At 36.0% G+C, this 144,179-nt stretch overlaps 1 protein-coding gene across 4 annotated transcripts; it reads left to right on the forward strand.

The window, feature by feature from the left end:
* Positions 1-3,753: 3,753 nt before the first annotated feature.
* Positions 3,754-100,261, forward strand: GLRB (glycine receptor beta). Of its 4 annotated transcripts, XM_064585205.1 has the most exons (11): positions 35,448-35,542; positions 36,257-36,356; positions 36,839-37,076; positions 40,087-40,193; positions 41,902-41,969; positions 69,369-69,598; positions 69,707-69,789; positions 71,571-71,711; positions 77,674-77,826; positions 87,597-87,889; positions 98,950-100,261. In XM_064585205.1, the coding sequence occupies exons 5-11, from the start codon at positions 41,967-41,969 to the stop codon at positions 99,244-99,246; spliced, it is 1,200 nt and encodes a 399-aa protein (XP_064441275.1). In that variant the 5' UTR covers positions 35,448-35,542; positions 36,257-36,356; positions 36,839-37,076; positions 40,087-40,193; positions 41,902-41,966; the 3' UTR covers positions 99,247-100,261. The 4 variants fall into 4 exon arrangements, with proteins under 4 accessions (XP_045736193.1, XP_064441274.1, XP_064441275.1 ...); XM_045880237.3 differs by lacking the exons at positions 35,448-35,542; positions 36,257-36,356; positions 36,839-37,076 and adding exons at positions 3,754-3,913; positions 5,625-5,774; XM_064585204.1 differs by lacking the exons at positions 35,448-35,542; positions 36,257-36,356; positions 36,839-37,076; positions 77,674-77,826 and adding exons at positions 3,754-3,913; positions 5,625-5,774.
* Positions 100,262-144,179: the final 43,918 nt, after the last annotated feature.

Consider the following 144,179-nt stretch of genomic DNA (forward strand, 5'->3'; position numbering starts at 1 on the left):
TACATTAATAAACTAATATCTAAGTAGTCAATAAAGTTGTGAGAGTCTTCACTGTGCTCCTCTTTTCTATCTGTTTATAGTGCTTGTCATGGGCTAAATTATGCCCCCCCCCCCCCCCCCCCGCAAGTGTCTACATTGAAGTCCCAACCCCTGGTACTTTAGAATGTAACCAATTTGGAGATCAGATCTTTAAAGATGTGATTAAATTAAAAGGCGATTTTTTTAGGAAGGCACCCTAATCCAGTAAGACTAGTGTTCTTATAAGAAGAGGAAGGGGAAAAAAAGGCGGGGGTAGGGGGATTGCCTGGCAGACTCAGTTGGTAGAGCATGTGACTCCTTTTTTTATTTTTAAGATTTTATTTATTTATTTGAGAGAGAGAATGAGATAGAGAGAGCATGAGAGGGGGGAGGGTCAGAGGGAGAAGCAGACTCCCCGCCGAGCAGGGAGCCCAATGCGGGACTCGATCCCGGGACTCCAGGATCATGACCTGAGCTGAGGGCAGTCGCTTAACCAACTGAGCCACCCAGGCTCCCCTTTTTTTTTTAAAATTAAGATTAAATATATAATTTGCAGTCACACACACATGCAAATATTTTAAGGGCCCAGTTACCAGAATCAGACATACTTAAGTGTCTAGTTCTATCAATCATTTATTAGCAAAGTTATTAGCAGAATTTATAAGAGCTATATGATAACTCTGAATCTTCATCTATAAATTGTAATAAGAATAGTACTGACCCCATAAAGTTGTTGAGGAGAGAATGAATTTAACATGCTTTGTGTATATCTGGAAAATAGTACACCTCAATCAATAATGATAATTATTGCTATTGTCACTATGCTGAACAAAAAAAATTAAGTGAAAAATGATTCTCATGTTAGTTCATATTTAGGTCTAACCTGGACTTGGAAGTAAGAGCCTGAATCTATACTAGAACAGCCTCTTTGACTTCAATTTCTTAGTCTGTAGTCAGAATTCTGCATAAGCCATGTCTATGTCTAAAAACTAAGCTGCTTTAACTAACCTATATGCAACCAGAATCAGAGTCTTGATGTTCTACAGGACATTAAAGATGGAACAACCCCATCTCCTCACCTTCCAACTCTATTATCCTAGATGAGTTAATTTCTCTTTTGAGGCCTTTGATGTCTCATAAAAAATACAGGTATGAAAATAACTTGCAAAGATATCTTGAAGTTTTTAAAGTATAATTCAATGACATTTCTTGCAATTAATCAATAAAAGTGGCTATTTAAAAGTTAGTTTAAAAATAATTAGAAGATTGGAGAACATTTTAAGGATGATATGTTGTTTGAAAACACGTGGAAGTGACCTTGGGCTATCAAATATTGTTTTCATTATTCCGATACGTTAAAATTGGCTGCTCATTGAAATTTCCTAATACAAATTTTGCTCTCTTCTGAAATTGTGAATAGTACTTAAAGAGATGCTGAATAATTGACACATTATTTAATTATTCTCTGTTGAATCTTCCCTTTATATTTATAGTCTCATTATCTATTTTTGAGTAATTTTTAAAGATGATGAATTGGGGGAAAAACACATCTTAAGTAGCTGGACATGGGGGTGCCTGGTTAGCTCAGTGGGTAGAGCTTGTGACTTTTGATCTCAGGGTTGTGAGTTCAAGCCCTACTTTGGGTGTGGAGCCTACTTAAAATAAATTAATAAAAAAATAAATAAAATAGCTGGACATGGTGAAAGAACTGGGTAAAGGTGGTCAAAGGGTACAAACTTCCAGTTATAAGATAAGTAAGTTCTGGGGATGTAAAGCACAACATGATGTCTATAGTTAACATACTATATTGTATATCTGAAAGTTGCTAAGAGAGTAGATCTTAAAAGTTCTTGTCACAAGGAAAAAATTTTGTGAACTATGTGTGGTGATGGATATAGTAATAATCATTTTGGAATATATACATATATCAAATCATTATGTTGTACACCTGAAACTTATACAATATTGTATGTCAATTGTGTCTCAATCAAATTGGGAAAAATAAAACAGCTGGACATGCTTTTCTTAAAAATCTATGGTGGTTATAATAGCATTTGGACTGAAGTTATGATGAAAAATCTCATTATGACTTACAATTTGGACTAATGTTAACAAATCAACATGATCCACATAAAGAAAAAATAAAAAGGGAATAAATTTGGAGGCTCCAAATGGATAGCTCTTTAAATAAAATAGTGATCGGGCGCCTGGGTGGCTCAGTTGGTTAAGCGACTGCCTTCAGCTCAGGTCATGATCCTGGAGTCCCGGGATCGAGTCCCGCATCGGGCTCCCTGCTCAGTAGGGAGTCTGCTTCTCCCTCTGACCCTCCCCCCTCTCATGCTCTCTCTCTATCTCATTCTTTCTCTCAAATAAATAAATAAATAAAATCTTTAAAAATAAATAAATAAAATAATGATCAAATGCTAACCTTAGGCAGCAGAACATCTTGTGAAGCTTATAGAACATGGTTGTATATAGGAAATATTCCCTTCCTGTCATAGATATGGGTTGAAGTAGGTCCAAATATACAGTGCTAAGTGGTGCTCACCTGAGACAATGCTTTCTTTTTTTTTTTTTTTCTTTTTTACGATTTATTTATTAGAGAGAGAGACAGAGAGAGAGTGCCCACAGAAGTGGGGTGAAGGGCAGAGGGAGAGTAGCAGAGGGGGAGGGGGAGGAGAGAGAATCTCAAGCAGACTCTCTGCTGAGACTGAAGCCCAACACAGGACTCCACCCCACCACCATGAGATCATGACCTGAGCCAAAATCAAGAGTCCCACAGTTAACTGAGCCACCCAAGTGCCCCCGAGACAATGCTTTCTTAAAAAAAAAAAAAAAAAAAAAAAAAAAAAAAAGTCAATTAGCTATACCGTCAAGAGATAATGGGAAAGGTTTGTCACCCAAAGGTGCATTGTCAAATGAAAGGCTTTTTCCTAGAAAACCACAACTAACACTTGGCTACCAGAAGGCCAAGGTCAGATCTGACTCAAAAGTGTAAACATCAGCCTGAGTCTCTGCTAAATTCCACTCAAGGTATGTAACACTAAATAAATCCCTTGAAATAGTTGAGCTTCACTTTCTTCATCCGCGAAACAGGAATGATGACATAAAATTTGCCTAGGAAGGAACGTTGTGCGGCCAAAGGAGAAAATGCAGAGCCAGGGTTTTGAAACGGTCAAGTTTCGGACACAAGTTAATTATGTAACAAATGTCAGAATAGCATTACCTGCAGGATTATATGTTTTCAGTGATTTTGACCAATTTAAGCTTACTTAGAAAGGTCAGGCTTTTAGAAATTGTTGGTGAGACTCAGAGATTTAGGTGTCGGGAGTCTGATGATGAAATTATAGAAACTGTGTGCTGTCCCCTGGTCCAAGAAGGTCATCTGCTGTTCTCCCGTTTTGTTACTAGCAATCAAAAGTTGACCCTAAACGAATTCCAGCTCCTTGAAAGGTATTTTTTTCCTTCTGTACCCAAACGGTCCTTACGCCCCTTTCCTCGCGCCAGTCATTTCTGGGCCCCTGCAGGGGGACTCCATTTCACGGAACCCCCCCAGTGCCCGCAGGGGAAGGTGCTGCGACGTCCTTCCACGCTCGGTCGGAGCACCTTTGCCCTCCCCCCGCCCGCCGGCGCGCCAGCCCGCGGTCCCCGGCTCCCGGCGGCGCGGCCCGCGGTGCCGCAGGGGCCCCGAGCGCGGCTGCGGACGCCCGGGCGGCCGCGCGCCACGGCGCAGGCTCCGCGGCCCGAGCAGGCGCGTCAGCCGAGCTCGGCGGTGGCGCGGGCGGCGGGGACACGGCTGCCCCCGCTCTGCGCCCGCCGACCCCCAGAAGCCACCGCCGTCTGGGCCCCGAGCCGCCGCGTCCTCGCCTGGCGGCTGCGGGCGGCGGCGCCTCGGGTGAGTGTCGGGGGCTCTTGGCTGGGGTGGCGGTGGAGGGCGGGCGAGGACCCGCTGTGGGAGGCGGCGGAATGAACGCTCTGCGCAAAGACCGGGTCCAGCCCGGGCTGGTGGAGGCGCGAGGAGCACTGCGGCGTGCAGGGGGAGGAGGCGAGCGCTGCCCTGCGCGGGTAAAGGGGCGCGGGGCGCCCGGCAGCCGGGTCCCGGATGCACCGGTGCGGTGGAGTCCGCAGATACGCTCCGGATGGAGGGCTGCAGAGAGCTGGGAGGAATTGGGAGAACGCAGGATTTGCGGGGAGGGCTCCTTGCGTGGTTTTGTTTGTGAAGCTCCTTCAGTCCTTGCAGCTGTCCCCTTTGAAGGGCTGGAGGTGAAGACAGGGAGCATAGGGTTGAATTTCTCTTCGACCCTTCAAACCGTCAGGATGGCCCCCCTGTTTTCCTGGGGAAGAATGTGAAGGCGGGAGAAGTACCTGCTGCTGTGGACAGAGGTGTCTGGAAGCAGATGCCACCGTAGGATGGGGGAAGGGAGCGTCCAGTGCTGGAAGTTGACAGAGGAGAGCCTTCTGTTGTTGCTCTTGGCATGATAAGTCCCCTCTGTTGTCCTCGGTAGAGGGGGCCAGGGAAGAAGCCCTTCTGGCTTGCCATAGGGGCTGTAAAGGATAAATGGGAGAAAATAAGAATTCTTGGGAGAAAGGAAGGGACAGAATACGACATAAGAGAAGCAAAATTATAAGGGCAAGATAGTAATTAAGTGGATGTTGAAGGATCTGATAGATCTCTTAGTCTGCAGAAAACAGTGATGAAGAAACAATTTATGGTTTGGAAATGAAGGACTGCAAAAGAGGCTTAAATATTCCAGAATATTAAAGTTCTTTTTATTTTTTTCTTTTTTGGATGCATCAGGCTGGCAAGAATATAATTCTCATTTGAGCATAGAAAATGTTATTAAAATAGGACTAAGAAGATTATTTGGAAGAGTCTGACCATACTTGCTGGTTTTTTTTTTTTTTTCATATTATGTTACCTAGAATTTGTGGAATCAAAAATCCTCTACGATAACTGTTAATAACATGAAAGTGGGAAAGCCAACAAGCTACCTTAAATCAATATGCACCCTTTTTGGGTAAAATGTAACTTGCAAATTTAATGGGTATAAATAAAAACAATGAATTTAAAGTGTGAAACTTTTGATTCTAATTTTTTCCTTTATCTCTGTCAATTCTTTAAGTTAGAATTGGCTTTTCCATTAGAAAAGCTTTATCATTTTTGAAAAAATATACATGCAAAATTCAAAAATATAGAAATTGAAAAAAGAAATAAAAAATCCAAATGTACAAGGAGAAGGTAACCATTTTAAAACTGTGTTAAACATCCTTGCAGGTGGCTTTCTATACATACATTGATAGATTGTGCAATTCAATTCAATGTCAATATACAATTGTCTGTAGCTATAAAATCAGAAATTTTGCATACCTTTTTTATACCTTTTGCATACTTTTTACCTCCTTGGGATTGTATTTTGTATGAGCCATTATTCTATTTAACACTTACTGCTAAACATCACAAATATATAATGAAGGCTAACCACATAGGTTCGAGCAATGAAAATTTCATGTACAAATGCTCTTGTCAATTGGGTAGTAATGGTCATACTCCTTAGAGTTGTATTGTTAATCATTTTATGTAAACATTTTCTTGTTCTTTCTTGTAGATTGATCTCCTGAAATTTAACTTTCAAGATGAAGTTTTTATTGGCGATTGCCTTTTTTATTTTAATTTCCTTGTGGGTTGAAGAAGCTTATTCTAAAGAGAAGTCTTCAAAGAAAGGGAAGGGGAAAAAGAAGCAGTATCTATGCCCATCGTACGTCCTTATGTCTTATATTATTTTATGGAGAAATGTTACTGCATTTTTAATCAAAGTAAGGTGGTTTGAAGCATATCAGCAGAACTTTTCATATGTACCCATTGGTTTCACAAGAGAGATTTAGAATGTGATAGCTAATTCCTAGTGTTTAAGGTAAAGTTTTATAAAGTTTTGTTCATGCTTTGGGATTACATAATTTCTATACATCTTCTACAAAATTAGAAAAAACATTACTATTTCTCTCGTACCCCAAATATGCAACGATAATTGGATACTGAAATTCCATGTTTTGAGCAAATTAGCAGTTCAAAAAGATGGTTTTTAAAAAATATTCCTAAAAATGAATATCACTTTAAAAATTAGCTAAAATATGATTTTTAAGGTGTATTTATATTGATGCATGGAAGAAGAAAATGCACAGAGTAGATCAGTTTTCTATTTTAATATTTGTCTGCAAAGGGCTTAGATTGGAAAATTAGGATATTTTTCAAAAAATATGTCACTAAATTTGAAGTTACTTGTAAAAACAAAATCTAAATCCGAATCACCTACTCCTCCTTTTGTAGTTTGGACTTTTTTTTTTTTTTTTAATAGGAAGAGCTAATATTACTGGTGAATAACAGCATATTCTTAATAATACCTAATGGTTAGAGCAATTGAAGAATATGTAAGTAAATAACTTTCACAAATGTAAGGTGTTTTCAGGTAATAAGATCACATATGCATTGATCTGGAATAAAAATTAATTTCCTGTTATAGGTCATTTTTTAATTAATATGTTTTAAATGCCATATTGATCACAGGTAACATCTCAGCATCAATATTATTTAAAGGTAGACTATTACAGTTTTGTAGATATTCGGTATAGGATAGTAAGGAACATTTTGGGAAGTTTATTTTGTTAAGAAAGGATATTAGGATTGGCATTTTGGGATGGATATCTGTATGACTATGTGATGCCAGAAGTCTGGAGAGTGTCATGATGCACATATAGTCTAGCATTAAATAAAGCTCCCGATTTAGAAGTATCTCTTGGTTTTCAAGTTTATTAGTCCTACTTTTTTCAGTGCTGCAGAGTCTGCTGTCAGCGCCAGATTTCTGGGTGTATTACAGGATGGCCCTGAGTTATATTCATGTGTCCCTCCTTGGCCATCTGCCCAGTTGGGTATGAAGTATCTGATGGGGCAGGTTTAGGAATAATCACCATCTGCAACCATCACTACTCTTCAGTGTTCAGAGTTTTTGTGTCACAACCAGGAGATAAGCCTGTTAGGGAACTGGACATTGTCAGGCTTTACTCCTCCCAAGCAAAAAGACACATTTTCATGTTTTAGATATTTTTATATTAACCTTTTACTTGATGAATGTTGGCATATTGGTACAAACTGTTGCATATGTGTTACAGTCATGGTGATTCTATGTGTGGAGTCAGGTCAACTTCAATCGATCAGGTTTCTCTATATGTGAAGCTGATAGGACTCTTTTTCCACTACCTCCTGCCCATTCCCCTCCCCCCCAATCAAATGTCATGAATCAAAGAGTTCAGAAGATGGCAACATCAAGCCTTAGAACTACCACGTATCTTTTTTTTTTTTTTTTTAAATTTATTTATTTTAGAGTGGGGGGAGGCAGAGGGAGAGAATCTTCAAGCAGGCTACCCACTGAGTGCGGGGCCCAACATGGGGCTCGATCTCACGACCCATGAGATCACAACCTGAGCCGAAACCAAGAGTCAGATGCTTAACCTATGGAGCCACCCTGATGCTCCTAACTACCATATATCTTATGAGAGTCCTTTAGAGGACATTCTATCCCTTTTCAGAATTATGCTATTAAATTGTCTTATATATAAACTGGCTATATATTTCCAGTGTGTATAGCTATTTAGGACAGATTTTTAGTTAAATCTAGTAGATTAAGAATGAAACAATAAGGTTCTCTTTGGCAAATGGAAGACCCAACATACACTTGGTAAGCCCATATCACAGTATTATAGATATGTTGTGTAATTAACTGAAATTTTATTGTTGAAATTTTCTGCCATGAAATTTAAATTTTAATTATTTTATTTATTTTATTTTATTATAATTATGAGACTAGATAAAACTTTATTAACAGTTGCCATGGTGATGCCTCTAAAAATCTGACTTATTAAAAAGCAGGTGTGCCTTGGAGAATAAGATTTACATATTTTTTTTTGTTTGAGCATTTTATTAAGAATTTTGACTTATTAACACTGCATTATGAACTTCAGAAGACTAGAGTTTTCTCTGGCTGTGTTTGGATCCATTATACTAAATTTCTTTGAACATCCAGATTAAGAATCTCAGCTATAATAATGTGCTGTGAAAGAATATGCAAATCATTTGTTTCTTAGAGGATGATCCATCTTGTATAAGTTGATAAAGTATAAAATATTTTGACTAAGAGGAATATTTGAGATTATGAAATTTAGGTACAGACTACCATATGCTCTTCAATATGGTGAAATCTTGTTCAGTGATATTTTTATTTATTTAAATTGTTTTTTTTTCTTTTTGAATAGGGTTGATGAAGCAATGAGGTTGTATATACACATGCAGTTAATGTGTGAGTGTAGCAAAAGTGAGCAAGAATTTCCTGTTTTACTGTTGTAATAATATTCTCTCCCCCAACCAAGACTTGTAACTAAGAAGAAAAAGATTTTAAAATGTAGAAGAAATAAAACACTTGGGGTCCTTAACATTCTAGAGTTTAATTTTGATGTTGAGCTTGAATTGTATCATAAACTTTCCTGGCTCTTTTACTATAGATTTTTTAACTCATGTTGTCTTGAGATGCTATAACATAAATTTATGCTATTGTTTTTTGATGTATAAGTGAAACAGTAGTACCACATTGACAAGCTATCTGATAAATTTCCTTTCAAAAACTTTAGAAATTTCATACATATTAAAATATAAGAAATAAACTGTAAATGAGAAAAAAAATTGATAAAGTCCTTGGATACAGTAAGCTTTTTATTTTACAGCTTGAATTTAACATTAACCTTCATCTATTGGGTCTCTCTTCTGATTATGTATAGTCTGCCTGAGTGATTCTGTCCAAATCTATGGCTGTAACTACCATCTATTCACTGTTAACTCCTAAGGTTCTATGTCCATCCCAGAGTTCTTTGAAGAATACCATATCCATACATCCAATATTTTCTACCTGGCTATCCTATTTTGACCTCAAACTCAACTTAAGATGACAAAACTGGAGTTCAGAAATCCTACCCACCACTCCTGATGCAGTGTTTCCTTATCCAGCAAATGATACCACTACCTCTTTTGCCAACTGAAATGCTGGGGATCTCCTTAGACCTTCTCTTTCTACTGAAACATCTCAAATTCATTAGTGTCCAAGACTTCTCAGTTCAGAGTCTTTCTCATCTCCAGAATATGTCCTTCATTTTCACTCCCCTGTGGGCACTGCTTTAATTACTCCTCTCTACCCATTTTGGTGAACTCTTTATTAGTCTCCCTGCTTCTTGTCTTCCTCCATCAGTTCATATTGGACACTGACCCCAGAGGATGTTTTCTAAATCTTCAGTCTAGGCAAGCAATTCCAATGCTTAGAGCCCTTCAACGGCCTCTGTAGTTTTCTGTGGCTCCAGAGACAAAGCTCTTGCTGAATTGGCCTCTGGATCATTTCTTGGCTCCACACAAAAAGCTCTTACTGAACTGGCCTCTGACATCTCCAGCAGTATCTTTCTATCACAGCCCCTCTCCCAACCCAACACATATGAGTCAGGTCTCATACACACTTGACTTTTCACCCCTTGGAAGTATTCTTCCCTTTACCTGAAATTCCAGTGCTTTCTTTTTTCTTTAGTTAACTCCTACCTCAGTGGTCTTGTCCAAATCCATGGCTATAAATATCATCTTTCACTGTTGACTCTTCCTAGAAAACAAAATTCAACTGAGTAAATTTGAAGATCTAACTGGCTTTATTAAGCAGTTCATAAATCGGGCAGCATTCCATCTAGCAAGTAGAGAGATGCTCTGAGGAGTTGTGCAAAGTGGAAGGTTTTTATAGGAAGGAGAATGTGGCAAGAGGTTATTAGCAAAAGAAAGGATTGCTTCAGGCAAGGCTACCTTTCCTTAAGGGGAAGAGCAAGGGATTTTATTAGGTGGATTACCTCATTTTTGGGGGGATTGAGAGGGCACGTGTGACAGATTCCTCATTAATGATGATCAGAAAATTCCTGACTGTCCAGTTTAAGACTGCATTTTTAGGGTAGGTTGAAATGCAGTTGGGTAAGGTATTAGGTCCGTATTTGGTGACTTGCCTTAAGTGACACCATTTTGGGCCAATGGTTTTCTTTTTAACACATTTAAGTCTGTATGCCTGGCCCAGACTTCTCTCCCAAATAACCAGATTTTAATCTGACAGTCCCATAATGACCTCAAACTCAAACCTTGTTATCTCCTTTGGGAAGCCTTTCCTAATCTGGTAATTTGATTTACATAATTGTACTCTGTGCCTCCGTAGTTCCCTAATTGCCTCTGATGTTTATAATACTGTATGGTAATCATCAATTGTAATTTTCTGCTTTCCCCACTAGATTGTAAGCTCCTTGGGAGCAGCGTCTTATTGACTCAATCACCAGAGATGAGATCAATTTAGTGCCCGACACAAAGTATACATGCAATAAAAATTTGTTTAAAGAGTGAATAAAAATCTAAAGATCTTTGGCTCTTATAAGTCATTATATTTGGATTTTGTTAAGGAACTTGAAAATAACTTATATAGTCCCTATGGACCATATTTAGAAATATGGTCTTAATATAGGGACAACTAGATGAGTTAACAACTGGGTAATTAGTGAAACATTTCCAATCTGGATGATGTTTCCTGGTGAAATTTTGGCCTTATCATGTTTAACATTTTATCAATGACTAAAATAAGACCGTACAGAGGAAACACATATCCAAACTGAGGATCATGTCATTTGGGGACATATAATGAATATCTGAGACAGAATTAGGATCCACCATGATCTTGAAGGGTTAAAGTGATGGGCTGAAACTAAAAAAGATAGATGGAAGTATAAATTACAATTTTGTCTGGAAATCATCTGTGCAAGTGTAGGATGGGGGAAACAGTATGGTAGAGAACATTTGGAAAAATTAGGTAATACAGTAATCATTTAAATATATATAAAATATGTATTACATGTATATAATATATATGATATAAATGAGTATATATAGTTAAACTAGTATTTTTATTTTACCAATCTTATGTTAAGTATATTACTTCACTTAATAGGATGATACTATTTCAAGCAAGATTAGAGAGGTTTCTGCATTGTGCTAGTCAGTATTTTCAGGGGAGAGAAATAAGAACAATTGAGATCATTAAAATCATGTCATATTAGAGAGACTGAAAAAACAGAGATTTGAAAGTTGTTTTCAAATCGTTGAAAAACTATGAGGTAGATAAGAAAGTTAGACTTTGCTGCTGGCACTAATAGTGAAAACCAGGACTAATGAGTAGAAGCTGTGGGTAGGATATTTTTAGCTCTCAGGAAGAACTTTCTAATAAGAGTTCTGCCTAAATATAATTGACTGGGAAGGGACGTAGTGGAGTTCCGTATAGCTGGAGGCACTTGGTATTGAGGGGTAATTATTTGGCAGGCCTATTTTATAGAAAATTTGAACATTGTGTAGGTGGTTAGACCAGATGGTCTTTTCAATCTGTCAGATTTTTAAGATTCTTTGATTCTAATATATTGTATTTGATTATGGCCTTACTATTATCCAATAGAATGAGATAGAATCATTTGAAAATTTTATCTCAGTGGTAGAATTTATTTGACAGAGAGAGAGAGAGAGCAGCAGCAGAGGGAGAAGCAGGCTCCCCACTGAGCAGGGAGCCCGATGCGGGACTCGATCCCAGCACCCTGGGATAGTGACCTGAGCTGAAGGCAGATGCTTTACCGACTGAGCCAGCCAGGCACCCATGGAAGTATATTTTAATATGTTCTGGTTTCGTATATGATACACACATAAATATAAATCTATAAACCTATACCTTCTTATAATTTATAGCAAGCATTGATTGGATCACTTATGTCTACCATCCCCCAATCACTATTTGAGACATATTTCCTCCTATTGGTTTAGATCAGAAAAGAGAAATATTTTCTGGGTTTGAAAGAGATACTTTTAAAATATGAATATTCATGAAAGTTCAAGATGAAATTCTATACTGAAGGTTTTTAAACCCTTATTATTAACTCAGGACAAAGATATATTTATTTTATATGGTAGATTTTCTTACCTACTATTGATTAATAGAGTGGGTTGATTTTAGTTTAGTTTTGTTGCTTCCTAGTGGAAATGTTCAAGATGAGTGCGTTGGCCAAAAGACGAAAGGCTGATTGCAAAAGGGGATGGGTAATCTCTGTAATGAATACAATGGAAAATTGCCCACATTATTCTTACTATAATATATCTAGGTTGAATATTTTACTGATGTTTGATTGTATGTTTTCTTATTACCTATTGAACAGTCCCAGCTGAATGGCACGCTTTTCTTTTGCCATGAGCTGAATTAATGATTTTCCCTTTCCAAATAGTTTTCCCAGGGTTTGAAACTGGCATCCTCATTACTCTAGCTGCTCAGGCATGAAACTTAAATGGGACCTGTCTTTCTTTCTCTTAGAATGATTTCCTGTATCTGTCATGTTCATTGCATCTCCACTTACCATCATTTTGAACAGTTTTCATCAATATTTTATTTTTTATTTTTTATTTTTTATTTATTTGAGAGAGAGACTGAGAGAGAGAGACCATGAGAGGAGGGAGGGTCAGAGGGAGTAGCAGACTCCCCGCCGAGCAGGGAGCCCGATGCAGGACTCGATCCCGGGACTCCGGGATCATGACCTGAGCCGAAGGCAGACGCTTAACCGACTGAGCCACCCAGGCGCCCAATTTTTTTTTTTTTTTTTTTTTTTTATTTGAGAGAGAGACTGAGAGAGAGTCATCAATATTTTTCTAATTATTTGCCCTGTTTTGTCTGTCCATTATCATTCGTCTCGCATATTGTTTCCATTTTCATCTTGTTAATACTACGTTCAAGACCCACAATGTCTTCTTACTGCCTGTTGGGTCCCAGTGCAAACTCTTTACTTTGATTTTCTAGGGCCTCTCTAATTTGCATCCCAAACTTTATGTGAAACTACGCTCTTATTTTAGAAAGGCTGATCTGTCCTTGCTCCTAAACTTCTCTGCCATTGCTTATGCTTAGACATGTTTATGTGTAGAATGACAACTTCCTGCATAATCTGTGCAGGTCTTACTAGTCCTTAAGGACTCATCTCAAGTATTACCTTGTCTTACGAAAGTTTTAAAATAATTAGAAGTTTCAGTTGAGAATAAGGTTAATATAAATTGATAGCATGTGATGGCTGTTTAATATAAAAAATATTAATATGGTTGGTATAAATTCTGTATTAGTACTAATACTCTTTATATCATATCTTTATTTTCTAGTTGAACTGTATTATGTATGTATTAACTCAATACATGTATATATACACATCTCATCTAATACATATATATATACACATACATCCATCTCATCTCAAATATTTATAATTTATTTGGATGGTTAACATAATATATTGTTAACTCTAACCATATATAACAAATGTATATACATACACTTATTTAGCATGCCTAAGTGAGGCTCTTATGCAAAGAATCTTGAAGTGTATATACATATATATATTCACACATGTATATTTAATATATATATGTGAAAGTGTGTGTGTGTATATATATATACACACACAAACACGTATTATACACACACATATACAATTTTATATTCTGCCTACTTCAAAATTCTTTCCTTAAGAGCCTCACTTATGCTTGCTAAATCAAATGGAATAAAATGGGTGACTGACTATATAGAAAAAACAAATAAATCTTTTGATTGGTCAGTGGCTCACTGGGACTGTGATTAAAGGTAATACATCTAAACCCGTATTGTTTAAAGTTCCCTTTGTATGTATGCTAAATCATGATGGCATGGTAATATAGGAGAAAGGACACTGCTATATCTCAATTAGAACTGTTGCTAATTGGCTTTATGACTTTCAATAATTCACTAATTTTAGGGGGTGTCTCAATTTTCTCATTTGTATAGGGAGAAGTTTGATCTCAGTAGTCTAATTTCACTCATTCATTCATTCATTTATGACAGCTGTATCTTTTAAGACTTAATCAAGTTTTATTTATGATTCTTTTGGTACCTTTATATTCAGGGTTAACTATTTTTGTTTTTGTCACTATTTTGCTTTCAGATTTAAAGCCAGTCAAGCCAAACCAATGGAAAAAGAATACACAAAATTCTGTTTCTTGACCAAGTTAATTACAAAGAGATCTAAATTTCAAACTTGGTTTATCAAAATGTACGCATTTAATTGAATCCCCAAGTAGAATAATATATGCAGAAGGTGAATTGTTTGCATTCTTAGTTTACCAATTTTTCACAAATTAAGGAATTTGACTTACAAAAATATACCTTTTTTTTTTCCTTTTGGAGATGAATAATACAATAATACAGTAAAGAATAGAGTATATTTGCAGAAGTCTTCTCTATTCTCTTTGTGCTATTACCTAAAAGAGGCACATCACTGCTGTGCTCCAGAAAGCAGAGAACCTTTTATAAATGAGTTCCTTTACCACAGACATTTTATGGAAATATACACTTAGAATTCTTGAAGCAAATTATTCAAATTTATGTACATACAAATAGCTCCTCTGAGAGGTGATGTAAATATGAAATAATATTTCTAGAGCTCTGATTGGAATAACAGCAAAACACTGATTAAATCACTAATAGAATATGTTGGGTAACTTGAAACATCTGACCTTTATTAGTCCTCTTGTAAGAGAACAATAGTATGAATTCATGACTATTCAGGGAAGGTTACTACTCTGATTCCTGAGAATAACCTAATAAAAAGGCCAACCGATTAATGAGTGGATGTGTAATGAGTGTTCTTTTGCATCGATAAAAGCTCTCTGTAATACCGTGGGCATGGCTGACAAAATGATCCAGAGGTCTAACTGCAACACTCTTTAATATTATCCAGAAGTTTTGTATTCATTTGATTATAATATTTTTGGCTTAATTCTACAGATGTAGATGTTTTCAGTTTTTAAGAATCTGTATTGATTTATTTTGTGTGGTGATCTAGTCTTGGCTGGGTCTTCACTCAGTTTCCAATAATCCTTTTACTTGGCCCTCAGTGGCTCTACTTTTCTCTCTAATAATTGTTTCATCCTTTATCCTGAGTCTTAGCATGCAGTCTTAGCTTTCACTTCAAAGAAAAAAAAAATAGAAGTCATTGGGCAGAAACTTCCCCAGTGCCTCTCTGTCTTCCTGCTAAAGCTACCTATAACATTATCCTTTCTTTTCTCCTTTGCTTCTGACTTAACAGGAAAGGAGATTCCTTTTGTCTTCCATCCTCTTCTGACACCTATCTCTATTACATTACCTTTGCTCTCCCAAGTTTTCAATATGCTTTTTTTCTTTGGATCTTTTTTTTTTCTGAGGACTTACAAAAATACTGAAGGGTCTCTCAATTGAAAAATAATAGTTTTTATATTCCTATTTCATTAACTTTGTTTTTTTCCCTGTGTTCACTGCCATATGTCTTAAACTAATAGCCTACAATGGTCTGTACTTTCTCAGGGATATTGATTATTTTTTTCTTTCCTTTCCTTTCCTTGAATTTCTTTAAATTATGAAAGCCATACATTATTGTGGTAACACATAAAACAATATGTACCACTTAATATTCTGAATACTCACTCTCCTGTTGATATTAACTCCTGTCACCATTGTGCTTTTTGATAAAGATATTTTTTTCCTTTTAAGGAAATTTACTGACTTTCTTTTGAGTCCTTCTACTACTTAATAAGAACTAATGATTGTCTGCTGCATCCTGACACACAGTCTCCTGCCCCACCCACCCAGCTTTTGGCTACTAGCACTTGACCCCCTCCTGGAACTATTTTTCTACCTCTCTGACTACAACTGATTAGCCATCTTCACTTGATATTCCTTTTCTCTCTGTCCTGAAATACTGAGTTTTACCAGATATTCATTCTTGGTCCTTTTAGCTTCTTACTCATCAATTTTCCCTGAGTAATTTCTACTTTATCTATGGCTATTCCCACATCTTTATCTCTAGGTGTAACTACTCCTATGGGTTCCCTATAATTATTTTCAAAATCCTGCTGGACTTCAGACTTAATGTATGAACCAGCTCTTCCATCTGTATTTCCCAGGTTTGTATTTAGCCTTTCCTGAGAAATGGCAGAAGTATCTTTCTTCCATGAGCTATCTCCCTGATTATCTCATCAGTTACTTATCTTGTTGATTCTTGTTTAGAAATGACTCTTGCATCTGGCTGTTTCTCCCCATCTCCACTAGTATGGTCTTTGCCAGGCTCTCATCATTTCACCTTGAATCTGTTAATGCAATTACATACCTAGATGCCTGAATTCCATCCTATCTTCTCCACTTTTATTCATATTGCATGGCAGTGACTCTCATATGGTTGGTCTCGGCACTCCTTTATAATCTGAAACATTGTTAAGGACACAAAGAGCTTTTGTTTATGTGAGTTATATCTACTAATATTACCTTATTATAAATTGAGACAAATTTTTTTATTTTATTGTGTTATGTTAATCACCATACATTACATCATTAGTTTTTGATGTAGTGTTTCATGATTCATTGTTTGCGTATAACACCCAGTGCTCCATGCAGAACGTGCCCTCTTTAATACCCATCACCAGGCTAACCCATCCCTCCACCCACCCTCCCCTCTAGAACCCTCAGTTTGTTTCTCAGAGTCTGTAGTCTCTCATGGTTCATCTCCCCCTCCAATATCCCCCCTTCATTTTTCCCTTCCTGCTGTCATCTTCTTCTTCTTTTTTTTAAATTATAATGTATTATTTGTTTCAGAGGTACAGGTCTGTGATTCAACAGTCTTACACAATTCACAGCGCTGTGAATTGTGTAAAATTGAGACAAATTTTTTTTTTAAGATTTTATTTATTTATTTGACAGAGAGAGACACAGCGAGAGAGGGAACACAAGCAGGGAAGTGGGAGAGGGAGAAGCAGGCTTCCCACAGAGCAGGGAGCCCGATGTGGGACTCGATCCCAGGACCCTGGGATCATGACCTGAGCTGAAGGCAGTCGCTTAACCAACTGAGCCACCCAGGCGCCCAAATTGAGACAAATTTTTAAAATATTTATTAAATCACTTAAAATAACTCTACTCATTCCATGTTAACATAAACAACTTAATTCCTATGAAAATAACTATATTTTCAAAAATAAAAAATAGTGGGGAGAGTATTGTTTTATATTGCTGCATATCTGTTTCAGGCTGGCTTAACTGAAGACAGCTAAATTCTCATATTGGCCTTGTGATATATTGTTTTGATTGAAGTAGGTAAAGAAAATATGACCTCACACAGACATGGAATTAGAAAAGGGAAAAGTATTTTAATAGCCTTTGCATAACTGTGAATATTCTTCTTTAATGCCATGCCAAAATTTAACAAGTGATAATTTTTTAAAAGCTAGTTGCAGATTTAAAAGCTAATCTGATTCTGAAATCAGATTAGTGAACATTCTGTTTTCTGTTGCACTAAAGTCCACTGATTTTACACTTTTTTAAGACTTTCTTAGTTTTATTACTATTCACATTTTTTCAGTGTCTTAATCATTTTTTGAACAATTTAATATCTGCTCTTTTTTCTAGTTTTATTGAGGTATAATTGACCTATAACAATGTATTAATCCAAGGTGTACAACAAAATGATTTGATATATGTAAATATGGTGAATGGATTATAATAAGTTTAGTTAACATCCATCAAACATCACAAAATTACACACTTTTTTTCTTGTGATGAGAACTTTTAAGATTCACTCTCTCAGCAACTTTCATGTATACAGTATAGTCTTGTTAACTGTAGTTACAGTGAATGGCTCTTTTGCCCAAACATGATTTTATACCATCCGGCATTGGTCATTAGGAAAATATTGGTTTGCTGGGTTTTGCAGATGTTAACACATTTCATTATAGAATATCAAAAAATCACATCCATTTAATGTCACTTCTGATCTCATTGGAAAGTCTATTAAATATTGGAAAGCTGTCAAGGTCATGGTGATGATATTAAGTTTTCTAAAATTCCAATTTTTTATGAAAATTTACATTATTTTATTGGCAACAGATGTTATGCCCTTTGTAGTTATTGTTGAAGTTACAAGCTCTCTTGATTCGCTGTTAAAAAGTTATTCGCTAAATAAGACTAAATTACCACAGTTTTTCTGTGGTGTTCCATGAAAATGGTGTTCCATAAAAATATCTAGTTTAGCTAGAACATTAGTCGCCTGAGTGCTTTTCATAGGAACAGTTAACATAGTTTGGTGTGTAGCAGAAGTGCTGTATGGATACTTATCATTTTTTTCACACAGAATATTAAGACAATGTGGATTTAAATTTCAAAATTCAATAAACTTAGCATTTTTTTTACTGCTCCTTTAAAAACATTACTTATGAACACTATTTTTTAAATTATTTATTTCTTTAATTACTGCCAGCATGTAGTAGTAAAGAACACAATGACGATTAGTACACATTAATATTATTTTCTTGATTTGTGCCCCGGCAGTTTTTTTTTTTTTTTAAGGATTTTATTTATTTATTCATGAGAGATAGAGAGAGAGAGAGGCAGAGGCAGAGGGAGAAGCAGGCTCCCCGCGGAGCAGGGAGCCCGATGCAGGACTCGATCCCAGGACCCTGGGATCATGACCTGAGCCGAAGGCAGACGCTTAACCGACTGAGCCACCCAGGCGTCCCTGTGCCCCGGCAGTTTTATCCACCATTGCTTCTATACCATCAGTGCAAATGTCAGTATTCTGAAACAAAGTAAATAACGTTTTTAAATTATTATTATTTTTATGAAAATAATTTTGACTCTGTGGACCACCAGAAGAGGTCTTGTGTACCTTCAGGTCTTTGTGGACTACACTTTGAGAACTAGTGTTTTATGGTGTCAACAGATTTGTGATGCTCAATGTATATCCAATCATTTATTTCTCTCTCTTTTTAAAAATATTTATTTATTTGAGAGTGTGTGAGGGGGAGGGGCAGAGAAAGAGGGAGAGAGAAAATCTCCCTCAGACTCCCTGCCGAGTGAGGAGCCCCACGCGGGGCTTAACCCCAGGACCCTGACATTATGACCTGAGCCAAAATCAAGAGTCAGAGGCTTAACTGACTGAGCCACCCAGGCACCCCTTTCTCTTTCCACTTCTGCTTCCCACTGCCAGCATGCTCTTGGTTGCTGAACATCTTGGTGGTCCAGATCCCCCTGTGAGTCTATACTGTTGTTCCTACTGTAACCACCTTCTCAAATTTGCCCTCGTCCTCTCCCTTTTACCTGTTACATGCCTCCTTATCCCTCCAGCCCCAGCTCAAAAGCCACCTAAGCTAAGAAAGCCTTACTCTATGCACAATTAAATGATTAAGAAATGTGATTAATAATGACAAATTTGAAGTGAAATTAGTTGAATTAAAGTTCCAGAGAAGAATTGGGTTCACTTTGTTACTAACTCATGGTATGTCCTCAGATATGTCACCTTGGATCTTAATAATCCTGATCTGTAAAATGAAGGAATTAGCAATATGATTTATGAATTTCTCACAGTAATTGGCAGAAAAGACTATTTGGAATTTTAACATGTGGAAGCAATGTTGTCCTGAGTCAGAAGACCTTAGTTCTGTTCTAGAACACAGTATATTTGTGACCTTGAATGAGCAATTGTTTTGCCTCTCCAGTCCTCAATTTTCTCATCTGTAAATTGGAAATAATAATTTCTACCTATTTCACAGAGCTTCTCTGAGAGTATAATTTGAAATTATATATGAAAGTATTTTCTGAACTGTAAGTTTTACAAAGTGGATTACCTATGTTTGTGTTGTATGGAACCCTTTTAAGGGGTTCAAAGGAATTTTGCATATTTTATACTGTTCTTGGTCTCATTCTATCATTACTTAGGCTAATTTTTATAGGCAGAAAAACTAGTCATGGAGAAAATATCTGGGTAACTTGATTAGACATAGCTTTTTCATAGATTCAGGATGCTGGGACTTGGGTGAATATAACATTTGTGGCACACTCAATGCAAGGGTGGACACCATCGGCTTGACATATGGCCCCACTTAATACAATGAATCTATATAGCAGGCAATGTCACTCATCCTTTATATATGAAAAGTTTGTGTTGTGGAGCATGTTTATGTAGCTTTCTTAAGGTCATTAGGTTAACAGTATTCTAGTGATCTAATCCAGGTGGGTATTTTAGGCCAAGTTTTTGCTCATACAGCACATCATAGTCCATCCTGTTTATTTGGAAGGTAAGAAAACCAAGGTCAAATGGCTTTCTTAAGGGCATACCACTGGCTAGGAGCTGGGAGTAAACTTAGGTCTTCTGATTCTTCAAGTTTTTTTATTTTTTTGTTTTTTTTTAACTAGCTTTCTTTCCGGTTTGTATTTATTTAGTTGTTACATTCACCAATAAGAACTCATTTTTCTTTATCTTGATTTCACTTGTCCTTTGTATATTTTTTTTTCATTTTTCAAGTAACACATTAGGTTTACTTGTTGGCTTTTACTGAGATTTGAAACTCATTGAAGTTCTATCTAAATAACAGAATGTCAGTTTCTGAGCACACAGTCTTACAATCTTCCTGTTCATTGATGTGTGTTCCACCACATAAAAACTACTCATTAGTTTGATTAATGGTTTCAGTTTGGATGTTAGTTACCAATAGAGTTTTGTAAATAAGAAGTCATTCTGAGCTACTATTGTCAGGAAAGAGTATATGATCCATTCTTTCTTCAAACTCCATATACTCATACAATAAGATCTACAAACTACAAAGGACATCAAGTGTAAAACACACAGTTCTCTTTGGCTCTGCTTTCTTTCTTTTTTTTTTAAGATTTTATTTATTCATTTGAGAGAGAATGAGATAGAGAGAGCATGAGAGGGGGGAGGGTCAGAGGGAGAAGCAGACTCCCCGCCGAGCAGGGAGCCCGATGCGGGACTCGATCCCGGGACTCCAGGATCATGACCCGAGCCGAAGGCAGTCGCTTAACCAACTGAGCCACCCAGGCACCCTTGGCTCTGCTTTCAAGAGATAAAAAGCCATAGTCCCAATTCTTTGGAGATAAAAAAGGGAATTATCATTTAGTGACTGTAACAAATTTGGACACATGCATTTACCCCCTTTCATATAGAATATTAGAGATTTTTAGTTTTAACCAGTAATTCTAGTATCATCTTTTAGTTGCTCTTACAGTCTGTCTCTCTCTCTTTTCATGTATGTATATATGCAGGTGTTTGTGTCTGTCCATGTGGGTGTATACACACACACATACAATTAAACATAAAAGTTGTTTTTGTGTGTATTATTTTAAACATTCTGAAGTCTAATATGCATACAGAGAAATGCACTAATCATAAGTATACAGCTTAATAAGTTCACATTTAACCATGTAACCTGCACTCAGATCTAGAGATAGAACATTACTCGAACCTTAGAAGCCACTTCATGTCCTCTTCCAATTACTCACTGCCTTCTTGAAGATTACCATACAGTATATTAAACTTACCTAATTTTCAACTGCATATAAGTGGAATAATCCAGTAAATATCTTTAATGAGTGCCTTATTTTGTTCATTTTATCTGTGAGATTCATCCGCAATGTTCAGTCCCTGTCATTGCTGCATGGTATTCTGTTATATGAATCACTACACTTTATTTTTCTAGTCTACTGTGGAGACTTTGGGTTGTTTCCAAATACACAGACACACACAACAATAAAGACATTTATTGAGGACATACTGGAAATTAGTAAGAAAAGGGCAGGCAACCTAACTGAAAATGACTAAAAGTCTATAGCCAAAAGGCCAGTAAGCATTTTCACTAGTCATTAAGGAAATGCAAATTAAAATCACAACGGGATACCATTACACATCCACGAGAATGGCTAAAATTAAAAAAAAAAAAAGGAAAATACCAAGTGTTATGAGAATATGAACTACAACTCTCATATACTTCTGGTGAAAGTTCAGACTGGCATAAGCAGTAGGTAAATAATTTGACAGCATCTAAAAAAAAGCCCTGAAAATTCATATTCCCTGTCACCCAGCCATTCTGTTCCTAGGTATATACTCAGTGGAAATGTGTACATGTTGACCAAAAGATATGTACAAGAATATTCATAGAAACATTATATGTAATTACCAAAAATATAATTCATTTTTTTAAGTTTGGATATTTTTTTTGTTTCAAAAAATTCAAATTTTTAGACTAAAATGATATTTAGCATTGCATCAGGAATTAGAACTTTGGTAGTACTAATATAGATTGAGTTGTCTAGAATAAGAATTATATAAAAAAGGTAAAATAGACATTTGGATCTGTAGTTAAAATGTCCAAGATAAGGATTGACTAAGTTATTTCTGGAAATGCGCATCTTCTTGCTTATCAAAATTAGGTAGGTATAGTCAATTCTGGCTTATCATTGGAATGGAAGGGAGTAGTCCCATAGGTAGCTTTAAATAAAAGGCTCAGGGGCACCTGGGTGGCACAGTCAGTTAAGTGACTGACTCTTGGTTTTGGCTCAGGTCCTGGTCTCAGGGTCATGAGATCGAGCCCCGAGTCAGGCTCCACACTTGGCAAGGAGTCTGCTTGGGATTCTCTCTCCCACTTGTGCTTTCTCTCTCTCTCTCTCAAATAAATCTTTAAAAATAAATAAATTAAATAAATAAATAAATAAATAAATAAATAAATAAATGGCAAAATCACTATTTTGAGTGCATTTATATTATTTTGCAATTTTTTTTAAAGATTTTATTTATTTATTTGAGACAGAATGAGATACAGAGAGCATGAGAGGGAGGAGGGTCAGAGGGAGAAGCAGACTCCCTGCCGAGCAGGGAGCCCGATGCGGGACTCGATCCCGGGACTCCAGGATCATGACCTGAGCTGAAGGCAGTCGCTTAACCAACTGAGCCACCCAGGCGCCCTATTTCGCAATTCTTAATGCAAATTTTCAACTTACAGCAAACAATCTCTTTCTGATCCTCAATGGACCTACTGTCTACTTCTCATTTTGTGTGTTAAAAATTAATCATTTAGTTTATTCAGTTGTTCTTTATCAAGCATTTAGTTTGTGCCAAGCCCTGACCTAGGTGCCTGGGATAAGCTGTGACCAAAACAAAGTTCTTGCCCTCAGGAAGTTTGATTCTAGTGGTAGACAGAACATGAACATGTAAACATGAATTTTTAACATGGTAAGTAGTGATTAGTGCTATGGGGAAAAATAGAGCAGGATAAGGAGAATCGAGGGTGTAGGGGGTTGCTATTTTATGCATGTTGGTCAAAAATATCTTTCTGATAAGGTAAGATTTGAATAGGAGCTGAAAGAAGTAAAGTTGAAAGCCATGGAGATCTCTAGAAGAACAATGATTCAGGGAAAGGGACACCAAATACCAAAGTCCTGAAGCAGGCTTTGTGTGTTTAAACAACAGTCTGGAGACCAAGAACAGAGTGGATGATGGAAGAGTCAGAAAGCTTGTAGGTCATTGGAAAGGTGATTCCCATGTTTTGGGTCTGAGCAACAGAAAGCATGAAGTTTTTTCATTTACTGAGAGGTCTATCAAAGACTACATTAAGAGTAGATAAGAAGTGAAGGAAAATCAGGAGTTTGGTCTTGATCATATTAATTTGGGGGTCTCTATTAGACTTTAAAGAGGAAATGTCCAGTAAGCCTTTGAATATAGAGTCAGAAATTCTGGGGAATGGTGCAGTCTGGAGGTATAAATTTGCGAGTTGTAAATTAATGAAGTGGATGAGGTCACTTAGAAAGTGACTTAGGAAAGTAACATCTGAGAAATGACTGGGGATGAAGTTGAAGAAATAAAGAACAACAGGCAAAGGAGAATGGGAAGGAACAGCTAGTGAAAGTAAGACTGGAATTAAAGACCGTGTCTTTTACTTAGAACTGAAGTCAAATTAAGAAAATCTTTTTAAGAAGGTGGGTAGGGAGCAACAATGTCAAGTACTGCTGTTAGCTCAAGAGAGGTGAGCATTGAGAACTGGTCATTGCATTTGACAACATCATTGACCTTGATAAGACTTGTTTCTATAGATGGTTACAAAATCTCGCTACACTGGACTTAAAAGGCATTAGCGAAGAAATGGGGGTTGAAAGTATTAAGATTCTTCTGAGGAATTTTGATGTAAAAGGAAGCAGAGTAGTAATGAGCTATAGTTAGAGGGAATGTAGGATCAAGAGGAAGGTTTTTACAGATGGGGGATAATAAAGCATATTTGTAAGGTGGTGAAAAGGTTCTGGTAGAGAGAGAAAGCTCGTGATGCAGGAGAGTGGGGACAGTTGCTGGAGTGATTCCACAATGGCAGAAACTCACAGAGAAGTGGAAAATGTTACCTCAGATAGCATTTTTATCTTTTTTTTTTTTTGCCAGCTTGTCTATGAGGTTCACAGTGATAGAAGCAAACTAGACAAACAATTGTTTTGCTTAAAAGTCCTATTACCCTGGAAAACATAAAAAGGGACTTCATCTGGTATCAGCATATTGCACCTACTATCCTTGCCATTTATTCTGGGCTAGGACACAGATGCCAAAACAAAATCTTCTGATAGATAGCAGGGCATCACCTATATTTCTCTTAAGTCTCCATTACATAACCATGCAGGATCTGTACGCCCCGTATAGGTTGTAATTGACTGCTACTCCTGTACCATGCAGTAGATAACTGGTTATGGTTCATTGATCTTCTCTGTGGGTTCCAGAAGATGAGTTTACATCTTGTTTTCTTTCCATATACTTGTTTGTCTTTGGAGTCCCATTTCTAAGCCGTATTGCACAAATTACCTTTCAATAGTGTGTGAAATTTTAGGAAAAAAAAAACCCTTGAACAGGAATATTAATTAAGGCTTTCTTATGGATGGAAGTGACCTTGTAGGGGAAGAAAGAGAATTTATAAGACATGAACTGCTGCTATCTTTTACATACTAATCTAAACTCTTCATATTAAATGAAAATAAAGGTGGTATTTTTGAAATAGAGGTTTTTTTAAACTCTTCTGTGGAAATGACCAACTGTTGATTCAACTATTAATTAGGACAAAGCACTTTTATTTAATTAGAAAGCCAAATTATTAAAATTCTAATTGATAATTTCATAATTCTCAAATCTTAGCTCGTGTAAAAATTCTTAAATCTCTACTTCAAAAAGTCTGCCTATCTATATCAATTCATAATCACCTTCTGTATTTGAAAGTCATTTATACTTATGTCCTGCCAGAATCCAAAATATAGAAATCATAATTGATTATTTGATATTAAGGAGCATCTTAATTATTTACATTTATTTTTAAGTAAATATTAACATTTACCTTATTAATTAAATAGTCTATAATTACTTACATTTTCTGTTAGAACCACTAAGAACAGTTAAAAGTTAACTTAGTATATCAGGAAGTTGAAGTAGGATTCTTTCTGACTCAGTTTTAGCTGAAGCTCCAAAGGCCAAGAACAAAATGATAGGTGCCTTGATGGCCTTAATGGGTTAAGATTGAAGAGACCAAATAGGAGAAATTCTTTGGAGAAAGTTGCAGGAGCCCAGTAGCATTTTCCATACCCGCTGCCATTGGAGATGGGAGGAAAATGTTTTTCCTCATTCTCAAATCTAGTGAGAGACAGAACCATGTCTCTCCCCTGTATTTTGGGGGGCTCATAGTAGATTGGTATCTGATTCACATCAGATAAGTCAAAGGCATGGCTGTGACTTTGGCTAGAGGAGATATAGTAGAGAGAAGAGGGCTACCAGGACATGGAGATTCGCTTTCTGATTGTCGGGAAAAAAGAATACTTCGAGTATTCACTGTGACTCAGATGTTGGTCATATGAGAGAGAACAAGAGAAGTAGACAGTGACAGAGTGAGAGCAAACCAAGCAAGAATGTGCTGGCTTGATGTTTAAAACCAAGGAAATTTGCCCCAAAAGGCCTGGGAGGGTGATGGAACCCCAGCAGTGTGCCTGTGAGGTGTGGGCTGCAGAATACCTGGGGGTGAAGGTTGGAATCAGGAGTTGGCAGCTGAAGAAAAGCCATGGCCATTTCATGGTCATTGAAGTGAGAGGTTGTCAAAGAGAGGATTTTGAGAAACCCACAAAGATGCTCTAAACTAACAAGGCAGGAGAACAAGCAAAAGCTAGTCCGGCCCACAACTCCTTTCTGAGGAAGACTTGACTAGGGGAGGGAGGGAGTGTCATTTTTGAATCATTTATTATTACCAGGGAATGGGCATCTGAATTATAAAAGTGACAATTCCAGAGGCACCGAAAGTGCCAGTGGAAACTTTTTATTATCTGAGAGTGACGGTAAATGTTAAGAGATGTGCTGGAGATTTCATCCAAGTACTAGCTCACAGAGTGAGTCTGGATGAGTGTAGGGGGGAAAACAGATTTTTTTTTTTTTTAATAATTGAGTCTTCTAGAGTCTAGTTCATTCAATAAAAAGTTACATTGGCTTCCAAACAATGGTTGATAAGATCAACAAAAAAAGGCTTATCTTTCATTATCCAGATGCCACCACATATTGCAAGGAAGCAGTTCATCTCACTGAATGACATTCATACTTACTGCCTTTGTATCTTGTAGTGGGATTTTTGTTTAGGACACTTATTATTGTTCAGACATGTGTGCCTGCAGATGTTTTAATGAAGATCTAATTCAAAAGAGATACTTTTCTGATTTCTATCTCACAAATAATCATATACCTTAGAAACGCTGCAAAGAGAGTTACAGCAGAAACAGGATCAATAGTGGTGGCTTTTCAGCAGTTCACTCAGCTCACTTTTGAGTAGCAGAAGCCCCTTTATCCAAAAGCTCTGCAGTATCTCTTGGAGCTCTTTACTCAAAAGGGCTATGAAGCTTAAATTTTTGTTTCAGTTCCCAATTTCTGCTCTGGCCTCTCTTAATATCCTGTTTTTAAGTTTTGGTTTGTAGTAGCAAGAAAACTACTTCCTATTGCTAGCTCAGTACCATAATTTTCTAGAGAGCTGTAGAACTACAGTATTGATCAGAAAAATAAGATACATGAATTTACAGTATGTATACATGTAAGAAATCAGAATATTCCACATATTTGCTTAACCAAACCCACATATTGATAAATTTCAACTGGTTTGGACTCCACTTTTTTTTTTTTTTCCCCTGACTGGGTTGTCTTATTTTGTAACAGATTTCTCTTCCTTTGCCTATGACACAAAATAGGTTACTGTGAATTGATATATAACACAAAGAATAAGGTACTATTCTAAGGTCTTTACTTAAATTGTCTAATCCTGACAACAGGTCTTTTATGAAGGAATGATTTTCCAGGATTATTAGCCTCTGTGCCTCCGTTAGCTCATCTGTAAACAGGGCTAATAATCCTGGAAAATCACTTCACTCAACATCATCATATCTGCGAAATTTCATCCATGTTGTGGGTATAGCAATAGTCCTTTCCTCCTCATTGCTGTGTTGCATTTAATCATCTTGAATATACTATCTTTGTATATTTGCCTAATTTATTGTCAAATGGAAAACAAATCTGAACTTAGGTAAAGGTTCGATTTGAAAGGATTGTTGCAATAGAGAGAATGCTCTGACTTTAAGATCTGTAAGCATCTCAGAGGTCAGGCAGAAGGGGTTTATTTTTTATAGGAGTAAATGAGGCTAGAAGGAACCAGGTGTTGGGGAGTGCAGTGAGCAGGTGACAAAATTGGACAATTTTTCTTTGCCACAAGCCAGTTCTTGGAGAAGTTCATTAAGGAGGGTTTGTTCTGCTTTCCAAGTGACTGCTTCATCTCAGGGGCATGAGAAAATTGAGGGGCCTTTGGGGAGAAGAGAAACCTAACCCAAGTTTGTTCAAGTGAAGTTGCCAGGCATCTAGTTCAGGTTGGTCAGTGGGGACAAACAGTTCAGGTACTCATTTATGAGAAAAAAAGGGGAGTTTAGAGGGTTTCTGTCTTGTCATAGGCAAACAAGGGGTTAACCATGAGTCTTAACAGGTCATCTGGAGACAGGATCTTTGCAGTAAGGTGCTTCCCACAATGCTAAATGGTGAAGATATTTCTTAATGTCCCAGTGTTCCAGGAATTCAGGTAAAGTTTGAATATTGCTATTATTACTGTTGATGAACATTCATAATGCTTCCAGTTTGGGGTCATTATTATTTGGGTTTATTAAAGGTGTTATGAACATTTTTACACATGCATTTTGGTGGATATAAGCATATACCTAAGAGTGACATTTTGGTATCAGGGGCTATGTGTATATTGAACTTTGGAAGATATGGACAGTTTTCCAATTAAACTTCATCATTAATGTAGGAGAGTTCCAACTGCTCCACATTCATGTCCAAAGTTGATATTAGTAGTGTTAATTAGTAGCGTTGAATTTTAGCCATCTGGTGTGGGTATCATGGTACTGCAATGTGATTTTAATTTTCATTTCCCCAATTATTAATATTGTTGAGCATCTTTTCATACATATATTGGATTTTTAGCTATCCTTTTTTGCAAAGTGCCATTTCAAGTGTTCATCCACTTAATTGTTGTTTTTTTTTTTTTCCTGACTGGTATGTGGTTCTTCATACATTCTAGACAAGATGCTTCGTCACATGCATGCACTGCAAATCTCTTCTCCAATCTTTGTCATGCATTTTCAATTTCTTGATGGTAATTTTTGATGAATTGAAGTACTTGTTTTGAATGATCTCTGATTTATTAGTTATTGTTAATGCTTTTGTGTTTTTAAAAAATCTTTGTTCCAGGGTCATGAAGATAGTCTATTTTGGTTTTTTTGGTTTTTTTTTTTTTTTTTTTTTCCTGAGAGCCTTACTGTTTTATGTTTCACATTTAGTTGTGTAATCCACTTCAGTTTGTTTCTTGTATATGATGTGGTGTAGGGTCAAGACTTACTTTTAAAATAGGCATATCGGTTAATGCAGCACATTTATGGAAGAGGTCATCCTTTCTCTGATTTCCAAATAATAGCTGTACAGATAGTTCAGTAATCAGCCATTTGATTCAGTTAAAAAAAACTAATTTTTGACTTTTTTCTTACATTCAATTGAGCAATAACTCATTCAAAATTTATTATATGTATACATACAGTATACATTTTCTTTTTGGGGGTGTCACTAGAAATTGTGTTTTTAAATTTTTTTTCATCTCAATGTGATAAGAACACTTAATATAACACGTAGCCCTCTTAACAGATTTTTGGGTGTAATACAGTATTATTAGGTATAGACGGTGTTAAACAGCAGATCTCTAGAACTTACTCATTTTGCATAACTGAATTTTACTTTTTGATTAGCAGCTGCTCATTTCTTCTCACTGAAGCCAACCATCATTTTCTTCTTTGCTTTTCTGAGTGTGATTACTCTAGATACCTCATATGAGTGGAATCATGCAGTACTTATGCTTCTGTGACTAGCTTATTTCACTAAGCATAATGACCTCAAGATTCATCCCTGTTGCATGCTGCAGAATTTCCTTCTCTTTAAAGGCTGGATAGAGGGCGCCTGGGTGGCTCAGTTGGTTAAGCGTCTGCCTTCGGCTCAGGTCATGATCCCAGGGTCCTGGGATTGAGTCCCACACGGGCTCCCTGCTCAGTGGGAAGCCTGCTTATCCCTCTGCCTCTGCCTGCTGCTCCCCCTGCTTGTACTGTCTCTCTCTCTGACAAATAAATAAATGAAATCTTAAAAAAAAAAAAAAGGCTGGATAGTACTTGATTGTATGTATATACCACAATTTTTTATCCATTCATCTGTCAGGGGGCATTTAGCTTGTTTCTGTATTGTGGCTACTGTGAATGCAGTGACTCTGGGAGTGCAGATACAGGGAGGACCTGGGTTTCTAGCCCAGTCACTGCAGCAAGGTGGTGGGTGTGGAGCTGTGGTCAGTGCTGCTTGTTGGCACAGCTGCTTTGTTCTCTGTCGTCCCCAGGGACTAGCGTGTGTGCTGTGTCCCACATCCCCCCAGCTGGGCGAGATAGGAGCTGGTCCCTAGGGTAGCACCTGGCAAAGCTGGGATATTAGATGTGAGGTCTGACTCTTTCCCTCCTCAGGGAGAAGCAGGGAGCTGAGGACACCTCTGGATGATATTACACTGTGCTATGCTGTACTAGGTTGGGAATTATGGTGAAAGGGTGTCTCTACTTTTCCTACTAGTTTCATTGCACCTGCTTGGGTATAGAAGCCTCTCAACTAGCTTTTGGATTTCTGACAAGAGAATTGATCTGTGCATTGCTGCTAAGTTGGTATGTCCATGAGGAGAAGGAGGCTCCATTTCCTACCCTACCACTCAATACTCTGCCCACTCCCACCTGGCTCCTGTCTCTCTCAGCTGAGAAACAGCTCTCCTTTTGCTAAATCCCATGGGGGAGATTTCATTCTTCACCTTAACCTCTCAGGGGCATTTGGTCCCATTAACCAGCCATTCCATAAAATATTCTTTCTCCTGGGGCACCTGGGTGGCTCAGTCGCTAAGCATCTGCCTTCGGCTCAGGCCATGATCCCAGAGTCCTGGGATCGAGCCCCACATCAGGGTCCCTGTTCAGCGGGACGCCTGCTTCTCCCTCTCCCACTTCCCCTGCTTGTGTTCCCTCTCTCTCTGTGTCTCTCTCTGTCAAATAAATACATAAAATCTTAATAAATAAATAAATATTCTTTCTCCTTAAGTTTTTTTGCCACCACATGCTTCTGGATTTCCTCCTTCCTCTTGGGCGGTTTATTCTTTGTCTTAATTGTTGGTTTATCTTCCTCCATCTGCTCACTAAATGTTGGACTTCCTCAGTTTTTAATTCCGTATCGTTTCACTGTAAACTCTCTTTTCTAACAAGTGATTCTTCTGACCATTAGAATCATCTGAGGAGCTTCTAAAATCCTGATGCTTGGACTTCATCCCATACTAATTAAATCTGGGGTGGGACTAGGCATCAGTCGTTTGCAGAGTTTCTCAGGTGAAGTCAGTGCACAGCAAAGCTGAGAACCGCTAGATAAATCTGTCTGAACCCACAATTTTAAATACTACATTTTCATCAGAATAACCAACATTTGTGTTTGATTCTTAAACACATAACCAGCACATGGTATCGTGCATGGCGTATAGAAAATGCTCAAAAACTTTGTTAAATGAATTCAAGGAATGACTAAAGTCAGGGAAATATTTAGCATATAGATAATTGAGTGATAGTTATGTTTTTGTTGTTCTTTAAGGAATTGCATTATTTAGTTGATGTTGTGGGTTGAGTTCTCTCTAAGACGGACCGTGAGATGAAGATTTCCATGCAGAAAGAGATTGCTTTTGGAACAACATTTCTTGGGAACGGGAAGCAGGTTCACACACAGGAACAGTGCAGTTGCACCTGAGGCATGGGTTTGATGCTACAGGGAGCTCTGAAGCTGGAATGGTCTTTCAAAGTTGTCTCAATCATAGGAAGAGACTTGAATACTTTTGTGTCCCTATATCAAAGTCTTCCGGTATGAGTTGACTCCAGGGCAAGACACCTTCCTTCAGCTGAAGGCTATTCTAGAAGTGACCCAGTTCAGAGCCTTAAGAAACCCGCATTCCTGGCAGAAGCCTCAGTTCCAAAGGGGTGATGGGGAGGATAAGGTACCACAGCATCCACTACTAGTAGAACTGGATGAGCAACCAAATGGGATCTTACAGATCACCTTATTTAGACCTTTGATTTAAAGGTGAGTATACTGAGGCTCAGAAAGGGATGTGCCCAATATAATGGAGTAAGTAACCTTATAGTAGTCTGTTGGGGTCTATAATGCTAGTCTCTTTGCTCTTAGACAAGTGTTTCTTCAGTTATACCCACACTTAACTTTATTATGTGTGTGTGAGTGTGGGATTTATCTTATCACCGTTTCTGTTAGGCGGGAAGGGAAACACTTTATATTTATCTCTGTATGGAAATAGAAAATTGAGAAAAGATAAGTACAGTTGTAGTTACAGTTGGTAGCAGTTAGAGATATTACTATGGATTCGTATTTGTTAAGCCAGGATATAGTACTCTTTCTGCAGAGCATGGAAAGTAATTGCTCAGTGAGTGTTTTGAGGTTTAAGTTTGCTTCCTTATGTTATGAGGTTTCTATCAAATTAGTAAACCAATACAAAGTAGTGAGAATGTACAGTGTTTTACACTGTTTGAGAAACATACGAGTCAGTAGACGATCCTTGTAGTATTCATAGGATGAGTAATCTCACATGTGATAGAAAGTTAAAAAAGACCACAGCCTCTGATGAGACTGGGAAGTCACTGGTATCCAGAATCCAGCATCTCTGCAAATAGATGTTTCTACTTTGTGAAAAATGTTTTTCTTTGAGCCATGGATGATGTAATTGCATAATTGAAGGTAGACAAGATATGAAAATATTTCCACAGGATCCAACAGTTCCTTAAGCCCAATTGAGGGATAAATAAAATGATTGCTGTGAAACACTGTTCTTAGTTATGATTCTTGGCCTGTAATAACACAGTAGACTGTGCCACCTATAGGCACACGTACCATAAACACATCCTTTTTGAATAAATATAAACTAATTAAACTCAACTAGTCATGTAAAAGGTATCACTCACTGTATTCATAAACCTTCTGTTCACAGTTGAATCTCTGAAAACAGAATGGAAAATAAATATAGAAGCTGTCAAGAGAGGTAATAATAAGTTATACTGTAATTAGGAAAATACAAAACAAATAAAACCCCTCTATAATAACCTTGCAGTTATCTGGATTCATACATAACTACCGACTTAATTCATTACCTGAATATATAAAGTGTTTCTCTGTCTTTGTATATCTATCTGTCTGATTATCTAGAAGTGTATTTTCACTGCTCTAAAAATCCTCTGTGCTCTGCCTGTTAATCCCCGACTCACCCCAGTCCCTGACAACCTCCTTTACAGTTTCCATGGTTTTACCTTTTCCACGATGTCATGTAGTTGAAATCATCACATAGTAGCCTTTTCATATTGTCTTCTTTCATTTAGTAATATGTATTTCTGGTTCCTCTATGTCTTTTCATGGCTTGATAGATCATTTATTTTTAGTGCTAAATAATATTCCATTGTCTGGATGTACCACAATTTATTTATCCATTCATCTACTAAAAAACATCTTGGTTGCTTCCAAGTTTGGCAATTATGAATAAAGCTGTTATAAAAATTTCTGTGCAGGTTTGTTTGTGTAGACATTAAGTTTTTATATCCTTTGGGTAAATACCAAGGAGTGAGATTGCTGGATCGTACGGTAACAATATGTTTAGTTTTTTAAGAAATTGCCACCCTGTTTTTCAAAGTGGCTGCACCATTTTGCATTCCCACTAGAAATGTGTCAGAGTTCCTATTGTTCCATATCTTCATTTGCATTTGGTGGTGTCAGTGTTGTGGATTTTGGCATTGTAATAGATGTATAATGCAAATTAAAATTGCAATGAAAAATCATTGTTTTAATTTGCATTTCCCTGTGCCATATGATGTGGAGCTTCTTTCCATAGGTTTATTTGCCATCTGTTTGTATTCTTTGGTGAAGTTAAAGTCTTTGGCACTCTGCTTTTTTTTCCCCCTCAAATAAACTTTATTTTATTTTATTTATTTTTTTTAATTTTTTTTTAAGATTTTATTTATTTTATTTCAGAGAAAGAGAGATAGAGAGAGCACAAGAGGGGGGAGTGGGAGAGGGAGAAGCAGGCTTCCCGCCAAGCAGAGAGCCCGATGTGGGGCTCGATCCCAGGACCCTGGGATCATGACCTGAGCCGAAGGCAGACGCTTAATGACTGAGCCACCCAGGCATCCCAAATAAACTTTATTTTAGAACAGCTTTTGATTTACAAAAAAATTGCCAAAATATAGAGTTCACAAATACTCTGCTCCTAGTTTCTCCTATTATTAGCATCTTGCATTAGTATGATACTTTTTTTTTTTTTTTTTTTTACAATTGAAGAACCACTGTTGATACACTGTTACTAACTAAAGTCCATTCTTTATTCAGGTTTCCTTAGTTTTTACCCCATGTCCTTTTTCTGTTCCAGGATCGCATTCAATATATTATATTACATATAGTCTTCATGTTTCCTTAGGCTCCTTTGGCTGTGACAATTTCTCAGACCTTCCTTTTTTTACATGACCATGATGGTTTTGAGGAGTACTAGTCAGGTATTTTGTAAAATGTCACTCTACTGGGATTTATCTCATGTTTTCCTCAGGATTAGACTGGAGTTATGTGTTTTTGGGAGGAAGGTCACAGGATTCAATGCCATTCTCATCACATTTTATTAAGGGTACATAAAATCAACATGACTTAACACTGTTGAGGTTAACCTTGATCACCTGGCTAAGGTAGTATTTGTCAGGTTTCTTTGTTGTAAAGTCACTCTTTTCCCCCTTCCCACACTATATTCTTTGGAAGGAAGTCACTATGCACAGCACATGCTAAGGAGTGCGGAGTTATACTCCACCAGATGAGAATAGAGGATCTATTTGAAATTCCAATTATTTGGAATTATGCATGGGAGAATTGTCTATTCTCCTTCATTTATTTATTTAATCATTTATTGGTATCCATATGGACTCATGGATTTTTATTTTATACTTTGGAATATAAACCAATATGATTTTATTTAGTTGCTCAAATGATTTAGATTTGAGCATTTGGGAAACCTTTCCATTGGCTTCTGTGTCCCTTTGACACGCTCTCATTTTTTTTTTTTTTTTTGAGCTTTCAGTTGCTATGAGATATCTGATTTTTTTTTTTTTTTTTTTAATTCTTCTCCTTTCCTTTCATTTTAGATGAGGATACAGCATTTGTTTCCACAAAGGAAAATTTCTACAACCTGAGGTGTTCAGGCCCAGGATCCTCAGTGTTGTAAGCTTTGTGTGCATTTTTCAGGGAAGAACATAGATTTTACCAGATTCTTAGTGTTGTCCATAACCTAAAAAGAGGTAAAGAATCACTGCCCTTATGTAAAGAGGAGAAATAACACAACCTACACATTTTACAAAACTTGCTCTTTCTTTACTGCTTTGTTCTTGCCTCAGTTCATGTCCAGCTGGAGGCTTTGCAGCTCCCACACGCAGATTCCTCATGCTGGCATATGCCAGACTGCTTGCAAGTCCAAAAAGAACTTTGACCATTGTTGTTGCGTTTATAGCTCCGTAAAAACAAAAGCATCCCTTTGGACTCAGATTCCTGATTGGAGAGAAGACGGTCAGTTAATAGGCTCGTACACACCAGTTTTGATATTGAACTGTGCAGTATGGTCACTAAAGGGTCATGTAAAAATAAGAGTGTTCTACAGTTAATGGAAAACTGAGTTTCCCCTTTGGAAAGAAATTTCTGGATTTTTCCTTTAGTGCTGGAAAACATTACATCACCCAGCTATACAGCCTGATACATTCCTCGCATAACTTCACATATTAGTAATGACATCGGTTCAAGTTTAGGCGAGTGAACAAAAGAAGACTGGTTGTAAAAAGGCATTTGATATAAAACATTATTTTCTCTAGTCATTTGATCACTTTGCCTGAGTAAAGTAAGTTATTTTCTTAAATTAATATCACATTTCTATGGAATAAATCCTGTTTTGTCATAATAGAATTGTTGATAGATTTCTTGAAATAAAGCAAAATGGCATAGTCAAATGGATAAAATATTGGACTGAGATGCAGAAGATAAAGACTAACAATGAAACATAGCAGTGTGTGACCTAATTAAATGCACTTAACTCTTCTTTTTCTTTTTGTGTTGTGTAAATAGTACTAGTCACTTTCCCAAATTATAAGGTTTATAAAGTAAAGTGCAGACAGAGGAAAAAATGCAAATTATTTCAGCTCTTTGGCAGAAAGTGCTGTAGCTTCTAGACTCAAACTGTATCTTAACATGTAGAGATGACTTTAATATTATCTTAGTATTGACTGAGCTAAACAAATGATTTTTATTGTTTTCGGGTAGGAAAAACCCCTGATTTCATGCATGTGAATATGAACTACATGGGATTTCACTTAAATTTTAAAATATCTTTGACTTTCTAGTATAAAGAAAGGTGAACTGTTAACTGAATATTCATATCAGGTTAACTACAACAGACATTGATACAAATAAGAATAAAAGAAAGGGGCTATAATGTATTTGATATATTCCTTTTTTATTAATTTGAAGAGATTTTTGTTAGCCAACATTGATTTTTTTATTGTTGTTAATAAACAAGAATTTTTGTTGTTTTTTGTTTTTTGTTTTTGTTTTTTAGCTGTGGAAAGAAAGAAAAACATTTGGGGATGTCTGGATGGAAGAGTGACTCTGATAAGTTATAGAAAGAGCAGACTCAGATTTTTCAGGACCAATGATAAGTAAGACTAATAGAAACTAAGAATATATCTATTACACACACACATACATCTATACACACACATTTATATAATGTATATATCCTAAAGCAATATATGGATGGATGGTGATAAGATAGACACTATTTCACTTCCATTATGGCAGTTTATTGTGAAATGATAACTAGGAATCAGGATTACCAGATTTCATAACTCTACTACCTTAGGATACTCTCTTAGCCTTGCTGTCTTAGTTTCTGTGTGTATGTCCTCAGTAGCTCCATTAACTCACCTACTGCGTACTCTTCCACCAATCAGGATTTTTCTCTTTCTCTCCACTGAAGAACAGCTCTCTGGGTGGTTAATAATCTCTCCTGTTTCATCAAGGGAGCGTTTGTGATTATCAATAAAGAATGTAATGGACATGATAGTTGATTTCTCAATTATCTATTTCATTCTGGACTATTGATCTGAGCCAATCATGATCATTTTTTTCTCCTTGCCAGTGATTGGTTCAGCCGTAGCCAATGCTGGGAAGCTTCTGAAGAAAACAAAAGAACAAAAATAACCCTTATTCTAAGAAGACGCCTCAGGAGGAAATGCTCTTTACCTGGATGTGATGTGTGGAACGGCTTCTAGCGCACACAGCCATCCTGAGGCTGAAGTCTACTTAGAAGAGCTGGCCGATAGAGGGCGCCTGGGTGGCTCAGTCGGCTGAGCCTGTGACTCTTGATTTTGGCTCAGGTCGTGATCTCAGGGTGGTGAGACAGCCCTGTGTTGGGCTCAGTGCTGGGCGTGGAGTCTGCTTGGGATGTTCTCTCCCTCTCCTTCTGCAACCCCCAACCCCTGCTCTCTCTCTCTCAAATAAATATATCTTAAAAAAAAAAAAAAGAGCTGGCAGATGAAAAGTGCTTGAGATAGTGTGTATTTCATACTATCAGACAGTATAGGGAATTGCAAAAATATAGAAGCCATGATTCCCTCAAGAATCATACTGTCTGCATTCAGTCTAGTTGGTAATATATACACAGATATTAAAAAAAGCTATAATATAATTGCCAAACAGTATATTTATGTTTGTGTTCATTAGCATAAGATGAGACGATTGAGGCAAGATTTTAGGAGGGCAATCTTAAAGGACAGGCTGGGTTTAGATTAGTACAATGAGAAGTGGAAGGGGGAAGGGGGATTTATTCTGAACCAGTGAATGGAGGAAGGGCAAAATTTGGTTGAGTTACAAGGACTAGAAAGTGAGTTTGATTGACACAACTTACAGCGGTAGGGGAGGAAAGATTTTTTTCCCTTCTATCCTCAATAGCTAGGTCTATGAAGTAAACGACAACAAGAATATTAACAGGAGAAAAAGTATACAAATTATTAATTTTTAATACCACATTCATGGGGGCATCAGAGCTAAAAAAAAAAAAAGTGACTACCTGAAGAGTGGTGAGATTTGAGAGCTTATATTATGTTCTTCATAGAGAAAGGGGAGGAGGATGTGTGCCTCTTAAGGGAGAATATGGGATTTTTAGGAAAGAGGAATGGGCCTTTAGAAGAATAGATGGGAGGTATGATAGTTTGTGACAAAGTTTTTTGGGTGCCCTCTCCTGTGATAAGAGTCAATCTTCTTTAGTTGATGAAACTCCCAGGGAGGGGACTTATGACAGTAAATTCCTTTTGGAGAATCTGTCTATAGGCAGATAGGAGTTCAGAGAAAGCCTCCCCTGCATTTGCTGTTTTCCAGGGCTTTAGCTCAGAATAATCCATATTCCAAAGAGACATCTTCCACAGCTGGAAGAAAAAAATCAGTCTGGAAAGTTCTCTACTACTAAAATTAGTGTTAATTGTTTTTATGTTGTCTGGTCATTTCATTGCTTAGAAGGAATGTACTTGTAAAGGATTTTACATCAAGAGACACAACAATGCAGTCCTTAATTGATCCAATACAAATGTATTTTGTAATCAATCAATTCTATTTTCCTCCCCTGAATGAGAAACCTTTTGGATGGGTTTGAACACTAATTTGCATCCTAATATCCAATTTTCCCACATACCCTCATTCTCTTTAGAGTTTTCAATCTTTTGATAAGGGATGACAGTTGGCTCTAGGGAGGTTACAATTTCACCTGCAGTGAAATGGAAAATCTCATTACCAGTCCCCAAGTCCCTGCAGCTATGATATTGGCACTGATAAGGCCATGAAAAGCAATTTTAAAATAATATATATAATCTCCTGCACCTTTAGGAGGTTTAACTAACTGATTATCATGTTTTTCTTTAATATTTTGGACTCTGATATCTACTTGAAAAGATTGTATCAGTTTGTAGTATTTTTTGATTTTTTATAAACTTAATATCAGTCCCACCCCACCTCTAGGGGTTATATCTTATCAGCAGATTGTATGATAATTAACTCAGAACAGAATTGCCTGATAGGTAAGAGCTTGGATTTCAAAACAAAGCCATGCCCCTTACTTTTGTTTTTTGTGTTTTTTTTGCCTGTAAAAGCTTTAGTTTATTATAAGTCTGCTTACACTTTATTTTTTTAATTTAATTTTATTTTGTTAATCACCATACATCATTAGTTTTTAATGTAGTGTTCCATGATTCACTGTTTGCGTATAACACCCCGTGCTCCATTCAATACAAGCCCTCCTTAATACCCGTCACCAGGTTAACCCATCCCCTCACCCCCCTTACTTCTAAGTTTGCTTCGTATAAATTAATATCGTTTTTGAAACTGACACTTTCACCATATCAATACAGAATAGAATAGACAGGGCTAGATGCTCCAAGCATAATTTTAAACTTCCTTGTGATTGTCATGGATTTTTTTTTTTTTTTTTTTGTACTGGGACAATGATTATATAAGACTTTATGGGTGGTAAAACAAACTGAAACAAACAGTAAACAACAAAGCATTTTTCATTGGATTCCAAGGAAGTGCATTTTTTGTTTGTGTTTTTAAGTGCTTTCAAATGATACCAATTTGGTCAAAATTAATTGTTCTAAGTTATTTAAAATAGAAAAATGTGGCAGTTTTTTCTCTTTTTGATAGTTGACAAGCAAACATATGTAGAAAAGAAAGCTGAAACTTGTAGCTCTGTATTTTCCTTATTTAATTGATCTGGTAATAGAGAAACTTCTTTTACCACTACCTCCTCCCTCTCCCCCCCACCATTCTCCCCAACATAGTAAACTCAGTGAGGACATTCATTGGTTATTTCTTAGGCAATACCATTTTATAAATGTCAGCATGATAGTTTTATGAATTGTTAGGCTATCTCTCTGGCCATATCCTCATAATTATAGTATTCACATACTCCTTTGCTTAGGCAGAAGGTTAATATACATTATTTAAAAACTATTTTTTGCTGTTTTTTTTTCCCTTTTATCTCATTGTCTGCACTCCCTTTGTGCTTCTCTAGATTTTGATTGCAGATTACTTCTGAACAAGTAAGATGTTTGCTTAATTTAATTTAAAAGAAAGCAACAGGGAGTATTTAGGGCAGTGTTTCATGAATTTAGAAAATTAAGTGCTAAAATACTTTTTTTGTTTTTTATTTTTTATGACAACTAGCTTTTGGGCATCTGACAATGCCTGCTATTTTTATTTACTTCTATTTGGAAAAGCCTTGTGGTAGTTGTGAATTTGTCTCAAAAAGCATCTTTTCTCCATGGAAAATTACCCATTTCTATTGCTGGCTATTTCTAAATGCTTACCAGAGTTTTGTTTTGTTTTCTTCTCTTATAGCCAGCAGTCAGCAGAGGACCTTGCCCGAGTACCTGCCAACTCCACTAGCAATATCTTGAATAGGCTATTGGTCAGTTATGATCCCAGGATAAGACCAAATTTTAAAGGTTTGTTTCTTACCCCCCACCCCAAATCTTCAATCTTTGCAGTTTAAAACTTAATTTTATGTGTTTAATCATTCAGTTATGATATTCAAAACAATAAGGTTTCAAATTGGCATGCTACTGTCCTGTGATGTTGCTTAGACTTAGAGCAATTTAGTGACAAAGATACTCAAAGACAAGCAGAATATTAGTTCTTACAGTTTTATACGGTTCCCAGTTAAAAGAACAAAAATAAGTATATTTTGATTAGATTAACCTCCGTCATGGGTTTACTAAGTACTTAGTATTGCTAACCTTAGTGATTTAAATTTCAAGCTCTGGACACGGATCTGGCTTTCATTCACAGAAACCGAAGTTATAATTTGTAGAATAGCCTATACTTGTTAGGGATAGACAATAGTTCTGATATGTATTTAGATTCTTTTAAAATTTTTGCTAGCATTTCACATTGATAAAAATTTCCCTCTACTCTTTTGCTGAAAAAAGATGGCCACATGGTTTTTAAAAACATGTTAACTTTGTGAATAAAAGCAACCGTGTTTTCTACAGCATAGATCGTTTCTACTCCAACAGAATATTACTATTTATCACACCTTTCAAGAACCAAAACCATACTTGCAATAAAAATCACGAGAAGATTATATAGCTGTGTGAACTTTCTTTCTTTCTTTTCTTATTTTCTTTTCTTGTCCTCTTGATGAGTTAGGAAAAGCTATCTGAAAAAAGTCTCCTCTCGAAAACTGTAATCCTTATTGCTGGCTAAGGACAGGTATTAATGTAGATCAGATTAACATTGTAAGGCTTGATATTTTTTTCTTCTTCCTTTACAGAAAAAAAAAAAAATGTCTGCAGCTGTTTCTAGTCAACTGAAGTTATACAACTATGTTGTAAAAACAGGGTTTTTGTTCATTACCAGAACCTATTCAGTTACTTTCAACAACAGCCATGGTCTGGGTTGTCACATGTCTACCATATATTGATTCACCACCTGTTTTTCATCAGTCAGTGGTTCTGTGGCTAAAAGGCTAAATTCACATTTTCCCTTTGTTAGCCCAACCAGCAGCCGACAACGAATAAAAAGAAAAAAGAAAAAAAAAAAAAAGCAAGCAAGCAAGAAATTTGCAACATTATACCTTAATTCTCACTCCATGAGCTTCCAAATTATTTTCCAACAGGTCAGGCAAAAATCTTTATAATGATTCTGTTATATGTCTGATTGACTTCGCATATTCATGAATTAAAAATCAAAATATAGTCATTGTAAGTAAGACGTATTGAATACTGCTTTACTAATGAAAGTAAGATTTGAAATGATTATAAAAATGCAAAAACTTAAAACATTTAAAAAATGGTGTTTTTTTAAAGAATATTTTATGTTAATTTCTTAAAATAAATGCATTAGCTCAATTTAAAATTTCTTTAAAGGTAGACATATTTACTCAGAGTCTTAACAATTTAAGAAATAAATATTTCTGAATAAATAACATGAGTTAATACAGCTTAACTCCTTTTTTATTTTTATTATAATCCTTGCTTAGAAAAATAAGTCAATAGCAATTGTGAACATGGAATACTGAGACCATAGTTTTAAAGTTTTACATCCCATGTGGTTTGGAAAAAATATAAAATCAAGTCCATAAACCATAAAAATATGAAAATTCTGACCAAGTTTTTTATAGCTACTAAATATATTCTTAATTTTTATTTGTAGGCATTCCTGTTGATGTAGTAGTCAACATTTTTATCAACAGTTTTGGATCTATTCAAGAGACAACAATGGTAAGATTACAGGCAGTTAAGTATTTTTAATTATCAAAATTTTAACTAGAGGATAGTGAAAGTAATAGTAAAACTGAAAAATAAGGAGTAACTCTAAGGAAAAATGCATGCTTTCTTCTAGTATGAAATATCCAAATTCCAAGGTGTGTTACATCAGTGATTTCAGTGCTTATATAATTTTGCAATTCAAATGTAGCCTTAATGCTAATTAAAACTTACAGACTTGGAAGAATTAATATACTCACTCCGAACAACTAATTGGATACCACCTGGGAAAAGCATTTATGTAATGAATATTCTGGAGCAACGTTTATTTCCTAGTATGCTTATATGTATGAACATTAAAAAATATTTAAGTGTTCACGGTTTATTTTTCTTCTAGTTTCCTGAGGAGAATCTTTGTTTACTCTGTTGTGCTAATATTGTGATGTTTGGATCAGAGAATTGTAAAAGCCAAAGAGGAAAATTAATTTTTATAAGGCAACAGAGCTCCCTGAAAAAATTATGTAACAAGAGGAAAGGTCAAGGAAGGGCAAAAGAAGAGCGAGAAAGAGATGATGGGCGGGCTCCTGTCTTGAAAGGAACAGAAAAGAAGGGTTTGAAGGAGTGGCTGCTACCCATGCAGGAGTTGGACTGCAGGGACAAAGGCTGCTATAAAGTAGTAGTTGTGTTAGTAGGTTACTAATTAGTAGATTACATTAGCAGATTTTCTGAATGATGTGTGATGTAATTACCCCTCCGCTTCTTAAAAGGCATTCAATAAAGTCTACCTGCTGTTTGATGTTTTAGAATATTAGATTTTGTGCCCTTTTTGAAAAACCACATGCTAAAATGATACTTCAAGTGGGAGAAAGAAGGCCCAAGTTTTTTCTATTTTTTTTGAGATACTTATATTTTATTAATAATATACATTTTGGATTGAAAGACCAGGAATGGATAGAGCACAGTATAATTTTTCAGGGATGATCTCAGGCTAGAGAAAGAATGATTTAAAATATTTATTCCTTTATTCCTCATAGCAGCATAATGTGTTATAAAAGCAACTCTATATTGCATTTAATTTGTGACACCCATTTTTGTATCTAATTGCAATGAGAATGTTATTTATTTTTTGTAGAAGCATATATTTAGCCCCTGAATAACTGATTGTTTTCTTAGTGTGTAAATATTTTTAGAGAATTATTCAAAAGAAGATTTTGGAATCAAATTCGTTTATTTCCAGTGATTTTTTAGTTCACCTAAATGATAGAAACAGAGTACAGATCACTAGAAGACAGCTACAGAATAAGATACGGACTACCGTATAGCACTTAGGAGACAAGTGTAACACTTGTTAACAGAAAATGTGGTTAGTCTAGCTAAGCACTTCACTTTGTAAGAATAAGAGATGTCCTTTTCTCAAGGTGAAATTTTAAGGGAATCCATTTTGTCTCTATACTCTTCTCTGTGCCCTCTTTTGTCTTTCATGGCATCATTACCCTAATCCTAAATCATCCCTGAAATATGTTCTGGCCTGTTGGAAACATTCCAATTCTATCTTGCATTTTGGGACAGCTAATGCAAGGATATTTTTTCTCATTTGCATAAAGACTACACATGTGTCCAGCTCAGTAGGTATCATTAATGTATCTCTTCTTTAATAATCATTCATTGAATGCCTTCCAAATGTCAGACACTTAAACTTCTGCAGGCCCTATCAGTAGTTACTTGATGACACTGGGTTGAAAACACCTGCGGGAAAGGTATGCTAGAAAAGGGAGATGAATTTTCTTACAGATTATTTGGGGATTATAATAAAATATTGCATATTTATAACATATTCTCATATTGTCCTCCTTCAGGGATTCATCATAGTAGCTAGCTGGACTACTTATTGCTGGGACCAGATTCAACCGATTCTCATCAGGGAGTCTTTGTCCCTGCTATTTATCCCTGCTTTTCATCTCTTATCTTCTAATCAGAGCCTTTTCTGGCTGCTCTGACTCACTTTGTGCCTTCTTTTCAATCCAGGTCTTTCATCTCTATCACTTGTTGCTTAAATCTGATAGCTTCTTTACTGTAATTAAACTATTTTTGTGTGTTTTTCTCTTATTCTCTAATGGAGTGTAAACATTTTAAAATCAGGAATAATGTATCCCACTTCTTCATTTTCCATTTGTTCTTTATTACCTGATATAAACACTGGTCAGGAATACTGGTGATGGACTCAATAGAGTAATTTCAAAGGTATACATGTATGGAGAAGATGAGAGGATATTTCTTTTTTTCTTCCAATCACCCAGGGTGGGCGTCCTTTATTATTATTATTTTTTAGCTTTATTGAGGTATAATTGACAAAATTGTAAGAAATTTAAAATGTACATGATGATTTGATACATGTCTACATTGTGAAAGGCGTCCCCTCATCAAGTTAATGAACACATCCATCACCTCACATATTAATCTTATTTAAAAAAAATTTTGGTGAGAACATTTAAGTTCTACTCTCTTAGCAAATTTCAGTTATACCAACAGTGTTATCAGCTATAGTCACCATGTTATACATTAGATCCTGACTTTATTCAGACCTTATTCACCTTATTCATCTTATAACTGAAAGTTTGTATTTTTCTACCAACCTCTCCCTATTTCCCACACCCCCAAGCCTCTGACAACCAGTTTTCTACTGTTTCTATGCTCTCCAGGCTCATCCATGCTGTTGTAAATGACAGAATTTCCTTTTTTTCAGCGAGTAATATTCCATTATATATATGTATGTATATATATATGTATATCCATTATACACACACACACACCACATTTTATTGATCCATTCATTCACTGATGGACACTTAAGTTGTTTCCGTACTTTGGCTATTGGAATAATGTTGCAGTGAATATGGGAATGCAGATATCTCTGCAAGATTGTAGTTTTGATTGTGTTGGATATATATACCCAGAAGTGCGATTACTGAATCATATGGTTGTTCTATTTTTAATTTCTTGAGGAACCTCCATACTGTTTTCCACAGTGGCTATACCAGTTTATTTTCCCATTGGCAGTGTACAATGGTTCCCTTTACTCCACATCCTTGTTGGTATTTGTTATCTCTCTCATTGATTGATTGATTGATTCGTTCATTTGTTCTGCTAATAACCCGAGAGCATATTTCTTAAAAACAAAGAAAACAAAAAAGTCCCTGGAAACAAGAGGTTGGGAAAACAGAGAGTATTAGATTTGTCTAAGTACAGGATATATGTTCAGGGAAACAATATGGTGGCCAGTGTGTAAGTTGCAATGTTAGACCGGCTTGTGCTTGAATCTGTTGTGTACCTCATGTGCTATACCCTGACAAAGAGTGAATAAATTACAAAAATAAAGCAAAAATATTTTGCCTGGCATAGTAGCTCTCAGTGATGTGATTCTTGGGTTGTTATGCATTTTCAAATTCATTTAGTATTTCACAATAGAATCTCATCCCAAAGAAAATGCTAAAGAAAATGAACCATTTATGAGTTTGTTAGTAACACCATTGTACAGTTGTGGTTTTGTTTATTAATAGCCCCCTAGAAATCTCCCCTACAAAGATCTGCTGAAATAAAGGAAGTCGTAAAGTCTGGGAAGCTTTAATATTACCCCAAACTTTTCTCTCCCATTCAGACCTTTCTACTTCAACTAGTAGTTGCTTATTCCAGAAGGCATAATGCAGGACGCAGAGCTCGGAGGGGTGACTGTGACTTCAGTAGCTGCTAGTCAGGTGGTGGACAGATATAGGGCAGCTTCTGAAAAGGGGAGGGCGCCCATTCCTTTTTTCCAACAGATAATGTTGATTATCAAAGAAGCAATCAAGGTTATAGGCATTCACATTGTTGTTAGGAAATTTGAGCCAATTCCATTTGGGAACCATTGCTTCATGCTTATTTGTTTTTTAATTCAGTTGCTAACTGTTGGTGACTAAATTAAAAGTAATCTCACATTTATTCAGAAGCCATAATTGTGTAGTGAAGGAAAAATTATAGCCATATTAATATTCCTTAAAATCTTCCACGCTTCCATGGTTATATGCCCCTTCAGCTTGTTTCATGATCTCATTTTATAACTTTATAATTCCTTTTTCTCATATCTGTGTGTTTATTTGTATTCCACTACCTTACATTTTTGTAAGGTATCATTATAAATACTATACGTGGTATTTACTGACTTTAATAGTAACATCACCAAAATTGTCAAATAAATGTAATCATCCTAATTTGAAATTCTAGTTTTATCAGTTTATATGTTACTGCCTGTGGCAACTGAAATAAGAGTATTCAGAACAATGAAAAGAATGTTTTTTTAGAGGCCAGGTGGTGTCTGCTCTGTGGTTATGTCTATAATATTTGTTGATTTTTCCATTCAGTTCTTACCTTTGGCTTAAATCACTGGGATTTTCATAATTGAAAATGTGAACTATTGCACTTGTGGGGGAAAAAATTGGGTAGTATGGTTTATTATAATAATCTCTACACAGAAACTTCATCTCATCAGAAATACATAAGAGCTATTTAATGGAAATGGGAGCCTGTTTATATAATCCATATTCTTTCTTTGGTTTAGGCATGCTTCATAATTATATTGAATTATTATTATACTATAATTCATGATCCCATCAGACTTTCTATGCCTTTCTGCTGCATGGCTTATTATTTGTTCTTCAGTTCTTTTTGAGCAACCCAGTGTGCCTATAAGGAAAAAAAAGTCACATTCGGCATCTGCTAAAAGAGCTGAATTCTAGTTCTTGGCAATTATTTATCTTTGTTGTTTTAAAAACAATTTCATCTATTTCCCTTTATACAGACTTACATTTCTTTCCTTAAAACTTGTCTAAGTTTACTATTCCTTTTTTCTTGTTGCTTTTATTATTAACTTTCCAGCATTATTTCATTGTAGAATAATATTAGACATGTTTGTCCCCATTTTTTTTCTATTTTATGTCTTAGATACACAAACCTTCAAAAGGTTTTTATATTTATTTTTTCTCATATGATCTGTCTTCAGGTTTGTACCCTGTGGTAGGCTAAATAATGTTCCCCCAAACTGTCCATGTCCTAATCTCAGAACCTGTGGATAAGCTATTTTACACAATAAAAGAGACTGTGTGTCTGTGATTAAAGTAAGGATCTTGAGTTGGGGAGATTATTCTGGTTATCCAAGTGTCCACTATAATCACAAATATCCTTATAAGCAGGAGGCAGGAGGATCAGAGTCAGTAGTGGTAGATGTGATCAAGACAGTATGAACATGGACTGATGCAAGGATGTGATGTATCAATCAAGGAATGTAGGCAGCCTGTAGACGCTGAAAAAGCAAGGAAATACAGTCTCTCCTCAGATCCTCCAGGAGGAGTCAGCCCTGCAGATACCATGACTTTAGTCCCATGAAACTAATTTTGATGCTCCAGAACTATAAGACAATAATTTATGGTATTTTAAATCACTAAATTTTTGGTAATTTTGTTACAGCAGCAATGGGAAACTCATACACATGCTGATGAACACTTTGTTAATGCATTTTTTTTCCTCCCAAATTCTGTTGCAGGATTATCTGATTACATATAACTTCATCCCAAATGCTACTGGAGAGTTATCTGATTATGTATATAACTTTTTCCATATATGGAAATGGCAAGACAATCAATGGTTTTTTTTTTTTTTTTTTTTTTTAATTTTTTTATTCTTATGTTAATCCCCTTACATTACAACATTAGTTTTAGATGAAGTGTTCCATGATTCATTGTTTGTGCACAACACCCAGTGCTCCATGCAGAATGTGCCCTCCTCAATACCCACCACCAGGCTAACCCATCCTCCCACCCCCCTCCCCTCTAGAACCCTGTTTGTTTTTCAGAGTCCATCGTCTCTCATGGTTCGTCTACCCCTCCGATTTCCCCCGCTTCATTCTTCCCCTCCTGCTACCTTCTTCTTCTTCTTCTTCTTTTTTTTTTTCTTAACATATATTGCATTATTTGTTTCAGAGGTACAGATCTGAGATTCAACAGTCTTGCACAATTCACAGCGCTTACCAGAGCACATACACTCCCCAGTGTCTATCACCCAGTCACCCCATCCCTCCCACCCCACCCCCCACTCCAACAACACTCAGTTTGTTTCCTGCGATTAAGAATTCCTCATATCAGTGAGATCATATGATACATGTCTTTCTCTGTTTGACTTATTTCACTCAACATAATACCCTCCAGTTCCATCCACGTTGTTGCAAATGGCAATATCTCATTCCTTTTGATGGCTGCATAATATTCCATTGTATATATATACCACATCTTCTTTATCCATTCATCTGTCGATGGACATCTTGGCTCTTTCCACAGTTTGGCTATTGTGGACATTGCTGCTATAAACATCGGGGTGCACGTACCCCTTCGGATCCCTACTTTTGTATCTTTGGGGTAAATACCCAGTAGTGCAATTGCTGGATCATATGGTAGCTCTATTTTCAACTTTTTGAGGAACCTCCATACAGTTTTCCAGAGTGGCTGCACCATTTTGCATTCCCACCAACAGTGTAGGAGGGTTCCCCTTCCTCCGCATCCCCGCCAACATCTGTCGTTTCCTGACTTGTTAATTTTAGCCATTCTGACTGGTGTGAGGTGATACCTCATTGAGGTTTTGATTTGGATTTCCCTGATGCCGAGCGATATTGAGCACTTTTTCATGTGTCTGTTGGCCATTTGGATGTCTTCTTTGGAAAAATGTCTGTTCATGTCTTCTGCCCATTTCTTAATTGGATTCTTTGTTCTTTGGGTGTTGAGTTTGATGAGTTCTTTATAGATTTTGGATACTAGCCCTTTATCTGATATGTCATTTGCAAATATCTTCTCCCATTCTGTCGGTTGTCTTTTGGTTTTCTTAACTGTTTCCTTTGCTTTGCAAAAGCTTTTTATCTTGATGAAGTCCCAATAGTTCATTTTTGCCCTTGCTTCCCTTGCCTTTGGCGATGTTTCTAGGAAGAAGTTGCTTCGGCTGAGGTCAAAGAGGTTGTTGCCTGTGTTCTCCTTTAGGATTTTGATGGACTCCTGTCTCACATTGAGGTCTTTCAGCCATTTGGAGTCTATTTTTGTGTGTGGTGTAAGGAAGTGGTCCAGTTTCATTCTTCTGCATGTGGCTATCCAATTTTCCCAACACCATTTGTTGAAGAGACTGTCTTTGTTCCATTGGACATTCTTTCCTGCTTTGTCGAAGATTAGTTGACCATAGAGTTGAGGGTCCATTTCTGGGCTCTCTATTCTGTTCCATTGATCTATGTGTCTGTTTTTGTGCCAGTACCATGCTGTCTTGATGATGACAGCTTTGTAATAGAGCTTGAAGTCCGGAATTGTGATGCCACCGGCTTTGCTTTTCTTTTTCAATATTCCTCTGGCTATGCGGGGTCTTTTCTGGTTCCATACAAATTTTAGGATTATTTGTTCCATTTCTTTGAAAAAAGTGGATGGTATTTTGATGGGGATTGCATTGAATGTGTAGATTGCTCTAGGTAGCATTGACATCTTCACAATATTTGTTCTTCCAATCCATGAGCATGGAACGTTTTTCCATTTCTTTGTGTCTTCCTCAATTTCTTTCATGAGTATTTTATAGTTTTCTGAGTAAAGATCCTTTGTCTCTTTGGTTAGATTTATTCCTAGGTATCTTATGGTTTTGGGTGCAATTGTAAATGGGATCGACTCCTTAATTTCTCTTTCTTCTGTCTTGTTGTTGGTGTATAGGAATGCCACTGACTTCTGTGCATTGATTTTATATCCTGCCACTTTACTGAATTCCTGTATGAGTTCTAGCAGTTTTGGGGTGGAGTCTTTTGGGTTTTCCACATAAAGTATCATATCATCTGCAAAGAGTGAGAGTTTGACTTCTTCTTTGCCAATTTGGATGCCTTTGATTTCTTTTTGTTGTCTGATTGCTGTGGCTAGGACTTCCAATACTATGTTGAATAGCAGTGGTGATAGTGGACATCCCTGCCGCGTTCCTGACCTTAGGGGGAAAGCTCTCAGTTTTTCCCCATTGAGAATAATATTTGCTGTAGGTTTTTCATAGATGGCTTTTATGATATTGAGGTATGTACCCTCTATCCCTATACTCTGAAGAGTTTTGATCAAGAAAGGATGCTGTACTTTGTCAAAAGCTTTTTCTGCATCTATTGAGAGGATCATATGATTCTTGTTCTTTCCTTTGTTAATGTACTGTATCACATTGATTGATTTGCGGATGTTGAACCAACCTTGCAGCCCAGGGATAAATCCCACTTGGTCATGGTGAATAATCCTTTTAATGTACTGTTGGATCCTATTGGCTAGTATTTTGGTGAGAATTTTTGCATCCATGTTCATCAGGGATATTGGTCTGTAATTCTCCTTTTTGATGGGGTCTTTGTCTGGTTTGGGGATCAAGGTAATGCTGGCCTCATAAAATGAGTTTGGAAGTTTTCCTTCCGTTTCGATTTTTTGGAACAGTTTCAGAAGAATAGGTATTAATTCTTCTTGAAATGTTTGGTAGAATTCCCCTGGGAAGCCATCTGGCCCTGGGCTTTTGTTTTTTGGGAGATTTTTGATGACTGCTTCAATTTCCTTAGTGGTTATAGGTCTGTTCAGGTTTTCTATTTCATCCTGGTTCAGTTTTGGTAGTTGATACATCTCTAGGAATGCATCCATCTCTTCCAGGTTATCTAATTTGCTGGCATAGAGTTGCTCATAATATGTTCTTATAATTGTTTGTATTTCTTTGGTGTTGGTTGTGATCTCTCCTCTTTCATTCATGATTTTGTTTATTTGGGTCTTTTCTCTTTTCTTTTTGATAAGTCTGGCCAGGGGTTTATCAATCTTGTTAATTCTTTCAAAGAACCAGCTCCTAGTTTCGTTGATCTGTTCTACTGTTCTTTTAGTTTCTATTTCATTGATTTCTGCTCTGATCTTTATGATTTCTCTTCTCCTGCTGGGTTTAGGCTTTATTTGCTGTTCTTTCTCCAGCTCCTTTAGGTGTAGGGTTAGGTTGTGTACTTGAGACCTTTCTTGTTTCTTGAGAAAGGCTTGTATTGCTATATACTTTCCTCTTAGGACTGCCTTTGCTGCATCCCAAAGATTTTGAACAGTTGTGTTTTCATTTTCATTGGTTTCCATGTATTTTTTTAATTCTTCTTTAATTTCCTGGTTGACCCATTCATTCTTCAGTAGGATGCTCTTTAGCCTCCATGTATTTGAGTTCTTTCCGACTTTCCTCTTGGGATTGAGTTCTAGTTTCAAAGCATTGTGGTCTGAAAATAGGCAGGGAATGATCCCAATCTTTTGGTACCGGTTGAGACCTGATTTATGACCTAGGATGTGATCGATTCTGGAGAATGTTCCATGGGCACTAGAGAAGAATGTGTATTCCGTTGCTTTGGGGTGGAATGTTCTGAATATGTCTGTGAAGTCCATTTGGTCCAGTGTGTCATTTAAAGTCTTTATTTCCTTGTTGATCTTTTGCTTAGATGATCTGTCCATTTCAGTGAGGGGGATGTTAAAGTCCCCCACTATTATTGTATTGTTGTTGATGTGTTTCTTTGCTTTTGTTATTAATTGCCTTATATAATTGGCTGCTCCCATGTTAGGGGCATAGATATTTACAATTGTTAGATCTTCTTGTTGGATAGATCCTTTAAGTATGATATAGTGTCCTTCCTCATCTCTTATTACAGTCTTTGGTTTAAAATCTAATTTGTCTGATATAAGGATTGCCACCCCAGCTTTCTTTTGGTGTCCATTAGCATGGTAAATGGTTTTCCACCCCCTCACTTTCAATCTGGGGGTGTCTTTGGGTCTAAAATGAGTCTCTTGCAGACAGCATATCGATGGATCTTGTTTTTTAATCCAGTCTGTTAGCCTGTGTCTTTTGATTGGGGCATTTAGCCCATTTACATTCAAGGTAACTATTGAAAGATAGGAATTTAGTGCCATTGTATTGCCTGTAAGGTGACTGTTACCGTATATTGTCTGTGTTCCTTTCTGGTCTATGTTGCTTTTAGGGTCTCTCTTTGCTTAGAGGACCCCTTTCAAGATTTCCTGTAGGGCTGGTTTTGTGTTTGCAAATTCCTTTAGTTTTTGTTTGTCCTGGAAGCTTTTTATCTCTCCTTCAATTTTCAATGACAGCCTAGCTGGATAGAGTATTCTTGGCTGCATATTTTTCTCATTTAGTGCTCTGAATATATCCTGCCAGTCCTTTCTGGCCTGCCAGGTCTCTGTGGATAGGTCTGTTGCCAATCTAATGTTTCTACCATTGTAGGTTACATATCTCTTCTCCCGAGCTGCTTTCAGGATTTTCTCTTTGTCTCTGAGACTCGTAAGTTTTACTATTAGATGTCGGGGAGTTGACCTATTTTTATTGATTTTGAGAGGGGTTCTCTGTGCTTCCTGGATTTTCATGCCTGTTTCTTTCCCCAAATTAGGGAAGTTCTCTGCTATAATTTGCTCCATTATACCTTCTGCCCCTCTCTCTCTTTCTTCTTCTTCTGGGATCCCAATTATTCTAATGTTGTTTCGTCTTATGGTATCGCTTATCTCTCGAATTCTGCCCTCATGATCCTGTAGTTGTTTATCTCTCTTTTTCTCAGCTTCTTTATTTTCCAGCATTTCATCTTCTATATTACTGATTCTCTCTTCTGCCTCATTTATTCTAGCAGTTAGCGCCCCCAATTTTGATTGCACCTCATTAATAGCCTTTTTGATTTCTACTTGGTTGGATTTTAGCTCTTTTACTTCTCCAGAAAGAGTTTCTCTAATAACTTCCATATTTTTTTCAAGCCCAGCTAGTATCTTTAAAGTGATGATTCTGAACTCTAGATCTGACATCGTACTAATGTCCGTATTGAGTAGGTCCCTGGCAGTCGGTACTGCCTCTTGTTCTTTTTGTTGAGGTGATTTTTTCCGTCTCGTCATTTTGTGCAGAGGAGAATAGATTAATGAGAGAACAAAATGCTAGCAGAGTAACCACGTCCCCAGAAAATATACTCTAAACAAATCAGAAAAGACCTGAAGCAGTGGGATAAGAAGGGGAAAGAGAGAAAAAAGAAAAAGAAAAAAAAAGAAAAAGATAAAGATAAAAACAAAAACAAACAAAACAAAACAACAACAACAAAAGAAAAACCAGAATGTGATCAAATATGATCTATATGGTATATAGATCAGTGCCACACACTAGATTTGGGGTGTGTTTTGGTCTTTTACAAGAAAGTGTCTCCCAAAATTTTAAAGAAAGAAAAAGATATATGTACAAAAATAAGGGTTGATATGATGAAGGGATAGAAAATGACTGTAAAAATGGAAATTATAAAAAATTTTATAAAAGGAATTGATAAGAAGTTGTTTGAAAAAGAAAGAAGAAGATTTAAAAAAAGAAAAAAGAAAAAGAAAAAAAAAAGGAGAGAATGTGATCAGGCAGGGGAATAGAAAACACCATATACTAGAGATTTAGGGTATATTTTAATCTGTTAGAAGAAACTATCTCAAAATTTTAAAGAGAGAACAACTTATATATATAAGCCAAAAATATGGGTAACTACTATGAAGGGATAGAATATGACTCTAAAAATGAAAAATAAAAATGTTTTTTTTTTAAAAAAAGGGATTGATAAGATGTTGTTTGAAAAAGGGAAAAAGAAAAATTCAAAAAGAAATAAAAAGACAAAAAGACAGTTAAAAAAAAATTAACTTTAAAAGACTAAGGAATCATGGTAAAAAAAGCCGTGAATTCTATGTGCAGTAGTCCCCTGGCGCTGGAGTTCTGCCGTTCTCATTGATTGGTAAACTTGGTCTTGGCCGGCTGTTCTCGCTGATCTTCTGGGGAGGGGCCTGTTGCCGTGGTTTCCAAATGTCTCTGCCGGAGGCGGAATTGCCCCGCCCTTGCCCCCTCCCGGCTGAGTAATCTGCTCGGGTTTGCTCTCCGGGGCTTTTGTTCCCTGCGAGCTTTCCGTACAGCTTTGGAGGGGAGAGTGAAAATGGCAGCCTCCCAATCTCCGCCCCGGAGGAGCCGAGAACTCGGGCCTGCTCCTCAGTGAGCCCCCAGAGAAAAGCCGTCAGTCACTCCCGTCTCCCCGGTCTCCGGCTGCACTCCATGCTCAACCGGCCTGTGACCGCGCGTTTCTATCTCTGGCACCCGACCCGGTCTGGAGTCTCCAAACCCAGCAGATCCCTGCGGTGCCCTCCCGCGCGGCTCCTCCCGGGGGAGGAAGGGGAGTCTCCCCGGATCTGCCGCTTGTGGGGTCCCTGCTGGAGGAGCAGGGGCCCGGCTGTGCCGCGGATCACGGTTTATGGCCACCCCGAGCTGAGAGCCCGCACCTGGGCTCCGCCTCTGCAGCCGGCTTCCCTGCTCCGATACCTGGGAGCTCTGCCGCACTCAGGCACCCCCGGTCCTTCTGTGACCCCGAGGGTCCTGAGACCACACTGTCCCGGAGGGTTCCACCCCCCGCTTAGCCACCAGAGTGACGTCCCTCGGCGGAGCAGACTTCTAAAAGTTCCGATTTTGTGCTCCGCGGCTCTATCACTTGCCAGAAGCGGCCGACGGAGGCCCCTCCCCCGCCGTCTATCCTCCCGAATATCGCCGCGGATTCACTTCTCCGCACGTCCTACCTTCCAGAAAGTGGTCGCTTTTCTGTTCAGAAAGTTGTTGCTCTTCTTTTCTTTGATCTCCTGTTGGGTTTGTAGGTGTTCAGAATGGTTTGATCCCTATCCAGCTGAATTCCTGAGAGGAGACGAAATCCAGGTCTCCTACTCCTCCGCCATCTTGCTCCGCCCCCCATCAATCAATGGTTTTGAATTCAGTGATTATTAAAAGCTCTCACTTGTTAAAAAGGATATAATTTGAAAGAGAATATATATTTTAGTTGTTAAAAATGTGTTTCATTCTCTTTTTTTGTCAAAGTTACTTTTTTAGTGTCTGCCTTAAAATGAATCTAATATGATTTGTCATGGATACTTTCCTCTTCCCTTTTTTTCTCATAGCTGTATTATTTAGAAGTATTGGTGATTAAACATCATATTAGGCAATAAGGAAGGAAGAGAAATGCTCAAGTTTTTTTTTTCTTCTTCCAATAATTTGTCATTGTTATCAGTTGATATAGGAGAAATTAAATTAATGATATTAATAATACTAGACAAATATCCTAACCTGTCAAAATGTGACAGTAATATGTATTAAATAGAAGTATGTTGGATACTTTCTATTCAGCCCAACAGACTGCTACTCTGATGGAGTTTATAGTTTAGTGACGCACTACTGCACCACCTAGCAGGGCCTCCTAATATACATGGAATATTGGAATAGGTCTAGAAAATTTTAAATATTCGTAAGGTGTTATTAAATAATATTTAACTAACTTTTTTTTTTTTTTTTACAAAATGACATATTGGGAAAAATTGCTAAAATACAACCTAAAAAAATTTAGTGGTGTATTGTTAACTCGTAATTCTTACATGAAATATCTAACCTCACTAAAGACTAAATTTAAATCCTTTTCAAACTAGGCTTATAACAGCTCTGTTGACGGAACTTTAATTATAATGCTACCCATACTATGAGAGGTGATCTCCTTTATTTCCTTGTGAATGCTAATATTTTTATTATGATGTAAAGACTACAGATGAGCTAAAGATGGCCTGTGTGAAAGCCAGGTAAAAATTATAACTAACCAGAATAGCTATCCTAACAACAACTCGAAGTATAAACATTTTTTAAATATTAAAATTTCAATAATGCAGCATAACCAGTTTTAATGTCTTGTTGTGAAATGCTTTATTGCCTTGAAGACATAGTTGAATTTGGGTGTTAATTGGGACTGAAAATTTTGGAGAACATCCATTTTCCAGATAATGACTAATAGTGTGCTCTTTGGAATGAACAATGAGTAGTATTTGTCACCAAGTTCTTTAAAAAACAATTAAGTAATTTCCCACTGATAAAAGAAGTCTGTTTGATGGGAATTTGTTCATTGCAAAATAAACGATAAAGCTGTAATTATTGTGATTGAATAATTGAAAATAAATAGGTTTCAAAGATAGTTATCTTAATATAGAACATTTGAAATACCAATAGCTAGCAATTATTTAGAGATGCTCATAAAACATTAACCAAAGCAACTAATGAGCTTTTATCTTTTTATGAATGTTAAACTCAAACTATTAATTTAAACTGTAAAATTTTAAAACATTCTTAAAAGATATATAAACCTGATACAACTTGAATTGAATCATAATAATATGTGGCTACACAGCTAATAGAAAAGCATCTTTCAAGTACTTTTATAATGAAATAATAAGATATAATGACCAAGACTGATAAAATGAAATAAGCAATTTCCAGTTTTTCAGTGATGCTCATTATAATACAACTTTGGAAGTTCTACTAAAAAATTAAGAAAAGGATTACTGTAGAGGCTTGAAGCTTATGTGGTGCATTAAGCTTACAATGGAGCACTTGAAAGCAAGAAGAATAATTCAGGAGGTGCTCAGAAGCAGATTTTAGCACCATGTCAAGATCTGTGACCTTGAAGTAGATTATTGTTAAGAATAGTTGTTGGTTGGGGGCACCTGGGTGCCTCAGTCAGTTAAGCATCTACCTTCAGCTCAGGTCATGATCTTGGGGTCCTGGGATCGAATCCCGCATCGGGCTCTCTGTTCATTGGGGAGTCTGCTTCTCTCTCTCCCTCTACCCCCCCACTCAAGCTTTCTCTCTCTCTCTCTCTCAAATAATAAAATCTTTAAGATAAACAAACAAAAAAAATAATTGTTGGTTGATCAACACAGTACAGAGCAAACTGAATGTGTTACACTACATGCAGAATTTTTTTTGAGGCAAAAAATAATCTTACTAATCTGTGTTACCAACATTATAAAAGAATAACAGCAGCATAAAGGATATATCCTAATAAGGCAGTGTATTTGTTTGGCCAGTTGCAGTTCATATACTTTACATACTACATCATTTAATCTTTATAAAAACCCTATCTTTGTGGGTAAGTTATTATTATCCCCATATTATAGATAGGGAATTTTGTCCTCTGTTTACTTCTTAATCCTCCATAATCTTGCTTTAAATATGCCATTCTACCAAAAATGCTTTTGCTAAAATTTTCAGTGACTCCCTCATTTGCTGAAAGTATTCAGTGTGACTATACTTGACGCCGTATGACATCTGCTACCGCTGACCTTCTCAGAGCTTTGGCCTGTTTGGTTTGGTGAAATCACATTTTCAGGGTTTTCTTTTTTCCTCAGTCTTCTAGTCTGCCCTTTGCATGCCCGCCCTTCCCAGGGTTATTTTTTGCCTTGCATTCTTACTCTAATTAATAACTTTTGGACAAACTCTTCATTAGCCTTCTTCTTTTTTTTTTTTGGTTATGTTTTCAAGATTCATTTATGTCATAACATGTATCAGAATTTCATTCCTTTTTATGGCCAAATAATATTCCTTAGTGTGTATGTGTATACAGGCATACCTTGTTTTATTGTGCTTTGTAGATACTGTGTTTTTCACAAATTGAAAATTTGTGGCATCCTGCAATGAGCAAGTCTATTGGAGCCATTTTTCCAACAGCATTTGCCTACTTGCTGTCTCCTTGTCACATTTGGTAATTCACACACTATTTCAAACTCTATTATTAATATTCTATTTGTTATGATGATTTGTGATCTGGGATCTTTGATGTCAGTCTTATGATTATTTTAGGGCATCAGGAACCAAGCTCATCTAAGATGTCAAATTTAATTGATAAATGTTGTATGTGTTCTGACTATTCTACCAACCAGCCATTTTCTGTCTCTTTCCCTGTCCTTGGGCCTCCCTTCCCTGAGATAGACAATACTGAAATTAGGCCAATTAATAACCATACAGTGGCCTCCAATTGTTCAAGTGAGAGGAAGAATCACATACCTCTCACTTTAAATCAAAGGTAAAAATGATTAAGCTTTGTGAGGAAGGCATGTCAAAAGCCAAGATAGGCCAAAGGCTAGATCTCTTGCATCAAAGGCTTAGCCACGTTGTGGATGCAAAGGAAAAGTTCTGGAAGAAAATTAAAAATGCTACTCCAATGAACACATGAATGATAAGAAAGTAAAGCAGCCTTATTGCTGGTATGAAGAAGGTTTGAGTGGTCTGGATAGACGGTCAAAACAGCCACAACGTTCCCTTAAGCCAGAGCCTAATCCAGAGCAAGGCTCTAACTCTTTAGTTCTATGAAGACTGAGAGGGGTGAAGAAGCAGCAGAAGAAAAGTTTAAAGCTAACAAAGGTTGGTTCATGAGGTTTAAGGAAAGAAGCCATCTCCATAACATCAGTGTGCAGGATGAAGCAGCAAGTGCTGATGGAGAAGCTGCAGCAAGTTCTCTAGAAGATCCAGCTAAGACAATTCATGAAGATGGCTACACTGAGCAACAGATTTTCAATGTACATGACACAGTCTTCTATTGGAAGAAGATGCCATCTAGGACTTTCATACCAGAAAGAAGTCAGTGCCTGGCTTCAAAGCTTCAGAAGACAGGCTGACTCTCTTGTTGGGGGCCAGTGCAGCTGACAACTTTAAATCGAAGCCAGTGTTCCTTTACCATTCTGAAAACCCCCGGCCCTTAAGAATTATGCTAAATCTATGCTGCCTGTGCTCTGTCGATGGCACAACAAAGCCTGTATAACAGCATATCTGTTTACAACATGGCTTACTGAATATTTTAAGCCCACTGTTGAGACCTACTGCTTGACAAAAAGATTCCTTTCAAAGTATGACTGCTTCTTGATAATGCACCTGGTCATCCAGCCATTCTGATGGAGATGGGCAGTGAGATTAATGTTGTCTTCATACCTGCTAACACAACATCCATTCTGCAGCCCAGAGATTAAGAAGTAATTTTGACCTTCAAGTCTCATTATTTAAGAAAAACATTTTGCAAAGCTATTATTACTGTAATAGATAGTGATTCCTCTGATGGATCTGGGCAAAGTAAATTGAAAACCTTCTGGAAGGGAAGGGATGCAGCATTTAGATACTTCTAAGAACATTTGTGATTTGTGGGAAGAGGGGTCAAAATATCAACATTAGCAGGAGTTTGGAAGAAGCTGATTCCAACCCTCATGGATGACTTTGAGGGGTTCAAGACTGCAGGAGAGGAACTAGCTGAAGATGTGGTGGGAATAGTGAGAGAACTAGAACTAGACGTGGAGCCTGAGGATGGGACTTAATTGCTGCCATCTCATGATCAAACTTGAATGGATGAGGAGTTGCTTCTTTTGGATGAGCAAAGGAAGTGTTTTCTTGAGATGCAGTCTACTCAGTGAAGATGCTGAAATGACAACAAAGGATTCAGAACAGTACATAAACTTGTTGATAAAGCAGCAGCATGATTTGAGACGGCCTCCAGTTTTTTTTTTTTTTTTTTTTTCTGGTCAACTCAGTTTAGTTAATCCAAGTCTTGGGATCATCACCTCATTACAGTCATGCATTGAAACTGAAGGCCAATGGCTAAGTTTGTTCTGTGACCCTTTTCTGGTTGTTATTGGGAGAACTGCAGGCCGCAGAGCAAGTGTCCTCCATGAGACTGTCCTACCATAAAAGGTAAAATATCCCTGTTGCTAGGAGACATATTCCACCACTTTCTGCTAAGAGGAAAGACACCTAACTCTTAATCAGGTCAGCTAACGTTCAGAAAAGATTTTTTAATTCAACCCAAGGCAGATTTTGCCCAATTTTAGATTGTCCTTGGAGAGAAAGTGGTTCCCTGGCTCCCTCCCTAGCCCCCGAAGGCAGCAACATCCACCTTTTGTTGCTGACAGCCATCCCAGGTGGGTCTCAGCTGTGCTGCCTGGGCACCGCTAGACGGGTCACACATGCAGCTGTGGAAGCAGCTGGTCCCTTTGTTTGATGCTCCCAGCCTCGTATGTGACCGCATCAGCACTCCCAAGCAACAAAGTCCAGCTTTAGAGAAATGACTAGAAATGATAGCAAAAATCATCTGCAGGAAAAAATCCAAGCCCTTCCTTCATATTGTTGAGCCAAGAAAAAAGGAGAAAAAGTCCCTTACAGTAAAATGAATGGGGCAGAAAAGAATTTTCCGCTTGTGCTTCATTTTGTCTATGGATCACATTTTGACCATTTCATAATTATTCTTTGGTATGTTTTGTGGAAGAGAGACATTAGGCATTTGGAAAACTCGCTTAAAACCCTGACATTTGTTTGATACGAAATTTACCCTTTTGTTTCCCCTGGAATAAATCTAACAACTCTGGACTATTGACAAACATTCCCTTTTGGTGTCCCCACTCCCCTCGAAGCCAACATGAGGTAACGGAAATTTTCTATGCAAATATGTGATCACCCCAATTTGCATACTGTTTGCATAACTAGGGATACAGGGATTTTTTCTCCTCCTTCTGTGGGAGAAACCCAACCACACGACCTTCTTGGATTTCATCTTATATCTGATTTCCTGCCTTAGACACACAGTGTTAAGAGAATTTTCCCGGACCTATGATAATCTGACCCCTTATCTTCCAACCTTCCTATAATAATCAAACAAAATTACTTAAGTCTTCATCCTGCATAATAACAGGAAATCCATTCTCTTCCAGAATATCTACTCTCTGGGACTCCAGAGAGCAATTTCTTACTACCTAGTAACAGCTTCTGAAGTCTTCTGCTTCTCTCTCCTGGCTTTGCTCCAAGTGTTCAGTTCCTCCTTTATTAACACAATCTAAATTGCAGTGGTCAGTTGGTTTCCAAAAGATGAAGATGGCAGAGTGGATTATGAAACACAAAGGAAAACAGAAAGCTCTCAGACATCATGGTCCTCTTCAGTGATTCTATTTCACAGGGAGCCCTTACTCCTCCTTTCCTCCCTGGGTTCTGGCTGGTTGCTGGAATCCATTGTTTCTCTCACATTCAAATCCCCAGCTCCTGGACTCTTCCTCCCCCGGGAGGAGCCGCGCGGGAGGGCACCGCAGGGATCTGCTGGGTTTGGAGACTCCACCCGGGGTCGGGTGCCAGAGATAGAAACGCGCGGTCACAGGCCGGGTGAGCACGGAGTGCGGCCGGAGACCGGGGAGACGGGAGTGACTGACGGCTTTTCTCTGGGGGCGCACTGAGGAGGGGGCCCCGAGTTCTCGGCTCCTCCGAGGCAGAGATTGGGAGGCCGCCATTTTCACTCTCTGCCTCCAAAGCTGTACGGAAAGCTCGCAGGGAACATAAGCTCCCCGGACTCCAGTTTTGAAAGAAGTTCTGCTATGGGTAAAATGCTATCAAACAGCATCACATGCTACAGAGAAATTGTTCATGAAAGGAAGAGTCAATGGATATGGCAAACTTAATTGTTCTCTTGCCACAGCCACTTTGACCTTCAGCAGCCACCAGCCTGGTCAGTCAGCAGCCATCAACACTGAGGCAAGACACCCTCCACCAGCAAAAAAAAATATTATGACTCACTGAAAGATTAGGTGATAGTTAGTATTTTTTAGTAAGACTATAGTACAGTGTAAATACAACTTTTACATGCTCTAGAAAATCAGACAATTCATTTGACTTGTTCTTTTGCAATTGTCACTTTATCGCAGTGCTCTGGAACTGAACCCACAATATCTCCAAGGTACGCCTGTATACCCCATTTCATTTATCCTTTTATCTCTTGATGGACATTGGGTTGTTTCCATCTTTTGGCTCTTGTGAATAATGCTGCAGTGAACATGGGTGTGCAAGTATCTGTTGGAGTCTCTGCTTTCAGTTCTTTTGGGTTTATACCTAGAAGTGGAATTGCTGGATCACATGGTATTTCTATGTTTAAGTTTTTGAGGACATAGTATAATTATTTAAAAGTTAAAAATGTACATTTAGTGAGAAAGTACGGACATGTTAGTGATTTATTTAACTCATTAGTGAGGGACGCAGCGGGATAGTAAAGCTGCTTCAGTGGAAAATTCAGGAGCTTGAAGTGAAAGAATGAATGCTGAAAGTAGATTGCTAAATTAGGTACAGGCTTGTTAATGTCTCACAGGGCAATAAAGGCTTAATCTTTGGGGATATCTTTTCTACCTGACATAGAACATTTGCATCTATACCAGGCAAATATCATTTGCAATTTATGAATCTTCTGTATCTTATCTGCTTTTGCAGAGTCTGGGCCCTAACTAATTGAAAATGGCAAGTCAGACAAAGTTACACTTTCCTAGAGAATCATACAACCCTTAGGTAGGCTTGTTATACAATGTTTCAGCATGATATTGAAAGGGCAAATAATAATCTTTTTTTCCTTATTTCCAAATTTTGATTTTTCTTACCTTTGTGTTTATTCCCGTGCATTTTTCATACTGTTTTGCATTCACTTTTTTTTTTTGTAACTTCATCTTTGTATATATCTTTCTTAGGTTGTATTACTTTGTTGAAATTTATTTACTTTTCTTTAAATTTTGATACATATTGCCAAATAACCCTCCAAGAAAGTTTGTGCATTTATTTTTCTATTGGTGATGTATGAATGTGCCAGCTCTCCATGCCTTGGCCAGTGATAAATATGATTACTCATCATCATTTCCAATTTCATGGGCAAAGTGAAAAAAATAGAATCTTGTTTTTCATTGCTTTTCTTTTGTAGTGAGACAGAACATATCTTCATGTTTACTGGTTCTTCAAAGCAAACTTTGCTATAGAGTTTTTCATGCGAGTTGTTACTTTCTTAAAAGAAACTTGCAGTATCCCTCAGTGTTTTTGAGAGAACTGTCAGATTGTTCTATACAAATCCAGTTCATGTTTAATGTTATATAACATTCTATCATATGAAAATAACATATTTTACTAATCTAGATTGTTTCTGGGTTTTTTTGTTTGTTTATTTTTTTGTTTATTTTTTGGCTATTATATATATGTATGCAGTAGATGTCTTTGAAATGTATTTATGTACCAAGTACATTTACTTTTAAAACTAGACTTCATTTTTTAGAGCAGTTTTAGCTTCACAGCAAAATCGAGCAGAAAGTATAGAGAATTCTCATATATCCCCTGCCTCCCCCTGCCCACAGCTTCCCCCACTATCAACCTCTGCACCCAAAGGTGTGCATTTGTTGCAATCAGTGAACCTACAATAACACATCATCCCCTACAGTCTATACATTACATTAGGATTTGCTTTTGGTGTTGTTCATTTCATGGGTTTTGACAGATGTTTGAACATATGTATCCACCATTATAATTTTATACAGAAGAATTTCACTACCCTAAAAGTCCTGTGTTCTACATGTTCATCTCTCCCTCCCCTATAACCCCTGGCAACCACTGATTGATTGATCGATTGATAGATTTGTACTGTATCCAAGTTTTGCCTTTTCCAGAATGTCATATAGTTGGAATCATGCAGCATATAGCCTTTTCAGATTGGCTTATTTCACTTACTAGTATGTATTTAAGTTTCCTGCATGTTTTTTTTATGGCTTGATAGCTCATTTTTTTTTCTTGTTGAATAATATTCTGTTGTCTGGAGTTTTGCCTCCTACTTTAGTCCTGCCCTTCCCTGATATCACCACCTATCAAAATTCTGCCTACTCTCAGAGAACTCCTGACTCACTTGCTGCAGTCTTTCCTGACCTGTGACCGAACTGATCATTTAGTCCCTCAGCAAGGGCTGTCACCCCTAGAGTCCTTACTAATTATTCCCTTACTTGTTTAATTATCACTTCCTGAGGGTATGGCCCTCAAATTTTTCTCTCTCTCAGACTGGTAGCTCAGACCTTCAAACATAGAAAGTCCTTAATGAATTACTATTTAATGAACAAATGAAGGAAGAAATGAATGTTAACCTAGCAAGGTGAAACTGATTGTTAACTGCATCTCTTTTGTAATCATTGAATTTAGTTTAGAACATAAAAACAAATAGATGTTTTATTTTATTAGTCCATGAAACAAACTTGCCATTGTTAGTCAATGTATCTTAAGTCTGTGAAATCTGAATAATATTAGATTGATCAGATATTAATAATTAACATTAATAATCAGAAATTGCTTTGTTTTCTAGTGCTGTATTGTATTCATCTGTGTATAACCAGCAACTAACATAGTCTTTGCATCTAGTACCCAAAAAACACTTTTTAAAAGCTTTTAAAGAATACAATTAAAGTTAGTTTTGATGTTCAGTAACCAATTGAAACTTATAGGTGGCATTTTTAGAACAATAGAAAAGGAATGCTGTCAATAGTAATTGTGAGCCTTTTCAAAAAGGTGATAATAACTATAATGGTAATAATGTTAATAATACCTATAATAAATTTGTTAACTTTTGAGTACCCTCTTTGTCCCAGGTTTCATGCCTTAGGTACAGCCTTTTATTTGATTCTTGTGAATAATTGAAGATTAATTTTATTGACGAATTTGAAGCTCAGAGAAGTTAAGTGACTTGCCTTAGGGCACATAATAGGTCATAATTCAGACCCACATTTGTCTAATTGTCCTGTCTTCAGGTCTCAGTGTAGGTGTCAGTTCACTTGGTTACTTTCAACTAATCCTGAATCTAGATGCTCCATTTGCAATCTATTTCCATTTTCATAGTCTTTTTCAAATTGTTTTATATTTGACTGATTGCCAATGTAACTGACAATTATTTCTTTGAAGTCTGAGAGTACTCACAGCGGTATCCTTAGTACCCAGAGCATAGAAAGGAATATATGGTTAATAAATAAATTTTGAATTGAATGAGTGAGCCAACCCATCACCTAGGGACTTAGGAGGAATTTAAAAAAACCTTTTCAGAAAGTATATGATATACTCTGTAGCTAGATTCTCAAGGATGTTTATTGGAAAGGGAACTAACTTATTTATATAGCAGGTACTATATTAATCTTTTACATTGAGCATTTTATTGAATTATCACATTAGAAATTAAGATTCCTGTTTTTATTTTTTTTTATGTTAAGAAATTGAGCTCAGATAGTTTAAGAGACTTGCTCAAGGTAAAAGCTTTAAGACTCAGAGCTGAAACTTGAGTCAGGAACTTTATATTTCCAAGCCCATGTTGACTCCATTATATTAGACTTTATAATTTGATTAGTATAACTATAAAAAATTATTTATGATGATATATAGAATTTTAAAAGGAGTGACATTAAAACATTCTTATATGATTTGTAATTTTGTAATTTTCCCCATGAATAGGTTTTGTTTTGTCAAAGCCTTTGATACTATGTAGGGCTACGTTGGGCTTTAATCAGCTTTTGGCTGGTTAAAATGCTTTGAACTTAATAACTGATATAAAGATTTACATTATATAAAGATATTCTTGGATTGATGGAAATATTGATTAGACTTTAAGAAGGATTTAGAAGAATGAACTTCACATGGAGAAGCACCATTCAAATTGCTTTAAAATTTTAAAAGAAAAATAATTTTTCTGTATAATTTTAGATGAGTTAGCCATACCATTTTTGGAGGTAGAATTGTGGAACATAGAATAGTGCTCCCAATGTGTGGAGATTTTAAGGAGAATTCAGTGTTAATGCTGGGGTAATTTCTGAAGTTCTACCCCAAACATTACAAAGTGGCTTCTTTTTTTTTTTTTAAGATTTTTTATTTTTTGACAGAGAGAGACAGCGAGAGAGGGAACACAAGCAGGAGGAGTGGGGGAGGGAGAAGCAGGCTTCCTGTGGAGCAGGGAGCCCAATGCGGGGCTTGATCCCAGGAACCTGGGACCATGATCTGAGCTGAAGGCAGACGCTTAACGACTGAGCCACCCAGGAGCTCCGAAAGTGACTTCTTTTTAATTATACAAAATATGCCAAAGTTAAAGCATAGAATTGCTTTAATTCCTGTCAGATATCTTGAGTATTATTATAAAATATCGACATAATGTCACTGGAAATTAGTTACTAAGGTGTAAACTAGCATACATTCCAAGATGTAGTAGTTTTAATCTAGATATCTGTATCTCTAAACATACAGCTAACATTCTATTAAAGTAAGAAAACCTAATATTAGACTAAAATAAAGCATCTTAATTCTAAAAGCCACATCGGCAGAGTTTCTGGGAAGTGGCATCCAAATAATGCTCACAGACTCTTGTCAAGTATATGACAATCCGTCGACTGTTATTTTACTTTTCATCCATCTCTATTTCTGGCAAGGGTTTGTGGTGTATCAAAATAACAAAAAAATGCAAAGAAATAACTGAAATAGGACTAAATGTGCAAGGGTCATGCAGTGATAGTCATACAAGGATATGAGAGAGAAATTATTGATTCAATTGACTATAGAATTTAGCCTTCAGTTCCCTAGCTGCCAAGCAGAAATAAAAACATGATGGGATACTTCAGTCTTGCTTTCCTGTAATAGAGAGCATATAAGAGAATCAGGAAAGTATTTTTAGTATAAACTCTGAGGAATAGGTTTGTTTTTGCAAAGTGCTTAGACTAAGTATGCCTAGCACTAGTAAACACCTATATAATGATATTATGGTAATATATGTATAAACAAAAGAAAAAATTAAATAAATAAAGAAGAATTTATGTTGTATATTTTCATATAATGGTCATTGACCAAAATAAGGAGTCATGGCTTTAATAACGTGTTTATAAAAGATACATAGGCAACCTCTTCTGGTTATTTTTCATACTAATCCTTGATAGCAAGTTAAGGACATGTATTTTATCATGACATTGTGAGTGCACATTTTAAATATGGCAGTTTAAAGATGTAGTTTTTGATGATTTACCTTTTGATAAGACACAGTACATAGAGAAGGTAATAGAATAGTTTTAGTGTATGTAATTTTAGAATACCGATAATTTTAGCAGATCACTCCAAGGAAGCTTTTTAGCAAATAATTTGAAGTTGAATACTGTTAAGTGCTCAAAGTAATGTCAAATGTATGTCAACCATGTGCTTTAGCTAAGGTAGTGTAATTGGTATTTTATTAGAAAATTAATCCTAGGAGTGCCTGGGTGGCTCAGTGGGTTTAGCGTCAGAGGCTTGATTTTGGCTCAGGTCATATCAGGGTCATGGGATGGAGCCCTGCATGGGGCTCCATGCTCAGCAGGGAGTCTGCTTGAGGTTCTCTCTCTTCCTCCCTTTCTGCCCCTCCTAGTGTGCTCTCTCTCTCTCCTTCTCAAATAAATGTCTTTTTTCAAAAAAAAGAAAATAATTGAACCTAATGTGTATTCCTTTTAAAGGGGAGGGCCATGCATGTTTGCCTGGAATGGATAAAAGCTTGCATCAGGAAGCAACATGAGGTCTTCTGGAAGTCTCACCATGTGATGTAGATAAGCCTTTGTCTTGGACGCGTATGAATTAATTCTTGTTGTCATAATCACTGTCAGATGTGAAGCAAATAAGTCCCATTATGAATTCTAAGATAGGTGTATATTTTGACGGTTCATGTAGTTGTACAATGCAGCTCTTTATTTTCCAGAGTTCTAGGCCTCCTTTATCCCCTCCTTAATTCCATGTTCATCTGATTAGAAAAATGTTATCTTTTTTTTTATCAGTGGCGCAGATATGTTCAGTGTCAGTTTATATAATCCTTAATTTATTTGACTTTGGCCCTCTAGTGTCATTGGCATGTGATTTTTAAGAATCAATTTGTATTACACATGTTGAAGTTTTTATAAACCTTAAGTTTAGAGTAGCTATGAGATGTAGGCAGTTTAAATCTTATTTCACTGCCTATACTTCAGTTTGTGGATATTGTTACTATGTACCTTACCCTTCTACAATTACTATACAGAGTCTGAAGATAATGTGAGAAAGTAAATTGTCCAAGCTTTTTTACTGGGACAATTACTACCTCTTGATTATGCTTTATTTTATATGTTATACATATATAAAGCATGTGCACTTACATTTCATAGAAATCTATTCTTATTACTTAATAAAAGATGGTCTATAACCTCTTCCTAGTTACTTACTTGGATTTCAATTTGAAGTTTATTATTTAATTCATTTTGATCATGTTGAAAGGCTATGGGTAAGACAGTATTTTGTGAATTTTGAATGATTGAAAATAAGGAAGCTAAAGCCCAAAACAATTTTTACCTTGAGCACTTTTGTGCATGTTCTGAGTACAGTATGCAATATTAAAATCAAAAGACCTGAGCACGATGCTCAATGCTAAGTTTGTATATGCTAACAACCTGATTTTTGCCAGAACCCCATTTCACTGGCAGATGTAAAACGTATTAAGCTATTGAACATGTTCCTAGGTTCACATATTCTTAAAATATATGTCTTGACATAATTTAATTTTTAGAGATAGACAAACTGAAGTAAAATAGCCAGCTATTTAGCAGATTTCAAGCCATTTTTCTACTATAGTTAAATAAACACAATGCAAATTTTGATATACTCATCTGTTTTGCATAATGCAAATCTCATTTGACTATCTCAAATTCTCTCTACAATCATGTACATATATGAGTAGTCAAGAATAGTTTTTCTTTTTCCTTCTTACATATACATATATAAGTATGTGTGTTATATACATGTGATATAATGTATATGTTATATATATGTATTTTTTTAAATTTTTTATTCTTATGTTAATCCCCATACATTACATCATTAGTTTTATTTATTTATTTATTTATTTAAAGATTTTATTTATTTATTTGACAGAGAGAGACACAGCGAGAGAGGAAACACAAGCAGGGGGAGTGGGAAAGGGAGAAGCCCACTCCCCACAGAGCAGGGAGCCCGATGCGGGACTCGATCCCAGGACCCTGGGATCATGACCTGAGCTGAAGGCAGTTGCTTAACCAACTGAGCCACCCAGGCGCCCACATCATTAGTTTTAGATGAAGTGTTCCATGATTCATTGTTTATGCATAACACCCAGTGCTCCATGCAGAATGTGCCCTCCTCAATACCCACCACCAGGCTAACCCATCCTCCCACCCTATGTATATTATTTTTATAGTTTGCTACTTAGTAAAAAGCAAATAGAAACATTTTCCCTTGGCTTCTTATCTGTTTTTAATTTAATTTTATTCTACTTTTTTTGGGAAGAATAATGACAATATTTAGCTTTCTACTTTTTTTGGGAAGAATAATGACAATATTTAGCAGTCTCATGTTTTTACAATAACACCACTTAACAAACTGGCGTAATTGGCATTTGTAAAAAGGTGAAGCAATTATTGGTAAAGTTATATTTTGATGTTGGAGCTAGCAAGTGCTAAGGAAATTTCTGTAGAGAGTTGTTAAATAGACACAAGGGTCTTTTTATACTGCCCGTGGGGCTCTTTATATTTAGTGACCAAGCAGTTTTGATCCTGTTTGATGGTGGGAGACTAAAAATATTTATGCTGCTTATCACTGAAACTCTTTTTATTCTGGTGCTGAATATATTCTTTCAAATAGCAGTAAACACACACATACACACATTTTTTTTTTTTCCAGGACTATAGAGTTAACATTTTCTTGAGACAGAAATGGAATGATCCCAGGCTGAAGCTCCCTAGTGATTTTCGGGGCTCAGATGCACTGACGGTGGATCCCACAATGTACAAATGTCTTTGGAAACCTGACTTATTTTTTGCAAACGAAAAAAGTGCCAATTTTCATGATGTGACCCAGGAAAATATCCTTCTCTTTATTTTTCGTGATGGAGATGTTCTTGTCAGCATGAGGTATTCTTTAATATTTGTACAGATATATATATATGTATATATATTTTTAAGTTAGATTATCACAGAAAAACATATTAAGTGACTTCTAAGACCTGTTTCTACTTTCAGGTTATCTATTACTCTTTCATGCCCTTTGGACTTGACCTTGTTTCCCATGGACACCCAACGTTGCAAGATGCAACTGGAGAGCTGTATGTAAATGAGACCCTAAGTGAATATAGCAATAAAAATGCTTAAAAGTTCTAGGCAATACATTCTGCTAGTCTCTTAGATAACAATGGTAAAATTAATGCTTTTTATTACAAATAGTCATTAGAATAATTTATTTAGGAAAATTACTGTTATTCTTTTACTGTAAAAATTACTAAGATAGACACAACCTTTGGGTACTAGGTTTTCCTTTCAGTTTATGTAGGTGTACACTTCTAACTTATTCCAATTGCCATCATCATTTGAATTGATAATATAAATAAAGGAGAAAACAGTATCCTAATAACTGTTCTGCTGTTAGAGCCACATGTTCAGAGCAGAAAATTTAAAAACATTAAAAAACAGTGCCTAAATCCTACCAAGTAGTCATTCTCTGTGGATGTCTAAAAAATTTTTTTTGCAAAATTGGAATTTTTGTGTTTATGATCATACATTTTTCAGTTCATGAAAGAAGTACCATATTAAGGTATAGGTATATTAATTAAAATGATTATTGAAATTATTATTTATCAATTAATTCTCTATGATGCTTATCTTTTGAAAATAAAAGTAGGACATAAAACTTGAAAAACTAACACTAGTATAAGGCAGCCTTTGCCTGAATACCTATATACCATGACCTATTTCAGCAAAAAGTAAAGAATGATGACCTTGTAAAATATCTTATATATACTTGCTAGATGATATGCTTTAAAGTTACTTTGTGGTTATCTGTTGTTTTTTTTAAAAAAAATTTACTAGGGCGCCTGGGTGGCTCAGATGGTTAAGCGTCTGCCTTCGGCTCAGGTCATGATCCCAGCGTCCTGGGATCGAGTCCCGCATCGGGCTCCCTGCTCCTTGGGAGCCTGCTTCTCCCTCTGCCCCTCTCTCTCTCTCTCTGTCTCTCATGAATAAATAAATAAAATCTTTAAAAAAAAATTTACTGAAGTTGGAGCCTAAATTTGAACAATCTCTACTGCTTTCTAAGTATAAATTGAGATTTTACAGATGTAAGTGTATGTACGTATGTACATTTTTGTGTATGTGTTGTATATATTTAGGCCTGTGTGTCAATATGTATTTGTGTAAAAAATTCCAACTGGATATTTACATTCAAATCTATTGCCAGATGCACTGAAGTATTGCTTTGAAAAATCCATATACTCTAGCGTTGAATGGTAGGCTACTGTATGCTGTAAAACCCCATAGGTCCTTGAATTGTAGCCATATTACCTAAACCCAAAATGTGTGCTTCCACATTTAATAATGATGTCCATTTGAGAGGTTGTTTTACTGCTTTCCTGTGCAATGCAATGCCTTTAGGGAAATTTATGGTTATTTCTTCAAAAGTATAAGTGATTCGGTGCTTAAGATTTTTTTTTTTTAATTTCCAGGTAGCATATTGTATAATTGTGAATGACTCTATTCTGAATATATTCAGAAAGCTAGTATGACTTATTTATTACTTTTTATTGATGACAGTTCTGAATTCTGACATAGCAAAATATGCTACTATATATGAGGCAGTGAAATTGTAACTATTTATGATATGCTCATTGTTTTAGCTTGTTCTTTCTTTAAGTCAATTATCTGTAAATTTGTGCTTATGTTTTCATTGATGGCCATAGATTTTATCTCTTTGCATTTTTAACAAAAATTTCATAGAAGAATGGCCTATAATCTTACCATTTCTGTGTTTAGTAATTGGATTCTTAAAATATTAAGAAAGTATTAATAATTATATTTCAAACTAATATTTTCATTTATTTACTTTTGTTTATAGTTGGCTACACAACTGATGATTTACGATTTATCTGGCAGTCAGGAGATCCTGTTCAGTTAGAAAAAATTGCCTTGCCTCAGTTTGATATTAAAAAGGAAGATATCGAATATGGTAACTGTACAAAATACTATAAAGGCACTGGTAAGTAATAGTCTTTGAATTAAACAAAACTAAATCCTATTTCAAAGGTTCATTTTAATTTTAACATATGCTAGGAACAGAATAGAAGAAAATTAGTTAAAAAGTGAGTTCAATATTTACAAGTAGTTTATCTTTGCGTTCATATATTTAAATCTTTCATAAAATTACATTCACTAAAGTTCTTAAAAATGTTTATTACTAAATAGTTTTGCTTTTCTTTATGTAATTCTAGATAACAAGAGGTTTTTAATTTTTTATTTTAGTAATATGAACTCTCCCAGGCAATGGTTTTCTTAGGTGTTGCCAAGAAACTCTGCTTCTGGCAAGTTTCAGTTTGGAGCCAAACATGGATTTGATCAATGCAATGCATATACACTTGTCTCTTGTCTTTTAGGCAGGTTGTAGATGTTGGTTGACCCATATTCTTAGTTTTACAAGGCACTGATCTTTATGCTGTGTAGGAAGCAATAAGTGTGGAGAATAACTGGACATCAGTAAATACTCCCTGTATAATATTGTTGGCCTAGGTTATGGAACAGCTGATTGTGAAAAGCACAACAGATTAACCTCATTCATTACATTACCTCAAGCTTTGCAGAAATGAAAATATAATACCCACTAAGCAATACTTTAATAATATGATTCATATTCAACATTTGAGTCACAACTGATAAAGTTATTGAGGGTTTTAGATATTAAATATAATGTTTTTTCCCATAGTAACATACATAAAAGGCTGATTGATTTTGCTCATTACATTCAAACTAATCATTTCAACTTGTAAATTACACAATCCTAATTTTCTATGAGGAAGTAAGCAAAGATATGACAAAGATGTTCAGAAATAGATATAATTAGGAGCGCCTGAGTGGCTCAGTTGGTTAAGTGCCCAACACTTGATTTTGGCTGGGTCCTTAGATCAAACCAATGTAGGACTCTGCGCTCAGCAAGGAGTCTGCTTGAGACTCTCTCTGCCCCTTCTCCCACACCCCCATGGTGCTTTTAAACTCTCTCTAAAATAAATAAATCTTTAAAAAAAGAGAAATAGATACAATTTAACTTTAAATGTATTGCAACATTTATGTTGACTTGAAAAAATAAAAATGTATAGTGTAATTGTGTTGAATTCAGGGAGATCAGATGCTTGAGCTTATAATGCTGCCATCATGGCATCATCAAAGACAAAATATAATACTAAAGAAAGCAGAGTGAATGTTTGCACATTTACAGTGCTACAATAATGCAACACTTAGGCTACTTGGAGATAAAGTTAGTTTAAGCCTCTGTTGTCGTTGACCTTCACATAATTTAATGGATTACATAGCATTTATATATAAATAGTTCCTTCTTTTATAGAACTAATAGTATATTAGAACAAGAGAGATAATAAGCAAATATACTGCTAAAAGAACTTATAAAAGAATTTAAAAAGGAAAATCTGAGAGCTCTTAAAAATTTGACCATCAGAGTACTCAATGAAGAAGTCATCGATACATGGACTTTTAGATATGGAAGTGATCTTATTGACAATTCTGAGCCAGTTCCTTTATTTAACACAGAAAATAACTGAGGAGTAGGGTGAGTGAGGACTTACTGAATGTTACAGGCAAATCAATGTCAGCCATTGAACTAAGCACAGTACTCCTTTTCCCTGTACTCACTCAAATTAAGGAAATGGACTACAGTGTTTAGAAACTTTTACAGGTCACCTAGTGATGAAAAAAAAAAAAAAAGTTTGAAAGCCAAGGAAAATCCTTTTGGGATTGTTGTATAGAAACACATATTTAGTAGATGGCTTTTGGAGTTCTGGCTGTATGTCAGGCATTATTTTAGTGCTCTGCAGGAACTCTGTATTTTAATCCTCACAACAACCCTGTGAATTCAGTACTTTTATTTTCTCTATTTTACATGTTAGGATAATAAAGCAAAGACACTTACCCAAGTCATACTGTTACTAACTGGAATAGTGAGTCTGACATTATTATACTACCTGTGGAGTCAGTCCTGTTATACTTTGCAAATAGTTATCCACACCTAGATTATATGCTTAACATTTCAAAATGAATAGTCTCTAAGTTGTTTTGAGAAATTTGAAATGACCCTATTGAAGTTTTAAACTTCATCTAAAGATTAAAATAAAACTAGTAATTTTATTTCTGATTTTATGTGATAGCTTAAAATTATGAGATAGCGTTGAAAATCCTGGGGGCACTTATTTTTTTGCCTTTAAGCCCTACATCTACATATCTCCATTTAAGGGAATAAAGGAGACATCACTGCCCTTTTATAGATCTATATTCTAATATGGTACACACATAAAATAAATACTATTTGTTTTTGTTCTTGAGAGATTACTCAAGATTATAAGAAGTAAAGTTTTCTGTGGTACTTTTTGAGCTATTTTAAGTATGTCACAGGTCTCTCATTAGCTACAGAAAACAACAATAAAAGAACTTATGTCTAACATAACGATAATTGTCATTTACTGTGTTTCAGTAAACGTGCATTTCAGTGTTTACATGAAATGTAATACATTTCATGAATGTACATGAATCATCATATGAATATAAGTAAAACATATTTTAATGTTTGGATAATATTTAGATATGCATTTACAAATGTGGTACCTTCTAAATATATGAATGCCTAATATGTAGAATAGTGAAAAAGATATAGACAGCAACGTTTACTAAATGATGGACAATATTTTCTTTAACTTGTACAGAAATAATCAGAAATGATGATTTGGCTTTAGCTTTATTGAAAATTACAGTTTTTTAAAATTATAGATGTTACAAAGGTGGAGAGATATATGGGAAGACAAGTATACAAAAATACTTAAATTGCAAGCCTAAGTGAATAATAATGAAATAAAACCTCACAGGAAATAGAAAGTAAATTGAATTTGCCAATGAACATTTATATCAATTAGCTGCCCACCTGCCTCTCATAAATGTAACAGTACTAGGAAAAGATCAAAAAGGATCAAGAAATGTTTCTCATAAAATTTTATGGAGCAAATCACTATAATATCCAAGCATATATTTTATTGCCAAATTCATCCCAGTCCTGGGAAGCTCCCCTCGTGGGTGCCTTCATAAATGGAGGGGGTGGAAACTGGCTTCAGAGTATAGGATTCCTGTTATTTAGGCTGTCATTTAAACATGGTGGAATGGAATGCAAAAATTCATTTTAAAGTGAGCAACTCTACAATAAGCTGTTGTAATATTTGTGACAATTTAGGCTACCTAAAAAGATGCAGTAAGCAAATACATTTTGTTCTCTATCTCACAGCACTAGGCAAACACAAAATGAACTTGAATAAATGATGCTATTGCCAAGCCAGGTACTTCAGAACCACTTTTAGGAAATACTGTGAGCCTCTTAATTGCAGAAAATTGGACTTATAAAAGATAATATTTTGGAAATTTTGCACATGATTGTTAGTTAGAAACATGTTCTTGTTTGTCCAGGCAGGAAGTTAAGATGAGTGGTGGGAAGAGAAAAGGGAGGGAGTTCTCCTTGTTTGACCTCTTGTATCTTTTTAAAACCTATGCACAATTTAAATTAATTGCCTAGTTTTAATAAAATTAAAATTAAAAAAATGACAAACATGCTGCATTTTGGGGGTGTTGTTTTTTTTATATAATTTGGAAACATTTGGCATAATTAGAATTTACTTCAGTTCCAGTCAGCTCTTTATTTATTTATTTTTAGATTTTATTTATTTATTTGAGAGAGAGAGAATGAGAGAGATCACATGAGAGTAGGGAGGGTCAGAGGGAGAAGTAGACTCCCCGCCGAGCAGGGAGCCCAATGTGGGACTCGATGCGGGACTCGATGCGGGACTCGATCCAGGGACTCGATCCAAGGACTCCAGGATCATGACCTGAGCCGAAGGCAGTCGCTTAACCAACTGAGCCACTCAGGCGCCCCAGTCAGCTCTTTATTTTTGTTACATGTTAGCCCCACTATCTTTCTAATCTCTCAGAGGTAGCAATGATTATAATTCACACTGGGAAAAGGATAGATTTCTGGTCTAAGTTATTATTATTATTATTTTTTAAGATTTTATTTATTTATTTGACAGAGGGAGAGACAGCGAGAGATGGAACACAAGCAGGGGGAGTGGGAGAGGGAGAAGCAGGCCCCCCGCCAAGCAGGGAGCCTGATGTAGGGCTCAATCCCAGGACCCTGGGATCATGACCTGAGCCGAAGGCAGACACCCAATGACTGAACAACCCAGGCGCCCCTGTACCAGAAGATTTCTTTTTTTTTTTTTTAAGATTTTATTTATTTATTTGACAGAGAGAGACACAGCGAGAGAGGGAACACAAGCAGGGGAAGTGGGAGAAGCAGGCTTCCTGAGGAGCAGGAGCCTGATGCGGGGCTTGATCCCAGGGTCCTGAGCCAAAGGCAGACGCCCAATGACTGAGCCACCCAGGTGCCCCTCATTATTATTATATTTTTTAAGATTTTATTTATTTGACAGAGAGAGAGACAGCGAGAGAGGGAACACAAGCGGGGGGAGTGGGAGAGAGAGAAGCAGGCTTCCCGCTGAGCAGGGAACCCGATGTGGGGCTCGATCCCAGGACCCTGGGATCACGACCTGAGCCGAAGGCAGACGCTTAACGGCTGAGCCACCCAGGCGCCCCAGGTCTAAGTTATTTAATAAGAGGATGTGAATAGCGGTTTTTCTGAGCATTTTTAAAGACCCTCTTGTGTGCTAGTACTGCCATAGGTACCATTAGTGAATGAATTTGAAGATCGTTCCAGTGCCAGAAGTGTGTGTATTCTTACTAATTAGGAAAATCAGATAAATATTACTTTTAAAATATAAAATAGTAAAAAAGTAATATTGTCCTTTCCCCATAATTATTTTATTTATTCATTGATTTATTTGTTTCAGCATTTTGAAATAATGATGTTGAAGCTGAACACAATCAGAGACATTTTAACTTTCTGTTATTTTCACATGACCTTGCTTTTTTTGAATGGCAAATGACATTTTTATCAAAATTAAGCACTTCAGGCATTAAATACTATATTTAAATTGCTAACTGAAAGGGCTAAAGCATTTATAAAAAAAAAAAGTCTCAAACATCTAGAAGCGTCTCTCCTATTCTGGTGCTAGAACAATATCTTGTCACTTATTTTGTTTCTCAAGTCAGCAAAGGCTATGATGAGGCTGCACATAATTTGTGATTAATTTGGGGGACTAGTTGGTGTCATGGCATCTCTAGAATTATGTTGTAGGGCTATTTCTGCATTTGTCTCAGCTTGTGACAATGAAGTCCTTTCTCTCATAAGGCATGTTTGAGGGCCTGGAGTGGAGGAAGGGAGAGAATTGAGAGGAATATCAGATATCTACCCTTCATAATCTTTTATCTCTATAGAATGAAAACATGTATTTCTTATCCTTGCTAAGATTTACTTCTAATACACTTAATTTTTTAAGGTTTAAATATGCATAGGAGTTATCGTAGACTGCTACGCTTTCTAGATAAGAAGTGATACATGTAGCTGAAAAATTATACTGACAATATATAGTCGTGGAATGTTTCTTTTTAGACTTGTTCCACTTTGATTTACTGCTCCCTATATGACCCCCTTAGATCAATTGCTCTGAGAGTGCCCATGGGTAATGAAAAGTTTAAGTTCATTGCCAGTTCCCTGAACAAAGACTTAAAAGCTGAGACACTGACATAGTGGAGCAGCATGTGGTGTCTATTTCTCAACATCATAATAAAGTTGTGAAAGGTCAGGTGAGACGGGTCCCATCATGTCAACCTTCTACATCAAATAAATTACATATTTATAGGAACAAACTCTTTTTGGGGAATTTACTTTGTGAAACTGCCTCAGACAGAAGTGACTTACAATTTACAGGTACACTATTGGTTTTTGCTGTTGTAGGTAGGTGAGCCCCTCCTATTTCTAACATAAAGTTTGTTTCTGAAAGGGTACTACACCTGCGTGGAAGTCATCTTCACCCTGAGGAGGCAGGTTGGGTTTTACATGATGGGTGTCTATGCCCCAACCTTGCTCATAGTGGTTCTCTCCTGGCTCTCCTTCTGGATCAACCCGGACGCAAGTGCTGCCAGAGTGCCCCTGGGTAGAGTATTCCGTGCTTCTGTCTCATGTTGGGAACACGTTATGTCCTTGCATAACTCGCTATATAATCAACTGTTTTAAAAAGCAGACTTTTAGAATTGAAGGCAACCTTTCTCTCCTCTGTTTTTAGACTTTCTTAAAAACTTGACATTGAACTAGATTTTCTCAATGTTTATGCGCTCAATAATTATACTAAGTTTTTTTCTTTTCATATCTTTGGTTAATCTATCCCACTTTGACTTTCATGCAATAATTATTACTAAGTAATTTTCACAGATAACTAAAGTCTAAAATCCCCAATAGTGCCATACTTAAACACAGAACTATTATGAAGGGAATCTTTCTAAATAATATTGTCTACTATCTCATACTCATCGCCAGGGAATATGTGGTACAATGTATCTTTTTAAACACGACTTCATGTCATTTTCTTAAACATCAATTACTGTGTGCTCTGTCATCAGGAGTGGCTAGGGAGAAGAAGAGCTGGTTATCCGTGCTACCCCATTTGTTATTTTTAATGCTCTGTCACAGAGAAACAGCATCAGCCAGTCTTGAAAACTGTGTGTATATAGGGGTGAAAAAGTCTTTGCTTCATGAAATAATCAAGAGCTCTTCTAATGGATGAAGTGAATAAACTTAAAAATAAGGACATTGTTACAACAAATTTTGATTGTTTAGAGTGTTTTAAAATGTTTCATTACTGCGTGAATATATGTGTGTGTGTTTTCTGAATATCACCTGGAACTTATATAGATAAGGCTGTGGGATATCTGACCTCTTAGTGACTGACTGGTTGCAGCATTTCATTTTTTATTTCCATTGAAAAGACCCTGTGCAAATCTCCCTCCTGACATATTGAGGGAATTAAATGAAATACAGATTTTAAAAAGTAGGCAACCAGGAAGAAGCAATGAAAATGACAGTTTTACCTGGATAAGAAATTTGATGGTTTATATTTAATAAGAGCCGCAGAGACCAAATCTACATCTTAATAACCAGAAATGTGGGAAATTTCATCCTAATGGTTATGTATCTGGAATGAAGACAATGACAACCCATTGATTAACTCCTTTAGGGGATGAGAGTGAACTATGTAGTATACTGCACTGAGAATAAAACTCCTAAAAACTAGATTTGTATCCTTAGACTTGTCAAAAATATCATGCATTTCCCCCCAAATAGTTAATTTTTTGCTTATTAGTAATATTGTACTCTTACACAGTGATAAAAATTGAAATGTCAGACTTCCAGGAGTACTGTAGAGACATTTCAATCCCTGACATATTCTTGAAGAATTTTTCTCTGTAAATCCCTTTCTATTACAGGACTTCTGTCATAAAGTCCCTAAACTGTCCACTTAACATCCAGTAGAACGGTTGTATGAAGCAAATGTGTTTAATGGTTTAAAGTCAGTCTCTTCAGTTAAATCTGGATTTGAATTCCTGCTCTCTGCTTACTAGTTGTGACAATTTAGACAACAAACACATCTAACGTCTTTAAACATACTCTTAAAATGTCAGTAGGGATGAAAAAATACTCAAAGGGTTAATTGGAGGATTGAAAAAATGAGTGGAGAGTGCTTATTACCCATTCAGGAGTTAATAATATGCCTCATTTATACATTACATTATAGTTTATAAAGCACTTTTACACACTTGATTCATTCAGCAAGTATTTATTGTGCACCAACTACGTCCTAAGCAATATTCCAGAAGATAGGCATAGAGTTAAAGTAAATAGCAAATAGATAGTTAATGAAATAGATAAAAGGAAAACACTAAGCCTCAATGAGTGTATTTTTTTGGAAAGAAAGAGACACCAAATAAGTACAATATGTAATATATAAGATGGTGACATATAACTTCCAGTTATAGAACAAATAAGTCATGGAGATGAGAAGTACAACATAGGGAATATAGTCAATAACATTGTAATAACAGGGTGTGGTGAGTGGTGATGGCTACATTTAATCATGGTGAGCATTGAGCAATGTATAAAATTGTGGAATCACTGTGTTATACACCTAAAACTAATATAACATTGTATATCAACTACACTTCAGTTAAAAAAAATTCCTAATGCCCAGGGAGTGGGTGGAAAGTTGCTGTAGGGACAGAGAGTTCAGGGACAGCAGCCTGCTTGTCAGGAATTGCTCAGAGAGAAGTGATATTGGATAAAAATGTGATAGAGGTGAAAAAATGAGTCACTGTGGATATCTAGGAAAGAATGAGCTGGGATAGTGATCATCAAGGCCAACATTCCTGAGGCAGGAACATGCTTGGAATATTTTGGGACTGCCAAGGCCAATGTGGCCGGAGCAGAATGAGTGAAAGAATGATTAGTAGATGAGGTCAGAAAGAGAACAATGGTGAGGGGACCATGTAACATCTCCTAAGGCATTCTGATGATTTTGGCTTTTATTCTGAGTAAAATGGGAAGCCCTTGAGGGCTTTTGCACATGATTTGCTTTAAATTTTAACAGATTCTCCTTGCCTGCTTTGTGTAGAACCCAGTAAAAGGAGGCTTGGGTGGAAGCAAGGAAAGCAGTTAGGAAGCTATAATAGTCCAGGTGAAACAATCACAGCATTGCCAAGGGGTAGAGATGCTCATAAATAGATGATGGATATGGTAGAGATAAAGAGTTTTGTAAATGTGTTGTATGTAGGATTTAAGAAAGCAGACTCAAAGCTGACTTCAAAGGTTTTTCTGGCTGAGAATCCAGGAAAATGAAGCTGCCACTAAATTAGATGGGAAAAGCTTTGTGTAAAGTAGGTTTGAGAAGATGGGCAGACCAGGAGCTTCTTTTTGGACATGTTAAATCTGAGATATCTTTTAGGTAGTGTTATCAGATAGTCAGTTGGATATACAGGTCTGGGGTTTTTAGGAGAGATCAAGGCTGGTGGTAAGAACTTCAGATTTATCTGAAGTTGCTTACGTTTATATTTGTCTTTAAAATGATGAGACTGGAGTACAGGTACAGAAGACATCTAACAACTCAACCCTTGAGACTGAGAAGATGAGTAACAACCAGCATGATGTAGGTTCCTGGGAGCCAAATGGAGAAAGCATTTCTAGGTGAAGGGAGTGATCAGTCAAGCTGCTTATAAATCAAGTGAGTTTGGGGCTAAATATTGTCATTGGATTCAGCAACCTGGGGAAGTCACTGGTGTCCATGATAAGGACAGTTTCCATAGAGTGACAAGAGGAAAGCTTGGTTGGAGTGACTTCAAGAGAGAACAGGAGGGGAGGAACTATTGGCATCCAGTATAAACAACCCGGTGGAGATTGTTAACTGTAAAAAGAAAAAGAGAATAAGGAAATAACTGGGGTGGGAATAGGAGTTGAGAGCTTTCTGGTTTTTGTTTTTAAGGTGGACAAAATTACAGTATGTTTATTTTTGGTGGAAAACAAGCATTAACAAAGGAAAAAATGAGAGATGGAAGAAGTACAGGAGCAGAGTCCTTGAGAAGTGAGAGGGGATGAGATCTGGTAGACAGACTGGCCTTTGCTAGGACAAAGTGGATTTGTCCCAGGGATCAGCAAACTCCTTCTGTAAAAGGCCTGATAGTAAATATTCCATGTTTGTGGGCCATATGGTTTTTGTTGCAACTCCTAAACAATAGGAGTTGACAGTACATACTTGAGTGGATGTTGGTGTGTTCCAGTGCCCTGTGCATCAGTTTACTGTCCCCTTATCTACAATATCAGGAGAGAAGGCAGAGTATATAGGTTTAGACAGAGAGAGGTGAGTAGATATGATAGTGGGGGCTTGTAAATGATTTTGTTTTCTCAATAAAATAGGAAGAAAGATCTGAGTTGCCAGTGAGATAGGGTAGATTATTGTGAGTTTGAAGAGAGAGAGAAGGTAGTGAATGGGCAAGGGGTAGGGACATATTTATGTTTTTGACATGTATTCATGATGTTGCTTATGTTTATATTTGGCTCTATCTTATTTCTGAGCAGTATTTCATAGTATGGATACAGCACAGTTTGTTTTTCCATTCAATAATTGATAGACATTTAGATTGTTTCCAATCTGAATAATGCTATTATAAATAATGTTGCTATGAATAATTGTGTACAAGTCTCTGTATGGACATATGTTTTCATTACTCTTGGGTAAATACCCAGGAATGAGATTTCTTGATTTTAAAGTAAAAATATGTTTTGCTTTTAAAAAAAATAATTATTTTATTTTTATTAAGTTTTTAAATTTTATTTTAATTCCAGTATAGTTAACATACAGTATTATATTAGTTGCAGCTATACAATGTAGTGATTCAACTGTTCTATATATCACTCAGTGCTCATCATGATAAGTGTGCTTTTAATCCCCTTCACCTATTTCACCCATCCCCTCCTTCCTTGTCGCCTCTGTCGCCAGTCTGTTCTCTATAGTTAAGAGTCTGGTTTTTGATTTGTCTCTCTCTCTCTCTCTCTCATCTTTTTTTTCTTTTGCCCATTTGTTTTGTTTCTTAAATTCGACATATGAGTGAAATTGTATAGTATTTGTCTTTCTCTTATTTCACTTAGTATTATATTCTCTATCTCCATCCATGTTGTTGTAAATGGCAATTTTTTACTCAACAGTGAAAACCTGAAAGCTTTTCATCTAAGATCAGGAATAAGACAAGGATATCCACTCTTGCTATTTTTATTTAACATAGTATTAGAAGTTCTGGCCAGAGCAATTAGGCAAGAAAAAGAGAGAAGCATCTAAATTGGAAAGGAAGAATTAAAACTGTCACTATTTGCAGATGACATATACAGAAAACCCTGAAGACTCCATCAAAAAACTGCTAGAATTAATAAATGAATTCAGTAAAGTTGCAAGATACAAAATCAACACACAAAGATCTGTTGTGTTTCTTTACACTAATTATGAGCTATAAGATAAATTAAGAAAATCCTATTTGTAATTGCATTAAAAAGCATAAAATACTTAGGAATAAATTTAACCAAGGATGTAAAATGAGCTGTATATTGAAAACGACAAGTTATTGATGAAATAAATTGAAGACAATGCAAATAAATGAAAAGATATTCCATACCCATGGATTAGAAGATTGATATAGTCAAAATGTCTATACTACTCCAAGCAGTACACAAATTCAGTGGAATCTCTAACAAAATTCCAATAGCATTTTTCCCAGAAATAGAATAATTCTAAAATTTATATGTAGCTACAAAAGATGCCAAATAGCCAGAGCAGTCTTGAGAAAGAAAAACAAAGTTGGAGGTATCCACATTCCCTGATTTCAAACTATACTACAAAGCTATAGCAATTAAAACAGTATTGTATTGACATGAAAAATAGACACACAGATTAATGAAACAGAATAGAGAACCCAGAAATAAACCCATGCATATGTGGTCAATTAATTTATGGCAGAGGAGCAAAGACTATACAATTGAGAAAGGACAGTCTCTTCAGTAGTGTTGGGAAAATTGGACAGTCACTTGCAAAAGAATGAAACTGGACCACTGTCTTATACCATACACAAAAATTAACACAAAATGGATTAAAGACCTAAGTGTAAGACCTGAAACCATAAACCTCCTAGAAGAAAACGGGGTAAACTCCTTGACATAGGTCTTGGTGATGATTTTTTGAATCTGACATCAAAAGCAAAAGAATCAAAAGCAAAAATAAACAAGTGAGGCTGTATCAAACTAAAAAGCTTCTGCACAGCAAAGGAAACCATCAATAAAATGAAAAAATAACCTACCGAATTGGAGAAAGCAATTGCAAATCATATATCTGATAACTCTAATATCCAAAATATACAAAAACTTATACAACTCAATAGCAAACAAAACAAAACAAAACAAAACGAAACAGAAAAATCCAGTTAAAAAATGGGCAGAAGACTTGAACAGATGTTTTTCCAAGACTTACAGAGGGCCAATAAACACATGAAAAGATGCTCAACATTCTCCCAATCTCATTTTGATTTACCTTTTCCATTGTTGACAAACATGAAAGCTCCCTCTATGAATTTTAGGTAAAGAATTTTGTCTTTAGCTACTTCTTTAAGTATAGAAGTAACTATGCAAGTAACTTTGGAAGTAACTTTTATAAATTATACATAACATTTCCTTTCTCTAGTACATAAAATGCTTTAACTGCTGCTAAAAAGGAATTTTTTAAACAAATAACTTTCAGTCAAAAAGATTAATAATTTAGGTTACAACTCAGACCTCTAGCAGACCACGCATACATACATTTCTTTCTTGTACTCTTTTCATCTGGAATAAGATCTCTTACAGAAATGTCAAAAAGTATTTTTGGATTCCCACATAATATTAATAATGGTTTTCCTTTTAGTATCCTTTGATTAAGGCATTGTGAAATGATAACATCTTAATATAATTTAGTAGTACTTCTAAATAAATCTTCATTTTATTAATCACAATTACACATATATGAATTTTATAGTTTATTGCTTAATGAGATAAAAATCATTTGTAGTTTAGATAGGTATGAGAACACTTGCAGTTATTCCTTGACCAGTTCATGGCATTTGTTATTACATTAGCATTATACTCTCTAGCTCCATCCTCATTGCTGCAAATGTGCAAGATCTCATTTTTTTTGATGGCTGAGTAATATTACACTATATATATATATATATATATATACCACATCTTCTTTATCCATTCATCTATCGTTGGACACTTGGTTTGCTTTCATATCTTGGCTATTGTAAATAATCCTGCAATAAACTTAGGGGTACATATATCTTTTCAAATTAGAGTTTTCATTTTCTTTGAGTAGATACCTAGTAGTGTAATTTCTTCTGATTGGTTTATAATTTATTAAAATTCAGACAAAATTTCAATATGCATTATTTACCAGTGAAGTAATTTTATTTGAAGAATATATTAAGATAATGCCACAGTATTTGTCTAAAGAAATATTATTTGCTCAGATTTCATTTTTTAAAAAGATTTTATTTGTTTAGAGAGAGAGTGTGTGTGAGTGGGGGTTGGGGGAGAGGGAGAGGGAGAGAGAGAAAATCTGAAGCAGACTCCATTCTGAGTGCAGAGCTTGAGGCAGGTCTCAATTTCACACCCCAAGATCACGACCTGAGCCGAAATCAAGAGTCGCCACTTAACCGACTGAGCCACCCAGATGCCCCATGATTTCCTATTTTAGGATAAAAAAAAATGGGTATTTCCTATTTTAATATGATTTCCTAAAGAGAAGGCATACAGTGATGTTCACATTCTCCTCCTCCATAACTCATCTCCATTTCTATTCTTTCATCTTTGAAATGATAAAAACCATAATAGAATTGACTATCATGGTTTCTAACTTAATACCTGGGATTATAAATACCTCCTTTCTCCCTCCCCCAAAATCTATTAATGTCATATCATTCCTTTTAAAAGGCAATCCCTTCTCTGTTCCTTTGGTCTTCTTTCTCTGACACTCCAGCATTTCTTCCTCACAAAGTTTTCTATATTTTCAACATGACCTCCATCTGCATGATATTGGCTTATCTTTCCTTTTACAAAACTCTCAAGTGCATTGTGCTGTGTCATGGTTATCAATTTTGCATTTCTTGGCCTTTATCTAACCTAACTCAGTATTTTCATACCAAAGTCATTATCTTTTCTAAGTCTCTTCTTCCCATCTTTTATGGGTACTTTCCTAGTAATCTGTTTTTCAGAAAATTGTCTCAATCTTTTCTTTCTTCCTTCAGTCAATAACCAAGTCTTTTAAAAATGTTTTCTTCAAAATCCTTTTTATATCAGTTCTGTCCTTCTTTTCCTCATGCTTTGTTTCTGCAACTACTATTTTTTCCTTTATTTGTCTGTTTTGTACATCCCTACCAGAGTAATGTTATTCAACATTCTTTTGCTAATTTCATTTCTCTTCCCTCAGTTTACAGTTCCTTAATATTTTTTACCAAACATGGTAAATTCATTATAGTGCTTTTAGGATCTTCTATAATCTGACATTATTCTCCATTTTCTCATGAAGTTTCTAATATATCAGAAAATATTCAGGTATACTACTAAGTTTGATACATTCTTTGTTATTGAGGAACGTGAAATGCTATGGAAACATGGAGAATGGTGTGTCAATATAGTCTATCTCAAGGAATTAAGTAAGGCTTGTTTTTGATTGATAGGTTGGCACATAACATTTGATTAAGAATAGATGGGGCGCCTGGGTGGCTCAGTCGTTAAGCGTCTGCCTTCGGCTCAGGTCATGATCCCAGAGTCCTGGGATCGAGCCCCGCATCGGGCTCTCTGCTCCGCGGGAATCCTGCTTCTCCCTCTCCCATTCCTCCTGCTTGTGTTCCTGCTCTTGCTGTGTCTCTGTCAAATAAATAAATAAAATCTTTAAAAAAAAAAAAAGAATAGAAAAATTGACTTGGAAATATAATTTGCCAAATTAATGCCCATAGGTATAATTAACTGTAGTTTCAAGCGATAAGTGATAGGACCTTGGATTTTTATGTTATTTTCCACTTCCAGGTTAGAAACATTAAGACCTATATTAACTTTTAAAAATATAATCCTATTAATTAATTCTTAATTTTCTTCAGGACTAAGGATAGTCAGTATGATAGCAGATTAGATGTTTATCAAATTTTTATATTCTAAGTAATACTGTTTCCATCTGCTAGAAACCTTTCTAGTAGAGAATGTTTTAACTCTTGAATACATAAAAAAAAAAAAAAACAACCAACAAACTCTATACCTTTTAGGAGCCACTGAATGCAACTGGTGGAATACATTTTTCAATGTTTTAACTGATTATTAATTCTAATATAGTAGTTACCATATTCCCAAGGCAAGAGAAAAGAGCCAAGTGCATCTTTATTAGGATAACATATGCATTAATTCTCAGTGGTGGTCAAATCTAGAATAAAAAAGTGCACTTGGCCCCATATGTGAATTGGGCTCACAGAGTCAAGGCACACCTGTTTACTACATGGCTGAAAGTGAGTCTCCCTTAACATCATATAAGACTTTTTCTGACCCAGTGTGTTATTGGTAGTCAGTGCCAGTGGGTCATATTTGCCCATCCCCTCTTCTGAAAATATGAAGGAAGGAAGAAAGAGACAAAAGGGAAAAGCTGGGAGTGTGGCAAGTGTAAAGAAAAAGAGGGACATAAATTAATGCAATTTTCCTTTAGGATCTTACAATTATTTGACTTCAATTGATATATAACTAGTTAGCTTTCCATAAATGGTTAATATTACATATAGCAGAATAATATTCTTTCCTTGAAAAGCTGAAATCATTTGTTTCCCTGAAATAATCAGGGATGCTCTATCTTTATCTTTTCTATTAGATTTTGTTTTTTAATTGTGAGCCTTATCAGAAAATTGCTTTGTATGTTCTATTCTTGCTCAGGTATAATTCTTCATGGGGTAAAATTCAGTTCTATAACTGTCTAAAATAAAGCTGAAAAATGACATAACTAAGTAGAGGGCTTTATGGTTTTCTCTGAGATACTACAAAATAGTTTTAGACATCTATAGTATTTAAACCAGATCTAAATTGGTTTTTATACCTTGGTTTAAATTTCTGTTTACTTTTAAATATTAAATATTTACAAACATCTCCAATTACATTCACTAATCCTAACATAAAAGGTATGTCAGTATTGTTTTTATACTCTTTGAGCTTAAAAGAGACCTGAGGAGCATTGAAACTTACTGGAGAGTAATACTGTCAATAAGTAATGTTTGCAGAACATTTCACAGGGGTAAAAAGCAACTTTAACTTCCATTTCTGTTTCTGTAGGTATCTTCTCGGTACTCAGCTTGGCCTCCGAGTGTACAACCCTTGCTGCTGAACTTCCCAAAGTATCCTACGTGAAGGCTCTTGATGTTTGGCTCATTGCTTGTCTTCTTTTTGGGTTTGCTTCACTGGTGGAGTATGCTGTCGTCCAGGTGATGTTGAATAACCCCAAAAGAGTTGAAGCAGAAAAAGCCAGAATTGCTAAGGCTGAGCAAGCAGATGGGAAAGGTGGAAATGCTGCTAAAAAGAATACTGTGAATGGTACAGGGACTCCTGTTCACATTAGCACTTTGCAGGTAAGAATGAAACTATACAGGGAAAATTATTTCCCCCATCCTCTCTGCAGCATCAGGAGAAAGATACTTTTCTCTGTGTGTGAAGGTTTGATAGAATTGGTGTTCTGTCATTTTTCTTTCACAGAGGAAAAGGAACTGTACACAGCATACTTTTTTGGCAAAGAAATAAAAAAACACTTAGGTTAAATACTAATTAAGAAAAAGAAATCAACAGTTTATCAAATTTCTAGAAGACTTTCCATGGAGTTTCATGGTACATTTCTGCTTTGATGGCTACCATTGAACGTGGAGATCTTGCCGAAGTATAGACCTTCCTCTTGTTCCTCACTTGATAAGCCATCACTGAGAGGCCACAGGACTGCCGGGAGCACTGACATTCTGTCATCAATGAAGACCTTAGGGGAGCCCATGCTCTTGATAAAACCCCCTACTGTTCCCCACCAAGTTAGAGAGCTGCACACAGAATATGTCAGGCAGGCTACTTATTTATTGGATGACTGGCTCCTAGAGAAACTATACCCAGAGTCTGGGATCTGTCCAGCCCAGTGGTGAGTGCTTACAGAATTGGACCTTGCTTTATCACTCGATCATAGATCTAAGAACAATAGGCAGTGCCTTTAGATTCTGATAAATTCTGGGGCAATAGTCTATTTCATGGATTACGAATCACCTCCTCTGCCTATATTATGGCCCCATGTTAATGGGGCCATTAGTCTGTTTGTTAATTACCACCATGTCCCTTACCTAGAATGTTAGACAAGTATGCCACATACACATTTTTAAATGCAAAAGTGGGCAAACTGTTTTTATGTGGTGCTGCCTGAAGCTAGATTTTTTAGAAAAATTAAAAAAAAATTTTTTGGTTCTGGTTAAGTCATTAAACTCATTTTCTGCATCTACAGCCAAGACTCTCTGCAATGTTAGTCACTACTTTGTGGGAGGGCTTTTCAGGCCTTATAACTCGTTCATACCCTAAATCCCTTTATGAAGAATGAGTATACAATTTTCATTAATACAGAGCTATCATGACCTTAAGGAGGTCATATATTTGGCATGTCTTTTTACATCCTTTTCCATCCAGCATGTCTATATCATTATATTTGAAGTGAGTTTCTTGTAGACAACATATATTGTTGATTTATGACTTTTAATCTGCTCCACTACTCTCATATTTTAATTGGTATATTTAGATCATTTAACTTTAATATAAGTATTGATATATTAGGGCTTCAGTCTATTGTTTTGTTTGCTTTCTGTTTCATTTCTGTTTGCTCTCATGAAGGTTACTTAAACATTTTATAGAATGACATTTTGAGTTTTTTATATTGTTTTTAAGTGTATCTCTTTATCTTGTTTATGGTTGTTCTAGGTACTAATTACATGTACATAACTTATTACGGTTGACTGGTGTCATTATTTTGCCAGTTTGTGTGATGTGTAGAAACATCACATTCTTTTTTTTTTATTTTTTTTTAAAGATTTTATTTATTTATTCATGAGAGATAGAGAGAGAGAGAGGCAGAGGCAGAGGGAGAAGCAGGCTCCCCGCAGAGCAGGGAGCCCAATGGGGGACTCGATCCCAGGGCCCTGGGATCATGACCTGAGCTGAAGGCAGACGCTTAACCAACTGAGCCACCCAGGTGTCCCAAAACATTACATTCTTTAACATCCCTTTAACTTTCTGTTTATGATAGAACTGTAAATATTTTTAGAACCTAATTAGAAAGTGTTATACTGTTTGTTTCACTATCAAACATAGTTTAGAAAACTGAGAGGGAGAAGAAAAGCTTATTGTATTTATGTATCTTTTTGCTTACCATGTTCTTGCTTTTTTTCTGATATGTTTTCCATTGTTTACTTTTAGAGAATTTCCATTATCCATTACTTTGGGTGATGCTGCTGGTAACAAATTGTTCTAGTTTTCCTTCATCTGAGGAAGTCTTGATTTCCCCTTCATTTCTGAAGGGTAATTTCACTAGGTATAGGATTCTGTGTTGACAGTTCCTTTAGCACATAAAAAACATTGTGCTACCTCCTTCTGGCCTCTGTGGCCTCTGATGAGAACCCCACTTAATTCATATGGTTTTTCCCCTGAGGGTAAACCCATTTTTCTCTGGCCACCTTCAAGACTTCTTTTGATCTTTATTATTCAGAAGTTAAATTCTGTGTTTTGGTGTGGATTTCTTTGCATTTATCCTGTTTGGGATTTGTTCAGCTTGTTTAAAAATGTAGACTTAAAGGGGCACCTGGGTGGCTGAGTGGGTTAAACATCTGCTTTCAGCTCAGGTCATGATCCCGGGATCCTGGGATCGAGTCCCACCTCGGGCTCTCTGCTCAGCAAGGGACCTGCTTCTCCTGCCCCTCCCCTGAGCGTGCACTCACTTGCATGTGCGTGCTCTCTCTCTCTCTCAAGTAAATAAACAAAATCTTAAAAAAAAAAATTTTTTTTAATGTAGGCTTATGTTTCTTGGCAAATTTGGAAAGTTTTCAGCTACTATTTTCTCTAGTACCTTTTCAGATCTGCTTTCTTTCTCCCATCTTTCTGAGACTCTGATGACACAACTGTTAGATCCTTTGTTATAGTCCCACAGATTCCTAAGGCTTTTCATTTTTTTCTAGTTGATTTTCTCTGTTTTGTTGAAACTGGATAATTTCTTTGGTTATATCTTCTAATTCACTGATTCTTTCCTCTGCCCCTTCCATTTTTCTGTTGAGCTCACCCACTGAGATTTATATTTTGCTTAATGTATTTTTCAGTTTTAAACTTTCCATTTGGTCTGTCTTTTTTCTTTTTCTTTCTTTCTCTTTCTTTCTTTCTCCCTTCCTTCCTTCCTTCCTTCCTTCCTCCCTCCCTCCCTCCCTCCTCCCTCCCTCCCCAAGATTTTGTATTTCTTTGCTCAGGCTTCCTATTTTTCAAAGGTTTCAAACAAATGTTCTTAATACCTGATTGAAACACTTTTATCATCCATGTTTTAAAACATTTCTCAGATAATTCTAATACATTTTTCATCTTGGTGTTGGTATCTACTGATCGTATTTTTAAAAAATTCAATTTGAGATCTTCTCTAGTCCTTTGTATGATGAGTGATTTCTACTGAAACCTGAACATTTTCATATTATTTTATGAGACTCTGAATCTTGTTTAAACTTTCCTTTCTTGTTTTAGCTGGCTTTCTCTGACTGTGTCCTTCCAGGAGAAGGAAGGGTGATGCATCAGTACTTCCAGAAGTAGAAGTCCAGATCCTCACACAGTGAGGATGGGGTCTCTTCATTATTGCAGGGTGGGATTGAGAGTTTTTAATACCCCATGTGATCTTCACTGATACTACAGGGGGAATGCCCTTGTTACCACTTTGTGGTGATAAAAGTCCTGCCTCTCTGCTAGGCCTCCTATGACATCATCCCCAGTGTAGAAGAGGGGAAGCAGTTTGTTTCTGCTAGGTGGGGGTGAAAGACACTTAACCATCTGAGCCACCCAGATGCCCCTTCTGCCCAGTTTTTAACTGGATTGTGTTTTTTGATATTGAGTGGTATGAGTTCTAATGTGAATGTTGGTATACTTGGTATTGTCCCAAAGTCCCTTACACTATCCAGTTTTAAAATTATTTTTTCTCTTTGCTGTTCAATTTGGGTTATTTTCACTATCCTGACTTCCAGATCACTGATCCATTTTTCTGTATCATCTAATCTGCCGTTTATTCCCTCTAGTGTATTTATCATTTCTGTTATTGCATTCTTCAGCTCTGGTTGGTGCTTTCTTATATTTTCTATCTCTTTGTTGAAATTCTCACTGTGTTCATTCATTCTTCTCCTGAGTTTGGTAAGCATTTTTATGACCATTACTATGAACTCTTTATCAGGTAGATTGCTTACTCCATTTCATTAAGTTCTTTTACCAAGATTTTGTCTTGTTCTTTCACTTAGAACATATTCCTCTGTCTCTTCATTTGCCTAACTCTCCATGTTTGTTACTAAGTATTAAGTAGTTGAGCTCCTTTTCCTGGTCTTGAAGGAGTGGCCTTATGTAGGTGTTGTCTTGTGGAGCCCAGAAGTGCAAATCCTCCTGGTCACCAGAACCAGGTGTTCCAGGAGTACCCCCTGTGTAGGCTATGTGCACCCTACTGTTGTGGTGGGGACATGACTGCTGTGGGCATGTAGTAGGTGGGAGTGGCCCTGGCCCAACTGGCTGGGATGCCTGGCTCTGACTGCTGCAGGTGCACGGTGGGTGGGGTTATTGTCTTGTCAGCTGCAAGGCCTGACCAAGGCACATGTTGTTTGATGCCCTTTATGGGGCATGCCCTCTGACATTAGCAGTCTAGAGGGAGGATTCCAAAATGGTGTTCACCAATGCCAGCATCAGCATGGCAGAACAAGATAGTAAAAATGGCTGCCTCCAGTGTCTAAGTTCCTGGGGGAAGAGAGGCTCAGCTCTCTCCTGTTCTTGCACTGGTTTCCATGTCAAGTGAGTCAGCACCTGAGCCTTTTAAGAGTGGGTTTTTCTGTTACTATGGTTCCATAGTTTTCCTGGCCATATTCCTTACTAGTTTTCAGAGGTTAGGTATTTTGGGGACTCATGTCTCCTGTGCAGAATCTAAGGGTTAAGTTGCATGATATGGAGCTCACATCTTTCACTCCTCAGGATAAAGCTCTATACCTTTGAGATCCCTCCTAAACATGGAGTGCTGTGCCTGAGGTGTGTTTTTTTTCCCTCAGCAAGACCGTATCTCTGCCTCTTCTACCCATTTTGTTGATGTTGCTTATTGCAGGGGCTCTATTCATCCAATTTCTTGATCCCCTTCAGAGGGAATTATTCCATATGCAGATGTAGATCTGATATGTCCATGGGAGGGATGAGATCAGGATCTTCCTAGGCCATCTTGAATTCTCCCCAGAATCATGTTTTTTGGAATTCTTAATCTCAGGAAATAAACTGAGGGTTGCTGGAGTGGTGGGGGTGGGAGGGATGGGGTGGCTGGGTGGTAGATATTGGGGAGGGTATGTGCTATGGTGAGCACTGTGAAGTGTGTAAGACTGATGAATCACAGACCTGTACCTCTGAAACAAATAATACATTATATGTTAAAAAAAAAAAAAAAAAGATAGCAGGAAGGGAAAAATGAAGGGGGGGGGAATCAGGGGGAGATGAGCCATGAGAGACTATAGACTCTGGGAAACAAACTGAGGGTTCTAGAGGGGAGGAGGGTGGGGGATAGGTTAGCCTGGTGATGGGTATAAAAGAGGGCACATTCTGCATGGAGCACTGGGTGTTATATGCAAACAATGAATCATGGAACACTACATCAAAAACTAATGATGTAGGGCGCCTGGGTGGCTCAGATGGTTAAGCGTCTGCCTTCGGCTCAGGTCATGATCCCAGGGTCCTGGGATCGAGTCCCGCATCGGGCTCTCTGCTCCTTGGGAGCCTGCTTCTCCCTCTGCCTCTCTCTCTCTGTCTCTCATGAATAAATAAATAAAATCTTTAAAAAAAAATAAAAAAAAATAAAAATAAAAAAAAAAAACAAAAAAAAAAAACTAATGATGTAATGTATGGTGATTAATATAACATAATAAAATTTAAAAAAAAGAATCATGTTTTTTTAAATTTAGCTTTCAGGCATTAAAATAATTACCCAATGAAGAAAAGTTCAACATATTTAAGAACTTCTGTATTTTAATTCTTATTGTGTTTAGGGTTGCTAACAGAAACACACGTGTTTGGATTCTGAAACTATTACATTTTGCTACAAAAAAGTCATAGAGTGATGCTTAGGGAGTTTAAAAGTTGACCAGAAATTTTAATCTCCAGAAATAAATGTAAATTATTCTTATTGCTTACAGGCCAAATGCAATTTCTAAAATGAACATTGTACCTATGTAATATTTGTATCCTGAGATAGACTTCAAAATGAGAATGAGCAAAAAAATAGCATCTTTAATATATGCATCAAACTTAGAGCAAATGTGTAAGCTTGATAAATTCATAAGACTGTTACACATTGACATAAAAGAATATAAAAAAGAGAAATTAAAAAATTGTTGTCTTTTTAATTTAGTGGTTTTGCTGTGAAAAAATAGTTTCTGATTTCAAAATGCACTCGTTCCAGTGTACTTTGCTTTCAAAACATAAACTTTTGCAAAGTAATTTCAATGAAATTGTTATTGAAACCCAAGTTCGGCTGCTTGCCACTCAAAAGGAAGTACTCAAGAGAAAAGTGTTGGTTGGAAAAGAAAGATTGCTTTATTTAGGAGGCCAGCAACCTGGGAAGATGGCGGATTAGTGTCCAAGGACCATCTCTGAGGTTCCAGGCGAAGAAATGGGGTTTTTAAAGGGGAAATTCAGGGTAGGAGATTACATACATATTGATGAAAAGGGCAGGGAAACTTACGACTATTCATGAGGAAAGATGAACCATACATATGAGCAAACATGTATGTAACATAAATCCCATGTTCACTTTGGGGTGGGGACTTAACACCAGAAGGAGGCAAAATTCAGCCCCTGACATCAGGAGGTTATCTTAGGACAAGGAGAAGGGGCTATGGACATGCTCTGAGAGCTGGTATAGACTGGAATGGGGTCTTAGTCTCGTTATCTCTGTTAAGGAATGTGGGGCCTTGCTTGTTCATAGGCTGGCACCATATCAGTTGACCTTGCGTTCAGGCTTCTGCAGAAACAGCTAGTGGATCTGTTAGTAGGGTCTGAAAAGACACAATAGCTGATTAGGGAGAAACAATTCTCTGAAAAACAAGCTTTAAACTTTCTGCTAGTTTCAACCTCATGAACCCTCTGGGGTATGGTTTCAAAATGTTATGTTATTTGTTTTTAAACAGAATAACAATAGTTATTAATTAAAGCACAGTGAAATTTGGATTATAGGTAATTTTTGATCATGCTGATCTTTTAAAATAATACTGTGTTTGTGAAGGAAAGAAATGATTTTAAAAAGTGTAAGAAATAAGAAACATCAATGATAATGTGATCCTGCTTTTAGCATATTTTTATAATTTTGCCTGCATATATAAATTTGTCGTCATACATACATAATTATCTAGGTTACCCCCCAAATTTAGTACTTCCTCAACCATTACAGTATTTTACCTACTAATTTGTTTGTTTACTTGTATAACCTTTTTAAATTCAACAAAAATGTTGAGGACCTACTGTTGTTAATATCATCCTGTTCCCAATGCCCAGTATGTGCCATGTGCTATTCATAAGAAAGATATTGTGAATAAAAGACAAAAAAAGTGTCTTTGCCTTTGGATTTGAACAATTAAAAACATAAAACCTGCTGTTCATACATGAATGAGATGTTGTTTCCTATGGTAATGTTAGGTTTTTAAAAAATAAGGAATGACTTAAATTTGGTAAAATATATAGAGATTATTCCCTTCTGAACCTATTTTTATTAACTGCAGAAGATACCATTATTCCCATGAAATCATCTGTAAGTCTTCTGGTCAAGAGATATTACATAAGGAGATTTGCTTTTAAATGTGTGACTCAAACTGAAAAAGACCACACACACAAAAAATCTTAAATAAGGTTATAATTTGAGGAATTAGGAAGTTCTTATCTGCATCATTTTTTATTCTTGACAGTTTCATTATCATACTACCTCATTTTTGCTACCAGTAATTTTCAGGAGTGACAAGCTTATATGATGAAGGTAAATGAGACACATATTTATATGAGGAAAAATTGAGAAATTATAAATTGGAGATTAATATAACCAAGATCACTTTTAAGAATGTGTTATGTAGGGTTACGCTCTTATTAATAAGGAGTTTATTGAATCCCTCTTGATGTGATATTATAATTGCTCAAAATAGTATGACATTGTAAATATTTTTGTACTTTTATATACATATTTATTATGATAATTACGTGTAGAGTATTAACTAAAAAAAGTTATGTTTGTGTAAAATCTCCAATGAATGGAAAAAGTGAGACCGGCCATGAATCATGACCTATTTAAGGAACCTGAGGACTTCTTATTTCTTATTTAGTTGTGTCACATAATTAAAAGATATTTCTATAGTAGAGGTTCTCTCCTTCAGTACACAACACACAACTCCACTCTTTTCAAATAAAAGAATCTTCAAATACATTTCTAGAAGAGATTTTAATACATTAAACGATTGAAGATTTAGTATAACTAAATTGAAGCTCTTTGGAGTGCTTTTCTATGTTATTATTTTAACATGGAAGAAATTATTCTTCTTTTACTGACATGTGTACTATATTTAAATAATCTCTCTGAATAAAGATAACATCTTATGTCTACATTTTGAATAAATTGTGTAGATTAAATTCTAAAATTGTTAAAATGGCTAGCAGAATCTAAGAATATGTTTTTGTAAATAAAACAGATTAGGAAATTTGAAGTATTTATGTGTGACTTAGGTTATAGTATCATATAAATTTGATTACTTGTTTAGTTATTTATAGATACTAAAACTATACCTAGAGCTGTGTATAAGATTTAAAGTAAATGCATTTCTATAGTAAATATGTATGGCTTTCTTTGTGAAAAAGTAAAAAAAAATGAGAAGCATGCTTCTTAAGTCTATTGGCAGAAGCTAGAATACCCCTTTGTTTTGATAAGTGGATTCTAAAGCACAGTTAGTAAAAAACTTTTGGAGTAGAGAATTCTAAAGGGAGAAAGCAAGATGGGATATCCATAGAGTCCTAGATTTTGAAGATTGTTCTGAGAGTCTGAGGAAAATGCAAAAATTTGATATGTAGAGTCTGTTCTCAACCTCTGTTCCAATCAAGGTAGCAATTTTACTCTTCACAAAAGTTCACTGATATATCCTGAGACTTACTCCTCAAATACCACTGGAAAATTAGAGCTTTAAATGGAAGGAAGGTGTGTGAGACTGAATGTGAGTCTCTGTGTGCGTGTGCATGGTGGTGGGGTTTAAATGACAGACTCCTTACTGAAAATGGCCTTTTAAAATTTCAATTTGGGGAATTTAGATGGAAGGTGTAAAAGTAAATTTTATATATATATAAAATATATTTTCTATTATATATAATCATAATTCACAATATTCACATATTTGTGTATATATTCAAATATTTCTAACATTTATATATAGATATTCATAATTTTATATATATATATGATTTCCCAAAGTCATATTTAAATAATTTAGATTTAGTTGCTACCTTTGTTCTCATTCCAACTGACCAGTCCCTATTTTATGCCAGATATTTTCCTAGACACAGTGCATAAGTTGATATGGACTAGACCCTGGACCTGTGGTTGCTCAATCAAAAATAGCTACCTCATTAAGACATACTCTTTTAAAGTCAGTTGACTTCTCACAATTGGTAAATTGTAACTGCACATTAGGAAAGGGGAGGGGGAATCCCCTTTCTTAAGGTTGGCCTCTGTTAGCTAAACAAAGTTCCATCAAAGCATCTAAATATGTTAATATATTGGTGTTTCACATCTTTTTTTTTCTTAGTATGAAACACTAAGAAAGGTAAAATTCCCCCCAAAAAACATATAATAAATAAATAAATAGGTAAAATTCCAGCTCCAGAATTCCCATTCCTACTTATCAATAGTTTGTGTATTTTTTAGTTATATTTATATATTATATTTATAATATATATATTTATATAAACATATTTTTTAATAATTCTTAGTAGGATTGTACAATATCTATGTGGTATAAAGTATATCTGAATAAAGCCAACACTTATATACCAGCTTAAAAAATAACATTACCAGTACATGTTCATAATTGAAAAAAAATGGAAATAATCTACATGTATAATGATGGAATATGCACAAACACATTTTAGCTTTTTTTTTTTTTCACTCAGTATATCTTAATTTCATGTGCTGTCCACCTCTAAACACTGCCATCTGGCTCTTGCCCAGAAGATATGACTCAGTGTTTGTCCAGATAAAAGATAGGGTCCTGCTACCTGAAATACTGCTGGGAAATAATTTGTGTTACTTCTTACATTAAGCATGAGTTTTACCCAGCCATAATCTGGTAAAAGGTAAATAGAATCTATATAACTAATCATTATATTATACTAATAAGGTAAAACCTAGAGTAGCTATAGTATACTAACAGTATATAATGACAGGTTTCCTTTTTCAGTAAAAGCAATAAATATCAATAATGGAGATTCCAAAAGCGGATCACAGAACTCAGGATTAGGAACAGTAGGAAATTAAGCGGTAGAGTCAAGAGCATACCCTTCTGTGGCCTTTTGTAATATCAGTGCTATCTTAAGACGTTGGGGTTGGCATCTATTTTTTTTTTTTCTGAGAGCATTTCTGATTGCTGGAGAGAGTTCAATGTGAAATAATTATTTTGTATATTATAGGGAATGGATTTAAATTTAATAGTTCAGAGATCGTCAACTGAATAATCTCTGTGACATATGATCTGGATGAAATACACACAATTTCTTTGGATTCTCTGAGTGTGGTTGGCTAATCCACTTTAATCAACAAATTAGGAATGAATGCCTTTTATCAGTAGATCTTTGATTCATGATCACTGTGACCATCTTTTAGTTCCTATTTGTGAATGCAGTTTAGAGACAGAGTCTGTCTCGTTGAAGAGAGAAATGCCTCAGTCATTTATAAACCACCATCTTTGGAAATAGAATCCATGGGGAAGTCAAAGGTTAGAAATACCAGAAGATTTCTGTAATCCATGTATTGTGGTAATATGGCTGGTGTCAGGGTTAAATATTGGATTGTAATTTATTGGTATTTCAACTGAGAACTCTCACAAGCCTGGGAGCACCTAAGATAAATGTTGATCTGCACTTTGAGTCTCTTGACATAAAGTAACCTATCAAAAGTTTATTCCATGGCATAAGCTTTGTTATATGGGCAACATTTTAGAGCCCTAAATGTTCAGGTAATCTGATGGCATAATCAGTTACTATTGATTCTTTTTGTGAAACAGAGATAATAGTCAACTGATTAAACCATCAGATTTTTAAAATATCCTTTTGAAGAGATGTTTTATGAATAGAAAAATGCTAAATGTACTCTGTCCTTAACTTTTATTCTCAGGTTGGAGAGACGAGATGCAAAAAGGTTTGCACTTCCAAGTCTGACCTGAGGTCTAATGACTTCAGCATTGTTGGAAGCTTACCAAGAGATTTTGAATTATCCAATTATGACTGCTATGGAAAACCTATTGAAGTCAACAATGGGCTTGGGAAATCTCAGGCAAAGAACAACAAGAAGCCGCCCCCTGCCAAACCTGTTATTCCAACAGCAGCAAAGCGAATTGATCTTTATGCAAGAGCATTGTTTCCTTTCTGCTTCTTGTTCTTCAATGTTATATATTGGTCTATATATTTATGATAGATCTTTTTCATTTGTGTAAAATAAAATGCCATTTCATTGTGACCGGCCTCATCCATAAATGCCAATCTGAAAATTTTTTGCATTTTCATAGCAGTATATTGCATTTTGGATGCCATTTGATTGTAATAAAAATGTGGCACCTTACTTTTGAATGGCAGCATGATCTTGTTACTTCTGTGCTCTACTAATGATGTATATATGTATAGCAAACACATTGCTTTAGGAATGAATGAAGGATAAGCATACTACATAAAATATAATCCAAACAATTCTCTTCAGTTAGTGTAAATTGCAGATACTTCAGATGATTCTGATAATAAAATGACGTGCACGCTGGATCCTGTTATGATCACCATTCTAATGTATGTAGTATTTCAAATTTCCTTCCTTGTAACTTTCAGAGAAAGCCATCTTATTCTTGTACAATTTTAGATGGTATTATCACAGATTAAGCAAAATTATATTACATATTATTTAAACTTTGTAAGTAGAAATATATCAACTATAATTATGTGGGCTCTGTGGAGAAATAAAGTTCAAAAAATTACTAATTTGTAAAATCAGCTCATTTTAAAGTGTGCCTGTTTTGTCAAAATGCCAGCTTATGAAACACAGTCAGCATTTTGGAAACAAAGGGAAATCTAGATTTATATAAATTCATACTGAATTCTGACTTCTGATAAAAATAAAAATAAAGGATAGATACATTTATTAAATATTTCTGACAAAAGAAATTCTATTTAATCCACCTTAAAGCCTAAATATATTTTCATGGATTTCATTTTGTTGATACAGAATATATAAAATCATGGTGGCTTAAAGAGTCATAAATATTTTAAATTGGACTATAATAAAGGATATGTGATTTCACATAATTTTTAAGAAACAAAGAGGAAAATACCCTATTCCTGGAAGTAACTTGAGTTTGGGGGAAAAAAAAATCATTGGAAGATTTTAACTTCTTTATTAAAACGCTTACATATTTTTAAGTAAAATTAATTTTTTTTCTGAATTTGTTTCTTTTTTTATTTGAATACTTTTTGGATTTACTATAAAACATTTAAAGATAAAGTATGTAATATCTTTGTTTAAGTTAGGTCTCATTGCTAGTTGTATTTTCTTTCTTGCTAAAAGTCTAGACTCCTTAGATTTATTTACTTTGATCTTGTTTGAATCTGAAATAGGCACTTTCTGGTCTATAAGTCTCCCATTTCCTAGTGATATCAATCCAGTGTACCTTTTTATTTCTCCATAGCTGAAATTGGAATTATCCATAATTCATATAACAACAAACATAAGACCAAGTAAGTATATTTACATTATTTGGAGAGTTTTGTTGCAGCTGAGGGTTTATATGGTCAATTCAATGATAAAATGTGTTTAAATATTGTTTATGCAAATTGCTATATGTAATTCAATGCTATTTTATTAAAGACTTTAATTTTTTAAAAGATTTTCACTGATTACCAAATTTTTAAAAAATAAGATGTAATATAATCCTCTGTAGTCCTTCAGCACCCCCTAGTTGTAAAAGCTTAGCCATCTGAATAGTTTTAAAATGCCATAAGTAACCCCACCAATGGACTTGAATATCCTGTGAGGACCCAGGGCAGTAACATTTTAATGGAATTGTGATAGAAAAAAATGCCTTGAGTAGGACTTAAACCATTTACAACTTTTACTTATAAAAATCATATTTGCTTATAATATGTTTTCTATGTTCTTGCAAATTTCATTTATATTCAGGAGTTTGATTTAGATACAGAGTTTTAAGTGGGAAATGTACCAAATGGAAGACAGGTTTCATTATGCAAGAATTTATTGAAAAAATGTGAATGAATTCCTTTCTGTGATATAATATTGTCACCTCTTAAGATCAATTTTAATACACAACTATAAATATGTAGCTGTTCCAGGACTAAATGTGTTATGTAACTTCAAATGGAACATTAGACCGTGCTCATAACAAAGAAGTACAATCCGTGTCCACTTACAGTTGTTTTATAATTGTTACCTCAAGGATTTAGTCGCTTAACCCCAGGGTAGTTCTGGTCTGCGTCTCTAAATATTATATCTTTCTGGGAGACTTGCAGTATATCTACCTGGATATCAGTATCTCAGATTCAGTGTCTCCAAAATAAAAATTATCTTCTCCTCACAAATCAGTAGGTTTTCTTATTCTCTGTTCTTGTTAAAGATGTCACTATTGTAGTCAGCCATATTAAATCTTCCTTCCTTCTCTCACTACACCCTTTCAAAAGGCGTAGAGATTTTCCCTCTCACCCTACCACCTCCTCCTCTCCATTTCTGCTGACACAACTCTAATTCAGTTGCCCTTTCCCATTCTTTTTCAGACTGCTACAGCAGTTTTTAATCTCGCTCCACTCTACCTCAGCTGATTATTATTATTATTATTATTATTTTATTATTATTACTATTTTGATTAAGTAAGTTCCATACCCAACGTGGGGCTTTAACTCACAACCTTGAAATCAAGCGTTGCATGCTGCACAGACTGAGGCAGCCAGGTTGTGGTTATTTTTAAACTAACCGTGGGATATTATTATTTTTGAACTAACCGTGGGATATTAATTTTTTTAATTATCCAAGTAAGATATGAGTACCTTGATGTATTAGAAAGCAAGATGTATTCAGAGTGAGCACTAAAAGTTGCTGTCAGGTCCTTCTTTCTTCAAGCTCTTCTCCTTTTCCCCAGAGGTCATCACCTTACTCTAGGCATTTACAACTCTGTCCAGGTTTAAATATAAAAGATAATTTAGTTCAATGGGATTTAACATAAAGGGGATTTTACCATATGTATAGTTTTGCAATTTCTTTATTTTTAATTTACTGTGTCTTGGAGATCTTTCTGTGTGAGGACATATTGGACGTTCATAAATTTATCCTCTGTCTCCTAATTAATTCTATAGCGTGAATGTGCTTGAATGTAGCAGAAATTTTGATTGGTTTACTTTTCTAATACAAAATGGTTATTGCAATAAGTATCTTTGTGCCATATGAGTATACTTCCATGAGACAGATACCAGAAGTGGAGTTGCTGAGTTTAAAGATGTATACATTTTAAATTTGAGGGTGTTCTCCAGATTTCCCTCCAAAAAACTACTAATGTTGATTTTCATCATGATATATCCAAACTCTCACAACCTAGTCATCTCTTAACCAACTTGATGTCATTGACATACTACTTTTCTTTTTAAAAGCTTTCTTGAGAGGCGCCTGTGTGGCTCAGTTGTTAAGCGTCTGCCTTTGGCTCAGGTCATGATCCCAGGGTTGTGGGATTGAGCCCTGCATGGGGCATCCTGCTTGGTGGGAAGCCTGCTTTTCTCTCTCCCACTCCCCCTGCTTGTGCTCTCTCTGTGTCAAATAAATAAGTAAAATCTTAAAAAAAAAAAAAAAACTTTCTTGAAATTGTTTCAGAATTTTAGAAAACTTGCAAAAATATTCCAAAGAATTCCTGTTTACCATTTATCCAGATTCCCTAAATGTTAATATTTTATCATACTTACTTTATTCCCCTCCTACTGCGTGTGTATGTGTGAGTGTGTGTGTGTGTGTGTGTACTTGAGACATTTTTTTCTGAAACATTTAAGATAAAGTTGCAGATATGATGTCCCTTTACCTCTATACAGTTTAGTGTATGTTTCCTAAGCAAGGACATGGTACCACAGTATCAGTTATCCATATCAAGAAATTAACATTAATACAAGGCTATAATCTAGAGACCTTATTCAAATTTACCATTTGCCCTGCTTTTTTTTGTTTCAAGGTCCAATCCAATATATTTCACTTAATTATCATGATAATAAATTCTTTAAAATAAAGCTTGATCATGGCATTCTGCTCAAATATTTCTGGTGTCTTGTGTTGCCCAAAGAACTAAGTAAAAAGTCCTCTCTCTGACATATAATTTTCTCCTATTAAATGTTTAACTTATCTCTGAAGCTGTTTCTCATACTACCCCTCTCCTCACATCTTAAACTCCAACCAAACTGATTTTGACCTTTATGTGTCATGTTTAACAATGATTGGAGTGCTGAGTTCAGCCAGGTACCTTTCCTTTTAGGGAAGTGGTTTATTTTATGTTTCACTATTTCTTTTAAGTGTGCCACTCTTGGACGTCATGTCTTTACTCATTTTAACTAATATGTTTTCCCTCAACATTGTCTTTTAGTCATACAGTTGCATCTCTATTGAAAAACGAAGTTAAAACTATTTCCCATTACACATGCAATGTTCAAATTAAGGTGCTCTAAAAACAACTCAGTTTATCATCTGTATTACTGAAAGTTTCAGTTTACATAAATAGTTGAATATAAAATTTTAAAGTACCAAGCCTAAGATGAGAAATGGTTTGAAGTATTTTTTATAACTTTTAATCAAGGCTTTTATTTTTAAGATTTTATTTATTTGACAGAGAGAGAGAGAGCACAAGCAGGGGGAGCGGCAGGGAGAGGGATGGGGAGAAGCTGGCTCCCCACTGAGCAGGGAGCCCAATGCAGGCCTATATCTCAGGACCCTGAGACCATGACCTGAACTGAAGGCAGACAATTAACCGACTGAGCCACCCAGGCGCCCTTAAGGCTTTCTTGTTAGAATATTATTACCATGCCTTAGAATTGCAGATTTATTCCAATTATATTTTCAAATTAAATGCATATGTTTACATCATGTATCAAAAATTTAGCATTCACTACCTCCCCCCCTTTTTTGCTAAACAGACTTTCTTTTGTAATTAATATTAATGGATAATATGGATGCCATATTCAAGGTTGGTTATAACCTTAGTGTGTATATATACATATATGCATAAACTTAATATTTTACATTTAATAAATTTTATGTTTTCTCTATATTTATACACCTATATTATTATATATGCTTACATATTATTTTATTTTGTTCTTACCCAGCAAGAACAATGAGAAAATTGGAATTTCTATAGTCTAAACAATAAATGCATTTACATTTCCACAAATACTTTAAAATTTCTCAAATCTCGGGGCGCCTGGGTGGCTCAGTTGGTTAGGCGACTGCCTTCGGCTCAGATCATGATCCTGGAGTCCCGGGATCGAGTCCCGCATCGGACTCCCTGCTCGGCAGGGAGTCTGCTTCTCCCTCTGACCCTCCTCCCTCTCATGCTCTCTGTATCTCATTCTCTCTGTCTCAAATAAATAAATAAAATCTAAAAAAAAAAAAAAAAAAAAAAAAAAATTTCTCAAATCTCACATATCACACCCAAAACAATTCTCTCTAAACCCTCTTAGAATAGAATACTGAAAAAAAATTGTAGATCAGTAAATGCTTATTGGGTACTTAATATGCTAAAGGTATTGTGTTAGCCAAAAACTGTAAAGACCAGGACTCCATTCTTAACTGAGAGTCAGTAGTGTGAGAAGGAAATAGATATGCTAAATACACAGACCACTATAATACAAATCAGAATGCATAATGCATATTACCAAAGCACAAGAAGAAGGAACAAACTCATTTGTCTAAAAGAAAAAGACCTGTCTTCAAGAAAAGTAAGAAATAGTTTAATATAGCTAAATAAAGGCTATTTTACCATAGATGGTAGACTTTCGAAGCTAGATGTTACCTAAAAAAAAAATGATGATATGTAAAGTGCAGAAACATTGCAATTAAAAATGTGAAGGTGCTATTTGCATTTTATTTCCTAGTTAACGTTGCTGAGGAACTAATGAATAGTAAAATTTCCTTAGCTGATGATGTAATGCACTTTACCTAATGTTTGCCTCTTAACTAAAACTCCCATCTGATCTTAATCCTATAACTTGAAACATTTTTCAGTAAATCCCAATTTGCAGCCTGAGGCAACTGCAGTTCAATTAATATTCACAGTGAGGTGGTCAAAAGGAATCAGAGCCCTCCGCCCCCCTCTAGAAAGAATGCAGTCAAACTACAGGTCCTTTCCCAATTACCTCATCAAATAGGGATTTTATTAGTCCATTAGCATTGCCTCACCCTATGCCATTGATAAGACATAACAGAACCCCATTTTGTGAAATGGTAAACAAGTTGAAGAGGCAAATGATTTTAATTTTTGAAAAAGCTCAGCTCAGTTTATTGTATTTTCCCATGGGATGTTCTTTCAAGTGTTTATTAGAGTTGGAAGTGTAGCAGGAAGAAAATGGCATTTAACAATAGTAAACACCCTGTCCACTTCTCTTTTAGGACTACAACCTCACGCCATATAGCTTTTAGGGATCTCCTCCTTCGGACACGAAGTTAGCACATGATGGCAGCATCATATCTGCTTGCTTTACTAACAAAACGTAAGCGTTTTTTATAAATCTAAGTTAGAATCTTCAGGCTCCTCAGCTACAAAGATGATCTTTAACATATTAACTGAGAGAATTATATGGAACTCATTAAGAGGGAATACCTAATAAATTCTGCCTTGGACTATTATAAAGCCTCATTCTAAACACAGCTGCACTTGTCTGGTTCATTCATTTGTATACTCAAAAGCCCTTTCATTCAAAAATCATTGGAGTTTCCAATCAGTCCACTGGCATCTTAGAAGCTTTCAAATTTCTAGATGAATTAATTTAAATGTCAAATAAAAATGTGAGGGGCGCCCGGGTGGCTCAGATGGATGAGCATCTGCCTTCGGCTCAGGTCATGGTCCCAGGGTCCTGGGATCGAGTCCCACATCGGGCTCCCTGCTCCTTGGGAGCCTGCTTCTCTCTCTGTCTCTCTCTCTCTCTGTCTCTCATGAATAAATAAATAAAATCTTTAAAAAAAAATAAATAAAATAAAAATGTGAAATTTCCTAAGGACTATATGTAGGACATGCATGATATAAAAATAATCTTAGGGTCTAAACTAAGACAAAAACCAGTGTTGTATAAAAACTTTTAGGGAAGCAGGAGTGGGTAGTAGAAAGACCCTTTGGACGGGGAGTAATAGGACCTGGGTTACAGTCCTGGGTTTGCCATGTACAGCCCTGCACACCTGGTCAAAGAATTTTTTCTCGGGTACCCTATTTTTAAAGAAGGAATAAAAATAATGTAAGTGACCAATTATAACATGTAAGTCTGCCTTTTATAGCCCGTTATAGAAAAGGATTTGGAAACACATAATCTAGGCTAGAATTCTATTTACTAGCGTAAATCTTGGCAAGTTATTTAACATTTGCGGGCCTCAGTTTCCCTATTTCTAAAACATGGGTAGCAATGACAACCACGTTATTGTGATGATTTAATGTATTATTATATGTAAAGTGCTCAGCAGAGTTCCCAGCACATAGTAAATGCAATAAATTATGGTTATTTTTATCTCATTTTACCTCTACTACTACGACTAAACTATTTCTGGCACTAAACCTATTGCTAAGGAAGTTGCCCTTATTAAAATAATGAGTGTTTGGCTAAAATATACACTGACACTTTGACAATAGGTGCATATTACTTCTGCCCTTTAGGTATTTTAGCATCCATAATCATTGAGATTGATTTTGAATATAAAATAATTTAAGGATCGAAAGAACAGCAGGAACTATAACTTGCATATTAAAATATTATTGGTAGGTAAAAAGAATCTTTGGAATATTTACTTGGAAGTCCATAATTTAAACATTAGGTTGTAACAGAATACAATAATGCCAAAAATTCAGAATCCACATATTTAAGGGTCATATTCTACATTTATCCTATAAAAATAGATAAGTGAGAATATTTCAGAATTTTTGAAAAAGAATACAGGGAAGAATTTCCTAGATATGTTTCCCATATTGTTCAAATTGAACTCAATCTCTTATAACTCATGCATGTATGGTACTAATAAAGATAATTAATGCTCATAATGATTATCCTGGAGAACTGCATGATTCTGAATTTCTTTCTGAAACATAGCAGGAATACTAAATTATGTTCAGTAGAATTGTTGTGTTAATATATTTTATTGTACTGTAATTCTTTGAAGATTGGTAATCCAACTACGTCCTGACCACAGTGGTTAGTCTCAATTAATCAAACTATCCAATTAACACAATTCTATGTAAATGATAATGTGTTGCATTCTGAATTCATATTAAAAATGTATGAGGCCAACCTCTAAGTAACCAAATTATATTGAACTCTTCTTAAAGGCAACATATTGTATGTTATAGCTGTAATATTTGTGCATATATGAAGAAACATCTGTTAAACACTTGGCACCTGACCAGTATAATGCTGGGAAGATACTAAAGTAAAAAATGAGTGTGTGTGTGTGTGTGTGTGTGTGTATAGGTGTAGGTGAATATGTATATATTTGTATATGTATATATACACATACATACAGTATAATAGCAATTGGTGTTTTATTTGCAATTAAGACATACTATATTTTGCCCTTTTGGAAGTACTAAAGGGTACCTATTTTATATATATATGGAACAGTTTCACATTAAGGTTACATTAGGAGCTCTTTGAGAGAATGCCTATTTAAGGATCAAAAAAATAAGTGTGTGCTAATTGATATGAACCAGATGGCCCACAGAGAAAAACTTAGTCTCAACAGATTGTTCCATTTATTTATTTGTATGCTATTCATTGAAAAAACGCTCCCATTCTTGTATATACCCCAGGTTCATTCTGCCCCACCCATAAAATGAACTATATAGGCCTCCCCCACCTCATCATTGAATTCATCAAGAACAACTCCTGTTTTCTATGTGCTGAATGGTTCAGGAAGGGAACACACCCAGCTGCCTCCCTATTCACTTAGTCCAATTCTTTTGGGTTTACTCATAATTCAGGCTGAATCTAATTCCTTGCACATAGGCTAGGTCAGTCTTGTCCTCCAGGGGGGTTTAGCACTGGCAGAATATCCTATCTTGGTATCTACTCATGAGCCTTCGTTGTTCATCCCAGCCCAGATCCCAGCTCTTCTTTCATTCTTCCACTCCCGTGTCTCAACCTTCTCTACTTCCCTCCTTTCCATATGTTTCCACATGTTCCCTCTGTGCCCCCTGGGGTACCCACGCCGTTATACATGAAGCCATAACATCCTTGAGCTTTATTTGTTTTATTCCTTCCCCTGCCTTGCCTGTACTTAATCAGAGCTCTTCAGAGAAGCGTTTAATTTCAATACCAAACTGCGAAATAGTTGTCAAATTGTATCTGTTTCAGGTGGGCCCTGTTTATTTTCTCTCACCATATATAGGGTATGGGACTTGAATGAGCATCTTTCTTGCTCTCTAATAATTTCCCAGGTTACTTCTCCACCTATGTGTCTTAGTCTGTTGGAGCTAGTATAAGAAATAACCACAGACTGGGTGACTTTAACAACAAACATTATTTCTCACAATACTCAAGTCTGATAGTTTGAGATTAGGGTGCCAGCATGTCTGTTCTTGGGGAGTGCCCTCTTCTTGGTTTACAGGGGGTTATCTCCCTGTGGTGTCTTCACATGGCAAAAAGAAAGCTAGTTAGTTCTCTGGCCTCTTGTTATGAGAGCAACAATCCCATTCATGAGGGCTCCACCTTCATGACCTAATTACTTCCCCAAAACCTCGTCTCCAAACACCATCACACTGGGATCAGGATTTCAACATTCAACATATGAATTTGGGGAGGGGGGGGCACAAACATTCACACTATTGCACACCACTACACTGTGCAAAACCCCTTTCTTTTGTTTTTTTTTTAACCCCTTTCTTTCGAAGCTTGAACTTTTTTTATTATGATTTTAAACGTGTGTGTGTGTATCAATGAAAGAGAGATTGAGAGAGAGAGGTATCAGTGGGAGTAGGAAAAACTCAGAAAAATGGTAAAGGAAATATAATAATTACCTATATTCCAACAACTGAGAATTAAATCCCTTTAACTTTCTAGCATATTTGATTTGAAACTTTTTTATTCCTTTTATTGATAAGTAACATAAGAATACTTTGTCTTATTTGTTCTTTTAATTAGAACTATGAAAATTAGTAAGAGGAAACCTCAGTAAAAGGAGTTGGAAGGCCAGAAGGGGAAACTCTTGGGCCCCCTTGTCTTCACTTGCAGACCCAACAGGAAGAGACAATACCTTAGCTGCTTCTTTACTACAGCAGGAAGAAGAAAGGTTTTGCTCCTCCCCCAGCAACAACTCAGCCAAAGAGAGACAGTCACAACTCAGCCAATGAAAAGCCACTATATCTCAAACCCCTCTTCTCCACTGGGTTTTTTTGTGTATAACAGCCCTCCCGTTGTATTTATAACATAAACAACATGTTTATGTTTTGTTTATAACAGACCTTCTGTAGCAATATCATTCCTGTATAAAAAGCATACTTTTCCTTTGTTCTCCAGGGTTGGCTATGGCTTTGCCGTGGCTTGTTTGTCCTGAATTGCAACTTTCTGCTATTCCCAAATGAACCCATTTTTGCTGGTAAAATAACTGGCAGTTCTATTTTTAAGGTTAACAGACTCTAAAGGATAAACTTAGAATAGTCACCACTTCCAATTATTTATCTTGATCCTCTGCAGTTATACCTGGAGGAGGTTATGATTATCAGTTCATACTTTTTCAAAAATTATTGTATAATATTTTAAAGGAACAATATACAAATATTCGTGTTTTTAAATTTACACAAATGATATGTAACTACATGTATTACTCACATTAGGATTTTTTTTTAAGATTTTTGTTTATTTGTCAGAGACAGAGAGCACAAGCAGGGGGAGCACCAGAGGGAGAGGGAGAAGCAGACTCCTCACTGAGCAAGGAGCCCAATGCAGGGCTCTATCCCAGGACCCTGGGATCATGACCTGAGCCGAAGGCAGACACTTAACGACTGAGGCACCCAGGCATCCCACAGCAGTAGGATTTTTTAAAGCTATTTACATACATAACCAGATTATTCATTCATATGCATGTATCACATTTTATTTAATTAAGAATATTTATGTTGATTCAAAGTTTTTATTTCAAATAATGCTGAAATAAATATCCTTGTGTACATATCCTAGTATTTATGTGAGAACGATTTTGTGTAGTAGATAACTATAACTAGAACATCTGTACAGTTAAAAAATTAATTTATAATGCAAAATTTTTTATAGGGTAACTATATCAATTTACACACCTGCCATGATTGTATAAAAGAACTTATTTCCATCTTCCATTCAGCAGTGATACAGTAAGAATTTAACATTAAGAAATTTACCAAACTAAAGTGCTGAATATACTTACTGTTTCGATTTGCAACTACTGACATGATTATATTGTTTTATTCTCCTATAAACTATTATGTAGTTACTGTGTTAAAAGATTTTCTAACTTAAATAATACCTGTATTTCTGAGATAAGCTGTTTTTGTTTGTGATGTGTTATTTTTAGCATATTCCTTTTATATTTAATAGAGTCTTTTAAGAGTTATGCAAAATTGCTATATCTGTCTTTATTTGTGAGATTGGCCAAAATAATATTTTCTTATGTCATCCACATTCTGTTTATGTGGTATCATAAAATGAGTTGAGTATCTTCCTGTTTCTTTCTAGACTCTAGAAGAAATTAAGTAAACCCAGAATGAATGGGTCTTTGAGTTTTTCCAGAACTCCCATAAAATAGATCCAGTCTTACGCTATTGAAGGTACATTGGGAGACATTTATGAATCTGAGTGCATTTGAAAAAAAAAAAAATTGGTCTATTCAGGCTTTTTCCTTGTTAGATAAATTTTGATAATTTATATTTTCTCTAGGAAATTATCTGTTGCCTTTAGATTTTTAAGTTATCGATGATTATGCATAAGATGTGGTGTCAAAAATCTCTATTATAATCTGTATCCCTTTTTATCTTAATGATATTTACTTATGTTATCTCTTTTCTTAATTGCACTTATACAGGTTTTCAATTCTGTTAGCCTTATCAGAAAATCAGTTTACTTCTTTATTGATCAGTACCATTGGGTTTATTTTGTGTGTGTGTGTACCGCTTCATTAATTTCCTCTTTTATCTTAAGTATTTCCTTTCTTCGATTTTGTTTGGGTCTATTTTGTTGTTCTTTTCTAAAGTTCTTAATTCAGATGCTCAGTCCTTGTTTTTTCAACTATTCTTATTTTCCAATAGATGCAAGTTACAAACTCCTCTGTAGCCATTGCTGCATGGCACACATTTTTCTGTACATTTTTTGTTGAGGTTTAGTTATCAATGCTTTTCAGTTTATTTGTTATTTATTCTGTGATATGAAATTTTTTAGAATTGTGGCTTCTACTATCCAGATTCACAGGATAATAGGCTATCATTTTGTTAGGAATATCTATTTTTTGACTCTCATTTCATTATTGATTTCTTATCTTACTATATGTTGTTGATGAACATAATCTGTGAGAAAAATTATTAAAAATTGTCATTTTTCCACATAATTCTATTGATTTGGCTTTCTATATTTAAGGCTTTATAAATCCCTGTGTATGTGTGTCTATATATATATGTATTATTTATAATAATAATATCTATATATTGTTTTTTAATTTATTTTATTTACATTCAGCTAACATATAGTATATTATTAATTTCAGAGGTAGATTTCAGTGATTCATCAGTTGTATATAACATCCAGTGCTCATTACATCATGTGCCCTCCTTAATGCCCATCACATATTTACCCACTCCCCTACCCTCCAGCAACCCTCAGTTTGTATCCTATAGTTAAGAGTCTCTTTTGGTTTGTCTCCCTCTCTGATTTCATCTTGTTTTATTTTTCCCTCCCTTCCTCTATGCTCCTCTGTTTTGTTTCTTAAATTCCACATATGAGTAAAATCATATGATAATTGTCTTTCTCTGATTGACTTATTTCACAGAACATAATACCCTGTAGTTCCAACCATATCCTTGCAAATGGTAAGATTTCATCTTGTTTTGATGACTAATATTCCATTGTGTATATATGTATGTATAGACACACACATCTTCTTTATCCATTCATCTGTCAATGGACATCTTTCCGTAATTTGGATATTGTGGACATTACTGCTATAAACATTGGGGTGCAGGTGCCCCTTTAGATCACTACATTTGTATCTTTGGGGTAAATACTTGGTAGTGTAATTGTTGGGTTATAAGGTAGCTCTATTTTTAACTTTTTGAGGGAACTCCATACTGTTTTCCAGAGTGGTTGCACAAGCTTGCATTCCAACCAACAGTGTAAGAGGTTCCCCTTTCTCCACATCCTCACCAACATTTGTTGTTTCCTGACTTGTCAACTTTAGCCATTCTGACTGGAGTGAGGTGATATCTCATTGTGATTTTGATTTGTATTTCCCTGATGATGAGTGATGTGGAACATTTTTTCATGTGTCTGTTGGCCATTTGTATGTCTTATTAGGAGAAATGTCTGTTCATGTCTTCTGCCCATTTCTTGACTGGAGTATTTGTTCTTTGGGTGTTGAGTTTGGTAAGTTTTTTATAGATATTGGATACTACGCTTTATCTGATAAAACATTTGCAAAAATCTCCCATTCCATAGGATGTCTTTTGGTTTTGTCAGCTATTTCCTTTGCTGTCCAAAAGCTTTTTATCTTGATGAAGTCCCAATATTTCATTTTTGCCTTTGTTTCCCTTGCCTTTGGAAATGTGTCTAGGCAGAAGTTGCCATGGTCAAGGTCAAAGAAGTTGCTGCCTTTGTTCTTTTCTAGGATTTTGATGGATTTCCGTCTCACACTGAGGTCTTTCATCCATTCTGAGTCTATTTTTGTGTATGGTGTAAGGAAATGGTCCAGTTTCATTCTTCTGCATGTGGCTGTCCAATTTTCCCAACACCATTTGTTGAAGAGACTATTTTTTCCATTGGATATTCTTTCCTGCTTTGTCGAAGACTAGTTGACCATAGAGTGGAGAGTCCATTTCTGGGTTCTCCATTCTGTTCCATTGATCTATGTGTCTGTTTTTGTGCCAGTACCATACTGTCTGGATGACGACAGCTTTGTAATAGAGCTTGAAGTCCGGAATTGAGATGCCACTGGCTTTAGTTTTCTTTTTCAACTTTCCTTTGGCTATTTGGGGTCTTTTTTGGTTCCATACAAATTTTAGGATTATTTGTTCCAGCTCTCTGAAAAATGTTGCTGGTATTTTGATAGGAATTGCATTGAATGTATAGATTGCTCCGGGAAGCATAGACATTTTAACAATATTTGTTCTTCCAATCCATGAACATGGAACATTTTTCCATTTCTTTGTGTCTTCCTCAGTTTCTTTCATTAGTGTTCTATAGTTTTCTGAGTACAGATCCTTTACCTCTTTGGTTAGGTTTATGCCTACGTATCTTATGATTCTTGGTACAATTGTAAATGGGATTGATTCCTTAATTTCTCTTTCTTCTGTCTCATTGTTAGTGTATAGAAATGCAACTGATTTCTGTGCATTGATTTTATATCCTGACACTTTGCTGAGTTCTAGCAATTTTGGGGTGGAGTCTCTTGGGTTTTCCACATAGACTATCATGTCATCTGCGAAGAATAAAAATTTGACTTCTCCTTTGCCTATTTAGATTCCTTTTATTTCTTTTTGTTTTCTTATTGCTGAAGCTAGGACTTCTAGTACTATCTTGAACAGCAGTGGTGATAGTGGACATCCTTGCCGTGTTCCTAACCTTAGGGGAAAAGCTTTCAGGTTTTACCCATTGAGAATGACGTTTGCTTTGGGCTTTTCGTATATGGCTTTTATGATATTGAGGTATGTTCCCTCTATCCCTACACTGTGGAGGTTTTAATCATGAAAGGATGCTGTACTTTGTCAAATGCTTTTTCTGTATCTTTTGAGAGGATCATGTGGTTCTTGTCCTTTCTTTTATTGGTGTAGTGTATCACACTGATTGATTTGTGGATGTTGAACCACTCTTGAAGCCCAGGAATAAATCTCACTTGGTCATGGTGAATAATCCTTTAAATGTACTGTTGGATCCTGTTGGCTAGTAGCTTGGTGAGAATGTTGGCATCCATGTACATCAGGGATATTTGGTCGGTAATTCCCCTTTCTGTTTTGATCTTTGTCTGGTTTTGGAATCAAGGAAATGCCGGTCTCAGAATGAGTTTGGAAGCTTTCCTTGCATTTCTATTTTTTGAAACAGCTCCAGAAAAATAGGTATCAGTTCTTCTTTAAATGTTAGGTAGAATTCCCCAGGGAAGCCATCTGGCCCTGGGCTCTTATTTATTGGGAGATTTTTGATTACTGCTTCAATATCCTTGCTGGTTATGGGTCTGTTCAGGTTTTCTATTTCTTCCTGGTTCAGTTTTGGTAGTTTATATGTTTCTAGGAATGCATCTATTTCTTCCAGATCGCTTAGTTTGTTGACATATAGTTGCTTATATTATGTTCTTATGATTGTATTTCTTCAGTGTTGGTTGTGATCACTCCTCTTTCATTCATGATTTTATTAATTTGTGTCCTTTCTCTTTTCTTTTTAATAAGTCTGGCTAGGGGTTTATCAATCTTATTCTTTCAAAGAACCAGCTCCTAGTTTCGTTGATCTGTTCTATGGTTCTTTTGGTTTCTATTTCATTGATTTCTGCTCTAATCTTTACTAATTCTTTTCTACTGCTGGGTTTAGGCTTTATTTGCTATTCTTTCTCCAGCTCCTTTAGGGGTAGGGTTAGGGTGTGTATTTGAGACCTTTCTTGTTTCCTGAGAAAGGCTTGTATTGCTATGTTCTTCCCTCTTAAGACTGCCCTTGCTGCATCCCAAAGGTTTTGAACAGTTGTGTTCTCATTTTCATTTGTTTCCATGAGTTTTTTTAAATTCTTTAATTTCCTGGCTGACCCATTCATTCTTTAATGGGATGCTATTTAACCTCCATGCATTTATTTTCCTTCCAAATTTCCTCTTGTGATTGAGTTCAAGTTTTAAAGCACTGTGGTCTGAAAATATGCAGGGAATAATTCCAAACTTTTGGTACCATTTGAGACCTGATTTGTGACCCAGTCTATGATCTTTTCTTGAGACTGTTCCATGTGCACTCAAGAAGAATGTGTATTCTGTTGCTTTAGGATGGAATGCTCTGAATATATCTATGAAGTCCATCTGATCCAGTGTGTTATTCAAAACCCTTGTTTCCTTGTTGATCTTCTGTTTATATGATCTGTCCATTGCTGTGAGTGGGGTGTTAAAGTCCCCTACTATTATTGTATTATTATCAATGTGTTTCTTTAATTTTATTTTAATTGGTTTATATAATTGGCTGCTCCCAAGTTATGAACATAAATATTTATAATTGTTAGATCTTCTTGTTGGATAGACACTTAAATGTGATATAGTGACCTTCTTCATATCTTATTACATTCTTTGGTTTAAAATCTATTTTGTCTGATATAAGGATTGCTACCCCCACTTTCTTTTGATGTCCATTAGCATAATAAATGGTTTTCCACCCTGTCACTTTCAATCTGGTTGTGTCTTCGGGTCTAAAATGAGCCTCTTTTAGACAGCATATGGATGGTTCTTGTTTTTTATTCAGTCTGATACCCTGTGTCTTTTGATTGGAGCATTTAGCCCATTTACATTCAGAGTAACTATTGAAAGATATAAATTTAGTGCCATTGTGTTTTCTGTAAAGTCACTGTTTCTGTATATAGGCTCTGTTTCTTTCCGGTCTATGTTACTTTTGGTTTCTCTCTTCACTTAAAGGATCCCTTTTAATTTTTTTTGCCAAGCTGGTTTAGGGATCACAAATTCTTTTAGTTTCTGTTTATCCTGAGAGCTCTTTATCTCTCCATCTATTTTGAATGACAGTCTTGCTTGATAAAGTATTCTTGGCTGCATATTTTTCTCATTTTGCACCCTGAATAAACATGCCAGTCCTTTTTGGCCTGCCAGGTCTTTGTGTATATGTCTACTGATAGCCTTATGTTTCTACCTCTGTAGATTAAGGACCTCTTGTCCCGAGCTGCTTTCAGGATTTTCTCTTTGTCTCTGAAATTTGCAAGGTTCATTGTTATATGTTGAGGTTTTGACCTAATTTTTATTGATTTTGAGGGGTGGTTCTCTGAGCCTCCTAGACTTGAATGCCTGTTTCCTTCCCCAGATTAGGGAAGTTCTTAGCTATAATTTGCTCAAATATACCTTCTGCCCCTTTCTCTCCCTTTCTTTTGCTCTGGGACTCCAATTATTCTAATATTGTTTCTCTTTATGGTATCACTCATCTCTCAAATCCTCCCCTCATGATCCAGTTGTTGTTTATCTCTTTTTTCTTCATTTTCTTTATTCTCCACCATTCTATCTACAATATCACTGATTCTGTCTTCTGCCTCATTTATCCTAGTAGTTAGAGCCTCCATTTTTTATTGCAACTCAGTAATATCCTTTTTTTTTATTTCAACCTGATTAGATTTTAGTTCTTTTATTTCTCCAGAAAGGGATTTTCTAGTGTTTCTATGCTTTTTTCAAGCTCAGCTAGCATCTTTATAATTGTTATTTTGAATTCTAGCTCTGACATCTTACTTATATTCATATTGATCAAATCTTTGACAGTAAGTACTGTCTCTTTTTCTTTTTTCTGGGGTGAGTTTTTCTGTCTTGTCTTTTTGTCTGAAGAAGAATAGATTAATGAGAGAACAGAATAAAAAAATATCAGCCACAACCCATGCAAAATATACACTAAACAAATCAGAAGAGATCAAAAACCAAAAAAGAAAAAAAATGGGAAAAAATGAGACAATATAATCAAGCAGGTGGATAGAACATGATAAAACAATAGGTCCTCTAGGTATTTTGGTCTGTTTCTTAGAAGAAACTAGATCCCAAAATTGTAAAGAAAGAAAAACTTACATGTATACAAAATAAAATTGAATACGATGAAAGAAAGCCAAAAATGAAGAATATATATATAATATAATATAAAATGTAAATATAAAAATGAAAATTAAAAAAAAAAGACCTAAAAATAGTTGATAAAATAAGAAACTAGTTGGAAAGAAAAAAAAAAAGAAAAAAGAAAAAAATTAAGCTGTAAGACTAAAGAATCATGAGAAAAAACCCCGAATTCTAAATACTGAAGTTTTGCAGGTCTGTGTTCAGTAAACTTAGTATTAGCTAGATGTTCCTGCTAGTCTTCTGAGGGACGGGCCTGTTGTGTTGATTCTCAGGTGTCTTTGCCTGGGTGGAATTGTACCACCCTTGCCAGTGTAAGGCTTCAGATTGCTCTATGTGGCTTTTGTTCCCTGAAGACTTTTGGAGCTGCTTTAGAGGATGAGAATGAAAATGGCAGCTTTCTAATCTCTGGCCCTAAGCTCAAAAGCTCGGAGACCCACTAGTCAGTGCACCCTCAAGGAAAAGCAGTCAGTCACTCCTGTCTCCCTGGTCTCTGTCTACACTCCATACTAACCCAGCCAGTGACCCAGTGTTTCTACCTCAGACATGCGACCTCAATTCGAGCCTCCAAACCCTGCAGATTCCTGTGCCACACACCTGTGCTTCTCCCCCCAGGGAGGGAGGGCGTCTCTCAGTGGTTCTGCCACTTGTTGGACCCCTGCTCAGAGAGCAGTCACCCAACTATGTCTTGGTTCATGGTTTATGGTAACCCGGAACTGAGTTCACTCCTGGGCTCGCTGATTGCAGCTGACTTCCCTGCTCCAATGCCTGAGAACTCTGCCGCACTCAGGCACCCCTGGTCTTCCTGTGACCCCGGTGATCCTGAGACCATACTGTCCCACCTAGGATTCTACCCGGTTTCACCATCGGAGTGCCTTTCAGGCAGGGATGTCCCTCACAAGAGCAGACTTATTAAAGTTCTGATTTTGTGCTCTCCTGCTATATCACTTTCTGGTGTCAGCTTATGAAGGTTCCCACAACCCGTGGTTTATCTGCCCATATATCACCTCAGATTCACTTCTCTGCATTTCCTGCCTTGCAGAAAGTGGTCATTTTTCTATTTGTAGAATTGCAGCAGTTCTTTTCTTAGATCTCTGGTTGGGTTCCCAGGTGTTCAGAATGAGTTGATAGCTATCTAGCTGAATTCCTGGGACCAAACTAAGGTCTCCTACTCCTCTGCCATCTTTCTCCTCCTTCAAGATCTATGTATTATATATAACTGCCTAAGACTGACATTTTCTGATGGAATATTGCATTTATTTATATAATTTTTGCTATTTAATTCAATTTCGTGTTTTCCCCTTTAATTTTCTATCTTATTTTGCCTAATTTTAATTTTGTCACATAACTTCCTCTTTGCTGACCTGTTCATCTTTTCAGTGTTGTCCCTTATGAACTGCACATACCTACATTATATGTGCTATTTTAGAATCTAACTTGAACACTGTCTTAAGTATAATGAAACATTAGGCAAACTCAAAAGGGACATTCTATGAAAGACTTGACCAGTAATCTTCAAAAGTGTCAAAGTCATGAAGAACAAGGGAGCTATCAGTGTTTGGAGGAAACTAAGTCTTGATAACTAAATGCAATGTGGGATCCTGGATGAGATTCTGCAAATGGGGCATCAATTAAAAAGATTGGGGAAACAGAGTTAAGTCTGTAATTCTGTTAATAATATTGTACTAATGTTAATATTTTAGTTTTGATACATATACTGAGGTTATATAAGATGTTAACATTAGTGAAAGCTCGCCAAATGGTATTTGGAACTCTGTTTTCCTTGTAATTATTTTGTGTAAATAAGATTATTTGAAAATAAACAGTCTACAAATATCATTTGAGTTTTCTATTAACAGCTATGTTTAATTCATTAATATTTATTGTTTTCAATGATATACATGGATATATTTCTGCCATTTTATGTAGCATGTTCATACCATTCTTTCTCTCCTTCTCACTGTTGCTTTGATCAAATTTTCTTAATTCTATTTTTTCTCTATCATATAGAAATATATATATTACATTCTTTTTTTAAATGTTTTTATTTTATTTTTTAGAGAGAGAGAGAGAAAAAGAGAGCAGAGTGCAGGGGGGTGTGTGGCAGAGGGAGAGGTAGAGTCAGAATCCCAAGCAGGCTCCACCCCTAGTACAGAGCCCTACTCAGACCTCGATCTCATGACCCTGAGATCATTACCTGAGCTAAAATCAAGAGTTGGACACTTAACTGAGCCACCCAGGCACCCCTATTACATTCTTTATGTGTATAATTTTTAAACCACATATCTAAGTTTTTTCCTCCTGTGTCTAAGTGTATTAACTATTTCTATTTGTTCTCTGACCAAGATAAAAATATTAACAAGTATTTCCTTCTTTAGATATCTCTTTCTCAACTCCTATATCAAAATTGCCTGAAATTTTAATCTTAGAATACTAGTAAAAGTATAAATGTTTATTATTGAATTAAATACTTATTTAGATTTAGAAGATTTTCTATCTTCTCATTGTACATTATTTAGAAGTTTTTTTGAGCAAGTTACGAAGTTCTGTGGTAAACCTTATGAATTCATGTATGTTTGAAAATGTCTGTTTCTGCTCTATTCTTACATGAATATTTAGCTTAGTATATAAATTTTAAAGTTATTTTCCTTCTAATGTTTCTGATAAAATATCTGATATCAGTCTGGGTCTTGGTTTGTTGTTGTTCTGTTTCATTTTGTTTGTTTGGGTAGGTAATCTGTCTTTTCTTACTAATATATTTTTGGATATTCCTTTCCCTTCACAGTCTAAATTTTGACTAGATATCTTTTTTTTTTTCTTTAGTTCTTCTCAACAGCTAGTGGATTTCTAAATTGAGGGGTTTATCTTTCTTAGTTTGGGAAAAATTTTGTTCTTTTTTAAATTACAGCGTCACCATCTTTTCTTTCTCTTTCTGAAATTCTTATAGTCCTCTTAATTTCTTTGCTTTTAAAATTACCCAGTATCAAGTTTACTATTTTTTTCAATGATAGAAGTAATCACAAAACACAGAGAAGCAAATACCATCAAAATGGTATTCCTTTCTTGATGCATTAAGATGTGCACCGGACTAGCTTTTACGTAAGAGATCTATCAGTAAAGTACATGGTCCCATAATATACACAGAAGGAAGCTTATTTGGTGATGAAATATTTCCCTTTTATATTAGTTGAATAGCTTACATTACATTATATTACCCTTTCCAGAGAGTGATGCAATTCATATATTTTGGATTTGTTAACCAAGATGATTTCTAGACAAACCAGGTACATCTTCCTAAAAACATTCCATAGGTAAGAACTCTTGCTACTAATGTATTTTCCAGGTGGTTTGCCACTTGTATGTTTATGAGGAGATTTGATTAGTCTTCTTTCTTTTTTGCACAGTCACCAAAAGGGGAGAGAATCTATTATAGGTCTGCTGCTTTCCGTCTCAGTCCACTCTCTAATGTTGGATCAAGATCTTCTTGACACATACTTCTCAGAAACTTTTAATAAAATTTCATGTTTTATTTTTATGAACTATTTTATATTAAATAATAAAATTCCCAAACCCCTTTGATCAGCATTTTAAACCATTTATAGTGTAGATGGAATTTTTTCTATGAAGCATGCTATTGGTGACCATATCATTTCACAGTTCTTTGATTTTTTTTTTTACCAGCAATTTTATTATCTGTAGTAATTTCAAATTAAAAAAAAAACATGCAGATACATTTTTAGTTTTTAAGGAAAAATTCATTTATTTTATTCTGGTAAATCTTTTATGAAAGTGATTTTATCACTTAGTTTTTCAAATCTTCCTCTCAAACTATTTTCTTATTTTGGAGGTCATCATCTATAATAAGTTTGGTTTTTATTTGATTCTACCTATTAGCCTACAAATCCTTTGTTACCTATAAAACTGTAGCAGATAAAGAAAGGGTATATTTGGCACATCACTTGTAAATATCTGATATATTTACATCAGTAAATTTGCAATATCATTCTCATTCCTTCCTAACAGAAGTCGTGTTTCAGCAACTAGGATGGAGACTGGAGGCCTTTGTTCAGTAAATTGTGGATTCCAACTGGTCTGTGGGCATAACCATAGCTCATTTATGGTATAGCTTTTCACAGAGCCTGACATAAAGGGGTCAGGTGTAACACTGCCCATCTTTCCCCTCTATGGATAATATTATATTGCTTCTTTATCTTTTCAATTCTAGTTAGTTGCATCACAGAAGTGACAAAATCTTTTTTTACTCATTGTACTGAACAATGAAAGAAAATAATAAAGGCCACTAGTTCTTTAGTAACATCTGGCCATAACTGAGGCTTACCTCAGTGTCCCCATAAATGCAGCCCACTACTCTAACCCTCTAGCACTCCTGGAACTAAACTTTAAATACATCAGATTTCATATGATTAGAGTATCCAAAAGTCCTTCCTAGATAAGAATGCCAGTCCTCTGTCATCATTGGTGACAAGTTTGGAGTTCCATTAGAGTTATTATTCAATTACTCAGAGTCATATTCTAAAAACAATAAGCTGAATGATAGCTGGAGTTAACCACAAGTAATTTGAGTTATCAGGGTGCTTTGTATCACCTCTTTTCCCTTAAGTTTTCAGGTGGAGTTTATTGGCAGAGCTCATATATTAGCAAGAGTCCAATTCCACTTCTCTAAAAAAAAAATAAGTTCAGAATTTCCCCCCAACATTAGCCACTAATCAGTGCCATGTATAAGAGCACTTGGGAAGAAGAGACACTCTTTTGGAAATAGCATGATTTCATTCCTTCCTGGGATTGTGAATCACTTATGAATTCCAATTCCATTTGTTGTTATTTCCCCTTGTTTCCTTTTATCAACCCTCATGATCAGCCTTTTTTAGCTCAAATGTCCTATTCACCCATTGGGTTGAGGATCAAGTTATTTAAACTTCTAAGCCAACCTTTCAAAGTGTTTCCCTTTATCTGTATTGAATAATAAGTATTTTCATTATCTATTCCAATTAGAAATTTAAAATGTGATAGTTCTTATTATATTAGGTTTCTTTTTCCAGTTTTGCTCATTGGTAGCACTCAAGTGCTTACTTATCCAGAAGGGCCAGAATGGTAGCAAATTTGTTGTTCCAAACTTGTAGTCGTTTTCTCCAAGGCTGTTTTTGCTGCGGGAGTAGAAAAGCCTATAATAGGCAACCCACAGAATGGGAAAAAAATGTTTGCAAGTCATATATTTGAAAAGGGATTAATACTTAGAATATATAGAGAAATTCTAAAACTCAGCAATAATAAAAACAAAACCTTTTTCAAAACAGGCAAAGGACTTGAATAGACTTTTTTCCAAAGAAGATACACAAAGGGCAGAAAGCACATGAAAAGATGCTCAATATCACTAATCACTAAGGAAATACAAATCAAAATCCACCATGACATATCTCACATCTTGTAGTATGGCTACTATTAAAGTAAAATAACAAGTGTGTGAGGATGTGGAAAAATTGAAACGCTTGTGCACCATTGTGGGAACATAAAATGGTATAGCCACTATGGAAAACAGCATGGCAGTACTCCAAAAAACTTAAAAATAGAACTACTATAAAATGCAGTAATTTCATTTCTGGGCATGTACCCAAAAGAATCGAAAGCAGGGTCACAAAGATATATTTGTAAACCCATGTTCATAGCAGCATTATTCACAACAGCTACAATGTGGAAACAGCCCAAGTATCCATTGACAGACGAATAGATAAGCAAAATGTGTTATATATACTATGGAATATTATTCAACCTTTAAAAAGAAGGAAATTCTGATGTTTTCTAAAGCACATGGATGAATCTTGATAACATTATGCTAAGTGAAATAAGCCAGTCACCAATAGACAAAAACTGTATGATTCCAGTTATATGAGGTACTTAGAGTAGTCAAAATCAGAGACAGAAAATAGAATGGTGGTTGCCAGGAGCCAGGGAGAGGGAATGGGGAGTTATTGTTTAATCAGTATAAAGGATCAGTTTTATTAAAGAGCAGGGACATACAGCACTGATGGTAGTATAGCATTATGAATGTATTTAATACCACTGAACTGAACACTTAAAAATGGTTAGGATGGTAAATTTTGTTGTGTGTATTTTACCACAATAAAAAAAAAAGTAAAAAAAAAAGATATTTGCTAAAGAAAGATAAAAAAAAGGAAAAAGAAAAGAAAAAAATTATGAAGGAAAGAAAACCCTGGAATTGAATCTCTGTCAATCCCAGTCAAAACCATTGGCAGACCCCTGTGGCTATTGGTTGAAATCCAGTGTAATCAGATTTGCAGGTATTGATTCTTTTCCAATTGCCATTAGGCACAGTTTCTTATTACGTTAGACATTTCGTCGGGTGCCAGAGGACATGACATCCCTCAGTCCATGAGTACATGGCCTGAACACCCACATGCCCACTTGTTCATAAAGTCAGGAGCTAGCTAGGCATCCACCCTAATTTTCCAATCCCCCTCTTAGCTGGCAACAGTATTTTATTGGTGAGCATCTACATGACCCAATTTGATTCTTCCTCTAAATACCCACAGATAATTTTATAAGTGAATTCTCCATATGCAGTACTTTTTTTTTAATTGCTCAGTCATCTAGGGTCCATTTGCCTAACCATATAGCAAAGGTCTTTGGCTATAACCCTAGTCTATAAATACTCAAACACTTTTTAGAGGACCTGAGTCTAATTCCTCTTTTGCTTTTAATTAAACATTTCTCCGTTCTATTCATTATTTATGCGAACTTGTCCTTGCTTGCTTCTGTCAAAGTTTTACCATCTGCTGGGCATATTGTGGCAATTTCCAAACAGCATTATGGCTCTAAGATTGGGCACTCCCTAAGATTGAAAATTCCCTAAATTTGGGAACTCCTGCTAGTGACCAGGAAACCTATTTTTCATCTGTAGGGAGAGAACAAGATTCTAACTATAGAGAAATAGGGGCAAGGAGCTCCTCAGAGATCCTAAGATTGGTGGAAAGTGAGGCAATCCACTCATGTTTGTGGCATACCTCACTGAAATCCCCCCACCCTTGTGCTGTCCTTAAACTTCCATTTTTTTAAAAAAGATTTTATCTATTTATTTGAGAGACAGAGAGAATGAGTGGGAGGAGCAGAGGGAGAGGGACAAGCTGACTCCCTTCTGAGTGCAGAGCCTGACTCGGGGCTCGATCCCATGACCCTGAGATCATGATCTGACAGAAACCAAGAGTCAACCAACTGAGCTACCCAGGCGGCCTTAAACTTCCATTTTATAAGTGAACTTTGCTGTGTTACTCTCTCCCTATTAGAATGCTATTGGAAAGCTAAATTCTATTAGAATGCTTCTATGACATCACCTAATTCATCACTGATATTTCTGTCCTTACATTTATTTGACCATTCTGTTATGGGTAAAATTTTAATTAACATCCAATAAGAAGCCAACACTTTCCTTTCAAGTAAGCTAGAATTAACAGCAGTCTTAGGCAGTCCTCAGATCCAACACCCCCGAGGCTTCAGCTGAGTAACCTTACTCAAATTATGCCAAAGGTCTAGTCTGGGTATATTCTGGTTGCAGATACCTCTAATGTAATGTGAGCAGCCAGGTCATAAGAGTTCGATGGGATTACTTGTGACACCACTCTCTGACTTTTTTAATGCTTGTTTCTGCTCAGAGCCCAAGGCAAATTCAGATTTCCTTCTGGCGACTTTGTGATTAGGAAGCAACAGGATTCCTAGATGAGAAAGATGATTTTGCCTTTATATATCAAGTAAACTGAATGAATCAGAGGGTTCATCACATTTAGTCCTTAATAATCTGCTGTTCACATTTAGTTCCTGCTTAATATACTGGCTAGACAGGGTTATTACAATGGCAGTTAGTGGGAATCAAGATTCTCACTTCAGCCAGTTCCTTAATCAAAGCAATGATAATTTGCTGCTTTCTGGATTTTTATCTTGCTTAATGCTAACTACTGAGGAGAGCTCAGGTAATTCCCAAGTTCCTGTTTATTGAGGCCGATTTAAACTGGAACAAAAGCAGACTGAATTTACATCCCTTGTGAAAATCATCCCTATGTCTCGTTCACATAAAACACTTACCCCAGTTATGTGTGTAGTTACAGGCAATGAGGCCACAGAATAATCTACCCAGTCACAATTCCCAGTTTGTAGCTTTATCTCTACCTTAATTCTCTTCACTCAGCATGTGTACCCTCCCAGTTTCAACCTTGAGCCCTTGAGAACACATCCTTTCCCCCTAAGAGCAATTTCTCTCCCCCATGGGGATAGCTCTGCTTTGAGCACTGGGCAAAGACCCTTTGGCATGTGCTCTGACATCTTAGTCCAGAAGTTTACTTCATTGTTAAACTATTTTCCACACTGTCTCCTATATTGATCTCCTGGTCACTCATGTTTACTGAGGAATTCGTGAAGTAGTATTGCAGGTCCTGCTTGTGCGTTTGCCAGATCCCCTCAGGTCTTTTTACCAGTTCCTTGGAGCCTTCCTTTGGCTTTGATGTGTTTCCTGTGCAAAGATCATGCCTGAAGATAATAGCTCTTTAGAGGATGGCTCTAGAATATCGAGGTGTCCTGATGAGACACAATTTCCTGGAATTCGCACCGCTTCCTGAGTCAGGGTACCCTAATGCCAGGGACTGACTGCATGGGCGAACAGAAATCCAGATCCTTTACTCTGAAGTGAAACTTACGTTCTTGAGCTCCCCTAGGGATCCAATTGATCTGGGAATTCACCTGAAGTTGCATATCCTCCTTGGCTTATTCCCTTTCCCTTTCTGGTTTCTTATTCCTTTCTTACTTTCTCCTGGGAGTACATCATAAATCACTTGTATTTGAATCCTTGGCCCAGGTTCTGCTTCTAGGAAATCTGACGTAAGATACCTAACTAATAATATCCAATTCTTGTCATCCCTCTGGGTAGCGTTTATGCCTTAGAGAAGGGATGGCAAACGGGTGTGTTTTGTCACCAGGCTCTCTTCTGACTTCATTGCTGTCACTTACTACTTCCATTGTGCATGTCATGGCATCTTCCCTGCTGAATTCAGATGCGGGCTCAGAATTCTCTACAACACGCTTTAGAAAAGCACAGATAATCCTGAAATGTTTTAAGTGTTTAACTTCAATATAAAAGAACAACCATAAATAATACCAAACCTGTCCTTTTAACCACTCCATCTCCCACCCTCACTGTCTACAGAATCTTACATATAAATCAGATTAAATCCATGCTATATTCTCTGCCTAATCGTCTACTTAGAAGTGAGTATGTACACCGATGTTTTCTTCTCTATTTTCATTAGGGAGTTTTAAAGGGATCCTACAGTTATATGGTCAGAAAGAAAGAGCACATTGTCTTGTTGTTATGGATGATCCCTGGGATCTTGAAAGTATCATCAGTTTACTTGGAGTATGCCTCTTACTCTTTTGAATTGCATGAATTTGAAAGTGAGTATATTGAAAGATGCAGTTCTTCCTTCTGCTTCTTCATAGAACAGCTTCAATTTGGCTTCTCTGTTGACCAATCTTTAAAAGACAGTTCTTTCTTTATCATACTGTGTCTATTGAGTTTTTTGTTGTTGTTGGTTATCACAACCTGACTATTCTGTAAACTTCTATATTAACTTGTTATTGTTGATATCTCTAATTATTATAAGAAAAAATTAAATAAAATTTTCATGAGAACAGGGACCTTATCTGACTTGTTTACCATTGTATTTCCCACAGTCCATTTGACTGGCACTGAGGAGGAATTCAACTAATATGAGGTGAGCAAGTTAATGATGAATGAAATAGTAGGAAGAAGCATACGTGAGGGCTGGTCTGTGTGGAACTTGAATACACAATGCTGAAATTAAGAATCACATTTTATTCCTCTTTCCTATGATTTTATTATGATTTTCCTCACAGAACAGTGGATTACACACGGTTCTTGGAGTTGGACACAATCTATGTTTACATCCTGGGTCTATCACTTACTAGTTCAGGGTTACTTAAATCTCTCGGGCCTAGTTTGTTCCTCTTTAAAACAACATTGTGCCTAACAGGACTTGCAAGGGAGATAAAATGAGGCAAAATGTTTAACATCTAGTATCTGGCACATAGCAAGTACTTAGTAAAGGTAACCATTTTAGAACTCACAGCATACAATATTTTTTATGTATTAGGAAGGTAAATGGAGTAAATTGATATAACTCCTAGATGTAATATGATTATACACACTAATGTGAACACAAAATTATTTATCTGAATAATAAACTCCTGGTTCTAAAATGAGATGTAAGATCCTGGAGATCATTCTGCCCATCATTCCATTAGACAATAATTAAGATTTGTCGTTCATAGTTTTTGGGCAACTTATAAAATAGTTTTGAGAAATTGCTAAATTTTTAACAGCTGCTGTGAAATTTATACACCAAATATATCAAATAGGAAATATAAAAACACCACTTAAAGAATGTAATGGATATATGTGGCTCCTTTAGACCCAAATTTTCTTGTTAATCTATGGAGAAAGTTGAGCTGTATAAATTAACCTTAGCCTTCTTCCAGTTCCTTGACTTTATCATAATTGAAAAACAAGTAGTTAAACCCACAAAACTGTATTATGTCATAACAAAAAAAGCCAAGATTTTTGTTTTAGTTGCTTGCCCCCTCTCCAGCATTAAAATAGCAATGTCTAACTGGCATACTATCAGTGACAGATTTGTGCATTTATCTGTGATAGAGAATGGCAGTCAGACACTGCTATTTTAAAGCTGGAGTGGGGGAAAGCAAGCAAACAAACGGAAAACCACTAAACAACTAAAATAAAAATCGTGTCTTTTTTGTTATGACATAATACAATTTTATTTTAATTTTTTAAAATAGCTATCCAACCATGATGTATTTTAGCACAGTCAGGTAAAAATCCTAATTATTGTTGCTAAAAAAAGAGTGCTGAACAAGGATGTTTGCGGGCTAAAAATTCTTTTATGGAACTCATTAGCAGTATCAGACACAAAAATATTTATGATGTTATAAAACTGCTGAAAACAGAGGGGGTATTCAGTGCAGTTTAGAGTTCTTTGGGCCTCAAACTACTTTCATAACCTTGAAATTCTCTCAAGCAGTATATGTAGTAGCAAATGGTGTTATTCAGCGAGTTTACAGTGTTACCAGAGTTCATGCAATGTTCAAGCAAAAGCCTTTGAAATAAGTAGAATGCTATCCTCAAGGCAAATTATATATAAGTAATCAAATCAATTTAAAGGTTTCTAAGATTAGAGAAAGTGTTTTTGTGTGTAGAGTCACAAAATTTCTCCTTTATTATAATTAGCCTTGGGGCGCCTGGTTGGCTCAGTCGTTAAGCGTCTGCCTTCGTCTCAGGTCATGATCCCAGGGTCCTGGGATCGAGTCCCACATCGGGCTCCCTGCTTGGAGGGAGGCCTGCTTCTCCCTCTCCCACTCCCCCTGCTTATGTTCCCTCTCTTGCTGTGTCTTTCTCTGTCGAATAAAAAAAAAAAATCTTAAAAAAAAAAAGAATTAGCCTTATTTTTTTCCACGTCTACCTACTCTAATGGACATGCTTGTCTCTCTGCTTACACATTTCTGTCTCCCTCCTCCCCATTGTTAAGAGTAGCCATGCATTCTCAGTGAAACTGTCAAAATGTTAGTTATCTCAATAAGGTACTTGTAATTAAAATATTATATGAGAGCTAAAATTAAATATTAGGAGATATAGTTTTATAAAAAACATGGCTTGTATGAAAACTCTGAGCAAGTAAGTGTATGTCGTTACCTGTAGTGTTCTGTGTAGTTACCTTATTGCTTAGTCTGCAGAGAATAATGACTTCAATGTCTGATTTGCTTTCACTTACTAAACATGTTCACCATGGGATGATGTCTATAAAATCAGATACTGTTATGTTAGATTAGGATTTAATAAAAATTGTGAAAGCTTAAAAAAAAAAGAAAAAAGAGTATCCATGCATTCTATTAAGTCCTGGCTTTCATGCGGAGTAGTCCCAAATCCAACCACTGCATATCTTCTCCTGGACAAAGGTGCTGAGTTAAAGTTTCCCATGTGCCTTAGGTAAGCCAGTTCGGATAACCCTTAGGACATCTTGTTGGAATAACGCAAACTAAAGTGCTTTCTTTCCAGCTGGAGAAAATACCAGTTGCTACAACCGTAAGAAGAAATAATCTTAATCTTGTCTGGTCAAAATATAATCAGAGTGATTGGACCAAACAAATCCTACTATAACTCTGGAATTTCGGTTCTATTAATTATTATGTTTATCTTATTTTTAAGGCACTTGGTGCTGGGATTTTTGTTGTTATTTGTATAAAACACAGGTTTAGCAATGAAATTACTCTTTTTAGAAAAGGGAACTTATATTTCTTCCTGACTCATTCAGATATAAGAACTTAGGCGTTGCCATATTAAAGTTGAGTTTTGCTTTAGTCTTCAGGCTCTAATAGTTCTATGGTTTTTTCCCGTTGAAAGCAGGTTTTCTAGGGTGTGTAACAGCATTGTAGAAATTCCTTTGAATATCCAAAATCCTTGTAGTAACTTTACCTCTGCTGGTGCAGAAATGGAGCTCAGTCTCCGTAACAGGGTTTCACTGAAGGTTAGGGTGAAGGAGAGGGTCACATCTCAGTAGTACAACTTAACATGGAATATTAGACCCCCATTTTTTAACAAGTACTTTGTGTCTTCTTTCCCAGGAATTTCTGACCATCTCCTCCGTAGATCCTGGCTCCTGCCTTGCTGTGTTTCCTTGCTTCTCTGTTTTCTGGGCCACTTATATTGGGTGTCCCCTGGAAATTCACCTTAAAAAAAAAAAAGAATTTATCCTTTTCTGCCTCTTAGTTGTAGATCTCCCTTTGGACAAGCAAGAACTGAAGTGTTCTATTTAATAAAATATTAACCCAGCTGAGACTTACCCTTTTGCAGTTGAAAACTGGCAGAGGCTTTGGAACTGAAGTCTTATTTTGCATTTCCACCTGACTCTGTGGAAAGATAATTTTTTTTTCTATGTCATTTGAATCATGCTGCTTCTCTTTAGAAAAGAAGTAACTTTATATAACACTTTACCCCTTTAGTGAAATTGTCTACCTTTCTCACTAAAACATGAACTCTCTGAATGCACAATCTGTCATATTAACTTTGATATCTCTAGAACTCAGCACATTGGTGATCAATAAATATTTGTTGAATGGATGAAAACATAACTGAACAATAAAAATAAAAATATGAGTATATAAGGGATTTAGGTTGACCAAATATTATAGGTATTTGCACAATACTATCCAAGTGTTCCGTCCACGTATTCTCCATGTAATATTTCTTCCTAAATTTAGACTATTCATTCTTTAATATTATCTGATTTGAATTGGCTTTTTTAAAACTCCTTAAGGATAATTGCCCTTATAAAAAAAAAGTTTTATATAGATTATGCTTGCTATATTCCAGAAAGACAAATTACCAGAGGGTAATTTCTTTACACTTCTTATCAGTCTATGTTAAAAACAATGGCAGATTCATGTTCTTCCTAGGTATTAAACTAGGGTTGTATTCCTATCAATAAAGTTACATCATAGAAAGCAGTTTCAGAAGATCGAACTAATTTCAAGTTTGGTTATGCAGGAAAGCAAACCAATCCCCTAAAAACTGATCTCAAAGTATAAACTGAGGTAGTGGAAGCCCAGACAGGTTTTGTTTGTTTGTTTGTTTGTTTGTTAATGCAAGTGCCTGACTTAAGCTTTGATTACAGAGGCATTTTATTTCAAAGAAGCCTACTTTGAATAAACACAGTGCCAGAGACACAACTAGATACAGAGCCAAGCCACCTCCCCGCACTGAGGCTCCTTTGTTTTGAAGATCTTAGTTGATTTTGGTAACAGACCATTTGGGCAACTTGTTTTTTCTCTTTCAGTGCCTTAAATTCCTGCTTTTATATTTTAAATTCACCAATAAAGAATGAGCCTGTGAAACCCCACGTCCCAACCATGGATCTCAATAAAAGCAGAACCCCAAGTTCTGTGCGCTCCGTCTCTCTCCTTCTACGCATGACCTCCCTGTGTGGCCCCAGGTGTGTTATATAGTTTCCAAGTCTTGTAAGTAATAAACATGTAGTTTTTTGTAATTTCCTCGTGGTTACCGCTGAAGGGTCTTGCAATTATAGTAAGAATCCTAAGGGCCAGTCTAACCACAACACTGGTTATTGATAGGTTGAGACCAGTGCAGAACAATTGCATTTTTCAGTCTCTTCATGCTGTGGATTGAAAATGGGTAATTTGTAATGGTAATGTTCAAAATTTCACTGGCTCTTGACTCCTCCTGTAGAATACAGTAACTTAGCCACCAAGTGGCTCCATCTTCTGGGAATTCTGGGAATCTCTGGAGTACTCTTATGTGTGTTCACAGACAGTCCTCCCAGTTCTTCACATCTGGTCCTTCATCAATATGTGATACTTAAGAAGCCATTTGATGATGTACCTCCCTGCCCCGAGTCTGATGCTGGTGCTACTGTGAGAAAATCTATGTACTCTGTAAAATGTTCCCATAATGACAAAATCTCAAGCTGCCAAAGTCACATAGAATTCCTTGGATGGTCATTCTGACATAGTCATGTCATGATCCAAGCAGAATTGGGGGTGGGGGGGTAGTAAAACAAAATGACACTAATCATGCTATCTTGTCTCATGGAAACTCTTGTGAAACCATCTCTTCCATTATCTTCTCTGTCTAAAGAGATAATCAGGGTATCTGAACTCAGGTCAGACGGACATTATACTGTCTTTCCTTTCCCTGCTTTTCCTCTAGGTATGCTTGCAAAGTCACCCAAGCTATCAACTTGCCAATTATTGGGAATGAAAAACAATGTCTTCCCGTACTGCACATATTTCCATTTCCTCTTCAAATTACAGTTTCTCCTTCTCTGTCCTGCTTTCTGCTCCAGGCAGCTGACTTGTAGGAGCTGCATAGGTGGCTTCCCTCACTCTGACTTTCAGTTGCCTTTAGCCAACAGGGAGCCTGGTCAGGTGATCGGAGGAAGAAAGCAGAGTGAGGTTGGACTATTTCTTCCTCTCTTTTCCTTCTAATGGTGATCTATGTCCCCAACCAAAGATCATGGCTTCTTTCAAGATGGCCTTCTTCTCATGACTCTCTCCTTCTAGATTCAGGTACTGGGTTCCTCCGTTTATTCCTTTCAGCCTAAGAATGTCAGGAGTCCCGCTGCTACTACCCTGGATTATTTACTGAATTTTGTGGTTTCCTTTAATTACATACGTTTTGTAAGTAGAATATCTTTGGATCATTCTTTTTGCATATGTTATCTGTTTTCTGCTGGGACCCAGATATAATTTGTGTTGCAAGTGGCCCTAGGAAATAGAACCTTATGATGGGATTCAGACATTAGATTGCTCACATATTTTAAGGAACAGAGGATATGCTTCTTACGAAGGAGGGGGAATGGGACTTAGATGATTTATAGAAGATGGTGGCACCATGTTTATAAACATTTTCACTGATGGCAGTATAGGATGAAGTGGAACTGGAGGGAAATCAGGTAGCTGTGGCGTTTTGTTCTTATGACAATAGTAATGATTTGAAATATTGGAGTCATCCAGCTTCTTTCTCTGGCCCCAGAGAACAAACAGAGGAGATATAAGAAATTAAAAACCTATGAGCATACAATTAGGAATTTGTATCAAAATCAAGAAGCCTCTTTGAAGTTTTGAATGAGTCCCTCCTCTCCTATAGTAGCAGGAAATTTTTGGCCTGAGGAAACCTAGGTAAACAATTAGGTGCTCTACCAATTAGATATAGATACTATATTAAGTGGTATAATATATAAGTATATATTATAGTCTCAATACAGAGACTATATTGTCTGTAATATAATGGTGCTGGTAAGCAAGGAGTAGAATTCTGGTGTATTGAATAAACACATTTGTACAAACTCGGATGAGGTTGGGAGCCTATAAATTCTGAATTCCTCAGAATTGCTGTATAAGCGGAAGCAGAAGCAGAAGCAAACCTTTCAACTCTACAAGGGAGCTGTTCCTTATGCGGAAAAAAAATGTGCACGGAACAGGTGATTCCCAGGATGAAGCCAATTCTTTCTCACTCCAACATCTCTCATTGTCTCCACACCAATAATAATAATAATAATAATAATTATTATTATTATATATTATACATTATATATTATATAATATATATAATAACTTATATATTATATAATGCATGATAATATATATGTATGTATATATATTATATATCCAAATAATATTTATCCCAGTATATCCTCAAGAGAGGTACAGAGACTACTCTGGGTGTAACTTCTATAGCAGAACTTGACACTGATAACTTATATTGATAACATTGTGTTAATTGGACCTGATAAATAAGAAGTAGTAAGCCACTTAGATGCCTTAGTAAAAATATGCATTACAGAGTGTGCGAGATAAACCCCTCAGAAATTAGTGGGTCGACCTCATAGGTGAAGTTTTTCAAGCATCCAGTGACCTGAGACTAATTTTGCTTTTATCACCCACCACAAAGAAAGAAACAATGCTTGGTAGACTTGTCTGGATTTTGCAGGCAATGTGCACCACATTTGGGCATGTTGCTCTGACACATTTATTAGTATTAAGCTATAAGGTTGCCAGTTGGACTGAAAAAAAATAAACTCCATTGGCAGTTTCAGGCTGCAGTGTAAGCTGACATTTAAGTCTTGAGACCCAGTAGACACAACGGTATTTGAAGTGTCTGGGGCAGACAAAGATGTTGATATAGAGAGCATGGCAAGTTCTAGTAAGGGAATCTCAACACAGGTGTCTAAGGACCTTGCTCCCCTCTGCTGGCAATTCTTTTCCATTTTAAAAGCTTCTAGATTGCCAGTAGGTCCTGGTATATACTAAGTTTCTGTCCAGAGGATACCACATGATTTTACAACCTGATTTCCCCATCCAGAAGAAAGGACATTATCTAGTCCATTGTACCACAAAATTGTACCTGCACAGCAGCATGCTATTATAAAATAGAAATTGTACCTACTGGACTGGAGGGGAAATGTGCTATGCCATGGAGTAGATGAGGAGGTTCACTACTCACTACAGTTCCTTTTAGTATTCTCTTGTCCAGTAATCAGACCAAAGGAAACTGTAGAAGCCCCAAAAAAGACTAGAACATCAAGGACTCAGACCCTGCAGGAATGAAGATTTGGGTCACATACAAGTAAAGAACTCTGTCTCACTGAAGTGCTGACTAAAGTAACATGAATATGGAAGGAATGCTTTAAAAAAGTGGCTATTTATGTCTCATAACCATCTACAGATTTGGAAATGGTTGTAGCTATGTTTTATGCTATTTATCTGTTTCTTCTCTTCTCTCTTTTGTCCCCCCTTACATTATATGAAAAGCACCAGTGGAGTCCTGCTGAATACTTCTGGCTAGCAGCTTGCCCTTCTAATTTCTGCTGTCACCCACTAAGTGAGAGTCAAGTGTATTTTAGAAAAAAAAAAAAAAACACAACACATTTTATGACAGTTGAATTTGATACTGTGATTATGCAATTTGGTTAAAATACTTTGTAAATTCATAACACATGAAAAGAGAATTGTTGAAAACCATGTTGGATGTTCTGGAGACACTAATGCAAGTAGGTAAAAAATTTTATTCTAGTTAAGAGTGAGCAAGGCTATCAAAAATATGAGAAAAATCATAAAAAAATGAAAAGCATTTAGTGTTCGTATTTCTTCACAAATATTCTTAAATTCCTATTCAGTTTTAGAGAGACTGAAATGGGAAACTATTTAGGAGAACCATGGTCAAGGTAATGGACTGGTCTCACTTCAAATGATGGAAAATGATTGTACATTTATCAGTACTAAGTGAAAGCAGGATTTTAAAGGCATGCATGTGTCTTCGCTTTCTTCAATTTTTTGTTTTAAATGACTTTTCTGAGAAACAGTAAGTATCGTATAAAACACCACAGGCTGATGATGTTAACTTCTCAAAATCAAACTTCAGATGAAGCCTCATCCATGAGTATCAGAATCAGTGTCAAGTGCTAACAAAATAGCTTGAGGGGTTCTATCCCACAGATCCTTTAATCCAACATGCACCAAAATGAACACATCATTTGCCTACATATCTGCTTTCTAGTGTTCTCTACGTTTCATCCTGAGGTGAGACCAACATTGTCCTGGACATTCAGCCTAGTACAAGAGTTAGCTATGTTTCTCCATATCCTTTACCTACATGACATGCAGGTTCACTAACAAGTTCTACTAAGTTTCCATCCTAAATATTTCATAAAACCAACATTTTCTTCCTATCCATATTATTATTATTTTAATTGGGATTCTCATCATCCCTACCAGGAATACAGCCTCCTACCTGGTCTCCCTACATTCACTATGTTTCCCCATAAATACATTCTCCACAGCCTCCGGAATGTTCTATCTAAAATACAAATCTTAAGAACTCATCTTTGTACTTAAAACTTTCCAAATGGTTTCCTTTTCCTATAGGATAAACTACCTATTTCTTACCAAGATCTAGCTTATTTCTGTTACTCCTTGTCTTATACTTCTCTAGAAACATTGCATTGCTTGTAATTCCTGGACCACACACATGCCTTTACTGACATATTTGCTCTTAAATGAAACATTCTTGAAGTCAACCAAGATGGCAAAATAAGAAGCCCCTGAATTCCCCTCTTCCTATGAACATGAATGTATAGCTAACTACACATGGAGCAATTACTATGAAAAGAAATCCAGAAACTAAGCAACTACTACACATTGAGTGAATGAGGAAAATACCCACATCAAGAAGGTTAGTAAAGCCTGAGACACACTTTGCCATAAACCCCATCCCCATCACAGTGCCATACTATTGAGAAGGAACTCCCAACTCACCACTTCTTTCTGAAGAGTGAAAGGTTCAGAATCCATATTTAGTGCCCTTTTAGGATTCCCACTTGAGGGATGGGCCTCCAAAACACCTAGTTGTGAAAGCAAATGAGGCTTGCATCCAAGAGACTCAAAACTATGGTAAGAAGAAGAAGAAGAAGAAGCAGCAAGCAGCAAAAGCAGCTGATAATGGGCCTGTGACTACTCCTTGCCACTATCTACCTCAGGGTTCAGCATGGAGGAAGTAGGCAAAAATGAAAAAGGTCTATTGGGTACTTTAAAAGCTGCTGTCTGAGGGTTAGGCATCTAATTTAGCACACATCTAGGGTCTGGCTAAGATCCTCCCTGGAGACTGGGGAAGCTAGTGGACCCTTCCCTTTCCTTCTTACTCTAGCCCACTTCAAGCCACCAATTTCTTCCTAGAAGGAGCTTGTATACATGTCTGGTGTCCTAAGCTTTTGTGATTGCTGTCTGAGGGGCAGGACCCCAGATCACCTGGCTTTGAGAACCAACAGGGCTTTCATTTATGAGTCCCACAGAACTGTAGCAAAGAAAAAAGCATTTCTTAATGGGTGCAGAAGCACCTTCCCTACCCCCTATGGCTATACACCAGGGTCTAGCACAGAAAGAGCGGGCAAAAATGTCCATCTCCCAGTTTACCCCTGGAAGGGGCTTGACTACATACTTTCCCAGCTGCTGCCTGGGAACTCAACTTCCAATCAGCTTGCATCTGGGTGCAAAACATGATCCTCCCCTTTGGGACAATGATAGGTTTTGGCATGCTCCCAACTACTGTACCCACTAGGAATGAAGAAGGTGGTTTGGACAATCACAAAGATTTGAGGAACAACCAGAAACTTGGGCCAAGATGATTAACAAGGTTCATCTCCTACACAAGACCCCTCCCTCAAGACTGAGAGAGGTGCCTGTTTGATTTAATGCAGAAACCAACACAGACAGTCAAGGAAAATGAAGAAACAGAGAAATACATATCAAACAAAGGAACAAAATAGATTTCCAGAAACAGAAGTTGTGAAAGGGGGATAAAGGATTTGCCTGATATAGAGTTCCAAATAGTGGTCATTTAGATTGAATTATGAAGAAATAGAAAGTATGAACAGACCAATTACTACTAAAGAGATTGAATCAGTAATCAAAAACCTCCCAACAAAGAAAAGTCTTAAGACCAGATGGATTCTTCTGATGAATTCTACCAAACATTTAAAGAACAATACCAAGCCTCCTCAAATTCTTCCAAAAACAGAGAAGAGGAGGGAATACTTTCAAACTCATTTTACAAAAGCCAGGATATCTTGGAACCAAAGTCAGACAAGGACACTCCAAGAAAGAAACAATTTCAGGCCAATATCCCTAGTGAACATAGATGCAAAAATTCTCAACAAAATATTAGCAAAGCAAATTCAATAGTACATTAAAAGAGTCATACACCATAATCAAGTGTGATTTATTCTAGGGATGCAAGGATACAAGGTTCAACACCTGTAAAGAAATCAATGTGAAACACCACATTAACAAAACGAAGAATAAAAATCATATGATCTTCTCAATAGATGCAGAAAAAGCATTTGAAAAACATCATTCTTTCATGATACAAGCTCTCAACAACCTGGGTATTAGGGGGAACATATCTCAATATAACAAAGGTCATAAATGACAAGGCTTCAGCTAACATCATACTCAACAGTAAAAAGCTGAAACCTTTCCTTTAAGATCAGGAATAAGACAAGGTTGCCTATCCTCACCACTTTTTTTCAATACAGCCCTGGAAGTCCTAGCCAGACAATTAGGAAAAAAAAGAAAAAGAAAAAAAAGTAGAAAAAGAAGAGAAAAGAAAAGAAAAGACATCCAAATGGGAAAGGAAAAAGTAAAATTGATTCTCTTTACAGATGACATAGTATTGTATATAGAAAGCACTAAGTCCCACCAAAAACCTGTTAGAACTAATAAATTCAGTAAAATTGCAGGATTCAAAATCAATATAAAATTATGTTTCTATAATAGACAAAGAACTATCAGAAAGAGAAAATAAGAAAACAATCCAACTTACAACAGCATCAAAAAGAATAAAATAACACACACTAAGTACTATAAAATTGATGAAAGAAATTGAAGTAGATACAAATATATGGAAAGTGATTTTGTGCTCATGGATTGGAAGAATTAATATTATTAAAATGTTCAGACTATCCAAAGTGATCTATAGATTCAGTGCAATCCCTATCAAAATTCCAATGACATTACTAACAGAAATAGAAAAAAAAATTCTAAAATTTGCATGAAAGCAAAAAAGACCATGAGTATCCAAAACAATCTTCAGAAAAAACTTAGGTAGAGGCAGCATACTTCCTGATTTCAAACTATACTACAAAGCTATAGTAAACATAAAACATATGAAGTTAATATTAAGAACAAACACAGAATAGAGAACCCAGAAATAAGTCCATGCATATTTGGTCAATTAATTTTTGACAAAAGAGTCGAGAATATACAATAGGGAAAGGAGAGTTTCTGCAATAAATGGTATTTGGAAAACCAGATTGCCACATGCAAAAGAATGAAAGTGGACCCCAATAAACACCATACACAAAAATCAACTCAAAATGGATTAAAGACATGAAGACCTGAAAAATAAAACTCCTAGAAGAAAACAGGAGGTAAGTTCCTTGACACTGGTCTTGGAAATGATTTTTTTTTTTTTTGACACCAAATGCAAGAATAAATAAGTAGGCCTACATCAAACTAAAAAGCTTCTGCACAGCAAAGGGAAACCATCAGCAAAATCAAAAGGCAACCTATGGGATGGGAGAAGGTATTTGTAAATCATATATTTGATAATGGGTTAGTATCCAAAACATACAAAGAACTTATTCATCACAATAGCAAAAACCAAAAATCTGATTAAAAAATGGGCACAGGACCTGAATAAACATTTTTCCAAAGAAGACATACAAGTGGCTAAGTGGTACATGAAAAGGTGCTCAATATCACTAATCATCGGGGAAATGCAAATCAAAACCATGATGAGACATCTCCTCTCACCTTTTGTTATGGCTAGTATTAAAAAGGTAAGAGATAACAAATGCTGGCAAGGATGCGAAGAAAAGGGAACCATTGTATACTGTGAGTGGGAATGTAAACTGATACAACTGTTACAGAAAACAGTATGAGGATTTCTCAAGAAATTAAAAATAGAGCTGCCATAAGACCTGGCAATCCCCCTTCAGGTATATATGCAAAGGAATGAAACCATTATCTTGAAGAGATACCAGTACTTCTATGTTCATTGCAGCATTATTCATTCTAGCCAAGGTATGGAAGCAATCTAAGTGTCTGTCATTGCATGAATGGATAAAAAAATGTGCTACATATGAGAGATATATGATATATATGATAATATAATATTATTCAACCTTGACATGAATGAATCTGGAGGGCATTATGCTAATTGGAATAAGCCAAACAGAGAAAGTCAAATACTGTATGGTATCACTGATATGTGGAATCTAAAAAAAAAGTCAAACTTATAGAAACAGAGTAGAAGAGTTGTTGCCTGGGGCTGGAGGGTGGGGGAAATAGGGAGAGGTTGGTAAAGGAATACAAATATTCAATTTTAAGATAAACAAGGTCTGAGGATTAATGTATAAGATGATGATTATAGCTGATAACATTGTATTGTATAATTGAAATGTGCTAAGAGAGTGGAACTTAAATGTTCTCAAAACAAAAAAAGGATAAATATGTGAAGCGATAGATATGTTAATTAACTTGATGGGGTAATCCTTTAACAATGAAAACATGTATCAAGTAATCACACTGTACACTCTAAATACCTTAATTTTATTTGTCAATTATAACTCCATGAAGTTGAAAATTAAAATTAAAAAAAAAAAGTGTTTTCCTCACTACATCCCCACCGTTTACCTATCTATAACTTCTACTTAACTCAGTTCAGGTGTTAGCCTTTGGTGACTCTCCTCTTTCCTGAGCTCCAACATAAAATGTGCTTTATCGATTACTCTTCGCCTCACCATATTATCTTAACCATATGCCTACTTGTTTCATTTCTTATTGCCCTTCTCACATGGTCTTCATCATTTGCTTACTTGAATGAAGTCTGGGAATTTCTTGAGAAAAGTTTTTGTTGGGTCATCTTTTTATACACTGTGTCAACTACAGTATTTGGAATATAGTAGTTCCTCAGAGTTTATTGAATTAATGAATGAATTGAAACACCGTTTTCCAATAAATATTCCTGGTACAGGATTGTTACCTATAATATAAATTCATATAATCAAAGCTCACAAACAACCTAAAATGAAAACTACTTATTTTCATTTTTGGACATTCTAAATTCATTTTAAAAAGAGGTACAAAAGCCTAACTTGCTTAACTTTAGATATACATTTTGGGTCATGTAGTTGATCTTATTGAATTAGTGATTTAAATTTTCGCTGCATAAAAGAAAAGAATGTTGTCTCAATCTAGAATAACTATTAATATTAATGTTATTCTTTATCTTAATTAAAGAACTGAAATTTCTATTTATAGTCCTAAGTGATTAAAATCCTCATGTTTTCTCATCCATTTCTTTATTTGCTTTGTCTCAGCCAATGGGGTCTCATGTCTGGAACCAGGGTTCTTTCTGCAGGAACTGCAATCTGCTATCTTCTGCTGAAAGAGCATGGACCCTCTTTCCTTTCTATTGTTGAGTTGCATCCAAGCCTTTCAGATGGCCTACATTTTCACAGTTCCAGAGGATCAATAGGAAGAAAGGCGATGACCTCCACTTTGGTGAGACTTTGTCACTAGGGAGTATGGCACTAATTTATAATCCACTTTTGATAATGAAATCAGCTAAAATTTGCACTACCAGTCATGTAGAAAATTATCACAACCCTCCTCACATACAATGACTTTCCTTTCCTTTATGCAAAGCTTTTTATTATGGAATAAAAATTAAAACTGTGCAGATTGGGTAGGATATATAATATCCTTAAGCATTTTAAAGCAGATTTAAAAGGGAAATTATTGTTTCCCATGTTGAAACAAAGATTAAGTGAAACAGAAATTGAAATTTTACATATAATACTTATATCTAGCCTTAATGCTAAAAATTATATTTAAACACACGCATAAAGGAACAACAGTAACAACCAACTAAGCAAACAAACAAATGACAGGGTGGGTAGTATTTTTTTTTTTAAGATTTTATTTATTTATTTGAGACAGAGAGGATAAGAGACAGAGAGCATGAGAGGGAGGAGGGTCAGAGGGAGAAGCAGACTCCCTGCCGAGCAGGGAGCCCGATGCGGGACTCGATCCCGGGACTCCAGGATCATGACCTGAGCCGAAGGCAGTCGCTTAACCAGCTGAGCCACCCAGGCGCCCAAAGGTGGGTAGTATTTTTATTTCTTCCATGTTTAATGTAACTTAACCTTGCTTCAGGAAAACAATACTTATGGATAATTACCAAAATTGAACAGCAGAGGGCAGAAAATAGCAAATTCTGTTTCTTTGAGCAAGCTACTCTATTCAACTATAGATCGAGTAGTTTTGAAATTTTCAAAATTGATTTTATTACTGATCAATTAGAGATATATTCTTGAAGTGAGAAGTTTCTAAGTATTCAAAATAAATTCTAGTAGTTTTCATTCCTTTTCATAACTATTTACTTCAGTCAATTTAATTACATTTATATTGATAGTATTCTATACTTGAAAAATATAAGCTGTATAAATATTATAGCACATTAGAAAGAGTTCCATGAATGATGATATTAATATAATGATACTAACATTGCAGGAAATGTATACAGGTATGTTATGAAATGTACATACGTAATAACTACCTTGTGAAAGACACATTAATAGAATAGCAGTTGAATTACAACTAATGCCTACTAAATTTTTTATTTCTATTTTATATATGAATTATAATTTGTCATTAAATAGTAATATTTACCCAGAGTTCTTACATTATTTACTAGGGAAAATGATCTATGATTCAGCAAATTCTTTCTTTATATCATTTGCTATTATAGAATGTAATTCAGTCATTTTGAGTTCATCCTTGCCTTTGAATTTGAAATAGATTAGTATGAAAATAGTTTTTGAACATTTTTTAAAAGAAAAATTCAATTTCCATTGATCTACACTTCAAACGTCATTGTTTCTCCACATTTAAGCTCTTCTCTCTCTTCTTTCATTCCAAGTTTCTTTGTATGAAATTGAGGTTCTTGTGGAAAAAACTGAATGGAGAAAAAAAGAAAATAGCTGGAAAAGTATTTTTTTATTTTGCTCTGAGAAATTATTTATTCATTCATATGTATTTTTATATACATCATATATTTCAAATAGAGAATAATTTCAGATCATTTTTTGTGCCTTACATCACAACTAGTGATTGAATAGAGAAGCTTAATTTAATTATTCTTTATATTGTGAATTTGGATATATTTTTATTTATATCTCTTTTACCATTTATCCTTACTTAATTTTTAAAAAACTAAATGCATTTAAATTCACAGGGCCTGTTTTACATATAGTGAATTGCTTATTAACAGACTAAAATAAATTCTTGGTGATAAAATTAGGAGGTATTTTTACTAAGGTATTTTACTAAGCTTAGTAGTATATTATGGGTATTTCACTTCCTGGTTTAGGAATAAATATCTAAAATCAAAAGCAGGGGAAGATCATAACCTGAAATCACAGATTTATAGGATTTGAGAGCCATAGAGGACACTTTGCCCATCTTTCTCATTTCTAAAATGGAGAAATTAAGCCCTGGAATGATTAAGGGGCAAGTGTGAGGTAACAGTTAGCAAAGAGGTTGTAGGAATGATACTAGTGTGATGGTTGCACAGGAAGGCAGCATGATAGACTAACACTCTCAGCATTCTGAAATATTAGCAAGTCAGTCCTTTAGTATTATGGGCTCCAATCTACGGCCTTCTGGAAACAATCCCTTGTCCTTTATTTCTTTGTTTAAACCAAAAAATCCATAAAACTTAAGAATTTCTGAGGCAGCTGAAGGAATTGCCAGAGCAGGTTCCCAGGCAACTGCTTGGCAAGCGGTGAGAAGTGCATAAATTTCGCAGGGGGGAAGTCCAGTCTTAGATCCTCCCCATCAACTCCCTTCCCACAAACTTTAATCCCTAACCTCATCTTTCTTTCGCAGTGATCTCAAGCTCGCGGGTTTAAAGTGATGAAAACTTAGCTTACTTTCTTTGAGCAGTGATTTCTCAAAACTCAGGGCCAACACGCGGTGGAATATCCGGTTTCTCACTAGGTCCCTGGGAAAGATTGTGCAGCTCAAAGGCCTTTCTAGATTTACTTCATCTTCTTTCTTTCTCCTATGAGCCTTTCCTTGAAACGGAATCTTCTGCTTTCAGTAAAGAAAGGGCTTCTAAAGAGCCAAGTCTGCATGTCTTTACTACAGGAGGGAATCTGTCTTTAGTGAAGTCTGCCAGACCTGCACTCAGCTGGCTCTGCAAGTTGGCATTATGACCCAATGGAACACACTCTAAAGATGGGATATCCATGCAAAGTATTTCAAAGATTCAATCTTGATCTCCTCCTATGCGGCTTTAGCCTTTAAAGAAAGAATTTTGGGTTTGTCCCTGGATGCTGGCTACATCACATTTAGCAAAACTTCACGATTTTGGAACAGTTCTTCGATGGGTATTTTGTTTCCTTGTTTGCTTTTTGGCTGGGTCAGGTGAGGAGGATGATAGCTTTTCTACATTGCTAGGTGAGTTTTCACAGGCCATAGAAAACGAAAATAAAAATTACTTAAAATGTAAAACAGCAGGGCCTGGTGAGAAAACGCTTCACCGGCAACAATTAGCAATTCGGCTTCTGCACAGCAGCCGGAAATCAGCTTCGCTGCGTTTGGTCCAGGCTGGAGCATCTGAGCGGCAGCTGCTGCGGAGGCACAAAGGTGGCACGAGGCGAAGAGTGGGGCACTGTCCTCGGTGCTGAAAGGCAGAAGCGTTCGGTGGGCGCGACAGCTCGCGAGACCCGAGGTCTAGACCAAGGGTAGCGGCTGCCCGGCTCTGAGCCGCGCTTTCTTAGCGCCGCGCACGCGACGCTGCCAGGGCAGTGCGGGGTGCGGGGTGCGGGGTGCGGGGGAGGGTTTGGACGCGCGCGCCAGCATCCTGCCG

This window comes from Mirounga angustirostris, unplaced genomic scaffold, assembly GCF_029215605.1.
Source record: "Mirounga angustirostris isolate CCGP_5_RB_7025 unplaced genomic scaffold, mMirAng1.0.hap1 SCAF_2, whole genome shotgun sequence".
NCBI lineage: Eukaryota > Metazoa > Chordata > Mammalia > Carnivora > Phocidae > Mirounga > Mirounga angustirostris.

What these genes read in the sequence shown, in the direction of transcription:
- GLRB (XM_045880237.3), top strand. Translation starts at nt 5,653, where the DNA reads ATGAAGTTTTTATTGGCGATTGCCTTTTTTATTTTAATTTCCTTGTGG. An exon ending in CTATTCAAGAGACAACAATG is followed by an intron (nt 41,970 to 69,368) that starts GTAAGATTACAG and finishes TTTTTTTTCCAG; the next exon opens with GACTATAGAGTTAACATTTT. An exon ending in TGCTGCCAGAGTGCCCCTGG is followed by an intron (nt 77,827 to 87,596) that starts GTAGAGTATTCC and finishes CTGTTTCTGTAG; the next exon opens with GTATCTTCTCGGTACTCAGC.